Genomic DNA, 121,896 nt, shown 5'->3' on the forward strand with positions numbered 1-121,896 from the left:
TCGTCACTATCAGATCTATTGCTACTGATTTTAGTCCAGTTTTTGTTTAATTTGGCATAACTCAGCCTTTTCTCCCTATTTCCCTTCCTTAAGAATGACCCCTTTATGGCCACTTTCCATGGAAGCTATTTCCAATGAGGCTTCAGTGAACAGTAGATGGATCAACCGAAGGTCCAGATGTATCTCTCAGGTCCTCTGTCAGGTCTTTGCTTGATTTCTTCTCCTCTTTCTTAAGGACATCACTTTCAGATACTGTTCATCTGCAGTAGATAGTTTTTTAGACCTGACGCTTTTTCTTTTGGCCTCCTCTTGTCCAGTTTCTTCAAATTTTTAAAGGATAAACTGCATACAATGCTGAAATATGGAAAGTTCAACAGGTGGGTTTAATCAAAGTGCCTAAAAATACAATTTAAAACCTGTTCTTTGCAAAGTTGTCTTTTGTGTTTAAACACAACCCTGGTTCATCCTTTGAAACAGGTGCCTTTTTATGCTTTAAGGATTCAGTGGTCAGTGTTAACTGACCTAAACAAAGTGGACTAAAAAACAAATGAAAAAGCAGTCAATGTCCAAAGAAACCATTTGCAACACATTGACAAAGCCTGGAGAACTGCTGCTCAAGATCTTTCTGAAAGAGTACGGGAAAGTCTGACTCCTAGGATGTGATGGAAAGTAATGAGGGGTGACTTAAGACTTTTAAACAGTATTAGAAATCACAGAGGAATTCTCACAGCTTTTGAGATAATACAAATGTCTAAGTGCTTTGTCGTCAATAAATTCAAACTGCTTAGACACAAACTGTAGTAAAACCAGGGCAATGGCTCATTTGCTGTTACTTTGTTTTGACTTTATTTGTTCCAGCAAGTGAAAATTGGGCATTGTGCGGCCACACCTAAAAAGAGTAATCTTGTCATGTTTCAGCTTACTACACGGTATATATGTGCAAACATTTACTTCAGTGTTTTATTGTGGTTTTGTGTTGAATAAAATTTCAAGTTTTGCTGTAGTGCTTGTTTTACAATGCACAGGATGTGTAAGTCTCCCTTTTGGAGTATAAACATAAAATATGTTACAGATGGTGGCTAACTTTTACTGCTGCATGGCATAAACTGTTAAACTGCTGGGTTGCTTATAAAAATAAGGGAAGAAAATGGCACAGTTTCAGTAACAGCACTTTTATTTCTAAGTTAGATTAAAAGACATTTCCATTAGTAGTTTATTAGCAAAAATAATTCAGTCTTAACAAATGGAGGCATAATGTACAAATTCAAACTGCTTAGACACAAACTGTGTTGATAGCTGAGGTTTTTCCATCTGGAGTTGGAATTTATTTCTTAAACTAGAATGGCACACAGTTTTCCTTTAAGTCTCCAGCCCGCTCCAGCAATTAAGAAGAAATGATCCAAATCTGTACCAGAAATCCTCCTTTGGTCATTGTCAATTTCTCCATCAAATTTCATGAAAGTAGGCACTGTAGGTTGTTGCTGACAAAAAGTCAAATATGCAAACAACAGACTTTCATACCAAACTATTTGTTTCTATTCATTTTCCTCGGATAAGCCTATAGACGTATTGTTTTAAGTGCATCAATGAAATCCAGACTGTTGTGCTCTTTGCATGCATGTGTTTTTCTTTTTATCAAGTGATGGTCTCTGTAACGAATCACTTAAATTAGACTCAAGAAGCGATTCGTAAAAGATAGCATTTAACGTCATCGTTGTCAGTTACTATTAAAGTATCGTTTGGAAACATTTCTACACTATTAATGTGTTCAATATGCAAAAGCAACTACTAATCATAGCTTTCAAGATAATGAAATTAATGAATATTGGTGTCTATAAGGAAGAACCTCATAACCACAGTAAGTATAGTCTGGAAGATATTACATAAGGGATTATTTTAGTTTTCCAGTCATGTATTATTTCTTTGTACAGATCACGTGTGATTCAGTATTTGAAAGAAGACAGCTGTTATTGTTTTTCCACTGTCAGCTCACTTTTTAGTGAATGGAACTGTTTAAATGTTTCCCCTGATGACACAGCAAGAATGTGCAACTGGCTTTATAGGACAAAGTTCCTGGCAGATGATGTTGGACCAGCAAGAAGTGGACAAATTAATTTCATAACATCCAAGACTGAGCAAGACCAAAGCACCGGCCTCTTATTTGAAAAACTATTCCCTTAAAGAGATTTTTGATCAAAGCAAATGTAATTAAACTTCAGCTCTTGTGTCACAAGTCATACAGGTATTAATTTGTTTTTACCCACATTTTCTTCTTTTTCTGAAATGACAGCTGCAGCTGACTAAAGGGTGAATGACAATGCTTTTAAGTAGTGAGCCGTTAAGTCTAATCCAAAACCACGGTGTTGGTGCAGTGATTAGTTCTCTCTCCATCTTTTAATCCTCAAAAGGCAGAGGAACACTGGATCATAAAAAATGTCAGGGGGGAAATGTTACACCCATATTGAAATAGTAACCAATCAGAACATTTTGAAGCTGCTAGCCTCACATGGGAAAGATCGTGAAAAGCGGTTTCAGGTTGGAAATGTTTCACAGATGGGCTCCTATGCCGGTTAATGAATGAATATGTTCAGAGAGCTGCCTGGTTGCTTAGCAATACACTGAGTTTAGAAGCAGAACAGCCTTTGTTATGAGTACAGTATGTGAGGTTCCACCATTGCATTATAAATGTCAGATTCACTGAAGTGCCTATTCAATTAAGGGTCACATAGCTTCTGTCAAACTAGTGATTTGTAATAGTCTGTTTCTGCAGCAACTTGCAAAATAAGGTCACAGAGCCATGAAGGAGTGAAAAGGAAGAGATGGTGGTGGGCCTACAAACCTTCAATATAGCAGACACAGTTTTTACAGTCCAGTGTGGCAGTTTGCTATTCTTAAAAAAGAATTAAAAAGACGTAAATATATTGTGGAGAAGATTATGCAATGTAACCTGCAACTTTGATGTCACAAGGCTGAATGTTGCTGCTCTTTGTGATGCTGCGGTTGAAAGTGTAAACAGTGAAACACCCTTGGCAAGTAAATGAGTAACAATGTTCTGAGAAAGTGCTTTAGAATGGGTGGATATACAGAACTGATTTTTGTATTTTTCCATGGGCTGATGTTTTGACAATAACATGCCCTCTGAAAGGAAAAACATGACATCATCTATTATTGCTCGTGTGCCAACTGGATGTAAGAAATCTTGATAGAAAACAAAAGGAATAGCATACTGTGGACTAATTTCAAAACTTAGTATGATGAGGAAGACATTGTCAGGTTTCCCTGAACAGCAAGGGATTATGAATAAAAACAAATATGTCTGAACAGACATAGGCTTTCTTGGTTAACAGCTAGACAACAGAGAAAACAGAGAACTACAATATATCAATATAATAAAGATGGTCAGTTTTTTTATGACTGGTTAAACATAGAAATGCCCTCAGCCTGACCCCAGTTTTTTGTACAGTGTGTCAGTAGGTTTGTTGTGATTCAGCGAAACACAAGCCTTATTTAGGAAAATGCACCACGTGAGCTCACTTTAAGCTAAAATGATATAGTCCCACTTATTGTTTTAAGTGCTGCAAATTCCAAATAGACTAGACAAATAATAACATAAGCCCCGCTTTGCCTGGTCGCTCTGCCTTCGAGGTTAGAGAAATACATAGAACAAAGTAAGTGGATTTCATTGTAGTTGAAATCTGATGATGGTGAATTCCGTATGAGCCTATGCTGAGGTAATGCTAAATGAATTTCGATAACTAAAAGTCTAAAGTAGGAATTCCAGCAGCTTACTTCCATGTAATCACTTAAAGTTACGGCTGAGAAGGAAAAGTGATGGATATCAGTTTCAATGGAGTGTGACTTCACCTCTGCTTAAATGACAGACTGATTGGAAATTAAATTACTTCTCTTTCAACCTCTTAATGGCTGTAATTGCTAGTAATTTTAGCCTAGATTTACTTTTACTTTTAACTGCCAGTGCAAGTAATACAAGTAAGTCAATATTATATAATGTCATCATAATAACAATGTGTATTTTCTTTTGTTTTTTTTAATGAAAGGGATGAGATGTAACGAGCTTGTGTTTTAGTTGGCAGTCTGCAGAATGTATCGAGCAGTGTTGGGCAATCTAATGACTTTGTATCATGGGTCATCTTAATTTGGCATATGACCATCCTCTCTCAGAGGAATCACAGTGATCCCATCAGTAAATAATATCGTTCTCCAAACCTTCCCTCTCTGTACCTAGCAAAATATAATTTGGACAATGAGTTTATGTGGCAGTCCCCGTCTGTCTGTCATGACAGACGTTTTCAACACATAAAATCAGTGGTATAAACTGTTGTTGGGGACTTTTTCCTATCTGGCTACATTATGAATCAGATGGTGTAAAAAAACACAAACATAAACATTCACATTTTCATCAGAACTCATTGTGCGTGATGGCCAGACCTACAAGGGCTGTTCTGTTGGTAGGAAAATTTTGAGTTTTATGATCTGAGTGGAAAGAATGGGGCTGGCTCAGGATTTTGTCAAGCTCACCCCAACAGTTGCAGAAACCACCAATTGAGACCAGTAAATATGCAACGTGTGAGAATTCAGACGAACAGAATTTCATTCAGACTTCATTAGACTGATGTTGAAAATATGAGCTGCATGTGTGGCCTTGTCTGAAATTCACTCATCATAATTCACGCAGTGAGTTAAAAGTGCATTGCTGACAATGCCTTAGCTGCAAATTACATTAGGAGGATCTGGCCATATTTTGCAGCATGTGACCAACTTTTACTAGTATATATTAAAAAATCCTGAAGTTTCTACATTTTCCTGTTAGTCGCCTGTTTGCAGCCTCTTTCCGTATAAGAATTACACCCCAACCTTACTCATTAACCAACATGCAACTTTTGACATCATGCCTTGTAGCATGGAATTTAAAGAACAAGTTTAAATTACCTATTTTTCATGAGTGCTTAAGATTTATCATGTGGTTTCCAGACATTCCGTTTACAAGTCTGGTCTTCTTTACGTCATTTGGAAAGAATCCAAAGGAAAACATTCTGAACATAAAGGCTTGTGCAGGTGCTGTGATATTGGAGCCATGGAAGCAGTAAGGAACAACATATAAAGTGCTGTGCTAGAAAAAAGTAATCTTGAAAATATGACAATGTGTGATCCTATGTGTGTGGGGGGGTACAGTGGGAATACTTTTCTGTGGATACTATAAGGGAAGAACTGTAAAGCGAACAGACCGATGGCCTGGCAAAGCTCATGCTGAGTCCTGAAGAGTTCACAGTAAACGTGTGCAGCTCTGCCAACAGTGGAGGCTGTCAGTTCAGGTTTCTGCAAGCCCAGTTCACCGTGAAGATTGTGTCTGTGGATTATGTCAGCAATAGATTCAGTCTTTTCTTTTATTCCGCAAAATAACTATTGAGCTAATGCAAAGTACTCCCTATAGAGCTTTGCTAGTGTTGAAAGTACCGATTGTTACACAATCACACTGCAGAACACATCTGATTAAGCCTGTGTAGCAGTGAAAGTTTACATCTTCAAGTCATTCTTTGAGCAAATCATTTATCTTGGATAACTATTATGTTAATGCAGTCATCCCACGTTTATTTTGTGACAGATTTGTTTTATTACAGCAGTGATTAATCTTTAAATGGCTTCAATTTGTTTTTCTTACAATCTAACTGGGCGTTTGTTTTCATAATTTATTACCCAGTCGATTTCAGAGTAAAATTTGTGTTTATGCAGGAGTTCAAAACAGTTTTCTTCTACTCTCAGCCAGGATAGCAGGGTGTATTTTGTTGTAACTGTATGTTTTTAATTTCAGGTCTGCAAGCTTTGATGGCTGAGGTTCTGCATAAAAAACAGCTTGGGGAAAAATTGGAAAGGCATCCTTCCAAAGGGGAGACTATTGCTTATTAACCTGCTGTTTGTGGAATTACTGATGAATTACAGTATGAACACCACCAAATACTCTCTTGGTCTTCAACATCACAATTTTGACTTGTAGTGCCCCTCTTAACATGTATTTGATGTTATCAGTTATCATAATCGCTGATCAGTGGATCATGGCAGCTGACTGTTGGGATCAGTTTTTGAGCAATCAGAAAAAAAAGCTATTGGCTTTATAATGATTGTGAAGAACCTATAGCTACTAAAGGTTTGAGCACTTTACAACTTTATGTATGAGCTAAAATAACTTGGAATACCCAGACTGGCACTTTCTAATTTTTTCACTCTTTTTTTCACTCTTTTTTCTTAAAATCTTGCTTTCTTTATTTTTTTTATTAAATAAAAATGTCACATGAATTTTGTTTGTCACCCTAAATGAATCGGTTTTCATTCGATTTGGTACCATAAAGTGCAAGCCACTTAAAGGGGAACTCCAGTATTTGTAAGACCTAGACCTTATTTCTGGCATGAAATACGTTTATCTACTCACCGGATTTCACCTCTACTGGGACCACTTCATTCACACACATGGCTGCAGCACAGCTCATTCAGTCCGGTAAGAACGTCCATCTTACTCAAAGTCGTCGTTCACATGGTCAAAATTTGACAAATATCCCGCCATGTTGCACAAAACTAGCAGTAGCAAACTCTGTGTGAAGTTAGCTGACTGTGACAGAGAAAGGAGTAAATAAACTGTGCTCCAGGGGGGCATGTGGATGTAGTGGTCCCAGTAGAGTGCCTGTGTAGAAATCCCTCCATTAGCTCTCCTATAGCTGCAAGTAGCCACATAACAGCACCTATGAGCTAACAGAGCAATAGGACACGTTCGTTCAGTCATTCTTCTTAAAGTATTGGTGAAATAAAGACAGATAATGCCTTGTTTAGAGGCTGCATCGTCCCTGCCCCATTAACTCCGCTATATGTATATACGCCGATCGCGAGTTTTCTAAATAGCTTTCGAAGGACGCCGATTTTCACCAAACTGTTCTCGGTGAGTAGATAAACGTATTTCATGCCAGAAATAAGGTCTAGGTTTAAAAATACCGGCATTCCATTTAACTATCACTGAAAATTTTAACACCCAATTTGCTGTTTATGAACAACATGTCTCATCACTTGCATCTTTCAAAAAAAGCTGATGTAATGAACAAGCACAACCCACATATCAAGACTGATCCATGAATTGTGTCTTTTGTTCTCAGTTTTATCCATCTTTGCTTTTTATTAAAAACAAAATCTCACTTAATAAGCAGGTTTCCAAAAGAGAGCCACTGACCTGAAACTCCCTGGGAATACTTGCTCCAGTTTATGTGACCAAATTCAGTCAAGTGTGGCCTTTTCCATCCCTGAGCTTCAACAAAGCATGTGTGTTTGCATGACCCTACCATAAATGTTGACCCTGCTGTAAATATTAAATTCTTGGCAATTCTGTCAAGGATTTAAATGTGTTAGAGTAATCAGTAACTCTGCCAATAACCTCCAAAGCACTTTTGAATTAAAAGTTACAGCATGATTTTTATACTCCATATTCCTTCTATTCCCCACTGTGTTTTGGTCTGTTGACTGAAGGTGACAATTTAAAGGAAAAACTTCAAGAAAATAACAAGGAGTCTAAGTAATATGTGGGTCACCACAAGCCTCAAGAGGAGCCGTTGTGCTTCACAAAGAATCTTTGTGAAACTTTATAATTGCTGAAGGTCGGTGGCTCAAATAAGTTCCTGGTCTCCAAATAAGGGGTTTCATTCAAAAAAAATTCACCATCACCGTGAGCTCCTGTCGCTAATCTGACCATGACTAATGTTTCCATTGGGTGGCCTCAACAGCATGTGAAATCAGACATTTCCACTTCTTAAATAGCTGACAAAATCAGTGGTAAATGTGGGCAAATTCTGATTTCTCAAACTTGCTGCAAGAATATGATGTTAAATTGTTCCCAAGAAATAGCACACAGTAAAAATGAAACGTAGTAAATTCATATTCAACTGGGAGGAACTTCGCCACTCATGTAAAACGAAGCGGTTTATTGTCACATTAAGGAACTTTGGCGCCGACTCAGTCTCCAAGGACGCCAGGATTATGATTGGAGCAGATCCTGGCAAAGCTCTCGGCAGGTGGGCGTCTGAGCCTGCCCCATAGAAGCAATGAATGGTGGCACCCTTTTGAAAATGAGAGGCGACGTAATGGAAAGGTTAAATGCAGGCGGAAGCGTGAGGAAGAGAAAGAAGGCTTGGAGGGGAGAGCATGAAAGTATCAGGTTCACTCTTATCATTGAACCACATAGTCAACTTTCAATTCAGAAAGCAAAAGAATAATATTTACAGGATGCAAGCAGTGACAGTGGCTCTCATTCCTGGCTTTCATCACTGAACCATTATGTAGCATTTTATATAAGCTATTAGCCTGAAAATACCTGACAAGTAAAATATTGTTGCATGAAATTTCCAGATTTCACTGGATGATAGAGATCACAGATAAACACACCATTAACAGTAACTGGATATGCTGTGGATTTTGCATTACTAACTGCTGTTAAGAAAACACTGAACATGTCTGCACAACAAAAGATCAACACTAAGTTTTCTGAATCACATTAAATTGAATTAAAAATATTGTATTAACAAATTTGATAGACAAAAACAGATTGGAAACCGACAAGGTCAAGAGCACACAGTTTTTAAGAGAGAAACCTCCCGTGAACAAGTGTGAGGAAGCAGTGAGGGGAGGAAACCTCAGACAGGATCAGACTCAGGGTGGGCTGCTGTCTGCCTCAACCAGTCGGGGCAAGAGTCACAAAGTAAATAAGCATTTTTCCTAGAATGTTTAACTTTTGCACGCTAAAAGTAAGTGCAGCAACAAACACAACTCTCTTTGTTATTTGCTGTAAAGGAAGGCTTTACTCAAATTTCTTTGAGACGTAAAAGATCACAAGTTTAGTCTGTGAAACTTGGCACTTGGCCACACTCCACTTTAGACCTTGTGTGGGTTAAGTACCTAATGTGAAACACTGAGTAACCATGTTTCTATGCCTTAATAACCATAATATAATGTGCCCTAGTCACACACAGCCAGAGACGTGACAACAAGTTCAGTTAGTACTTCACGTTGTTAATTTATAACACTAAAGTAAGTTATGGTCTTTATGCAGTTGTACTGATAAGAGGAACACGTTGTGGCCTTATATATAATGGTGCAGTACAAGCCTGGGAGGAGGCCCCACGGCAGATCCAGGACATTCATTCTGGCTTGGGAATGCCTCAGGATCCTCCAGGACAAGCTGGAGAGTGTGGCTGGGGAGAGGGATGTCTGGGTTTCTCTCCTGGACCTGTTGCCTCCGCAACCCGACCTCAGATAAGCGGATGAAAATGGATGGATGGATGGATTGCAAGCCTGTAAGTGAGAACCTTTATACCCTTAGGTACCATGAGGTTTGATACAATGAAATGGCGTATGGAGTTGTCATAGCTATACTTTGAAGTATAGCTATGACAACATATAGCTATAGCTACTTTCATGCCATTCAGCTTTGATCATCTTAGGTTACATAATTCATTTTACATTGAAAAACATTTCCCTCATCTTTCAGTCTACTGTAGCCTCACAGAATATGGCTGATAAAACCAGGTTCACCTGAAGGTTTTCATTAAACACCAACACTGTTCAGTTATCTATAGATTTTTTTATTTTAAAGATATCCACAAATATTCTACTCAGTCTATTATTCAGTCATATACACACTCAGCATAAGAGTGTTTCCACATCATTTCTTCTCCTGATAGCCGTATCTTTTCATAGGATATTTTCCACAATACACCCCAGCAGGAAGCAAATGTGGATTAGATTTTAGAGATACTGTCCCTGTGGTGACTTCTGTTAGACAACAGCTTACAAATCATTTGTTATGGTTTCCTCTGTGAAAACAGTAGTTAATCAAGAGCCGGAAAGCTTTGGCTGTCTCAATGTCTAAAACAGAAGGGAATCATCCTGCTTTGAAGGAAGGCCTACTTGGTCCATTTGTTGTGATTACTTCTCCATGTGTGAATAGCAAGTTTTTGACTGAACACGGGAAACTTTCCATGCAGAGCTGCAAGACCTTATGACACACTAGTGTCTTCTATTACAACTGCACGAGCAGGAGGATGGTAGAGTCACCTGACAGCTTAAAGCTGAATGAACATTAATCTTTTAAATGATCTGGGGAAAGCACAACTTATTAAAGTAAGAACTAACTGTCCAAAATGTTACCTGTGGGATTCCTGCTCTTCCAGCTATTCTAGCTCATCTGCTGGCCAGGACGTATGTCTGCGTTTAGAGGGAGATGGAAAAAGAGTAGGAAAGGATGGGGGCCAAGAGGGTAGCTGTGGTGAGGTAAAATTGCAGACTAAAGCATATCTCCAATTCACAGAACCCAGAGGATGGAAGAGGAATCCTTCTACTGTTATTGTTTCCCATGTTCTTCCACCCCCAATAATATTTTCCAGATTAAAGCATGCTCCTTGCCCTTACTCCAATGACAGACCTCAGTTTCACAGGAGAAAACTAAACGAACCGCATAAACTGGAATTGCTTTTCCACTGGATGAGATAATGTGCAGCAAATTGTGTTGTGCTGTGGTTCAGCTGCCAAGGTAGAGCATTACTTCAGTTTTTCACAGGTCTGCCTAAAACTTAGAGGATAGTTACATAAGATCAAGTTCTTGGAAATTGTTGCAGCAATGATCAGTTCAGATTCCAGTGTACTGGGTTCAACATTGCTTAATGATAAAATGTAATTTCGAGTTTTACAGTTAATGAGTAGATGCTGTGGGAAAGATTTTATATGGGATGTATACCATGGGTCTTTAAGTGAGCTAAAATCTGGCTACAAAATGTTTACTGCTGTAACCTAAACATAGCTTTGGTACAGCAGTGAGGCATTTCTTGGACCACATCAGAACACGAGACAAGTCTAATAACCTGACCCTTCTGAACAAACACATGTATGCAGTTAGTACACTCTCAGCACAGGCTGCTTTCAGAGGCCAGTGTTGAGATCATAATTTGGCCGACTGTCTGCACGCTCTTTTTACTGTCCGGTCAGACTACATCATAGGACTAGGTCTGCACTCTGATTTTGGATTTGGATCAGCACTAGAATGTTTAGTTTGGAAATTTATCTTGGAAACCTTTCCTCAACACAACCTTTCAAGTATGTTAGTTCTTCCACTTCTTTGTTGAAGCTGTGATTATGAAAGAGAGGACCCTCAGATTGAATTTTTTTGTGTGAGTTGAACAGGCACAAATCTAACTGCAGATACCACATGAATAAATGCCTTGGAAAAATATCCCGATATCCCCTCAGTCCTTCACTGTGGCAGTCCATTCAAATGCACTCCTATCAAAGTGTGCTGCGATGTGAAGCCAGTTCTGAAGAGTGCACTGTTCACTGTTGAAATGCTACTCCTGTTTCATTGACTTCCTTCCTGTTGATTAATGTGTACAGTGCACACTTTTGAGTGTAAAGTGTATAATTTCCTCCAAGCAGCAAAGCACATAGTCATGATTATTAGCATTTTGACAAGACATTATGCAAGCCACGTGTCACTGCTGTGGGTCTGACACTGACATAAAACGGCTGCTGAAAATGCTCGAAAGTTATATTCATCCGGCAACAGCAATCAAATGAAACATTTTACTACTTTCCTTTCACAGAGCTGGCAGTCAGTCGCATACTGGAACAATAGAGTCCCTTTCAGATGATTTGTCTCACAAGTAAAATTTTATAACATTAGAGCAATGCAGCCGATGTCTTTTCCAAAAACCCTGTTGTTGTACTCTTTCCTGGATGATGTGAGGGTATTGCTTTTCTTTGTACTAACTCAAATCTCTTCATGTTTAGAATATTGCGCTAGACAGACACTTCTGCCCTCATTGGCATAACTGTTTATGGCAGATGTCATACTTGATTATAAAAAAAATAAAACAGAGTGAATAAAGTACAATAATTACTGGGGTATTCCGATATAGCTATATTGGACCACATCAGCACACGAGGTAAGCCTATATGGAGGCTTATTTTATACACAGAACATTATGCTTGTACCATTTTACAGCTCTGTGGAAACTGAAAGAGTTGAACAGTTACCTAATGTTTTTCAGTCGTTACTTACATCTACTTCGTAGCAATACTTTGTCTTGACAAGTGCTCCAATACTGTTTCAGCTATTTCCTCTGTACAAGCAAAGCACTGCCATTAAAAGGTCAGAACCACAGACAGACATCATTACACTAGTCTGTTTTATGGTCTGCCCAGTTAACGTTCCAGAATGATGTAATAACTAGTGTTGAGCCCTATGCTACCGCCCAAACTTTTCAATGCTTACACAAGCTTCATTATCAGTATGATTAGCCAAAAGACTAGCTTTTCTAGTAAAATTCTGTACAGATTCTCTGCCTACATTTCCCCTATGACATGTTTTTGTAACTGCCTCACAAATTTACCGTCAGTGGTAAATACATTCACTTTGTGTTTATAACTTTTTGTTGCCAACTTGCTATTAGTTAGCTATTTTGACTTCATCATAAGAGGCAGTCAGTAAAAGATAGCTGTCTGGCCAAGTTATTCTGTGATATATCTCCTTTAGCACAGTTTTTCTTTAGTTTTTAGCCAAACCTTCTCATTTCATTTTCCACATGTTAAACACCAGTACAAAGCAAGACAACCCTCCTTAGGTTAGGTCTATAGACACTGCTGCTCTCACAACAGCATGTATTCAGTTGAAATTAAAATCTGGAATTCTTGTTCTGCTGCGGAACGGCTTTGTGATCATTCTCATGCCTCATTAACAGTATTTCTTGAAGGATAAAAAGGTATACATCGACACAGCTGTCATTTTTCCTTTTGGGATTAAGCTGCACTGAATAAGTTTTCTTTCTATATATTGTGTACGCTTGTGTATTCAGTTATAAAGAAAATATTTAATATACCCAAACCACTGGCCTGACTTTTTTTTTTACTGGCTCTTGTCACACAGATACTGGTTTATATAACAAAGGTGGCATAGCATCGCTTTGGTGACTTCTTTCAAATTGTGGCAGACACGGAGGAGCGGAAACAGTTTCGATGCCTAGAGTGGCGTGTTCTGGCGTGCCGGCTTTCCCTTTCACATAAGAGTATGACTGTGACTTCATTTGTAAACTGGCTGAGAGGCACAATAACTTTGCCCTCAGTTCTCATCTAAACCTTAGAAACAGAGCGGTGAAGTTCGCTGGCAATGTGAAAAGGGTTACTATTGTTCAGACTGCATCCTGTATGCCTATTTTTTTACTGATTATAGAGTTACTTTTTTCTGATTTGCTTTATACCAACCTGATCAAACGTGTTGCTGCCCTAGTGTAAAATGTGAGCCTATAGTCACTATCAAGTTTTAACTGTAGAAAAAGTGAAAGTTTATCCCTGAGCAGTAGAAGTTGTTACAACCTATTTACCCTATGAAGCTACTACAGGGGGTCCCACACTGCAAGCTTGAACCTCGACCCTGAACAATGAAGCTGGGGGAGCTGATGGAAAAGTAATCTCTGCTGAGACAGATTTTATTGCTTTCCAGGCCTGCTGTCCCCAATGAGGTAATTTTGGAGGAATGTCCCAGAGAGTAAAGTAAAAGTCAGGTCAGAATACTTGACTTGTTTGTTTAGAATCTAACACCTAAAACTTTCCATTTCTTTAAACACATAGAAAAGCATCTTGAATTTCTTGCCTCTCAGTCTTACTGGAGCTCATTGGAGTACTAACCGGCATGGAGCTTGTAAAAGAACAGGATTTGTGTCAGCACACATGGTGTGTATCAAATGATCATAGAAGACCTAGCTTTGGATGCCTTCTTTGCAAAAGAGAAAATCAATTAGGGTTGTAAAACTGAGTCTTTGACTTGCTGGGAATTGTATTATAAGGTTTGGCTAAAACACTTCTGTCTCAGATTATACAGCCTTTACTGAGTCTGCCAAGTTTCATGATACTCTTAAGGAATTTAACAGCTTAAACTTGTGATAATGTACCAGGCTATAATTCTTCAGTCATTTTACAGTTTTGTTTATTTCTGAGTAATAAATTAGATAGGTAAAACTATTTCTATGAAGTGCTTTGCAGATTCAGCTCTGCAAAGGGGAGGAGTTTTGAACAAATGTGACTAGGTTTTAGCCATTCTTGACATGTTCAAATGAGTCGCTATTTCAGCAGTCTATGTGACTACCTAGTCTTACTGGAATCACCGGTGCAACTGTGCAAACATTCTTGTTTTTTGTGTGTGCATGATGTTTTGATAAAGCTACAATTGTGTGAATGTAGCATGTTTTCAGATTTGATGACGTGGGAGGATGAAGTCATTCTGTTAGCATTAGCTGCACAGATTCTGGCCCCAAACTTTTGATGAGTCAGGTGTTTCTCAAGAGTAGGTGGACGGAATGCTGTTTTTGATTATTGTCAGTTGATTGAATTTGCAGAAGACGTTGGGCGGTTTTCTTTTTTTTCTTTTTTCAGTAGAGGCATACAGTAAAGCTATGACTACTCAGCTATCAGTTTGATTATGATTTTATTTACTAAAGCATCTCTTGGTAGAATGCAAGCTTTGTAACTTAGGTGCTTTGCTTGTTGGATCTACTTTATTTGTAGTTAGATTTTTGGCACCACAATACTAGTTTAATATAAGAGGACACACATATTAAAAACCCCTTCTCTGACTTTTTTAGTTGAGAAATAATAATAATAGTCTCCACTTACACTGCAGCTCATCTGTGGTAATAACTGTTCTTGAGTAGCTGTCAGTAGCTAACTGGGTAAATCAATTCAATTCAGTTTAGTCATATGTTCCCTAAATCCCAACAAATGTCATCTCAAGGCACTTCAATGATACATTCCAATTCAAGCCAAACACCAAACAACAAACACCATTCAAAGGACACCTGTTGAGACAGACAAACAGTTCATAGCAACAATAATGCCAAATGTACATAATGCCATATGAGGAAATAAAAGGGTGAAAAAAGAGAGCAAAGTGCGGAACGGTGTGACATAGGAGGCCCCCCAGCAGTCTAGGCCTATAGTAGCTTAATAATGGGATGTGTCAGCATCATCTGAGTCATCCCTGACTAGAAGCTTTATCAGAAATGAAAGTTTTAAGCCTAATCTTAAAGTTAGAGAGGGTGTCTGCTTCCCGGACGTATACTGACAGCTGGTTCCGCAAGAAATTAAAAAAAAAAAAAATCCAAATACTGTTCATGTCAAATTCCTCACTGTTGTCGTGGTGTACTTTGCTCCAGTGTTTGATTCATAGACTTTTCCAATATTGGAAAAAGAAACAAAAATACAATGTCATACACACACCTTGCAGCAAACAGCTTCTCAGAAGACATTGTTTGCTGTGTTCAGGAACTAACCTGAAAGCTGTAGAAAGGTTTTAGACACAAGCAGTATTAACTAGTTCTTTAAAATATAAAAATGCCAAGTGCATTACTCGGCCATGCTGATTTATCACCTACAGCTGACATCCATTTATCATTCTTTTTTTAGGTGGTCATCACTCTGATAACTTGCTGCTTCTGTGTTATATGCAACGACAAAGAAACAGTGAAGCAGTTCCAGTTTGTTGACATGAGCAGTGATATTTCATATAACAACCTTTAACTACCATGTCTCATAAGTCATGGGTATTTGTTGGCCATGTCTGTGTTGTAAAATGTGGGGAGGACAAGCTAAATTTAAGTATGTATTGGATTTCAAGAAGCATGAAATGGTCAGTGCTGAGAGGAAAGCCAGAGAGCAACGTGTAGCCATGCTCGAAAGTGTGTCCCAGGACACAAGCATTGATGGATGGCTGTCAGGCCACCAGTGCAACCCCATTTCCTGGGGTCACACCGTAAGAATTCACATTGCTCTGAAAGCAAGTCACAAGCCCTCCCAGTTCCATGAAGAAAAACCCTAATCCAGTGCATCCTAGACACACATAAACTGCCAAATGGAGCCAAAGTACAAGATGTGAATGTGAAGCAAGAGATAACTAAATAAAGGGGCTGCCAACACAAGCATTATTTTCAGCGTGGGATGCTGTCTTTTGGTTCCCTCAGTCTTCCTCTAAAAAAATATACTGCACTGAATGATTCTTAGAAGTGGTTAAATATGCCTTTATTGGACCCACATAAGGCCCCCTCTTTTCTTATGACGTAATTCTGTAGTTGCAATTCAATAGGGAGTGCATCCACTGATGTAACCCTCCATTTTACACTAGCTTCACAGATTTGCTGGTGATCTATGGAGTGTCTGACAGGAAACAACAGGCTTTGGCTACAAGTGTTGCTGATAAAGTGGAGCTCAGGAACATATTATGGCATTCCCTTTCTGAGCCTCTCTTGAAGCATGTGACCATTACTACACTTTACTATTTAGTTGTCAAAGTAATAAAGAAGTAATGTGATTATTGTTTGAAACGGGAAAGTGGATTTTCCCTCTTTTGTCAAATCGTGAGACAACATGTTGTTCAAAGTCATGACTATATTTACTCCATAGCCAATATATGGGCAGTCTTTTCTTTTCCTTTACCTCAGTGTCTCAAGTCTTTTTATAACAATGATTTTCCATCTCATCCAATTCCAAGCCTGCAAATGTAGTGGAAGGAGTGTCTCATCCTGCCAGTTGCAACTTGTTGGTGTTGACTAAACTGCATACATTTGTGTATTAGAGCATATCTTGAAGTTGAGAAGTTCTGTTCTTGCTGATGTGTGGAGATGGGGGAACAGCTGTGGAAACACTTGAAACAAGCAACTTGAACTTTAAAATGTCATTTTACAACTGTGTGATTACAGACGTGGGTTAGCAAAGCATCTGGTTGAAAACAGGGAACACGAGTTCAGTTTGAACTTTCAAGCTTAGAGCACAGTATCATCTTTTCCATGTTCTATATACTTATACATGTTCTATACTTCTTAAAATGAAAGTCTTTACAAAAAGGTTATTTGCTTTGTTACTCAGCCTGTGATTGTTGATATGAGTTACTAATTTCTGTTTCATAGTTTACATCAAAATTATTTTATTTTTGAGGAAAAAAGACAGAAACTGGTTAGCACTGTCGCCGTCTGGATGGATGGATGGAAAGACAGAATCTCACCAATATACTTTCTGTAGAACATGCTGACATTTTAACTGTCATTTTAACTGGTAAAGTGTGCAGCATGTTCCTTATCTTGCTATTGGGGTCTTTGGTGTTGGCGTGAGAAAGTTTTTTGTGGCAACAGTCCTTCACAGCATGTGTTGTGTCTGAGAGTAATCAGTGGAGCAAAATTGACAATTACCTGTCCTGTCAGGGCTGCAAGTCTCTGCAGAGTGATTAGGGACCAACTCTGGGTCTGGCAAACAGAGGCTATGGCCTCACTAATGGAGCAGACACAAAACATCCTGGGGGGGGTGGCACATTTGCTTGGTCTGCCAAATGTTTAGCTTGGTGGCAGAGGGGCAAGTCGCCCAGTTTTAGGAACAATCGTTTCATTATCAAAAACTTACTGATTTTCTCATTTACACAAAACGCACTTCATTAGCATTTGTTTGGTCTTGTGTTTCTGGTCAAGTCTGTTATTAATTTTTTATGTGTTGCTGATTGTGAAAAAGACTTTGAAGCATCGAGAGGGAACTAAAACAATTAAATGGTGGCGGTTAAAGCAAAACAGTGAGCTGAGAGACGCAAAATAGAACCAAAGAGTGCTAATGCTCTCTGTGGGTTTGTCTCATTTAATATTTTACTTTTGTCATTTCAGACATTTCATGCATTTTAGTAGCTTTACGTTTGTATTTGTTATTTTGTTTAGTCTAAAATCTAAGAGTCTTAACATAATTCTCAGTTATGGAATTATGTAAGGACAAATCAGTGTATTCTGCAGTGTGCTAGAGTATGTTAATTTCTTTTCCCTAGACTATTCTGCAAATGCTTATATTAAAGTGTAATAGTTTTAATTTATTTGTGAGAGTGTGGATATTAGCAAGAAACTCTTCCATCTGTAATTCCTTAACCATACCCAAAACAGTAGCTTTGAGACTGTGCATGGAATTCAACCAAAGTGTTCATGAGGTGGTCGTTCTACCTCTTTCCATTTTTAGCTACCAAATGTTTAATCTGATACAAACCCCCCTTTCCATCTGCTGTCGCAGGGAGTAATAGCAGGAAACAGGACTTGGCTGGCAGATTTGGATACAGGATGGATGGAACTACTGTGGTGAACGTTGTGGAGATGAAGTCAGTGTCTGGCTCACATTAAACTCAACCAGACACATGCACTCACACAACAGCTACATTCCAGTAAACATGTTCAGAACACATGAAGGTGTTGGTTTGACACAGACAAGCTGGTGTCCTTGTTGCATTTCCCATAGGCAGCTGTTATAAAGGAAGGAGCTTTGTGGGTGGTTCCTAGAGTACATCATCCCCGTGATGATATCACTGACGGCATATTCTCCAGACAGCTATAAGAAGTCTCACACTGGCCTGTAAAAGGTAAACACTGGTCCAAAACTTACTGATGTTCTTGGCAAGCTGTTCCCTTACGTGAGCAGGAAATATTGTCAAGCTGGTTAAAAAGACTGATGTCAAGGAAATCTGCCACACAGCAGGCTCGTGTTTTATTGCCCCTCTGAGACGGGAGACAGCTTTGAGGCTAGCGCTTCATTGAAGCAGTCTTTCTTTCATGTTGGTTCTGTAATTCTGATCTCCATGAGCTCATGCATGCTCTGTCACTTCTGTTCCAAATACTAATCTCTGTCGATACTCTGCTGTTTCAACAGTTCTCCAACTCACAAAAGATTTAATGACACAAATGCATTATATTACACAGAACCAAAAAGCAAGCGCATGTGCAACCTCTTTTTTAGCACTCAAATTACCTGCACCCTTATCATTTGCTCAGGTTGTTCACACTGTTCTTTTTTCCCTTCTGCTTAGTTTTTTCCATTTAAAACCTTGTGCATAAATCTTTCACTGCTGCTATGGCAGCAAGTAAATATTGACATCTCATCCTTTTCATCTGTTTATAACTCATTATCATCACGGAAAAGGGTAATGTCTTGGGTAAGAATACACTGCCTATGTACATTGATTATTATATGTATTGGCAGTAGAAACATTTGAATCAAGATACTTAATATGTTGTGTGGAAAATATACCTCACTGTCATAAATTTGTCTCCACACTTCTGTTGACAGAGTGTCAGTTGGGAAAATCTATTAATGCTTTTCAAATATGTTGCCAGCATTTTTACATTCAAATGGTAACTATGCTGTGCAGTTTAATTATGTTTAGACTTTTGGCATCCTTCACCATGTGTGAATAAATAAGACATATGGCTCAGCATTTTAAGCATAGACAGATTACTGAAGGGATTGGACAAGCACTCTGAGCTTATTTTAACACCAGTAACTGATTCTGGACCAGAGAATCTCTTCTCAACTCGACAGACATTTTTAACAATCTGGCAATGAAATAAACTCTATGATGCAAGTACAAATGCACTCGCAATTTTGTGCAAGACTAAAGTTATTCCTCTGACATTGCTCACAGACTCTGCTGAACATTATTTCCTGAACATTTACCATTAGTTCTCAGTCACCACATCATCATATTACTCAGTCTTTCCACTCACAGTTACAGACAGGCGAGTTATGACCGTCTGAAGCTGGGGCATTGCTCATATCCATTACTGGTCCATTTTAAAAAGAAACACTTGTGTCTCCCTTTTCCAATGATGCCCCTTTGTGCAGTGTCAGCGAAAGATGTCTAAGAAAAGTGTGTGCCAACTTCTTGGGTGAACAAAAACCAAAGTAAAAATGATTAACTGCAGTCACTAACAACAAAGTTTAAATCTGCTTTGACTCATTTTGTCGATGTTTCTAGACAGCCGAACTAGATGTAAAACATAACCCTGGTATAGGCTAACATGAGCTTATATCATTAGGTTTTACTTTTAACAAAGCAGTGCCTGTTCACATATCCAGCAACATTCATTTGGTTTCAGGTTTCTGACCAGCTGACAAATGTAAGCCTAGTATTCATTCTCCCTCCAACTGTTGTCCACTCCGGAGAGAGATGTTTCTCTTTAGCTGCTTAATGCTCAATGCTGCTCTTTATAGCTGCTTAATATGGCTGTTTAGTACTTATCAGGTAGTTAAAAACATGTTAATTGTTCCTTTTCCCCACTGAAAATAGCTGCCTGTACCAGGACACAGTGTTGAGGATCTGAGAGATTGTGTGGATTGTAAACCAAACCAAGAAGCTCTAAATCATTTGCTGATGATATTTTGGAATAAACTAAACATTTCAAATTATTTACAGTTGCATCATTGTTTATATGAAAATACTGACAAGTGTAGCTTTCTTGTTTGTGTTGTGTGCTGTGAAAGCAGCCTGTATGATTAAAAATGAATGTTTTTGCCATTCCATATGAGGCAGAATTTAGGACAAAGTGAAATGTTTGACAAGACGTTGACTTGAAGAATTCTTTTGTTTGCAGATTCAATTTGTTAATGATGGTTATGCTGTGAGCTCCATTGCTTATACCTACTAATAGGCAGGAGTGTTGTGCTCATTAGCGAGTGGAGCACAGCAAGTCCCCATTCTTACTGACATCCTGACTGTGTAAAGCAGTAGGGGAGATGGTACTTTTAGCCATCACTCAGCCTTAAACATTCATTTTCACTAATAGTTAGAGTTTTATAGAAAAGGGGAAACAGCCTTCTGTCTGCCTTACATGTGTTACGGGGAATTTGTGAAGCTTCATGAAACCTTAATGAATGACTTGCCTCCAGGTTTGAGTGCAGTCCTGCTGTTTTTCTCAGAAACCAGTGCTTCTTTCGTTTTCCTTTTTAAATGATGTTTTTATAATCTATTTGCAACCGCTGCTTGTTCTTCTTCCATGTGTCTGTTAAAGTCCAGTAGCAGTGCTGCTGTAGTTATTTCCTATACATCAGAGACACAGCACACACATTGTTCTCATTAAATTCTCATGTTCCAGAGTCAGAGAGAATTTATGTTTGTTTAGATTACAGTTATGAGAAAGAAGCATGGAAAACATGATGAGGAAGTGTTTGCAGATGTACTTGAACAAAAGATTTAGATATATTGGAGATAACATCTCACATTGTATTTTGTATTTCTGAGCCATGAAAAACGTGAAAAAATGAGCTCATCGATGACCTATAGAAATGTTAAATCCACACACAGTACATAAGTCACCTCACAGTCACCAATGATTCCTATTATGTGAAGCCCAGGTCCACGTCACTGAAATGGTACTCCAACAGTACACTTTTTCTTTTCTTTTTTTTTTGACATTCTCTCTTACTCATTTCAGGGAAACGGTTTGAAAAAAACAGCTTGATATACCAGAAGCCAAACTGTATAACCTCCTCACCCTTTCAGGAGCCACATGTGTTGTTAGATATAAATAGACGCATGTATGACTCTCTGAAGTTTGATCTACTCTGTGTTATTTTTGTGTTTTGTCTTAAGTCAGTTGTTACAACCTGCCACTTAACATGTGAGTGCAACGACAGCTGAGAAACCAACAATACCAGCTATGTTGGCGTAAGAGGTGATCTGTATCTGTTTCCACATCCTGAGGAATAAAGAAACTAACTGAAACCTGCTCCATCTACTGAGCAGCTTAGGTATTACCTAAAGCAATGACCTCACTGGAGATATTTGGTAGACAAATAAATGAAAGTCAATGACTGATAAAACTTTGAGGCTTTGGTTATTAATTGAAAAGAGTCTTTGTGTATAGTAATGTATAAACAAAACCACTCAGAGCATAGATTCAGCCTGTCTGGAAGATTGCTCAATGCCGTGTTCTACTCACAAATGAGGTGAGTTAACTGCACTATTTAAAGCCTTTTTAGACTGATTCCTGCATTTGACAGCTATGGCATCAATGTTAGATTATATGAATCTGAGATTAATAGATATGGTTATAAGATAAATTTGGCATAGATTTATAGAAAAGTCGATAAAATTAAATAAATATTTTTCTTAATGATTATATTTTTTAAAGGAAAACTATTTATCAGCTGAAGCTATAGGAATGAAAATAAAAGGAGCTGAAAAAGTAAATGTTGCTTTAAAAAAATATTTAGTGACATATATAAATGTTGTCTTTTGAAATTGTTGTACTGAAATAGATTTATTGTTGTACTCAAATAGATATTAAGTATTGTGTTTAGAAAATGCAAGCAAATCTAGAATTTATGCCACCAGCACACTCAGAAAATCAGCCCATTAAGACTTTGTGTGAACTTTCAATTGCTTAAACCATTTCCAGACAGTTGCTCTGCTCCGATAAACAAATCCACCGTTTACCAGTCACCATTCTCAAAAACATCTGTGCAGTGAATTTGGCTATACAAGTAGAGTAATCTCCCACAGAGAAAGTTAGAAGCTGTAGAACGTCTCAACAGAAAGCCTGCTGTTGAATATCTCAACCACATTGTGTCTTTTTAATGAGTGGGCTACTTTTGTAACGCTATTGAAAATACCGGATGTATATGGAATGGTTTTGTTACAATATAAGTCAAACTGCTTGCGTCATAATATAGTTTATGTAATGATATCTTTATCAATTCAATTTTGCCACAAGACAATGTGGCACTTCTGAATTAACATTGTTTGACCATTTTTCATGATCATTTTTTGTGCTATTCTGGTTATCGTTATGATTATTTGATAATAATCATAACGATAACCAGAGATGCTCTTCTACACAACAAAATAACCTACTTACCGAAGTAGCCGCTTTCATGACAGTGTTTGTTTTTTTCAGTGGGTGGCAGTAGTTGCTTTTGAATGTCATAGATTTAGAAACCTTTGTAGTGCTTCTCCCTCCAAAACCAAAACTCACAACAGTTTGTAGGACGGCTACAAGACTCAAAGCTTCCCTAAATAATGTTATTGCAATATCAGTGTACAATGTAATGTAAATACAGCGTCATTACATCTCCAAAATCATGTGGCGCTTCTTTAAGTTAAGCTTTTTAATTGCCTGGCCTTCCATAGTTTTGCTCCTACATGGGTGCAGTTTCAGATACATATGGAACAATCTGAGTAGGCTATTATTGTTGGTATTTGTATGCCATTGTTGGGCTTTTATCTTTGTTCTGCTGTGTGAAACACATAAATCACAGTGGAAAGTTCTGCTTTCCGATGGAGTGAAACTAAGTGTTGATATAACAAAGATTGTTTAGTGCAGCTATTGCTTGTGCTTTTTGTCTGTGCTTTGTTCTTAAATGTTTCAAGCTGTACATATATTTAAACCAAATTAATTGATGAACACTGTCCTAAATCGGAATATGTTGATTGTTCAATGTATGATGAGTGACAAATGAAAAGAGAAACGTTATTTTAATTGATTTCTTCAGGTGCCCTTAGAGGAAGGTTGATACAAAGTTGGACTGAGAGATCGTCTTCCACCTCCAGTGAAGCATTTATATCCTTTAGGCAGGGTTCTCTTCCAGGATGACAATGCCTCCATCCTTAAGGCACAGCAGAATGGTATGACTATGAAAATTATGTGAATCATAGTCAACAGATTTCTACCCAATTATAGATCCACTCTTTAGACAATGTGCACCCTCATCAAAACATCAAATGAACATCTTTTTGAAGAACTGTTCTTTGTTTCCAGAAAAGTTCTATTAATTTGTAACATTAGTGCAAGTATTTGGGCCAGAATTACGATGACACTTTAGCTCGGTTTTGACTTGTCATCCATCTGTATATTTTCTGTCATTTACACAGACGTTCTATTGGGTTTCTGAGAATAAACAGGAGGGATAGCAACACAGAGAAAGAGCCGTAATAAGGAAATGATTATTTTAGCCCAACTGAAGGTTTGTGTCAAAGTCAGCTGTGGCAGAAATGATCTAAACACCAGATTCCTGTGCAATAATCTGAAGACCAGATTTTTGCCCGAGGTAACAAGTCAAGTTGTGAATGTGCTCCCGCTTTGGCTAATAAAAGCAGCAGGATTGGCTGTCAGCTGTGAGATGAGTTTACAAAATGTTAGGCTGCAGTAAGCTGCACAATCAGAATCAAAACTTACTGAGACAGTGGTGGTGCAGAAGGAATAGACAAAAGCAGAAGTGTTGTCCATTTTATTTGTACAAATAGTTGACATTCTTACAATAACAGGGATTTTTCTTTTTTTATCATAGTGATCAAACATTTCACTGTTGTTTTGGGCATTTTATGGTTTTCAGGTAACTTCTGGTCCTGGATTTGAATATCAATGGCACATGTTTTATTACCGAACAACAGCTAGGGTGTGTAAAGCATCATGAATGCAGAAAACACATGCTATTTTGTAGCTAATGTCATTCTGCATATACTATACATGCAGTCCAAATTCTGTAGTTAGTTTTTCTATATAACTGCCTGTATTATTTGTAACACCAGCACCATTCACGCAAATTCAAAACACTCAAGTACATTCAGAATAGCACCTTTACACTTAATGTGACAAAAGTTGTTATAAAAGGGTACAAAAACGCATAAAATGAATGAGACACTAATACACACTTGCTAGACAGCCATAAGCCACTGTTACCATGTGCCAATACAACGCCAGTAGATACAAGTTATATCAAACCTTCTATGATAGAAGGCTGAGTAAACCAGTGGTGTGTTCAAATGACTTAAATAAATAATAGGGGAGACATTGTACAATTTCATAGCTGTCGAAAGATTTGCAGTTGACTTGAATATCCAAGTGCAGGCTACAGACATATTTTTATGAGAATATCTCTATCCCAAAATTAGATATTCATCATTTGAATCTAACATAAAAAGGGCAGATCATTCAGAAAAAAATAATTAGTTGTTGATGGACACTAAATATCTTCAGTGTTTGATTTCTGCATCCTCAGATATGAATTAGAAAGCCTCACTCTAGATATTTTTTTTCCAAAAAAAATAGCATACAGCAATTTTGTCATTTGGGATATCTTCACCATTTGATGTTCAGCTCTCTGATCACATCACAAAAACCCACCAAAGGTGACATTAAAAGGGCAAGATTTTTTTTCCCATTTTCCCTCTATGACACTTTAGTCACAAATCAAGATACATATTTTCACGAGATCCACTTACTAACCATGTCCACCTGAGCTTGTATGTTAACGTTACATTGCAAAGCCTAATTTCTTGAAGTTGAATGGTTTTGTGGTGGTGCCTTGTGAAGGAGAGGCAACCAAAAGCCACTAGAGGACTGAGTCATATGTAAATGAGCACGTTGGTTCAGTAGGGGTACTCTGAGATGGAAATGTAGATGATGAAGATGCTCTGGTAGGTAATGCGACCGTGTGTTGAGATGGTGGTGGCCTGCACCTTAAGTCGAACCAGTCCTGGTCTGTCCAGAACCCGCAGAGTGAAGATGATCCCCCTGCCAGCCTCGTCTTTGATGCCAAACACCTGGCCCATCACACCTGATTCTGATTCTTGCTCAAGTATTGTAAAGGAAGTACGCTCTTGCAAGATGCCAGACTCTGAGAATGCTGACAGTCGTACCACATTGTGATTGGCTGGTATGGCAGAGGGAAGAGTGAGCAGCTTGTACTGCAAAAGCAGAGGAGAGCCTTCTGTGGCACAATCCAGAGAGCAGGGCCTATAGCAGGTCCTTTAAACACCATCAGGAAAGAGAAAATGTATCACAGTCACAAAAAAATATATATATATATATATTTGAACATGCGCAGTATCTGAAACTTGATTTAAACACTGTACAATACTTATTATTCATGCAATTTACCCAGGGCTCCGTCCACTCTGGTAGGATGCAGGGCAGGGTGTATCCAGACACTGGTATCCCCCTCTGGTATTAAAGCACATCTGGTTGTGTCCACACTGAATGCCTTGTTCGACACACTCATCAATGTCTAATATCAGAGAAAGAGGATAAAAACTTAGCATAACTTGGTAATATTCAAAAGAGTGGTTGTTTGTAAAGTCTGTAGGGATATTATTACCTTTACAGCTTCTCCCATTGGGCAAGAGCTGATATCCTGGAGGACACAGGCACTGGAAGCTGCCAATGGTGTTGCGGCACTCATGTTGGCATGGCTTCCTTGACAGACACTCATCCACATCTGTACAGAAAATAACAAATAATCAAGATGCTGGCAGTAGTCTATTGGAGTCTTGTTTCTTTTCCCGAAAAATTATTTTCCAATATCACATCTGTTTGGAGAGTAGCTTTTATTAAAACTTACCAACACATGTGCCATCTCTGTTGGTATACCCAACAGGACAACTCTGTCTGGTAATGCGAGGTACTACGTTAGATCGGGAGAGGATTGGCCTGCCGACGGATGACACCAGCTGTGGGCGGAGTCTTGCCCTGACTCTGGTGCCATTAGTGAAGGTCTTCCCTCTTTCCAGTCCCGCACAGGAGCGCCCATCACCAAGCAGCACAGTTCCTGGTGGACACAGGCACCTGAAGCTCCCAGGCACATTACGGCACTGGTAGGCACAAGGATTTGGCGTTTGCAGACATTCATCAATGTCTGGAAGATAAAAATCAACTTCAGGTCAGTTTTTATGTGTGCTCAGGGCATTGAGGTGTTTTATTAAACACAAAAAATGTGTTTTACCCAGACAAGGAAGCCCTACTCCCTGAGATCTGTAACCTCTGGGGCAAACACAACCATAGCCTCCCACTGTGTTCTGACATATCTGAGTGTAGCGACACATGTGACTTCCATCCTGGCATTCATCAATATCTGAAAAATAAGCAGATGAAGACAGGATTTAATAAGAAATGTACATAGAAGGCAATATTTTTTCTTCAAGTTTATATAAGTTTTTAAAAATCTTATCAAATAACAAAATAAATACATAAAAACTACCATGTTTTCTGCTCAAAACCAGTCCTGCAAAATTTGAACTGGCATCATGCAACTTACAAATCGGTTCCTCAGAAGAAAGTAATCAGTGAAATCCAACCTTGACTTGAGCTAATGCTGTGTATCTAAACAAATTATAGAAATGTTTTATTTATGTTTAAATAATGTAAGTGGATACAAATACAGTATGACAGCCACTAACCCACACAGGCTCCATTCTCTGCTGTAGTCATTCCAGCTGGACAACTGTCAAAACACTGGTATCCACCCTCTGTGTTACGGCACTGCTGGTGAGCTGGACATACATTTCTCATGCACTCATTGATATCTGTAAAAATGCAAACATGTAAAAGTGCAATTGTAATTATTTGATTTGATACTTTTAAAGACAATTTAGCCTTTGAACATTAAATAATGAGCTTACTGACCAATGCAGCGATGTCCAGACAGCTGGTACCCAGGATGGCAGATGCAGCGGTAGGAACCCAAAGTATTAAGGCACTGATGTTGGCAGGGAGATACAGCAGATTCCTGGCACTCATCCACATCTGAATCACAAATTTAGCACGTATGACTTCATCAGTCTTAATAAGCAATATACTGTGTGCTGATAAATTCCTCTTATGAAATGTTGTGCAGACAGTAATCAAAGAGAGACAGGCACTTACCTTCACAGCTGGTTCCTGTGATGCTGGGCTTAAATCCTGGTCCACACTTTGCCTGGCAACGGTATGTGCCCACTGTGTTTACACACTGTTGGTTGTAGTGGCACATGTGGGAGCCTTGGGAACACTCGTCAATATCTGAAACAGAAACAAGAGAATAAGGCCTAAAGTTGAGGCAAGGAATTATGTGAGAATCACAAAGATGCGGACTTAAACAGCTGATTCTTTTTTTATGTATTCAAATAGGATGTTACCATTATATACATGGATATTTTTTCTTTTTTGTCTCACCCTGACATGTGTTAGTCTCTGTAGAAATGGTGAAGCCAGACGGGCAGGCACATGAAAAACCTCCCATAATGTTGTTGCATGAATGTGAGCAGGGGGACTCCAGCGCACACTCATCTTCATCTAATAGGAACACATTTTGAGATTATAAAGAAAGAATGTCACACAACAAAATAGTCAAATAAATGCTGCCAGAAGACAAATGAGGCATAAATGATTAAAACAGCATACCAGCACAATAGGATGTTGTGTCAAGAATGAAGCCTTTAGGGCATGTGTCTTCATAACCATCTGTAAACAGAGTCCAAGTGGTGTTATCTTTTTCCAACATTTAGTTATGTACTTGATGGTATGCCAGTAATGTTGTAACGTTTTTTCCCTGACCTGGTATGACGAGTCTGGCAGTGATATGGAAGTCCAAAGTGAGAGTAAACATATTGTAGACACTGTTCATCTTGGAGAGCTTGAGCAGCTGGAGAACAGGGCCCTGGCGTTCCTCCTGGCCCTCGTAAATGATGGTGTGATTACAGCGCAGCACCATGGGGCTTCCTCCTCTCTGGTGGTTCTGCGATGACCATGAGTACAGCTGCCCTTGGCCTGTCTGAACATATGATTCATCAAACTCCTGTGGGACAGAGGCAAAATCAGGTCAGAGAAAGTTGAAGAGCATCTGAAGTATAACAGGATCAAATTTTGTTAAATTCAGAAGTTGAGATATCATCAAGGTCTTTAAATTGTGTTGACTTCAGCGAACTCACCTGGAGGCTCAGATGAGATGATGATGATGATGATAATGATGGAGGAACAAATCCATTAATTACGATGTCAATTAGTAGAACTCCCTCAGAATCCAGACCTCTGGCAACATGGGTCAAACGAAGAGTCTCCCCTGTGAGAAGTGATCAAAGTTTCATGTGCAAGCTTGTTTATTTCAAAGGCAGTGAGAGCTGCCATCTGCTGGTTGTGTTACAAAGCACTACTCTGTTGTCACAGAGGGGAGAAATGCCTGTAAATAAGGTTCTTTCAATTAGTCTTTGGTTGTTTTCGTCACATTCACCCACCACAGCACACAAAACACACATATTTGTGAATAGATAAAGACCAGTAAATTACATGTAAAGTCAGCATTTAAGTACAACATAAATAAATCAAAAGCCTAAAATATAAACTCAGATCTCACATTTAGGCATGTAAAAATGTATTATGGGGCAAAGCTTACCTGTCTCAAACTCAAGCTGAGACTCCTGCCTAAACTGGCCTTGTGTGAAAGAGTAGCCGTTTCTGGCTGTTCCGCTCTGCAGCACAGTGCTCCAATATATGGGAGTAAACACAGACACCAGTACCCGCATCAAGGGACCTATAACAAAACAACATCATTTTTTATCCTCTTCAAAAAACCACAGAAAAGCAACTTGTACAGTGTGCATAGAATTAGACGTATATTCAAAAAAGCTATTCCTCTTTTAACTTTTTAAAGAAATCACAAACAGATTCTGCATGTATATCTATCACCAACTTGATGAATAAATATTAGCTGCTGATCATCACAGAAAGAGGGAAAATAAACTTTCATATAAATATTTTAATGATAATAACTTATTTTTCCATTTAAATATGAGCCTATATTTCAACAGGCATTTCCTGCAAGTAATCTGTTGCTTCCAATGAATTTAAATCAGGTAGAATCTGTAAGTCCACATGGTAGAAATTTAAAAATGTCAGTAAACAGAGAACACCAACAATAGATTATAGTTAATGACTAACCCACAGTGGGAGGGATGTTGTCCAGGCGTGCCTGTAAAGTGCTGCTGCCTTCTTCCATGTTATCAGTAATGTTGGCCTCCAGGAAGGAAACACCAAACTCTCTCTCATTCACCATTCCTATCAGGCTGCCTCGGGTTCTACGTGGAACCTCACCTGTCACCAGCAACCAACACAAACAAAGAGAGAATGTGAATTTTACATGCATTTACGAATGTTTTGTAATTATTGGTGATAACTAAGCCTGCAACTCTTGAATAAAAAAAAAAAGCCAGTCAGTCCTACCTGGACACAGACCAGCCTGACATTTTCTGGAGTCAGTACTTGGACCGCTGCATGTTCGCCCACCATTTGCTGGTGCAGGCTTGTTGCACAGTCTGATTCGTTCTTGAGCGCCTTGCCCACATGTGCTACTGCATGGACCCCATTCTTCCCAGTCTGAGTAACCTCCGTTTACTGAGACAGAGAGTAAGAGAAAATGAAAGAGAAAATTGTGTTGGTTTAGACAAGTACTTGGTAATGAAAGCAAACAAACCCAAAAATGTGCATGAATAAGGAATTAGGAAATTATTCATAGAAAGGGATTCCACGTGGTTTGGAAAGTATATTATTCTTATACAATTTTTATTTAATTCATAACCTATTAAAATGTGTGTTAGTATACAGGCAGAACTCACTCTGAACCTTGAGAGTAATGGTCCTCTCAGCCTTTCCAGCCTCACTCTCTGCCACACACTGATATTCTCCTTCATCTGCCGCCTGTAGAAACGGACAGGAAACATTTGGCTTAGTATTATATCTATAATAGCTGGATCCCAAAATGATCTCTTTTAAATCACAAACAATTAACAAAAAAGAAAGCTAACATTAAAGCCAAAAAGCTGTCATTTTTAATGGTGCAGATGATTTCATTCCACTGAATTGTCATGATAGACATTGGGCCAGAGAGGGGAAATTTCACATTAGAGTGCTCTGTGGGAAGGACAGTCATCTGTCTGTGAGAAAGTCTCAGCTGCAGGCTGTGCAATTATAGCAGCAGTTAGAGACCATAACAAGGTTACAGGCGAAGGAAAGAGGGGCAGAGTCTGGGAACATCCAGGGCTCAGTTTGTCTCTTCCCTCTGTTGCTAATGCTGTTATCCTCGGTGGCTGAGCTGAATCTGATTTAGGTGGAAGCAGGACACTGCAGGACAGTCACACACTGTTCCTCCACCCAAGGGGACTACAGATCAAGCTTAGATAGGATGAAAACTGCTTCATTGTTTTCCATGACGCAAAACATTTGTTAATGTGGTTTGTTTAAAAGGATTAATCATTCAAAAGTCACAATGTGTAACAAAACGTATCTAGACTAATTAATGGTGACTGCAAAAAAACAACAAAACAAAATATATATATATATACAATATGTAGAAAGCAGGACAAACAAAACATATTTACAGTGATGCTGTAAATGACTAAGGATCCATTGTGGAGTGTTTGCATTCGGAGGAGGCGGTGTAAAGGTTTCCCATTTCGGAGCCAGCGGAGGACAGGGCTGGGATCTCCATGGACTGGACAATCTAGCATTGCAGAACCACCCTGGACGACTGTCTGAGACATGTGGGCTTCACCCTTTAACATCGGAGGCTCTGGAGGCACACAGTACATATATTTAGACTGTGACATAAATCAGGTTGATGTCATCATCTATGGAAGGTTAAAGGAGAAGGAATCCTTGACAAAACACTCACCTCTGATACGGACAAATGAGAGGGCTCTGATGGAGCCCACACTGTTTTCTGCCACGCACACGTAGGTCCCAGCATCACTCAAAGTCACATTGTCAATGATGACTGAGCTCCTGCCAGCCTCATCTACAATGGCTCCTGAAAATTTGAATCAATCATATCATATGAATCTATATATAATATGCAATTATGTCCAAAAACCCCTGTCAAGATTATTATAACACCAAGATATACTAGACTAAAAAAAATAAACAGTGGTGTGCAGCTCTTAAAGTGGAAAAATGGAAATCAATACCTTTATAGGGACTGTTGTTGACCGTCCAGGAGATGATGGGAGAAGGAGTTCCCTGAGCATGGCAGGATAAGGCTAGGCTCTGCCCTTTGTTTAAGGTCACATCACCTGGCAGTTCTTTGAAGGCAGGCCTCATGTTGATAGACAGGTGGATGTCTTGTCTTACAGAACCTGCAGGGTTTGTGGCTACGCATGTGAACACTCCAGTATCTCCAGGCTGTGGGAAGAAAGCAAACAGAAGTGATTCCTCAGCACAGATCTAACAACAAACCCAGCTTATCTTTCAGTAAAAAGTATGGAGGATTATCAGACAAACCTCAGCCCTCTCAATAATCAGCTCTCCTGATCGCAGGACTGTGAATTTGCCGGGAAGGTTGGGCACAATTGCACCATCCTTCTCCCATGACACTCTGGGTTCTGGTGACCCTTGAGCGGCACAAGGCAGCAGTGCCTGAAACCCTTGAATGACTGACAGTTCTGTCTGCGCAGGAGGAATCATGGGTGGCACTGAAATGCAACAACATTAGCCCCGTGAATATGTGACGTCCTTTTGCTCAACAGGAAATGGAGTTGTAGAAAGTCTTTGCTCACCTTGAACAAGCAGCCGCATATCATGGCTGGCCCTGCCAGCTAGGTTTTTGGCAGTGCATGTGTAAAGACCTGCGTCACTGCGCTGTGTAGAAGTAATTGCCAGGGTTCCATTGGCAAATACATGTATACGAGCACCGTCAACCACAAGTCTCCTGTCTTTATGCCAGGTAAGTTCAGGTTGAGGCTGCCCATCAGCCACACACTCCAGACTGACTGGCTGGCCTAACACAGCAGTGTACTCGACGCGAGGCACACTCAGCACTGGTGGAACTGAAAAAAAATAAACATGAGGTTAGCAGTTCATCTCTGAATGTCCGACATAGGCTTCTGAGAATCAGTAGTGACCATCCACTTTTGGATCATCTGTGAGATCACAAGTTTACATTACCTTGAAGGACTAGTTTGGTTCTTGCTACAGCTAAACCAGCTTCATTCTTAGCCACGCACTGATAAGTCCCCGCATCACCAAGCGTTACTCGAGAGAACTTCAGAGCTCCGTTTGATAGCACAGCCAGCCGGTGACCTGTAGCATTCACATTCAAATCAATGTCTAAGTAATCCACTGAGACATGTAGGTGGAGGTAAAATTCCTTTAAAACGTACCGATTACTTTATCATTACTTCTAAGCATTTACCATGAAATCTAGTGGATGTTAACATCTGAAAAATATTTAGATTGCTTCAGTGTATCACATTAATTTCTCCATGAAAGTGACAGATACAAGTGTCAGACTATAATCCAGAAATACAAAATAATATGTTCAGAAAAGAGAGTATTGTGCTTGTTACCTGCTGCTATGGGAACTCCCTCTCTTTGCCAGGTGATTGATGGTCTGGGGAAGCCTTGAACATCACAGGGGAGCACAGTTCCATGATGCAATACTACTTGTACATCTTCTGCCATTGGCCTGATCTCTGGTGGCTCTAATTGCGTGGAAGAGCACATTGATTGTTATGTGGGTTCATATATTTCTATGTACTCAGACCATGTTGGCACAACAAATAGCAGCATGTTGATTAGAGCCTACCGTGTACAGTGAGGGAGATGTGTTTGTGAGCTACTCCAGCTGGGTTACGGGCTGAACATGTGTATCTGCCAGCGTGACTTGGCAAAGCAGCAGTTATCTCCAACACTCCTGCATAAGTATAAGTAAAATACACATGTATAACAGCACATTTGGTGAGCAGAATTATTTGTTTCAGATGAACATAAGATGTGATGCAGAGAGCTATAAAAAAAACTGTACAGTCCTTAAAACTAACTGCCTTACCAGTGGGAAGGACACGATAACTTCCTCCTCTGGTGCTCAGTTGGGCTCCACCCTTTGTCCAGGAGACAACAGGCTGAGGACGTCCTTGTACGTGACAAGGCAACACCACAGGAGACATTTTCACAGCTTTAACTGTTGTGACATCATCCTCAATAGATGGTGGGACTACAGGGGAATACAGCAAATTCTTGGTTTCACACCTCTAAAATAATATTCTGCAGTCAGGTTGTGGTACAAAATTGAATACCTTGCAGGATTACTTCGATTACCCTGCGCTCCTCTGCAACATCATTGACTGCAGTGCACTCAAAATAACCTTCATCCTCATTAGATGGAGACAAAAGAACCAGAGATCCAGAGGACAGTAACCTGGACAGAGAATCCAAGCAGAGTTTACCTCACCTTTTATAGCTTTGTTCTACTACATACTTATTGTGTATTTAAAAGGAGTTTTCACCTATATGCACCAGGCTGCTGCATAATATCAAGTGGAGTACCATTCCTCTTCCAAGATACTTTTGGTGGTGGTGTGCCGGTTGTCTCACAGCTCAGGACAGCTCTAACTCCAGTGGTTACTGTCACATTGAATGGACCCGGACTGATTGAGGGACCCACTGCAAACAAAGACCACCCTCAGATAAACAAAAATGCAGAACACAGTGTATGTGGTCTGTGTTTAAGCTTAATAAATTAAGTTAGGATGCAAATGGGAGAGATAGGTAAAGTAGAAGGGTTATTTTCTATACTACTTTACAAAGAAAACACTGGCAGACTCATAAGAAACTATATGTTTTCGTTACCAAATACTCGAAGATCCATTCCCCGGTGATCTGAGCCAGCCTGGTTGGACACTGAGCAGTAGTAGCGACCAGCATCATTCAACTGAGCCCCATGTATTTGCAAGGATCCCTCTGATAACATTTTGTACCTGTGACAGAAAGGTAGGTGAATGAATCAACAGACTCTGTGTAAAGCTTTTTGCAGTTGTCGCTATGTGTGTTAGATTCAGTCAAGTGTGACACATACTCAAAAAGATTTCCTATGGTTATCACAACATACTTATTGTTATTTTTAGGCACGGGGAAGCCATCTTTCCTCCACATGAGCGCAGGTGAGGAATCACCTTCAACTTCACATGGTAAAACTGCATCCTGGCCAATATTTACAGTCACCACAGAACTGCTCTCCTTTATTACTGGTGGCACTGAAAATAAAGTGACAGTCCATATCATGAGCTTAGCAGGTACAACTGTTATTTAAGGATATACTGAAATCTCAAATACTGCACAGAACACAATTTTTTGTTTAGAATTCATTAGGTATTGTGCCTGTAGATCATATTGTTCAGTCTTACAACTAAATACAGTGGCATAAATTCAGCTTTATAAAACAAAAAATACAGCTACAGCGCATTTAGAAAAAAAAAAATTCACATACAAACAAGTTTTATCAGAAGAATTACAGACATCCATCATAAACCTATTTAAAACATTACATCTCATCTCTTACTCTTCCTCAACTAACAGATGAGACATTTGATTTCATCTACATGTACATGCATGTTTTTTTTTTCTTTTTTTTAAGGTTCTTAAATAATTACACAAGGTAGCTTACAGAGAATCTCCACTGTGAAGAAGAGACTGGTGCTTCCCGCCATGTTGGTAACCTCACAGCTGTACTGGCCACTGTCCTCAGGCCTGACTTCCTGTATTTCCAGGTACTGACCTCCTGCTAGCCGCTGGATACGGCCTCCCAGCTGGGATACCAGTAGGAGGAAAGAGAAATGCAGAGTGTGAGTCAAAGTTTAATAGTTTAATATAATATAATTTGTTCAATGACTGGACTCTGTACCTGCAGTTTGGCCTCATCTTTGTACCACTCTATATCAGGAGGAGGGTCGCTGTCAGCCAGGCACTCTAAGGTCAGGTGTCCATTAACAGGCACAGTCAATGTCCTAACATCACCAGAGCCAAGGAGTGTTGGTGGGACTGAAAAGCAACCAGTTATTTTTAAGCTTTGGTTCTTAGTGAGGTGATCACTCAACACCAAGTGTTGATGCTTGAGCACTTATGAAAATTCATGTGACAAAAAAAATTTGTCTGTGGTTTAGGGGGTTCCTTAAAACTATTCAAAAGAGGGGTTGACAGAAGGTGGACTGGGACATACAGCAAGTATTTGCACTAAAACCTAGGTTTAAACTTAGAGCATAGAATTCAAACATGCTGTAAATGTGTATGTCAACAAATATGATTCACTGTTTCGAGTTAGCTAATCAAACTATGTTGTCATTAACGCAAAAAATATGAGTAACAATGACTTTGACTTAGACCTTTTATCTTATCTGTTTTCCAGGTCTGAACAACATAGTGTGTAATTACATTTATAGAAGCATCTTTTTATTATAGCATGAGAAAGTAAGTATAGCATAAATGGGCACTACATAATCATCATAATTGAAAATGTGTCAAAACCGATTAATTCTGTTTTACTGCATATTCAGTATATCATATTGCGTGCATACTGCAGCAGCACACACAGTATAAATGCTGTTCAAGCTGTTCAAGCCTCCTGAACCTTCACCAAGCTTTACCCATCAAGCCCCTGATGTAAGTAGCTGAGAAAGTTTAGGGAGGGGGAGGGCATGATATATTTCTGCAGTGTTGAAGATTTAGTAAGAACAGCTTGTTTCACCTTGGACTCGGACCCAGTGGTTTTTTCCATCCTCTCCAGCTGGGCTGCTGGCCAAGCAGGTGTACAGACCTGCATCCTCAACCTTTAAAGGGAGCACATTAATCAGTTTTAGTGGCTCTTGCATAACAGTACAGTACTGTCTTTAAGCTGACATCTAAAGTTTGTGTATGTAGATTGTATAATTATTGAATTGTCATGCTTTTCTAAGTTTTTTTTCCATTAAACCCTGAACAAGTTCCATTCTTCTCAGTTTATTTTCTTAAAATATTGTTTGAATATGTGAGCACATATACAATTTATACAATACACTATACCTGCACTTTACTGATCCGGACAAAGTGTCCATCCTGCTGAACATTGCTGGCCCCCTCTAAGGATCGACCATCCTTGAGCCAGCTGAGGGTGGGAGGAGGTACTCCCACAGCGGAGCACTCCAGCTCGAGTGGACTGTTTACTGCTATGGTCAGCTCCTCTGGAGAGCTGGAACTGGTTATCTTTGGAGGTTCTGGATTAGAAAGCAAAATGTTTTGTCTCAGTTTTTCAAGGAGTTTACACCATGACTTTAAGATAGACATGATTTAAACATTTGGATAGCTCTACCAAGCACGGTGAGGTTGAAGCTCTTTGTGCTGCTTCCAGCCTGGTTACTGGCCACACAGCTGTAAAGGCCTGCATCTGAAGGAGCCACATCAGGCAGCTGTAGCCGTGTCTCCTGTCCATCCAGCAGCAGGTTGCGGTGAAGAGATAGTGGCTGGCCATCCTTCATCCAAGTCAGTGTGGGAGGGGGAATGCCACGTGCCTCACAGGTTAATGTCACCAAAGATCCCTGGACAACTGTAACTGGCTCCACTGGCTCAACATGATCAACACCAGGGGGCACTGCAGATCATCAACATTCTGAATGAATTCCTTAAGTCTATAATGCTTCATATCATATCTGAGGAGAATCAGTTGGTGGTATAACTGATTATACCTTGCACTTGGACATCATAGCTGAGCTCAGCCAGACCAGCCTTACTGCGTGCCACACATGTGTAAACTCCAGAATCAGACAGCTGCACAGGAGCAATCCTATTTTCAAGCAGAAGAATGTTTAGAATTACCATGTACATGTAATCTATCTACAGAATTGCTGCAATTATCTAAAGTTACCTCAGCAAAGAGTCACCAGAGAGGAGACGTGTGCGAGGAGTGAGGAGTAGTGGATGGCCATTTTTCAGCCAGCTGATCTGAGGTGGAGGGTTTCCTGCTGCCTGACACTCAAGAGTCACAATGCTGTCCTGTGTGACCTGCACCTCTCTGGGGATTGTGGTCTCACCAGAGATAGATGGTGGAACTGTGGCAAACAAAAGCAAGTAAACATAAATAAGTCACGAATTTAAACCCTAACAAAAGTAGGTAAAGATTATGTTAATTATGTTAAAACTGACCTAGAACAAAGAGGGTGTAGATTCTGCTTTCCTGGCCTGCCGGGCTGACAGCCAAGCAGTTGTATGTCCCAGAATCCTCGGGACTCAGCTTCAGCAGGGTTAATGTGCTGCCATCAGGGGTCACACTACAGCAATGGAAATCCATTTTATGTTTTCACATCCGTTTTCCTGGTCTTAACCACCCCACCACAGAATCTCATCATCATTATCATCATCATCCCACAACTTTCTCACACGTAAACACTGAGCGATGTGTGTGATTTGCTTTTTTTGGCTGAAAAGAGTTGTAATGACCATATCGGCTATTCAACAGCTGTAAAACAGCTGTTCTTAGCAAGTTTTATGATGAAATTAGGCAACATGCCCAACATGCCATCCAGTTCGTGGTGCAGGCCATCGTCATCTCCCGCCTTGACTAATGCAATGCTCTCCTAACTGGTCTCCCAGCCTGTACTATGAAACCTCTGCAGATGGTCCAGAACGCGGCAGTCTTCAATCAGCCTAAAAGAACACACGTCACCCCTCTGTCCATTGAACTCCACTGGCTACCCTTAGCCGCTCGCAACAAATTCAAGTCACTGATGTTAGCCTACAAAGTGCTTAATGGAACGGCTCCCATCTACTTGAATGCTCTTGCAAAGGCTTATGTCACAGCTCGGTCCCTCCGTTCGTCACAGGATTGTCGTCTAGCAGTGCCTACACCACGCCTAAGACAATCCAAACTCTTTTCATTTGTCGTTCCACGATGGTGGAATGACCTACCGAGCGCTACCAGAACAGGGGCGTCCCTGTCTATCTTCAAGAAACTCTTGAAAACCCAGCTCTTCAGAGAGCATCTCCTATCCTAGCACTTACCTTGTACTTCCCTACCCCCTCTATCTTTGCACTTTATCTTTCTGCACTTCCCTCTATGCCTCCACCCTATCTCTTCTCTGTCACCTCTGACAGAGTCGGACTAGTGGGTTCCTTCTATGTAGTTTATTGTTAGCTTTTTATATAGCTTGTTATATCTTCATTTGTAAGTCGCTTTGGATAAAAGCGTCTGCTAAATGCATGAACATAAACATAAGAGACTATAAACCATTTGTCTTTCCATGCATGATTGGGTCATGCTTGTTATCCTTTGTGATGATTATTATTGTAATGTTCCACATTTTCAAGGAATGGTGTTGATCATTTCTTGCATTGCACATAAAACAAACTGTTGCTTTCAAGAGCAAAATTAAGTGTATCATCAATACAATTATTAAGTACAGCATTTACAGGGGGGCTGTGAATGACTTACGAGATGCGATGGGTGTTTGAACCCTCTAGAGTTACGCCATCTTTCAGCCAGCTGACGTGGGGTACAGGGATTCCATTTGCTCTGCACTCCAGGGTCAGCTCTTCTCCCATTGGTGCACTCACATCTGATGGTTGGTCAGAGTCCAGGATGGTGGGAGATACTAGAAGCAACAGATTAAGGCAACTTTTAAATGCCACCCAAACCATTCATCTCGTATATTTGAATATATTTGCTAAGGCTGCTTAACATGATAGACAATGCTATGCACCCTCTACAGAACAGTGATGAACAATAAAATGTGTTCAGTCAGAGGCTTGTACAGCTCTGATGCAACAAAGATTGTTACAGAAGTTCATTCCCACCCACAGCATTAACTCCTCACAATGACTTTTTTATAGTGACTAAGAACTAAGAACTAAAAAAATTTGCTGCAAAAATTCAAATTTATTGGAGTTCAAGTCAGGAAATATTTCCCATTTAGCGATTAAAGTATTGCTCATTACATTTCAAAATTATATACGTAGAAAAATGAAAAAATCTAAAAATTAGAAGGAAGTTCTTTACCTTGCACTGTGAGTGTGTATTCTTTCTGTATTTGTCCCTCGCTGTTCTTGGCCACACATGTGTACTTGCCAGCGTGAGACAGACTGAGAGGACCCAGCTCAAGCCTGTTACCTCGAATGGACCACTGCCACTGCAGACTGCTCTCTGGGAAGAAAACACATCCTTTATCCAAGCTGTGACTCATGACAAGCCCAGACATTTCCATACTTTTCCATCATAGTCTTTCACTTACCAATAGGGGTTCCATCTTTGAGCCAAGTGATGCTGGGGACAGGTACTCCTGTGGCTTCACACAGCAGGGCCACATGGGAGCCCAGAGTGTAATTAATGGACTCCCACAGAGGCCCATCAAGCACAGGTGGAACTGTGGCATATAGTTGTGTGATAAGTCTGAATGTGCTGACCACTTGTTTTCAAAGATAACGTGTAATTACTCCAGAGGTATTCTTACCATGAACAGTCAGTCTGAATGTCCTGTCCACCTGTCCAGCAACGTTGGACACTTTGCAAGTATATGTGCCACCATCTGCTGTCTGAAAAAACACAGAAAAGTCTGTGATGACGAGCACCAAGAGCTATTGCCTGCAGCTAACTTAAGCATGTGTTTCTTTTCAGGTCAATCATCATGTGACGTAGGCAATAAAAGATAAATATGTTTACATCAGACATTAAACGTGTAAGCATTTAAACTGATGAGCCCTGCTGAAAAACAAGACTGAAAGTCCTTAAAAAGGATTTTGTTTTATTTGCACCGTGACACTTGCATGATGTAATGAATTTTTCCTGACCTGAACTCCAATGATTTCCAGCTGGTGACGATCAATCTTCAGCCCATTCCCTGCAGCTAGTTGAAGCCCATTTTTGTACCACGTGACTTCTGGCTCAGGAACACTATGGGCTTCACATCGCAAGGTGACTGAAGAGCCAACCTGAGGGGTCACCAAGTCTGACTCAGCATCGTGCCGGGGCTTCAGAGTGGGAAGGACTGTCAGTTTGCACACACAGTGGAAAGATATATCTGATCAGAATTGGTATGATTCACTCTTGAACTGTCCTTAATCACAGCTGGCTTGAGATAAACATCTTCTCTTTTGTGTGAACAGTGTTTTGAGATTTGATCATCTGTATATGAAGCTGAATTGTGCAGATGGGTCACATTGTGTTTGCTCACCATAAACGCTGAGGACAATGCTCTTCTGATCCTGCCCTGCTGAGTTGCTGGCTGTGCACACATATTGCCCTGCATCTTCCAGTCTTGCTCGAGGCAACTGTAACATCTGTCCACCTGGGATATGTACATACATATAATGTAATATCACTACCAGAATCAGATCTCAAGGCAGGAAATACTGCTGTTGTGAGAATTACTTGGCTACTGTAGGTGGCCTGGGGCTGACCTGGAAGAATATGTATACCGGTGTTGAAATGAAGGACCTGCCCGTCTCTGGTCCAGGTGATCTCTGGCGGAGGGTATGCTTGGACATCACACAGCAATGACACCATGTGGCCCTCGATTACACTCACCTCTTCTTCTTTTGGCCCAGTTATTTTAGGAGGTACTGTGATACAGTTTTGGTGTCCATGAGTTCAATATGGGTCAACACATCTTTTTTCATGAGATATTCTAAGTATACACATGAAGTGGTCTTTTACCTTGTACTGACAGACTGAAGAGCTTCTCAACTGTTCCAACCTTATTTTCAGCCACACACAAATACCCAGCCATGTCTGAAACCTGGACACTGAGGAGCTGGAGGTTCAGACATAAGTGTTATTCATCAGTACTAGATGTCCTAAGTGGATCTGGCTTCACACTGCTAAAAAATCCTCTTGTCTGTAACAACTAACCTTTAGTTGAGCCCCATCCTCACTGATATGATGCTGTGAGTCTGTGCGCACCGGCTGCCCATCTCTCAGCCAGGAGATGACTGGAGCTGGGTGTCCAGTCGAGTCACAATGTAGTACCACAGTGCTGTTGACCACTGCTCCCATTTCCTCCATAAACTCCTCTGATGCACCCATAATAACAGGAGGGACTAAGGAGGTGGAAAATTAAAGAAATCATTGTGTATCATTTAACAAATGCTTTATTGTTTAACTCTATAAACTATATGCGCTTGCTTACTGAGGATCTCCAGTGCAAAATGCATGTGGTCCTCCCCTGCCTCATTAACAGCCTGGCATGTGTACTTTCCTGCATCATCTTCTTGCACTCGGGAGATCTGCAGCACTTGTCCTCCTGATAGAATCAATTAAACAGTAACTTTAACCATAAATATTGAATCCTATTCATACAGAACAATCAAGCAACTTGTTTGAAATCACTCATGAAAGAGTGTTCCCTGACCTGGAAGTAGCACCACACCATCAGCAGAGGTAAGTTTACGGCCATCCTTGTACCAGCTGAGTTTGGGTGGGGGAATGGCATTACTCTCACAGGACAAGCTGATTGAATGCCCCAGAACAACCTCACGCTTATCTACCATATCCTCATTGTTATCATCACCCTCGTGTCCCAGACCCCAGGCTGCTTCCCTATTAGTCACCCGTTGGAAGATCGGAGGAACTAGCAAGAAAACAGCTCACTTAGTTCAGATCACTCAGCAAAACTTTTTCATTTCAAGAATAAAGACCTTGTTATAAAAAAATATATATATTATTCAAATCTTAACCAACTGAACACACCTTGAATCGTGACACGGAAGTCTCTCTTGTCCTCTCCTGCAGAGTTAGTGACCACACAGGTGTATTGCCCCTCGTGGGATAGCATGGCATTCTTTATATGGAGGAAGTAACCACTCTTTCCAGTGAGCAACTAAACACACACACACACACACACACACACTCGCACAGGTTAGTTTAAAGTCTTAGTGAAATATTGCTCCTGGCATTCTATAAGAAAAAGAAGAGAACAAGGCAGAGATATAAACAACATATCTCAGATTCTGTTGCTCAGCTTCTGATCTTTTCCTTTTTTTTTACTCTCCATGTCAAATGTTACAATGAACTGTTGTAGCATCAAAAATTTTTTAAAGTATTAAAAGTATAACAACTTTTTTAAAAGAAGAAAAAAACATTTTCTTCTTCTTTTAAAATGCAGTTCCCAGGCTACATTGTGTTGTGCAAACATAATGATAGTAATTGAAAAGGAACTACCTCCAACTATATGCAAAAGATGGAAAACAATTAAGCGTACATAAGTCTTATATCAACCTAATTTCTGCTGCTCCTTATTGGAAACCCTGCAGAATGTGAAATATTCTGCAGGGTTTCTGCACATTCACATACTAAGAAGCAAAATATCAAGCTACAGGTTGAGAGGGGAAATATGGATCTCACAGTCACAGCTAAGATGTTTAATAACTAGATTCTACTTGGATATGTCTCTGCTATAATTAACTTGCTTACTCATAGCACAAAATCTTGAGCGAGGAGGTGGCATGTGTTAAAGAATTATGTTTTGTGAAGGCTGTTGTAGTTCATACTGGTCGCCAGTAGAGGCTGACAGAGTTTTGACTTTGTTTCATGAAAATCACAGTTGAAACTTGTGGTTTTAAGAGATGCAAGAATGACACACCAACCTGTCCATCCTTGAACCAGTCAACCTTGGGCTCAGGGAAACCTTTGGCCAAGCAAGACAGAGTTAAACTTGCATTTATCCTCACTTTCTCTTCCTGATTAGCAAATGGAAAGGAAGACGAGTCCCGTTCTATCTGTGGTGGGACTGAAGAAAAGAGGAAAAGAGTGAAACATTGACCAAACTTGTCTTGTGCATGTTTACCTGCCAGTGGTATATATTTGTCTTACCCTGAACACTGAGAGAATAGTGCTTGAAAGCTGTGCCGGCTGGATTTGTGGCTCTGCACGTGTAAACGCCACTACTGTCTCCCTGTGCTGAGCCCAGTCGCAGAGCCTGCCCACCGTGGGTGTATGTCAGCTGTGGAGTGGACACGATGGGTTGATTGTCCTTTAACCATGTGATACTGGGTGTAGGTGAGCCCTCAGCATCACAGGGGAGGACTGTTGGGAAACCCAGCACCACTGACACCTCTGAGGTCTCATTCACCCCTTTGATGGATGGTGGAGCTGTAGAAAAAGACAGATCATTGACAGCCAGTCAGGTTTTTACTGACCAAAAACACAGAATGAATAGATCCACAGTGCACTGACGTGTTTTGTACATGAAACTCTCTAAAATGCACTATTGCACTGCTGCAATTGGCAAGAGCCAATGCTCTTGAGGCGATAGAAAAATCCCCTTGAGCCCTGCTCAAAGAATTAAACTTATGAATAAGGCAGTGTTTAGAGGTTAAGCTTACTCACTTGCTTAGTCACAAATTAATTAAGTATTTTGTTCCATTTTAGTTCAAGTTATTTTAATCTTCCTCAAATAAATCCAGCCAATAAGACAAATTTCAGCCATGGTAGTGGCATAAAGGTGTATGGCATGTGTCTTGAAAATAAAAAATAAATAGACACCTTGCACTGTGAGTCTGAACTGGCGCATCTGAGTTCCTGCACTGTTCCTGGCCAGACACTGGTAAAGGCCCTGGTCCCTCAGTCTTACTGATTTCACCTTCAACACTTGACCATCTTCCAGAAACTCCACATGGGGGTCTCCATCACGGGAAAGAACTCTGGAGAGAGGGGAAAGAATGGATGATCCGATCAATACAATGAGTGCTCCGTCTTGTGTGTTCTGCTGTATGTCACATCAGTCAACTGTGAGTGATCCCTACTCTCCGTCATGGCTCCATTCCACTTGGGGCGCCGGTCGTCCACTAACTCGACACTGGAACTCCAGCTCCTGGCCCTGCACCGCAGTTAACTCCTGCAGTCGAGATGCTCCTGAGATCACTGGTGGAGCTGGGAAAAACATCAGATGTCCATTGACTAGTTTACTACAAGAGTTTATGAACGCATACTGAAACAGAGCTGCAACAGTGACTTATTGGCATGATAAAATATTTGGTTTATGAGCTTACCTTGGACAACAATGTTATGTACTCTTTGTGCCTCTCCAGCTGAGTTTTCAACTGTACAGACAAACTTCCCTGCATGTTCAGGCTGAACTCTGTAGATTCTGAGCAGTCTATTCCCATTCTGCAGATACACCCCAGGGCTATCCACCTGGACATAAATTATCAACTCTGAATGTCTTTTTTTATACTTTTTTTTTTTTTTACTGTCATTAAAACAATAGCCACTTGGTGGCATTGTACAGCTACTGTATACGTGTGACATACTCACAGGATGACCATCTTTAGTCCAGGTTATTGATGGAGAGGGGATCCCAAAGGCATCACAGCCTAGAGTGAGAGGCTGCTTCAAGGTGACAGTGAGGTTTAGTGGCTGGCCATCATCTTGAATTTCTGGGGGAACTAAAATAGTACAAAAGAAAATGGTTTTGTGTCATTGTTTGAATAATTTGCATTGTTACCAGCACAAGAAGTAGAAGTAGTTCTTACCATTTACTTTTAGCCTCGTCTTTCTCTCTGCAGAGCCTGCCTCATTGGTTACCACACACTTGAAGTCCCCACTGTGGCTGGCAGATGCTGTGCTAATTACAAGATCTCCATCCCTTGCTACAGAAAACTCTGACTGTTCGGGGTGTATCTCTAGGCCATTCTTGAACCAGCGTACCTTGGGACGAGGTGAACCTGCAGATATCAGGACAAGACAAGGATCCTGATTGAGTACAGAAAGCTTTATTGACTACTTCTGACAAAGAAAACAGTTACTTCCACCTCTGGCTCTCTACTGGAGAACGTATTGGGCATGCAGCCCAGACTAGAAGACGCCAGCTCTTCAGTTATTGTCAGGACAGCATGGAAGGCTGTGTCAAAATAGTTAGAGCCCTTGTAGCCTACAGACATAAGAGTCCAAGGTCAGTGTCATATAAAAAAGAAAACACAGTATACTGAGCAATGCGAGATGTAATATTTAACACACAGGACTCAAGATTTATTACCAAACACCAAAATGAGAGTCTTGAGCTGTGATAACAGTTCAAAGACACAGCTGCCTTAAACCAGGAGCCTGAAACAGATGTGTTTTGTGGATTACTGGGTGGAATGGGGAAAATGAGAAAGATTTTACCCCTGACACAATTACAATACCTGACAAAAAAAAAGTAGTCTTTATGTAAGAGCTGCATGATGGACGAAAACCAGGTGTTAAACACAGCCATTACAGGTGAGATGGGGAAATCAAACACTGCATGCTTACCCAGTACATGAGATGCTAACTAAAGGAGACCAGGACAATCATAGGTGATGTTATCCTCTATTGCCTCTCTGAACACATGTTTACAGTTCTGGAGCAAATTCATTATCTCATTGCTGGGAGGAAGTGCATACAGATGTTCCGTTTTAGAAGCTAACTGATCTCATTAGTTGACTTTTTTCTTTGCATGGGCTAAAAGTCGGTGATTATCTGTTCCATGTGTTTCTCAAATAATTACCTCCACCAAATGAAATGTGCTTGTTGACGAATTATTAATATCATTCCGGCAGAGACTTGATTTATTTTGCTCATTTAGATAGATGTCAAGAGAACAACAAGGTGAGGGAAGCCTTGCTTCCAGCTTCTGACTACTTCTCTACAGTGTCAAGCGCATCAAGCATTTCTATATGTGCCCTATGAAACATGGTGATCTGCCTGCCTGAATGTCCTGGATAGAAGGAGGGCTAGTGTGGCTTCACACTCCTCTTCCTTTGCTTCATAGTCGAGCTCAGACATCTCTGTCGTTTATCTGCCAACAGCAGCCTGTAATTAGGATTCCTCTCCCAGCAGGCCACGGCGCAGAGGAAAGCAGATGTGGCTCACTGCAGCAGCAGGCAGACCAATGTTCCAGCTGTTGCACCACATAAGACACAGTCCTCACCTTCTCTCATCGAGGTGGTTTCCATGGCACAGCTCCACACAAACAATACCTGTTTACAAGGGCTTTTGGAGAGCAAGTGTCCATCAGTGCATCCACAGACGTGCACTAGTACTCGCTGTGTTTTAATAAAACAGCGAGTTCCCAGAATGTTGCATTGTTAGCACAAATATGTTTGAACATGTGGACAACCACTTCCATAAGTTCTGTAATTAAAAAGGTTGTACCTTTTAAAATGATTGGGAATCCTGTCACCATGCAAGTCCATGATGACAGCAAAACATCCTATTGATGTTGTACAAATTTTTTCTCCCTATGTCACAAAAACAACCATAAGGAAGAAGCGTCAACCTTGGCTCGAAAATTTTCAGTCACACCCTGTTATTGCACTTAAGCAGTCTAATCTATCTATGAATTATTTCATACCTTCAGCACGGCAAGGGATGATGACCTTGCTGTTTGCTGTTTTCTCCATGATGGCATCTCCAGGTTCTACAAAGGACGGAGCCTCTGTGAGGACAGAAGAACATGTTAAATCTTAGTTTAAAGTGCAAAAGGTGACTTATAAGTGCTATAAGAATAAGTCAGAGTTTCAATGTGCATAAATAAGTCAGCAACAGAAACCCTTTGTGATAATCCAAAAAAAAACTCTGTTGTAAGTCATCAAACATCTCAGTATCAGAATTCAGAGTATCTACATCAAGCTCTTACACCCAAAAACAAATTATTAGTACACAATTAATCAGATATCTTCTTTTTAAAAGAGATCAAAATACAAAGAATGTACAATGTACATGTACATGTACAATAATTATCTTAATAAGAAGAAAAAATTAAGACTGGGGATGAAGAGGAACCTGAGTTGAAGAGGAAGAAGTGGCATTTTAATGTTAAAGGCACTGTGAGGTACTAAACAGGAGCAGCAATATTATTCATGAATAATCTAATGACTAATAGACCAAGACTATGTCTATGCTTGATACTGCAACCTTTATAGACTCTTACAAGCTGACAGAGACTTGAACGGACGGCTTACGGCACTGACGGTCCCTCACATGAGCTTGTCAAAATGTTAAATAGCCTCTAAAATGCCCTCCCTGAACATGTTTAATCCAGACCCAAATGCCTGTTCCTCCAGCATAAGATGACTTGTGTGTAATCATTTTACTTATAAACTATATCATGTCTCTCACTCTTTATGACAGACAGCCTTTCACTTTGCCCTCAAGTGTGCTTCTCGAGAACAAACCACTACTTTTATAACAGGTCCATTATCCACCTGCAGCATATGAAGCAAATGTACCTCAAGTGAAGGAACCTCTAAACACTGAGACAGCCTGAAACCAGGACACTAACAGTCTGTACAATTCAAGCAAAAACTATTGAGCACTTTTTTGGTTCACTTTAAAGTGATAAAACAGGGTTTGAAGAATTGAAGTTGGGATATTCACCCAGAATCTCCAGCTTAATCTCTAGGATCCCCTGTCCAGCACTGTTCTTGGCCACACACTGGTAGATTCCCTGATTAGCGAGGCTGACTCGCTGGATCCTCAGAGGCGTAATGTTCTTTAAACCAACAGGCTGTCCGTTGTGAAACCAGCTGATCTCGGGGCTCGGCTCACCCTGCACCACACAAGGCAGAGTCACTGTTTGGCCAAGCAGGGCTTTCAGAAGTGTGGGTGCGGGCTGAATCCTGGGCTTAGCTTAAAACAGAAAGAATATATTAAGTACAACTAAGTTGCATGCCTAATTATGTATTCACATAGAACTATCAGCAAGATAGCATTTTGAAAAAAACAAGCTTTAAGCTTTACGGACATTAGTTTGTTGATGAAGCCCCACGGATTTACCTTGAATATGTAAGCTGTAGCTCAGGGACACATTGCCTGCTGGATTTTCTGCCGTACAGGTGTACACTTTACTGTCCATAAGACGCACATCGGTGATCCTCAGAGAGCCTGTAGGCAAAACTGTGAATCTGGGGAGTGGTATTCGCAAAGAAATGGAGAAAACACTTGATGAGTCACTGCAAATCTAAAGACGCAGTTTTTGAGAGAGGATCTTTCCCTTTTTGAAATAGTTTTTCTCTGTTTACATTGTGGAGCAGACACACATTTATACTGTATGAGCCCATAAACAATAAAATATTTATAAAGACTGGTTGGTATTTATAATAGTGAGCAGCTGATAATGCTGTATATTAATGATAATCCTACACTACGATACCAGCCTTGATAGTTGTTGGTCTCAACATGCAAAAGGTTAGGGTGTAGAGCTTCACATTGTATTTCGTTCACTTTAAATGTGCCTTGCTGAGATCCATCCATCCATGCATTTTCTATACTTAATCCGTCGGTCAGGTCGCGGGGGGCTGGAGCCTATCCCAGCAGTCATTGGGCGAGAGGCGGGGTACACCCTGGACAGGTCGCCAGTCCATCACAGGGCCACACAGAGACAAACGAGACAAACAACCACACACACTCACACTCACTCCTACGGACAATTTAGAGTCACCAATTAACCTAACATGCATGTTTTTGGACGGTGGGAGGAAGCCGGAGTACCCGGAGAGAACCCACAGGGATAACATGCAAACTCCACACAGAAAAGCCCCAGCCGGGAGTGGAACCTGGAACACTCGCTGTGAGGCGACGGTGCTAACCACCACACCACCGTGCAGCCCCCCTTGCTGAGATCTAAATATAAAACAAGCATGAGAGAATGTGACAGGGACATGAGATGAACTTTTTTGTTTGACACTTGGTTATGGTTTTGTTCAGTGTCATTGTTCTGTTGCACTGAAGAGAAATGGATCTGACCGGGATAACAGTTAAGAGCAAATTAAGTCTATTTCAACCGGGGCCCACTGATCTTCCCAGTGCTGCTATTTACACAATTCCTATTTCACAAGTAGTTACAGTGTAAAAGTATAAGCAACATTTGATCTGATGATATCACAATAGGAAAAGGCACGGACTCAAAAAGATCCCTACAGTTCCTATTGGGAACAATAACTTGTGCAGCAACAGCTGTGTTTATATCATAGGGTTCATGAAACAGAGAGAATTTGAATTGACTTAATGGTGAGGCTGGAATGCAAGGTTATGCAGGTCTCCATAATCAATATTTTGTTCCTCAGAGAATAACCATGTGGAAAGCAAAGTTTACACACAACCAGCCATTTGTTACTTACAAATAAGTGGACAGATGGTGGCAATCGCATACACCAAGCTCTACCCCAAAAGCATGCTTTGTAGCAATAACCACAACAGCAATTGAATGTAGGTTAAAAAAATAATGTAGGTCAACAGTGTACATGAGTATATGGTAAAAAAAAATGCATGAAAAGCTATGCAGCTGTGTAAAAGCATTATATACAGAAAAGTAAACGAACCTCTGTAATTTATCAAAGATAAGTGTGTCTGCTAAGCAACTGAATTATAACAATAACATGTTCACATAAGTGGAAACGGGCTGGAAGCACAAAGAGCTCTCTATTTCAGCAGCCCATATGGTATAAAGTCCCTCCCCCACCTCCTCAAACAGCCGTAGGAAAAGCATCTAAATCCAACATCAGAACCAAATGACTGCCACTGCACTGGTCAGTCAGAACTCAGACTGCAGCATTGTTGCTTGGCAGCACGCAGACTCACAAGACTCGACCCACCTCTATCGCTCATCCATCACTCCTTATACTAGTGTCAAGTCATCTGTGTACACAGACTGACACAAAGACTAACTGAGGCAAACTGGCCTGATCAGGATTAGGATAATTAGCACATCTACTGACCCAGTACTGAATTTCTCTGTCTTCGCTAACCCCCATCAGGCTTTTTGCAAGTACAGGGCTTAATATATGTACATGGGAGAAATCTTGCCGCCCACCCATTCAAATTAATTTCAATCAGCACCCCCTGGTCATTTCCCCTGACCCACAGAATGTATCTGGAGGGAATGATTCTTGCTTTACATGGCCTGCCTGGTTCCACTGGTCCGGCATATGCAAAGCATTGGACGTGGGGGTTGTTCACAGAGATGTGTTATTCTCATCAGACACGACTAGTAAAGAGTCAGCATGTTGTTTTACTGCTGAAACACCCTGGGGAATCCGAACATCAGGCAGACATGGCTTGTATCTCTTTTCTGTCAGTTCATATTCCTCCCTTCTTCCTGGCATCCCCCCACTCCACCCCCAATATTTCCTTCTTCCTGGCCCCACACAAGTCATACAGTATCTGAGTCACCATAGCTTTCAACTCCTCTGTCATTCTTCTACCTCCCCTGAACCAGTCTGGTGTCTGTGTATGACTTTGTCTGTCATCTGTCCAGTATGTGTTTCTTGTCAGCCAGCCTGTCTGCACCTAGAATGGCTATACATGAAAGTGAGGAATCAGGCCATGTGGGACCAGATGCTTTGCCTCAGTTTAACCGATGGGTAAGGCTGCCTTTGCCTTGCAGCCCTTTGAATGCATCATCAAATGAACTCCAAACATAAGCAGAAGCTTTGAGTGGCAGCCGGCCTCAACCCGAGTCTTGTGTAAAACCTGAGTAAGATACTGACTTAGTCAGCCCCATGGTAATGGTAAGAACTCTTGTCGTTATTCACTGGATGTTTGATTTTACTGTATGCTGATTGCCAGATTAAGCTAATACTTCCTCTTACCCAGCTGTTACAGGGGGGATGGGATGTCCATTTCGGCTCCATGTGACGAGTGGTGAAGGAGTTCCCTGGGCTTCACAGGGGAGAACTACCTCTGCCCCCACCTCAGCTGCCATCTTTACAGTGTTGTCATGGCCACTAACACCCATTATCTTTGGCATTGCTTTAAAAGAAAAAAAATAAATGAGGAGATCGCTTTTCTCTGAATACCATATTTAGAATGAGGTTATCTCAAATCCGACTATGTTTAGATGCCTGTTGTCAGTTTTTTTGCCTTACAGTTGACACTGAGCTGGATTTCTCGGCTAGCGTAGCCCACAGGACTGGTGGCAGTGCAGATGTAGATGCCTGCATCGTCAGCAGTGGGACGGGGGAGGTGGAGGTGTCCATCTGTGTCAGGCAGAAGAGATGAGAGGTCTCTGGACAGAACCTGCCTTCCCTGGAAGAATAGCAGGCATGAGACCAGACAGAATGTGCTGTAAGAACTAGCCACACAACAGTGCAAAAACACTCAGCTTCGTTTGAGGGTAACAACTCAGTCTTTGATGTCTAATGTAATTACAGACCACCCTTGAATCGCTCTCTATCTGCAGTACATACACACAAGAATGCAGCCTGCTGCACAAGCACTTGCTTTGAACATAAAACAACTTTAACAGATTCACTTTTATCTGACAAGAAGATGAATTCAGTCTTGAGAGCACCACTTTGAAAATGTAGGGAAAAGGTAAGGAAGCAGATCTGGCTCAGTTCAGCAATATGTTGAAAATAATGGCTTGTTGACCTTATTCAACAATTAGACTAATTTATAATGTTGGGTATTTATTCTGATGTGTTTTTGTTTATGTATTTGTTCATGGAAAGGATCACGTCCCTGTTTTTAATGACTGCAGCTGCCAAATCCATTCTTTACACTTCCATAAATGATCATGTGCTATAAGAAATGGCTTGTAGAAAAGCCATTTCACTGAATGACAACAAAGCAGGCAGAGGAGTTGTGCTGTCGTTTTCTATTCTGAGTAGATAGAGCATGCTGACACTGGTTCTGCCTCGATGCACATAGCTGTTTACCTTTTCCTCTCATGATATGATGAAGCATTGTTCTGGAGGTTTTAAATAGATTCCTAAGGTACAATAAAATACTCCTTCATTTCTCATAGTCTTGCAGCAATATGGTTAAGTTGCCATGGTTACATCTTCTGTGTTGAGGTTAAGCAAAGCCTGATTGCACCACAAACTGTTTTAAATGGAGAAACTTACTGAATATGAATATGATGAAGAGGAAAAAACAAAAACAATAACTGCATTTATGTTGCGACAGCTATGCAAAGTAAAATGGTATCCCAAAATACTCATCCTGCCTCTAATACAAAGTAAGTTAGAAATTTAAATTAAAATTTCAGTCAGTTCTCCTAAAAACATTTTTGATGCTGTCACCTTTGGTTAACTGATCCAAAGGGATGCCAAGTGTGACCCTCACTGGAAAATACAGTGGGAATTGAAACTAGCTAATTAGACATGCATGAGCTTGTGGGATGCAGCCACAACAATAATTCAGATGAGTAGATTTGGGTTGTAAGAGTAACTTCCTACCTTGGACCAGACAACATCTGGCTTGGGAACTCCACTGGCCTCACATGACAGTGTGATGGCAACACCCTCATTGGCTATGTAGTGGTACGGGCCAGCATTGATCTCTGGGGGCACTGTGGAGGAAGCAGGTTGTAAAACACAGCTGTCTGACTAACTGTGAAGAAATTGTCCACATCATTATCACTGACCACAGCCAGCCAGCAATATCAGAGTTTGAGGCATATCTTCAATACAAACTGTAATATGGTCCGTCTGTCATCAGGTGCTGACAAATAAAATCACACCATTCTTCAGATCATGCAATAAATGAAGCCACTCTCTGTGATGACAGCGGTTATTCAAATTTTTTCCATGCTGAGTCAGCAGATTTTCTTGGCTTCGCTGTCCAAATCGCATTCTGTGGTCCAAACCAGTGTTTAATAACTTAAAGGAATTCTTTGATACTTTGGGAAAGGGGCTTTCATGTTCAATAATAGATTGAAAATCAAATTTGGTAAATGTTCTAATTATTGACTTGAAACTTCAGACACAATTTGTCGCATTTAAAGGGGCTATCTAATAGATTTTTTTGCTGAGCCAGTACCTCAACTCAAGCTTTCATCCCAAGCTAAAGAATTGACTGCTGGGTGTAGTGAATGTGACTGTGGTTCTCTTGGCATCCAGTGAATAAGCCCTCTAAACTACTCTCTATGTCATTAGTCTCCTACCGTGAACCTCCAGGCTGATTGTGGTGTTCGTAGAGCCCGCTAAATTTACTGCAGTGCAGACATAAGTTCCAGTGTCTTCTGGGTTGGCTTTTTCTATGTACAAACTGCCATCACTCCTCAAGAACATCCTCCCATTTAGCTGGACCTGTACAAACAATAAAATGTTCATCTAAAAAGAGCCACAGAAATGATCCATGTAACAGATGTATTTCGTAACAGCCTAACTTACAGGTTTTCCATTTTGGGACCAGTGCCTCTCTGGGAGAGGTATTCCTTCCAGCAGCATGCAAGGGATGCTAAGGGACTGGCCAATGCCAGTGGTGATGATTGGAGCAGTTTTAGCCAAGAGAGGGGGTTCTGCAAACAAAGGAAAGGTAAAGACAATCAATAAAAGCATGAAAATGTGTATTTTAAGGCAACAGGAGGCTTTGGAGTTGGCACCACTGTTTCTGAAATACATATTCTGTATGGGATCACAAAGAGCCGACAAGCCTACCCAGTCCAGTAACTCTAATTCTGGCCACAGCTTTGATGGTTCCAAACTGGTTCTTGGCCTCGCAGATGTATAGACCTTCATCATCCAGCCAGACACCTGCAGTATAACACACATCAGTAGAAACACATGTGCAACAAGAGAATCTCCACACTCGGAGGAAGAGAGAAAACTGTTCATGTGGAATATTAAGTCTATACTATTTGCAGTTACGATTTCCTCCTCAATAACTAACATTTATCACCAGTTTGACTTTCCTGTAATTATGAGGTAAAAATAGAAAATTGTAGGATTTATAGGTTTGGCTCAGCTGCTTGACAGTTGATACACATGTCCCACTCAGTGATTTCCCTGGAGATCCCATCCCAAGATCAACCTATAATTCAGTTATTATGTCAAGCTAGTCAGGCCAGTGTTATAATAGGTGATGACAAGACATAAAGCATTCAAGTTAAAACATTAAAAGCAGGACCATAAGAGTTGATGGATTTGCATGTTACGCGACATGGACAGAGACCCTTTCTAAAACAATGGCAGTAAAAAACTAGAGCCATCTGCGACATATTGGGCTAATCAGGTCAGACAGCACCCACAAATGGAAACAGCAACAGAAGTAGACCATGCAAATATGTCCATTCCTCTCCAGTATTATATTACATATAAACATTTAGTCTCAGGAGCACACAGAAGAACAGTGCCAGTATTAAACATATTTCAGACTGACTCTAACTTTGTCCTGTTAAGATGTCTCACAAAACAAAACATCTACAATTGCAGAATGATTAATAACATTTAAATAACCTGGCATGTTATGTGAAAATAAAACCACCATCCTCCACCAAGGGAAGACATATAAAGGGAGACTCGAAATCCAATACTTGTCTTTCCTGAGTTTGTTTGAGCCTAGAACTCACAAGGGAGCGCTCTGAGAGAAGTGTTACCAACATGGTAAACACAGAATTATACATGCAGTGTGTGGCACAGTCCCAAGATTACTGAGGTAACAGGTAGCACTGGAATGAAAACAAGATGAAGTGAATGAAGCCAAGAAAGCAAATGATACAGATATTAAAAAACTGAGGGAAGAAAGTTGGCCTAACCTTACCTCCTTAACTTATACTCTATATTCTGTGACACATACGTCCAAAATGTCCCTTGATGGGTTTTTTTAGTTTTTTTTTTATAACATGGTACATTATCAGATCATTAGTCGTACTTTTTGCAGGAATGATATTTGAGAGTTATCTATATGCTGTAATTCTACCACATGCAATGACATCCTGTTGCCCCCTCTCTTAAGAAAATGTTAGCGAAATCTGGTATGAAAGGTGGAACCTCTTCTATAAATACTGATTTGAAAGTCATGCCAGTCAGTGCAAGTAAACCATGAGGCTGTTTTGGCCTGCTCTGAGCACCAAAGCTTTTTGCTGTGATCGTGTTTCACAGCCAACTCACTCTGGATTAGAAGATGTCCGTTCTCCGTCTGGATTGCTTTGCTGTGGCTTTCTGTCCTTGCAAGAATTTGTCTGCCATCCTGTCTGCGCCAGGTTACTGTTGGCTGTGGGAAGCCTCGGGCGATGCAAGGGAGTGTGATATTCTCTCCAACATTAGCTGTCACGTCAACTGGTGCCTCAGAGAACAATGGGCCCGCTGTGGAAGTATGAGTGGTACAGGATGAATTTTCCTTTGTATAGCTTTGAGTGGGGAAAAAAAAGTTTCATATGGAACCCTGATGTGTGGCCTCACCTCCAACCTCCAGTGTGACAGAGCCAGCTGAGGTTCCAGCAGAACTGCTTGCCACACAGTTATACTGACCAGCATCAACCTCCTGCACCCCCCGAATGTGCAAGGTCCCACGGTGCACATCCTGCTGGACAAAAGGAGCAGAGCCCACCTCTAGCTCCCCTGGAAACACAAACAAAGTAAGACGACTGGCCTCCAACAAAGACATCTTCACACCATGTTTGGCCTTAACTTACCTTTGAACCAGTGGACATGGGGAGGAGGAACACCTGTGGCTTTACACTCCAGAGTTGCATCGCCACCAACAGATACAAGGACAGCCTGCTGTGCAACTTCAATCCGCGGCACCTCTAGAGGAGCGAAGCAATAAAGGTTTTTATTTCATAGCTAAGTACCATTTTTTCATACAGTACTGATAGATATGAAAACATCAGCAATGTAATGCTGGCTTAAAATAGTAATGGCTACAGTTAATGGCCAAAGTTAAAATGTAAATAAAATGAGAGTGCTTACATTTCAGACAGACTGTTGAGCTGAATGGATTAGATTATCTTCCTTACAAGCATCTCACTGATTTGACAGGTCAGTGTTGTTAAAAATGACATTCAGAGAGAGAGAAGTGTGTATGATACCAGCCTGCAGTGGAAAGGAGCTGCCATAGTCTATCAATGTTAAGGTTTCTGTCAAGCACTGACTGACAGTTCTAACTAAAACTTAAAAGTCTACAACTGTCAGCACTCACAGAACAAGGAGAGGAATACCTCATTGGGAGAGACAGGCCAGTATGCGTCCATACATACTTGTGTTAATCTCAAAGGTGGACTCACACCAGATTGCATTCAAAGGCTGAATCTTGAAATAATTAAAATAGTTCCAGCAACAGCATATCTTCACACTGGCATGCTCAACTGAACAACTCTATATTACCTGCATAAGTTAGTGACACAGACTGAGAGGCAGTCCCTGCATCATTGGTCGCCAGACAAGTGTAGTTCCCAGCATCCTCTGGGAGGGCCCCTCTAATGGTCAGAACTCCAAACTGGTTTTGACTGAACCTGCATCATACAATCAACAGTATTCATATTAGTTGACACTTTACATTACATGCGCAGATGAATTCCTCTCAAAATCTTTCTTCTGTTGGGTATCATGGGATAGATTTGTCTCTTTAATATTGGATTTCCACAGATAGATATTTTGGTTTGGACAAAAAAACTTTACATCAGCAGATTTAACTTTCCTAAGCCACACAAACAAGATTTGGCAATTGTGCATGTAGTAAAAGTAAAATGCAATGATTCTCAGTGTCCTTTGTGCCGGAGGTGCTGAGTGGGCTGAGAGTTCCCTTACCTCGGCTGATTAGTAAGGAACATGTTTCCATGGCTCCAGAAGAGCTGTGGAGGGGGGGAGCCAGACGCAGAGCAGACTAAGCGGATCTCATCGCCTCGGGAGAATGCCTGGGCCTGGGGTTGAACTACTACAGAAGGAGGCTCTGTAATTGAAGAAAAATACAAGCAAAAGCTTGACGATGACTCAGGGCCAGCATGATGTCATTTATAACGTCCCTATCACAGGATTAACAACAGTAAACTTGATGTAATTACCAAGCCCTTAAAGTCTGACATCATCACTCGGTGAAGACAAGCTTCAGATTTATTTGCCTGTTTTCGAAGCTTATTTGAAGGCATGGCAACAATAAAAGCCACATTTTATCGAGCATTTCTTTTTAGCTGGTGAGATTTTTTTTCTTTCTATACAGGAAGTGGCTCACTATGACTATGAGGAGGTAAGGCAGTAATGGAAACCAGATGATGGGGGCCTGAAAGGAGCCACGAGGCCATGGTGTGTTAAGTGTTTAAGCAGATGATCTGCAGGGTATCATCCTACCGTACCTGGGACAAAAAGCCACACTGTGATTCTGCTGTCTCCATGTGCATTGGTGGTCACACAGTGGTACTCTCCAGCATCCTGAGTCCGAACTCCATTAATCTGGAGGGACAAGTCGGACAGCAGCTTCACCCTCCCTGTGCGGGTTTGGATGGGACGACCTGCTCGATACCATGTCAAGTTATGGCGCATGGTGCCTTCCACCTTACAGGACAGCACAGCCAAACCTCCCACAGAGGAAGTCACATTTTCTGCAGGCTTCAAGACCGGAGGAGGCTCTGTTATTGTGGAAACACAACCAAAACATAACTAGACTTATCAGCGGTGAGCAAACAGAACAGAAATAGTTTACCTTTTAAAACAAATGTTTGTGCTGGCATGCTTTGCATCTGGTTGATGTTTTATAAATGAAGCAGAGATAAAATCAAAAAGTCTGGAACTTATTTCAAAGCGTTGCTCGGACAGTGATGTGTGCAAACTAAACAGCTGAGGCAGGGTGTGCTTATATTGTTTTGTGTATGACATACCTTGAACTGTGAGCTGTGTTATGGCCTGTCCCTGTCCCACGCTGCTCTGTGCTATGCACTCATATGCACCCTCATCTTCACCTGACACATGTGCAATCCTCCATGATGCTATATCAGAATTCCTAAGAAAAAGACAAGTGTGGTTGGCTGGAGTGGAAGAAAAGTATTATTTTATTTCACTGTAAGCTAGTATTCCTGGCACACAGAAGAAGTTTTCGCCACCCATATAATCCAAAGTGAATTATCAACACCAGAAGAGAACAGATGCTTTGTTCATTTTTCAATATGTCAGAATCATATATGTAAAGCTCACAAAATGGACTGTGTATATCAGTTACTTGACAGGCGAGCCTAGAAGGCGTCAGGCAGTACAAATGCCTTAATTAGAGTCTTTAAAGTAGGTCATGGGGACAAGGAGCTGCAGCATCAGAAGGAAGCAAGAGAATGGCAAGCCAAACAGAAAAAAGACTCACTGAAAGAGCTTCTCCTCTCCCAGTGTAATCCCACTTTTGGTGAATCTTAGCCTGTAGGGAATGTCACTCTGCACTGAGCAGCCAATCACAGCTGGCTGCATGTAAAAGCCTTTCACCACGTCCGGCATTCTCACAAGTGGGGGATCTACCCAAGGGAGGAAACAAAGGTTAAATTTTACGTGGGAGATTGATGGGGTGTGAGAAACACTGCTGAGTGGCTTTGGTGAGACATGTCTGCACGTGAGGGTGGGGGTTCTTGCCTGGGATTATGTTGGTGTAAGAGACACTGGACAGCCTCTGGAAGCGGAAGCCCTCCTCATCCTTGCCTGTTATCTTGATAAAGAAGCTCTGTGGAGGGGTGCGGAACTCTGGGAGACTCCATAGCCCTCGTTGGCCGAGATCAGAAGGCAGAGGTATGGGGATAGTGCGTAAGGAGCGCCCTGAGCCTGATATGAGCTCCATGTGGCTAAGATAACCCGGAGGCTTCAGGCCAGTGCATTTTAGCATAACATGGGCTGGAAGTCCTGAGACAAGGAAAGATGGCATGAAGTCATCTTCACCACACAATCTCTGTCAAATAAGACTCATGAAGCTATGAGAAACCTGTTGACACCTTTTATTGGTCTTTCTCTGGTGTGGTTGAACTCTGAAACGGGCACAGTGGAAAAACCAGCCCGAAAGTCTAGATTGCTGACCCCTGTAACCCTCAGAGTATGACGCCCACTGCAGCTTACCTTTTGAAAGAAAGTAACAACATTCAATTTGAGAATTTCCACAAAAAAGTAAAAGAAGCATACTTATGGATTATCCACAAGAGAAATACCTTGAGTTTCCAGGCTCCTGGTCTGGGAAACTTAAGGCTAATGACACGAGCAGAGTTAGGAATATTCAACAGCTCTTTAAGGCCCTGCTCTACACCAACTATCCGACCTTGTGGAAGAAGAAAAAACAGAGATTATTCAATTTTCAATGTGTATTCTACTGTTTGCAGGCACAGATAATACTGTGAATTTACAAGAATAGATGGAAACAGCAAACGGTGTGACTACCAAAGGGATCGCTTAGCTCGATTTGTGGTGCCGGTCCGCTGAGTGACACAGTGACCTCTCTGAGACTCGGGTCAAAGGGCACTTCCCATTTGTTTTCTTGGGCACTGTCATGGTTGGAAGACAGCAGGTGGACTTTCATGACCTGAACTGTCTGCTCTACCCACTTTAAAACCTAGCAGGAGAAAAACAGCATTACATAGCCAAAAAAACCACAGAACATGTCACGCCAAAGGAGACACATTAGGACTACTTGAGCCAAAAAGAATGGATCCCTTCTCAACTTAGAAAGACAGGACATAGACAGGAAGGACCTGACTGTGGCCTGTCCCTGAAAACCCCGCGACCCTTTCCCTTCCCTGCTCTTTTCTTTCATTACAGAAGTATTCCACAGAGGGATTTTGCCTAAACAAAGGGAAAATGAAACAGCTCAGCTGTCAAACTGATAACATACACTTTTCTGCACTCTCAAGCATATATTCCCTGAAGTGTGTCTCTCACAGTGGAAGTTTGTCAGGCAGTAGTCTTGCTCCTGCAGCACAGCTTTCATGAATCATACAGCTTGTTCCTCAGAAGAGAAAGCAGTAGGAGTTGAGGGGGAGGGGTGGTTTGTTGGCTACATTTTATAAATAAACTGAAGTATTCATCTGTATATTCACCAACATCAATCACACCAAAGACCACTTATAAATATAAATGGGTAGTTGTGTCCCACTTTTCTGTTAAATGGCTGAACGTAAGAAGCCAGATGAGGTTAGATGGTGACACATTAAGATTGCATGGGGCTCATTTATTAGTCATTCCAACACTCCCAGCAAAGATTACGCAAAGGCTGAAATAACCATGGACAGGTTGATTATACTTAATGGTAAAAACAGTCATTACTTAGGATATCAAGTCTCTCAGTGGCTCTCAAGAGACATATCTGATAATATAGACTTTCAGTTTTGACAGCTGCTTGACCCTCTCTGTATAATCATTATCATGGTATTGATTTCAAATACAGTTTTCCTTTTGTTTCTTCTCAAATGAAAACAGAAGAAGGAAAAGCTGTTAACATTTCACATCATCTCGTTTCAGAGGCCACAAAAGACCAAACATCTTCCATCTATCAGATGTTTAACAAGTAACTGCTGTCTAGTATTTGTTTTGACCTCATGTAAGGAGGCATTATGGTCGAGCTGCGTCTGCAAAGAAAGAAACTATTTCCTCATTTTGGCCTTTGAAGACAAAGCAGCAACACGTTTCAAGACATTTACCAAAAACGAAAGGAAAACCATTAATTTAATCATCAATTCTCCACTTTTTGTCTATCAGTTCCACTGAGTGCTGACAGCAGCTGGTCCCTCTCGCCTTTTACAACTGGAAACAGCTGTAATGTGTGCCACATGTGCAGTCATCACCAGCAGAGCAGGAAACTACTCGGAACTGACCTATATCTGCCCCAGGATAGTATCTGTTTCTTATGCAAGATTGTAGAGAGGAGCGGGCATTAATCTGCTCTCAGAGCGCAGATAAAAGGAAGTATAGCACAGAGGTGGGATGACTTGCTGTTCCGGCCGCTGTAGGTCTGGAAGAGCACGCTGGGCTCTACAGCCACTCCCTCAAACACCAGGAATGCAGAAGATCTTAAGTCCTGTGAAACTTCATCCTGTGTGTCTCAGATGAACAGACTTCGAAGGCTCTAACAGGAAGGACCCCCCTCTGCTTTTCATAGAAGTGTGACAGATGGGTCAGAGAATGAGTGGTAGCAGAAGCGGGGGTGATACAGAATTCCCCTAACTCATCCAGGTACACTACTGGAAGAGAAATGTAATCATGCTGTGGATCATGCCTGACTCAAGTCAACCCAGTGTGCAGAGGTCAACCTACTCTTTACCCAGGTTTAAACACCGCAACCACAAACATTTTCTGTGAGACATGCTGCTACAAATAGAGTGGACTAGTACCAGATAGAGCCCCTGCTCCTTCTCAGAGGGAGTGAAACACACAGAGGCTCGTGCTGTCATAAGTAGCCCCTACTGGAGGGAGGCAGCTACACCACAGGAGATGCATCTGTTTAGCGCACTCAGGAGGACTAAATATGACTGTTACCTAAATTTTGTTTTATGCTTGACTACCATCACCAGCCCCCTTCACTCAAAAGTGAATTCACATAATGAGGAAACCATAAGGGCGAAACTATAAAGGACTATTCAAGACTCTTGAGTTCAGCGAATCAGTACCATGTTAGACAGAGAAACAGAACAGCCATATGCTTGTTACCCTGCAAAGATAAGTTCATTATTTGATTGGTCAGTTTACAAATCTATCACTAGCTATAATACAGTTCATCAATACAATTATCATTTTTGCTGTTTTCTTACAATTTACAGAACAAGGAGTTAAAAAAATCCTCATTGCTATCAACTATTAATCAGTAATACAACAGATTTCAAATCTCAACTATGAACCTCTTTAAAACGCTTTAAAATTCTCCTTAAATGCATGTAGACACCACAGCAGTCACCATCTGGAAGCTAAAATATCACAGTCCTCATTTATGATCATGGACTCCAATTGATTACAAGAGACATAAATATATAGGGTACAGATCATGGTCCCAGTTTAACAGCAGATTACTGTGGTTTTCTCGCCTATTCGCTCTGTTAACACATTCTCTCTCTGATCATAGCCAGTCAAATGTAAAGAGTGTCTTATGTAGAAATGACAATGAGCTGTTGTGTGAGGACCAAGAGCCAATACAACTGGGCAGCTGTGTTGGGAGAAGGGAAGCCATATCCTGGGATTAGAGACTAAAATAAGCAGTCTGTTTTCTCTTCACTCCACCCCTGGTGACCAAAAAGAAAAAGATTTGTATATTTTATTTGGCTGTACATTATTAAGGGACTATTAAGGGAGAATATTTTGGTTAGATTTGAGGTTTTTAGGGATTAAAGGATTTGCATTAATTTTCAAAAAGTATGCCACCCAGGAGCTATAATCACAGTAACTTTATGTGAATTCTAGGACGGAAATGGCTATGGTGACACACGTTTATATGTCACCATATGTTAAGGACATGGCAAAATACTTTAGACTATAGAAACTCATTTGGGGTTCAGGTGTGAAGATTAGAGCAAAATTTTGGTCTCCTAGCATGACATCACAAAAATGACATTCAAACTTACTTTAAACAGCTGACAGGATTACGGTGAGATAACAAAGTAACTGCCCCACACATTGGCAGCACAGGCTTCACGGCATACAAGTTTGATTTGACAGGAAACAGACCCGCACTCACACACACAAACATATCTGAGTTCAGGGGTTCAGTGGGCCACCAGTTTACAGAGCTGCTGGCTGCAGCTCAGAGCTGCCCGGCCATCTCCTGTGTTGACATGCAGGATACCAGTGTCTCTTCCAGAGGAAATTCTGGCTTCTTTTACGTCTGCCTGGGAAGTGAGCCCCGCTGTCTTTGGCCTCTGAGATAGGGTTTCTGTTACATGCTGCTTCCAATATAAAAGAATCACTCGACTGTATCATATGAACAGGAAGTGTAATATCAGCATTGGAATCCTTTGACTACGCTGAATGAAATCACTTTCATTACATCAGCAGGTCAAGTAAGATTTTGTGATTGTTCTGCACCAGATCTTCTCCCGACGTAGGAAATATACTAAAGCATTGAAAAGGTAAGGCACTCCTGATCACAGTTTCTGTTACTAAGAATAACTCTTTTTTTTCTGTGAAAAAGGTGATTCAATTCATCTTTTTAGTGGTCCTATGAGTAGTCCTCTGAATATTTTCATGGTTATCCAGGCCTCAACTTGACCCCTACATTTCCTGTTAACTGTCATTTCTTAATTAAATAATGCACAGAGGCAACGGCGACATAAAAAGGTTTCTTATCTTCTTATATTACTCTCCTTCTTCGTGAACTTCAATTATTTCAATTTTCAAAGGCATCTACTTAAAGGAGCTTATTGCCTCTGAATGTGACGATGTGGAGTGAAGATTAAGGAGCCAGAAAATTAATAAATCCTTGAAATTTACGTCACTTTATCTTTCCATACAGTCATTGTGAAGAAGCCTTACTCCTAATAAGCTCATTAATCTTGGTAAAAGTTAGCTGTGACCACAGATTTCTTGCCTGTTCAAAATGTTTTCATGCACAGAATAAAAAGTAATATACTAATTATGCTTTAAATGCCGAAAAGAATGTTTTATATTTAACTTTATTTCCTGCATGCTCAACAACTAAATTTTTTTTACCAAATTTGTCCAAACTTTGATTTATAATGTATGAGTTTAATGTAGTTTTGGTTATCAGTGATTGCAGTGGAGTGCAGTTTGTTATGGTCTCACCTCGTTAACCTGCTGCTTGTCCAAGTGAAAGATTTGTCCAGAGGAGGTGGCAGCAATCTCCTCGTAAGCCCTGTAACCAGGGTGGGAGCGGTCCCCACAGTCCCCAGTCAACACAAATACAACCTTGGAGCAAAGGGGGCAGAGAGTTAAGAGGATTACTATAGTTTAGTGTTTGCTTTCAGCTGACTTGCTTTCAGCTGGCTCCAAAGTGACACTAATGCTCATTGTCATGCTTCGTGTGAGGACTGGGACCGATGTAACTTATCCTTTGTCATCTCAGCATTGGGAACTTCACAAGAGTGTTCATTTTTTCAGTGCTTGCTATCATACTCATTTTCTAACAGTATGCAATAAACAAAGCTATCTTCAAAACTCTGTGGACTGCAGCTCACCATTATGAATTTAGATTTAACCCAATTCCCAATAACATCAGTTAAACAGTTTCACTGTGGGAGAATTCAACTCCAGTCATAACTAATGAAAGGTTGGAAGACATGTTTTTGTCTCAAATGACATACTGTAGATTTGAATCTCCATCGTGCATGTTTTGAACAGTTCAACACTGATATTTTGCCTTTAGTTTAGGAAGCTATGAGACTTTCCCCATTCTGTAAGATCCCAAAAAACCTTGCAACAGTCCTGTGTCTGTACCTGTGATTGACGGAGCTGCACCAGCTGGAGAACATCTCTTTTCAGACGGTAATCTTTGGCCCTGGCATCAGTAAAGACATAGATGAAAGATCCAGGCAGGGAAACCTCCAAGGCTTTCTTTATAGCTCCTATACTCATCTCAGGGCAGTCGCCCCCGCCCTGTATGATACAAGCACACGTCATGATCAAGTACTGTGGAAAGAAAGCAACTCTAAATATATTTTTCTTTTTTTTCAGACTTGGTTTATACATGAATAATGCTGTCATAGCACAGCTTTTGGAAGATTGTGTGCCATTTGGGGGGGAACACATATTGGTTCATGTTCAACAGGAATGTTTAACACCTGATATCCATTAAAGTAACACCAAGTAACTTTTGAACGAAGAAAAACAAATCGTCTTTTAGAAATCCAAACATTACTAAATCAGTTTGTTGACTTCTTTTAAAATTGGCCAGCTATTACACTGATTAGCAAATTTATCAAAATTCCCTAATTGTTCTCTTTTGCTATAGTGGTTGTTATCAAGCCACAGCAATAAGGGTAGTAGACTGAATCTGTGTGTTTTGTTTCCCACCTGGACAAACAGCTCTTGCAGATCCTGCTGGAACTTCTTTGGTTCAGTGGTGATGGACACGGGGCCAATATCTGTAAGTTTATAAGTGTATCACACAAAACTTCAGCACAAGTTTGCTTTTCTTTCCAGTGTGTTTGTTTTGTTTAGTTTTTCAGTGGAGAAAATCAGATCAAGTCTGTTCAATATGTTCTGTTTCTGCTCTGGTTGCTAGATGACTGTGTAAAATGCAGCATTCAGTCTAACCAAATAACAGCTTTTTCACAAAATTCAACAAAAACACCTTAATCACAGCAACCAACTTTGTTGTTCCCTCTGAGCAGCTTAGACTCTATGAGTGAACATCTACACCATCAAATTCTCTGATAAGTCGCAGCCCATTTAATCTGAACCTGAAAGATAAACTGTAGCCTTTGTGAAAGATGTGAATCTAAATTACACATGCTGTTCTGACAAAATGACTATGTTCAGATTTTGTTTCAAACTAATCCTGGAAATCTGGCCAAAGCTTCAGTTGATGACGGATTCATCACTTTCTGCAGCTGTACTCAGCATTTTGATCTGGATGACTTCTTCAGGTCACAAGCAGCAGCAGACAAACAATGATGGATAAGAGCGCGTCAGGACCTGTCACTGACAACCTCTGGTGTCAATCAATGAAACGGTAAACATTTAAAAAAACACAGAGAATGTATTGTTCTTGATATATAACACTGTTGTGTTTAAACACAAGCTTTTTTTTTATTATAGTTGCTACAGAGAAAACCCTTATTAGCTAGGGTGGAACCTTATTCCAACTGTCAAAAAACATTTTGTCATATCTTTGTGAGGCTATTGATGCAGAACTTGCAGACATGTGTCAAGATGATGACATTTCGTATTCATTCTCAATCTATTTTCCTTTGGAAGTGGCTTTCAAGCCCTTGTCTCCTCCTCGTGGGGGCCTGTAAAACACTGACAGCACTGTCACGCCTCTTTATTTGTCAGCCACTGTGGCTTCTTTGTAATCTTGAAAGTTTACAAGGTCCCCAAGGGCAGGGCACATTAAACACAGACAACATGTGTGGTGTTAGCCCCCTTGTCCCCGCCTGCTCCCCCTCAAGCTGGCTAAACTGGGGGCTGTGAGCGTTTTCCGGAGGCTGAGGGAGGACTGTGTGTATGTATGCATGTGGGGGTGGGTGTGTGTGTGTGTTGGGGGGGGGATTGGTGTAATTGCACACAAGCAGACAGCATATGCTTCTCATCAGTGCAAAAACTCCATTGGAGCACTCTTATTTTCAAAAGCTTTTCAATGTAGAAGGACAGATGCTAGTAGGTGAAGGTTACCTGCTTAATGTCTTGCATCAGTTTGGGTTTACTGTGTTACTTTATGTGAGTGGACTTCAACTGAAACTGCTAAGCACTACCCCACGTGCTACTGTTCTGCTGCTTTTTTTGTGATTATCTCAAAAAAAGTAACTACAATAAAGCCATGATGTGTCTGAAGTCTTGCAAATACGGAAAACTAAGCGACAATTTGGACCTGGCAGACAATCAGTTTGAAAAAATACGACGAAAAATCTTAATGATATACATTCATTCATAAAAATGTCAAAGACATCCACAATTATAAGAGGTGCATCTTTACAGCTTTGTAGAACTAACTTTGAGCAGAAAGTACCTGGGTCGTGGAAGGGAACCAGGACGAAGTTTTTGATAGGTCTGGTCCTCCGGCTGAGGGTCTTCTCCAGGATCCGTGACGCTCCCTCTATCACCTGTTTCAGATCGTCGTACATAGAGCCAGTAACATCGAACACAAAGGCCAGGGTCGAGGCGCTGTCATCGGATTCATCAGCCTCCTCAACCCGGGGGTGTATCAAGGAGTCTGCCAAAAGCCTGTGTACGCTGATAAAGAGCGCCAGGACAAGGCACTTCAACAAGGCACTGGACATTTTCCCCCAGATTTACTGCATCTGTCAGCCGGGATGAAGCGAATCACGCAAAAATGTACAACAAAAAAGTTTTGAAAAGTTTGGATTTCAGTGCCACTCAGACGAGTATTGGACTGCTTCCAGTAGATAAAAAATATATATTTGCAACGACACGACTCCAGTAAAACCCCTCAAAAGTTTGAACAACTTCCACAGGAGTACATCCGTGCGTAAAGTTTGGAGGAGCGCGCGGACTGTCTGTGCGTTGGAGAGCCCCAGGAGAGCTGGTGCTCTGACGCTTCAAACGGGGGCGGAGATGGGTATTAAAAGGTTCCAGAGACCCAACTTGTTTTTTGTGAGTGTGTGTAACTCGACCCCGCAATGACTTCGAGGCTTTAACCTTATTCAACACTCCTAACCTCAATTAGATTTTAGTCGTGTTGGGCCCCCGAGACTCGATTTTCAGCTATTTTGTGCACATTACAAGCGGGTCTGCAGTCTGTATTTTGGACATGCCGACAACATTGTCTCAGTAACAGCCTTTTTATAAATAACCATGGTTTATATACAGCGTGACACCAGGCTAATTTTATACATAGCCCACGCTGACAGATAGCCTCTTGCTATATGAATGTCACTGTGCTTTTTGCTCATCTGGATAGAAATGTTATTGATCCTGGAAAATCATACTGGTGCTTCTGATGAATACGACATGTCGTATAAGAAGATAAGTCGTTACAGATTACTGCATTTATGAATATTAATAATCCATTGTCTCGTTCCAAAGTAAGTGTTTAAAACTCAGAATGTTCTTAAAGCAAGAAACTGGTGGTTCACTTCAAAATACACCTGTGTTTTACTGCACTTAGTAGCACATGCTGTAATTACAAAAATAACCAAGGATGCAGCTAAAGGACATAACAGTCTCTGGCTAAAGCTCTGGATATTTTCTCTTTATGTTACTTTCATCTGTCCCCAATGAGAAGGAAACAAAAAGTGGCTCTGAGCAGATACACGGAGCCCAGCAACTTCCAAAGCCACTGATCCTCATCAATTCACCCATGTCAAGGCATCACAATTTTATGTAGTTCACTGTTCATTACATAACCACACAGTGCAGGCATACACCACAGAGCAAGTTAGCAGTCAGAGTCTGTGCTGCAAAGCATACCAGGCACTAAAGCTTGACAGGACACCTTTCATTATTTGTGGTGCAATGCTGGACCTAAAATAGATTCCATTTTTAATACAATGAATTAGAGTCAATGTGCAATCAGGGATTATTTTCATGAGAATTGATTATCATCAAGTCAAGAATGTTACAAATAAACACGAGCAACAGTTAATCTACACAACAGTCCCCTAAAATGATCCAAAAATACTGGCATATAAAAAATAAAACACTGTTTTCTATCATTACAAAGTAATAGAAATGTTTGCCACATAAATGCATTTTATTCTGTGCTCTTATACTATTAGACAGCTGAATGACATTAATAATTCAATAAATTATAATTTGCATAAGGCATAAAATATCAATGTCGCTGACAAAACGTCTAAACCCTCTAAAATAAAGAATTGAAGTATGAAAAAAGGCATCATCACATGCTCAGGTCTCACAGAAAACTATTATCAACTAGACAATTGCGACCACAGCCTGCAAAAGCTTCACAACCAGAAGTGATGTCCTGTTTGTTGCTCTCAATCACCAAGGCTTTGTGTAGTCAAGTGTGGAGTGCAATGCTCTCAAAAGAAATACACAGCCTCAATTCTGACGCAAAGCTGTAAGAATTTACTGTTGCTTAGTCGTGTCGTTCAGCATGTAGCTGTGCAACAGGGCCAATAATACACACTTGAGCTAACAGGGAAATGAAAACACAATAGGGTGCAAAGACTGCAAACATAGTAAAATAATCCATAGAAAACCTTGTGCTACTTAAACATTCCTCTTCAAAAGAAACTTCTGTTCTCTGATGGAAAGGAAACCTCAGGATGCGAGAGAGAAAACAATCAAACAATAATAATAATAATAATAATGATAATTATAATGAAAAATACAGTGCAATACATTTCAACACTTTTGATAAAAATAAAACTTCATTCCATATTCATGAGGAAAGTCTCATAAACGCAGTAAAGCAGAAAATAAATTACCCTTATATTTACATTATATAACACACACTATACTGCTTTGTAACTTTAAGTTAGTGTTCGTTTTATCACCAAGTAACACATTTTTCTAGACTGAGATTTAATGTCTCTCCGTGTGGTGATGAAGCAGCAGCGCAGTCCCTCTGAGCAGTTCATCCAGCGTTTTACAGCATGTGGATAAGACACACACAGACACCTTCGTGGGAGTTCAGTTCCTTGGATTGTCACGCAAAAACTGCAACACTGCGCTTGTAGAGCTGCTCAACCACTGTCCACAACACTCACTGGTGTGCATGATGCTACATAGCAGTAGAAGCACAGATAAATGACTGGGGGGGTACTGACACTGAAATTCTCCGTCACATCAGAGGACATTTTTGCTCACTGTCATTGGAAATGTATCTTGACACAGAAGTCGGGTGGCGAAAGTTTGTAGTCCACTTCTGGGTGTTTAGGTTATATGAGGCTTCGGCCGATTACAGGTGTGATGGCGCTGCGTTGGCATGGAACGGGCAGGAGGATGCTGAACTGGACCCATCTGAGAAAGTATAAAATCGATAAGCATTTCAACATATGACAGTGATACCTGGGTGTGCTCACGGCGTGCTCGATTACAGCTATACAGAGCATTAGTAAGAATACATATGTCTTCACAAGCTCACTTCACAGTTGGCAAACACTGAGCAGGATGTCAGCAACAATTGGCAGCAGCCAGTGTATTACATTAGCTGGTGAGAGGAGGGGGCTGTCTCAATCTTCATTCAGCACTGCATGACTATTATACTGCCAGTAAACAAGTGGGCCATTTGAATAATTCATAAGAACAAAGTGAGAGCAGAAAGTGGCTTCACCACATTAGGATCAGCCCACGGACTGACTTTCCTCTTCATATGCTTGGCTGTGACGAAACAAGAATTACACTGTATTAAAATGGAGCTAAGCATGACCTGGGATTGAAAAATCATCCAAGCTGAGAGGCATGCATGTAGTATCTTGTTAATCCCCCACTCACCTTACATTCCTACACCAGCCCATCATAGAGTGACAGGGCCTGAACAATAGAAGGGTCTGCCTTGGAACCTTCCTGGAACTCCTGCAGAGTCAGCTTCCCATCTGCATTCTGCAACATGAAGCAAAATCAGACTGAAGCCTTGAAACGTTTAACACAGAATTACCAGCAGGGGGCAAAATAAGCTCTTAGGCTGCTCCATGTTATCCCTGCTCCATGTTGACAGACTGATCAAAAAAATCACAAATCAAGGGCTGAACAGCTACTCCTATGGGCTGATCTTGGCAGTAGTGAGCTGACAAACACTCCAGTGCTGGCTGCGTCTCATGTTTCACTAAAGCTGAGGAGATTCTTGGAGCTGAATGAATGGGCACTGAGGGCCGTTGGTGGAGGTGACTGTAAGTGATGTTTATAGACTAAGGGCAGTGTTAGTGACGCTTAGATAGCCACAGCTAACAGCTCTAAAGTTAACAGAACCCATATAAAAGCCCTGAGGGTGGCAACAAAGACAGACTCAGTCCTATTAATGGTAAACAGATAATTATTACTGCCCTGACAGCAACGTCAAACTGTCATGTTGAAACCTAAAACATCACATCATCTAATGCATTATCATAGCTTTTATCACTTCAGGTTCAATACTAACCTTGTCCATCATTGCAAAAATACGATCCACTCGTTTTTCTGGTGTGTTTTCTTCCTCAGGCAACTCCACAGTGTTTCCCTAAGATATCAAATCATTAGACTTCAGACTATACAAACAACTCTGGAATAGAAATCAGATAAATTGATAAAAATAAAAAAAACAACTTACAACCATCTGATATATGGCATCTACTATGTTTAACATCTCATCACGAGTTATGTAGCCGTCATTGTCAAGATCATATAATTTAAAAGCCCCTGTGAAGAGACAAAATTAAAAGTTAAAATAAAATGCTTTTACTGCGATAAAAAGAAGGTATGTGAGTATTATGCTGAGGTCAGAAAGCTGCTATGATTTCAAAATATGCTTGATGTAAACTCTGTTGAACTTTGTTTGAAGCTTAATCAAACTGTTACAGCTGAAGTTTAAGTTGCAGGTTTTTTCACAAGATGTTCTAGTTTCACAAAAGCTTTTGGTGCTCTTAGATATGTGATGTGCAGCAATCTGGCCTAAATCCTGTCATTTAAATGTAAAAAAAAAAAAAAGTGTTATTCTTACATCTCAGCTTCTCATCCAGAGTCCCCCGGGATGTCACGGACAAGGCCTGGATGAACTCAGAGAACTCTATGCGTCCATCCTAGAAAGTGACAGCAGTGAGGGAGAGAGTCAAGGGAAACCAGAGACAAAATAAGGATCTCACTTCACATTAGCTGTAGCAGTACTTTCATGAACTCCTTCCTGTTTCTTCACAATGTCCTTGTATTCTCCTGAAAATGGGGACAGACGTTAGCTCAGACTGAGCTGCTATTTTTGCCTCGCACCTGGCTCTCTCCTGAGTCTGAAATATGTCACCTCTGGTCATTAGCAAGATGGATGCGACTGGCTTGTCGCCTAAAACCTACACTGCCCAAACAAAACCTCAATGCATTGGTACCATGTTTCAGATTTTCTAACCATCCCACATCATGAATGGCTGTGACAAATAATTCTGCCCAACAAGGGAGGTACTATTCCACTCTGACGTTCATTTAATCTCAGCTTTGTGAGTGACTCACACCAACATTTTCAATTAACCTCAAAAATGGTGTCCTGCATTTTTCTGTGAGAATATACAACGTGCAGAAAGAAGTCTGTTGATATGGAAGATAATCAAATATAAAACCACAAATGCCACAAATTAAGACCAACTCATTAAACTGTGACCCACTGTCTCAAGCAACTGCATGAAAGTCTTCTCACATTCAAAGTGTAAACAGCAGCTTTTGGATCGGCTACACTGCAGATAAATCAATTTTCTGGCAGTGGAGCCACCAAGATTTTAGTCAATTGACATTTTCATCAGGCAGCAGTAGATTCTGTTGCATTACAAAGGTTTTCCTACATTCCACCAGAACAGCTGAGAACATGTAAGCCCCACTTGTCCCTGCTAATCTTTCAGAGAAACAGCCAGGCGTTCTTCATGGCCCTCAGGGTCAGCTAACTTTATCTCTACCAGACGTCTGCCTTGCCAGAAAATGCTGAAGTCATGCGTTGCCGATTACATAAGCTATAAAAACTGTTAAGATCAATGCATTCTTTAACAATGGGGTGCCTAACACTAATGAGGGTCATAGTTAAGCATCTGACTGATCTTTCTGACACAAAGCCTCTGAGCTGAAGTCAGTAAACCTGCAGGGGCTCACCAACATCCCAGGAGCTGCTCACCTATACTTTGTCTGCCTGAACACAATTTGAATAATGATGTGCAGCTGCAATTAAGTGGATTTCTTGAGGCAAATGTAATGTAAACAAATTGGCACCGTTAAAATTTGCTTTGTCGTCATGTGTTGAAATACTTTGCGGATGTGCAAAGAGACATGAGATCAATTCTAATAAAAATGCATGAATATTACAATATGTATATTTATATATAAACAGAAATGCACCATGTCGAGCCTTTTGTCATCAGTGACATTCATGTGTGCAAAATGTATCAGAAGTCTTTGTCTAAGCTTCGAGCTTTTTGTTGTAGATGTTGATGACAATCGTGACATTAATGGAAATGATATTTTTTTCATTTATTCATAATCATCACTGACTGAATTAACTGAAGAATGGGAATGAATTCAATGGACCGTTTTTTCCAGTTCTGACTGCAGTTACTCTTCAACCTCTATTTTGAGTTAATTTGCAAAAAAAAAAAAAGAGAAGAAATACTCAAAGGTTTATTAGTAATATTCTTATTACTCTTATTCGTATTTTGTAAATATTGCGCTTGTATTGTTATTGTGAATGCTTTTGACCACATTAATTGTGTGTTTGAAATGCACTGTGCAGAATGTGCAGTTGTCAGTGCGGCAAAATAACAAGAAGATCCTTGGAATAATAGCCAACTTGAATTAGCTCTATCCTCAAGATACTGACCTGGTTACATCTAACTTTTGTCAACTTTTCTTCAGTTTGAAGCAGCGAAGACATTGGCTACAAACCTTATTTTCATCAAAAACATTAAAGACGAATGAGGCAAACTTCGTGGGATCGCCAAAAGGAAAAAATTGTTTATAGATCTTCTGAAAGCCCACAGCATCCAGCTGCCCACTTGGACAATCCTTGATGAAGCCTTTGTACCTGCAAAATAAAGATCAATCAGAGAGCTTTCAGGAAGCATTATATAATCTATACTAGACTATATAATTCCTAATAAAGAGTGAGAGACTGAAGTCACCTCCACAGTAGACATTACTGACATATCTAAAGAATGACTTAACATCTTTATTAGCCTATATATAGAAGCATCTCACAAGCAATTTGAAGCGCAGTCACTCAAAGGCAGGCATTTCCCTGGTATGTCTTTGTTCGCCTTTCACAGTCATTCTGTCTAACCAACAGGTCAAGGAGCAAAGAAGACCATCAGCCTCTTCAACCATAAATGCAAAGCGAGCACTGGTTAAAAAAGAAAGAACATGTACACACAAGGGAGCACAGCATGTGCATCTGCGATTCAGCTAAGGCTATTCAAAATAAAGCTAGGCTCTAATCAAAGCTAGAGAGAGAGAGTGTGTTTTGATGAAGAATGAAGGCCAGTACAGAGCTTCTCCCATTAAACTCTTTACTTTTAATCTGCCCTGAAGATAAAGAAGCAAGCCCCATAAAGTCAAAAAGATGGGGAGCCACTTTGAACAGCAGCTGGAGAAAAACTGTTCAGCAAGAAGAGAGGCGAGAAGACAGCAGAACCATGTAATTCTCACATTTGAATTATCTGGAGATATGCAGGGAAATGAAAGCCCAGCTCGGTATAATGCAGAGTTTATATAATTGGTGTTCGAAGAGAAAAACACACCATGTGTAACATAATCCAAAGCCGACCCATTTTACCTGAATTCTTCTGTCATTTCTTAGGTGTGACTCTTTAAAATGAAATGACATATTCTGTATAAAGTATAAATATATTCATGTGGGGAGCACTGAGTGAAATTATGAATCAACTTATTCCAAAAACAAATAAAAAATAATATATTCTCATTTTACTCAGTTTTGGCAATAAAGGCATATCACATGTGCAGCAATAGAGCAAAAAAACAGTCATGAAATGGAAAGAAAAGATCTTAATATCCACAGTCCCACCAAGTGGGAGAAATAGAAATGTTCAAACCAGCATTTCAGTACGGATGTACAGTAAATGTGCCAGTCGCAGATACCACACCATCTGTTTTTACTTAGCATCGTGAAATTTCATGGCAGATATTATACCCACAAATGCGTTTTTGATTGAAGCTTATGTGAGGAGTGGTGGCATAACGCTTCTCTGCATGTTGCAATGCAATAAAGGGAGGGTAAATGAATTCATCCGGATGAGGCACACTAAGATCACAGACCACATTAAAGTGTAATACAGACACCTGGATGAACACTCTAAGGCTGAAACTCATCTACATTTAAAGCCATTACACCTGACAAAATGAGGGCTTTTAAAAGGGCACCAATTTCACATGTGACTGTGACGCATCATGAGTAACAATTGGGAAAACAAACATCGTGAGGCTTTAAAGAACAAAAATGACACTAATTATGTCACATTTTGTTTTCATGGCTTGAGCTTGAGACTACTAAACATGTACTTTGAACAGAAAGTCTAAATGTTCTATCTTTAGAAGAATGAAGTGATTACATGAAACCCAACACACATATGCTTGTGAAAAAATAACACAAAGCAGCATTCCCTGCACCTCATGGTGGACAGGCATCACACAATATCACCTTCACTCAATGAGAATGAAATGGAGGTTGAGCAGAAAACAACAAATAATTCAACAAATGGAACAAACGTATTCTAATTACGGAGTTCACCACCCAGCTTGTCTACAGAGAGAGTGATCTGCACTCCAAGCAGTCCAAGAGTCCTGAATTACCTTGGATCTTGATCTGTAGTCAGCACAATTGTGCAACCTTGTATTACAGTTGAGTGCCAGCCATGTAAACCACAGCATGCCATTCCACCACTGGCTGCCTGAGGGCACATCTCAAAACTGAATACAGATTTTTTCCAATATACAATTACACACGTCTGTCAATATATTGGTGAGCCCTCTTGTGGACAGAACATCTTGTGGTAAAAACAGGTTCTAACCCACAAAGTTTCATAGAATTTGTAGGAAGTCATTTTCTGGCCAATTTTTACACTCATACTTCCAGACAGCGTGCTGGAGGCAAGGGCGACCTAATGAAGAAAGAAAAGGGAATCCTGCACTGCATTATGGGAAACGTAGGAGTTAAAAGTATAAAAAAAAAGTATAAAATGTAAAATTCTGGCACCTATATAAACATAGCGCACACTGGACTGTTAGGTTTAAAATACATATTATTCATTTATACTATATAGTTTAAGTTCCTGGATATTTGGAGTATAAGAAAATCCTTTTTCTTGTTGATGCCACACAAACAAAGCTGTATCTATCTATCATAGTCCAGTACCTTTGCATTTCAAAAGCTACATATTTGCATTCTTTTAAATCTATTTCAGTGTAAATTGATCAGTCAGCCAGAAAATAGCATCATTATTTACACAGTCTTATATAAGTTATGCACATAATTCCGATTACTAAATTTAACAGTGCGATTACATGAAGACTATGCTTTCGTGCAGTGGTAAAGTGGGTGCTGCACCACAGAGTAAACATGTTTGCAGTGTCAGCTAATCATCACATTTTAATCTGTATCACTTTGCTTGGCGAGGAATAGAACATGTACAAGAGATCTTTGTGGTGGCATTTGTGCTTAACACACACACGCACTCAGCCTGTACATGAAGTAGTGTAATAGTGCAACTTGTAGAGATATAGCAGATGTGACAAAGTGCATCAGACCACACTGGAGAGCCAGCATGACAATAAAAATGTCCTGGCACTTGCTGCCTCTCTTTGGCATCTACCATGGTGGCTTGCTAAAGAGCTGTGCAGGATGTTTCTTTTGCTCCTGCCTCACTGGCAGGAACATCACTGAGCCATGGGATTTTGTTATTGATTTCAGGTAGGCCTCTGGCATACAAATGCCGTTCCCTTAGAGGAGAATTAGAGGGGAACAAATTTAATGCACAACACAGGCATTTATCTAACCCTGCTAATACTTCTGTGTCTGTGCCTGTGCTCTAATTACATGCCATCTGGCATTTCCCCTGGTGAAATTCCCTCTCATCCCTCACACTCAGCCGTGTTGATTGCTGCTGATCTTCAAGTGAAGATTCATGCAAACTTCCCTGTGAAAGACTGTGAGAGTGATAGTGAACTAGCAGGCTGCACAGCCGGCGGTGTTTAGGGACGGGAGGGGTGGGAGGCGGGTATTCCGCCCTAATGCTCTCAAGCAGCCCCCGAGACAAGCCAGCTCAAAGATTCTGGACCCACCAATGCCTGCGATATCTACTGCCACTGCTGCTGTGTGCCCGGCTCCTTTCCCCTGTAACGCTCCTAATAGGGGACGTGAAGAGCAACTGGCTTTTGAGGCAGAGTTCTTTTCATGCATGCAAAATAAGGTCGTGAAATGTAAAACCAAAGCAGGAGAACTGAAGTGTGAACATAGAGGAGTTTATCACAGTGGTTCCTGCTCTAAAACACACATTGTTTAACAGCAGCTTGCCACAAAGAAAAGCAATGATGACACATGCTCAAGTTGTCCCTGTAATAACCATGATTTTTTTTTTTTTCATTTGCCAATAGCTATCACCATGTTCCTTCAGAAAAAGTATCCACAAACTCACACAGAAACAAGGCTGATTGCTCTCATCTCAATTTTCATTCCCTGAAGCGTCTATGCTTTCTAAATGAACACGGTGAATACAGACTGGGAGCAACCAAAGTCTGAACCTTTGCAGGATGATGCTGGTATGGGTCACACTGACGCATAGCTACAAAATCTGACAGGAAGGATTACTAATCTGCAACCTTGCGAAGGCAGTGTGGCCATGTAGTCATAAAAGCCTAAAAGTGCAGCAACCTTGCAGCCCCATTTCTCTCTTATCAGACATCCTTTTTTGAAAATAGAAAAAAAAAGGTTGTCATCATGGAAATGTTTGTATCACTATTATCAGCCTTCAAAGTCATTTAGTCTCAGCGAGGCTTCAAAGTTGTTCTATTTTCAGAACTCATCTGTCTTCAGGGAAGTGTGAGGGAGATGGCTTCAAATCAACTTTGAAGCAAGCTGTAAATACACAGTCTGGAGAATCAACAAACCAACTCCTGGGCAAAATATTTCAAGGTGGGTTTTTCTGGTGGATCTTGTTAAGAGCCGGCATTCGAGCAAGTTCTAACAGTGAAGACAACATTTCTGATTTATCATTATTCTCACATCAGGAAATGAACAAAGTCTCATTAAAAGTAAATGTACACACTTACCACTGCTGCACCTCTTTTTCCGTAACTGTAAGAGAAGTAAAGAGTGATGTGAGCACAGAAGAAAACTTTGCTTGTCCTAGAAAAAGAAGCCTGGTAGTTAATCATTCTGGCCTAATCCTTTCCAAACGCTCATCCTCTGAGCACAAATTCAACAATCAACATCCAAGCGTTGAAAAGCAGCACTTTTTCATTGAGAAAATAAGGAAATGACGCTTGTGTTTCAAAGACAAACAATCATTTCTTTTTGCTAAGAGAGTAGTAGACAAGTGGGAGTACACCCCAGGGAGCCACCAGGCTGAGAGAATGAAGGTCAGCCACAGATTTAAGAGAGAACAGTTTAGCAGCAGGATGTGTTATCATGCCCACACAAGCGCTTCTATCTGTTAGAATCACATCAACCAATCCCACATGGCCTTTCTTTGATTTTTGATTTTCCTGAGCAATTTTCAGCCTCTAGACCCCTGGGGTTACTAATGAAAATGAGGGCTGAGAATCAATAAGTTTAGTTTAACCAGTCGGTCCTTTGAGAGGAACTTTCTGAAGTCCTGTTACTGCTGCTACACAGGTCTCAGAATAAATCTTCTCTAAAATCAACTCTACTGGGTGCGGGGCAAAGGGAAAGGTTCAAACATACAAAGAAACAGCGTGTTAGTTAAACACTAATTTTATCAACTATAATGTTTAACCCTGAGTCATGGGTTCTAAGAGAGCACACAACTGAGAAAACAATGCAAGCCATGAGTGGAATGTCTACATACACTTGCTACAAATGAAACACTAGAAAATCCTAATCTAGTACGCATATTTTACAGCACACTTGCCAGATAATAAAACATTCATTTTTATTAGGGATTTATGAAACAGTACTGAAAATATGAAAATAGCCATAGCAGAACAGAGTAAAGTGGGGATTGACAAGGAGGCCAGATCAGACTGCTTTTTCATGCATGTGTCTCCATCTCAGTTTGTTCTGCTCAAAAATACACCAAGAAAGCCATCATGTGACCGCTTCCTGGGCAATAAATGTCAGGTCAATCTCACAACTGTCAGCCAAGCCAAGCTACCATTAAACTGGCCTCAAAAGTCAATGCAGACAAAAACTGAGGCAATTTACCGTCGACACAATTTAATACTTCTTTTTTTTTTAAGTCTTACATAACTCAGTCAGAGGCAATGGGCAATAATGCAGTCAGTCAATTGTGGGACACTTCGGGGTCCACTTAGCCCGGTTAGCAATGTGTAGTCCGCTAGAACACATCCGGCTTGTGACTTTGTCATTTCAAGTACCTTTGTCCCTTTGAGAACTTGAAAATTCTCGTGCTATCTCGTGGGCCTACCCTACATCCCACAGAGATTCTAGGACTGCTGGTCTTTCTATGCGATGCCAGAGCAGTGTTACAGGAAAGAATTTCCGAGTGGAATGAAGCTCCTGAAATGTAGAAAAAACATTTCCCACAAACCTTTCCAGAAAACATGGAAAACTACTGGCTACTAGTCACAGCCTTTGCACAGCTTCATTCCATCTTTGGCTGGAAAGCATAGTACTGAAAATATCAAGTTATAATAATAACTGATATGCTCAAAACAAAGCAGAGGACAGACATCTGATTATACACTCTGAAAAGGAAGAGGCCTTATTGTTGGCCCGGCGTTGTTGGCTGTCTGTTAACACACAGAGCATTTTATTTACTGGAAAAAACAGGCCATTTATTCTACCACTGAAACAAAAAGAGACATAGGCACAGAGAAATCTAAGTCCGCGTTCTGTCAAAAGCTAAAACAAACCACTGACTAAAATGGCAGACAAAGCTTCTTGTGGTAGAGCGAGACAAAGATGCAATAGGATGAAAGAAAGCAGAAATGATAGAGTCTGGAGTCAAGCAACAACAGAACGAGGGAGAGTGATCACACTGGAAGAGAAAGCTTGGTGCCCCTTTCAGCGATGCTAACCAGATAAGATCCTAATTATACTATTCCATTCCATGCTCAAAGAGGGCAATTAGAGGGTAAAGCTGGAGAGGCAGGGTGAAAGGGTAAGAGAGGAAGACAACGAGTACAGGACAGCAGCAAGCAGTCCAGCCCAGCATGATGCCTAATCTTCCTCCACCGCAATTTCCTGCTACAGCAGCCTTCCTTGCTTCTTCTGTGGAGGGACCCACCACACAAATAACACTGTCATTAAGCAGCCAATGGATGTCAACTCCCACTCACACCTGCACACTGTACTGCTCAAATAATAACTCTGTGCTCCAGAAATAACACAAATGATTAAAATAAAGTCTTCCAAGCAGACATTGCCGGTGGTGATTAGAAATGTGATCATTGTGCGAATTCAATTAAAAACTGCCATAAAGTCTATTTCCACCCCCCGTACTTCTGTGTTCAGTGAGAGATGACATGCTGACAAGGTGGCAGAAGCAGAAACAAGAATAACAGATGTAATTGTGATGTCTCATACTCAGCCAAGTTTTTGTGCTGAGGGTCATTCTCTGACCATAACTGTCAACCTCTATCATGCAGGAATGCAATCCATAATTACAGCAGGAGAAGCACTGCGTGAACTAATTTACACTTAAAGGGCCATATCTGCCACTGAACCCTGTCAAAGTAAAATAACTACACAAACTGAAAAGCACAAAACCACATCCATCCATGACAGCGGAGACCAACTCAACTTCTCCATATTTATAAATGGCCTCACTGTGATTTAAAAGATGCTGACTGCGACTTTCTGCCTGGCCTCAACCAATCACAGTTTGCTACAAAACATTTAAATGTAAATTCAAATCAAAGGGGGAGCTTACTCTCTGCTGACATCTAGATTAAGCTCTTCTCTGAGAATAATGAGAAAGGTATGGATCCCCAATAGGCATAGCTATTTACTGTAAAGCCTGTGTAACGCAGAGTGGGTGGATAACATGATTAGCTGCAGCAATAAAACTGATATTAGGTGTACCTATAGCATTCTGTATGTTCAGCCATAATGTTTCTTAATTTGTATGCAGATGAGTAGAGTTCACACAGGCTTTCTGTATGGAGATTATAAAGGAAAAAGAAAAAGATCTGAGGATACTCACAGTAGGTTTTCCTTGTCAACTCCTCCACTACCTCTGGCTTGAGCTTGCTGTTTGATTTGCCCATGATCCTCAGCTCTCTTCCACACCTTCGAATTCACCTTGGCAAGCAGCACCTGTTACTACCTCCTCTCCAGTCTGTTCCTCTGCCAAAAACAGACAACAGACGTGGGCTGGTTATGTGCAATGACACCAATTAGAAATAAGAGAAACACGCTCTTGTTTTGGTTTGCTCTTTCCGAGTTTAAAAAAAGAAACAGAAAAAAAAAGGAGAAACTCCCATTCAAGCTGCATGAGTCTATTCTTTTGTGTGTTTCACTCCAGCTGTGGTCATGATCTGCTCAGTCATCAGCCCTGGCGGTGCAGACAGACGCATTAAACCCCACAGGCTCTGTGAAGCAGGGCCAGCAGGTTGTAGAGTCTATAAGAGCGCTGCTGAGGGCCTATGTGTCCGCCTCATTTCTTCACAGAAGTCCGTGGGCGAGGAGTGGCATTCGGATGCGTTGCTACCTTCATCCTTGGATACAAGAGTCACTCAAAGGCTGGGTTAAGCACGGTCGCTCCCTCACAGTCATTCTCTGTTCTCTTCACTCCTCCCACCCCTCCTTTCCCGCTACTATCTCTATTGCTCTGGGTAAGTTACTGTAGAACAGAATCCTCGCGCTTGACAGCTGAGATAAGGAGGTGTGTAAACTAAAATACAATGAACAGAGCGTCTCTCTGCACTCAATGAAAAGTGTTAACTCTTTTCATTGGACTTTATACACACATCAGAGATTAAGTTTAATTATTCATGGAGAAGCAGAAGATGCCTGGTCCTTTTACACTTCTACAATTGTAGATGCCAACTGAACAGCGCAGTAAGGCTGGTGCTGCTCTTAAAATAAGCGTGGAAGCTCGCTACCAAGTTTATAGGCAGATTTGACAGGGCAGTTTTCTTTTCCTCCTCCATTCTGACTCATACTCGTTCTCCATTCTCCCTCCTTCCTGGCCTCACGACAGCGTGGCATGGTGATTTCCTTCAGTCACGGCAGCCAAGAGATAGGGATAATGGAATTGCTTTGCATCACAGAGCCGCATGCACTGATGTCTAACCACAGGAGTTGTCTGTGGCTCAGAGTAGAAAACTTTACTGTATGCACTAGGCACCTTCAAAGTAAACATCTGCTCTCTGCGTCCAAAGCCAGCGATGTCCTTCTGAGGGATGCCACGCTGATAATCACCATCCTCGGTTTGCTCAAGCGCTGAGGTATTGGGTGTTACTTGTATGCTATGAGGATAAACAGACAGACAGATAGACAGACAGCAGTTAGAAATGGCTATGACAAGCAGTCCCTGTGTTTCATTGGAATTAGGACTAAGTGGTCGCCAAAAGCAACAGAAACACTGACAATTGAGTGGAAAAACCCGTAAACCACAAGATCTTTATTTTCCTGTCTGTGAAGCTGCTGAACTCAGCCAACGAACAAAACTTAAATGTGTGGCAAAAAAAAAGAGAATTGGTGATTGAAATTCAGAGGCTGCGTACAGTGCTTAAATTTAGCGGAGTTTAAACAAAATGAGAGTCGCGGTGATTCAAGTCAAACAGGTGGTAAAACGGCAAACCTTAGAACTCACACACTACTTAATAAACAGTTAATTAACGCACGTGAAGAGACGCTTTTATTTGATAAATTTCTATATGTTTGACAGGTGTGAAAAATGCGTTGAGTCGCGGCAGCAGCAGGTGGGATGTTGCCTGGCAGTACCATAGCAACACAGTTTATGGCAACATTACAACAGCGACAGTGCGGGAAGCTTGCTAGTCATTGTGTACTAGCAACGTTTGGTACCCATGCTGTTCCGTGTTGCTACTTGGCAGTGGGGGGAAAAAAAGAAAAACGCGCCTTGAAATAAATAAAAAGCTTTTCGATTTAAAGCAAGTTATGGGTTTACCTTAGCTACCAACGCGCTGTGGTCGCGGTCCAGGCAACGTGCCCCGCAGCAGCGAAGAGACCCGTTGTCCTACACTTTCTTCTTCCGCCGAGTTCCGCGAGCGAGTCGCTGCTGCGCTGATGGCTGTCCGTGCTGCTCGGATGCCGCCGTCAGGGAGTGACGTTGCTGCTGGCTCCGACCAGCTCAGCTCAGAGCCAAAGACACTGACGTCGCGGTACCACTGGTCATACACTGACTCTTTGTGTGCTTTCCGAGCCTTCACGCGTGTCCTTTCTCATTCTGTGAAAGGATTACTTTTTGTTAACTCTTACTCTCGGAACTCATGCGGACATGACCCGTTTTACTGCAGATTTTCACTGTGAAGTTAGGGGGTGCGAAAAATTGGGTGAAGTTAAAAACGATGCTCTTTATTCTTCATGAAAAATAAACAACTTGCCCACTTTACTGCCCCCCCCCCAAAAAAAACTCGTCCTAAAAAAAGAATCAAGACACCCACACTGAAATTGCACAAATCATGCAGATACGATTTGTTTGTTACATGGCTTCAGTGTGCACGATATTATGCATAATTTCTTGTCTCTGTACATGAATATTTAATGCCGTTTTGTCTTTTTCTCCATCTCACATTTGGTCCGTTTAGTTTTAGTTTTAGTCCGTCTAGTTTTTTACATTTAATTTTGCATCTCTTTGAATCCATCCTGTGAGTCCTTAAGGTATTTTGGATCACAATAATCTACTGTGAGTGACATGTTGAAGCAGTTTTACTGTGTGTCAGATTTTGAATCTCTGTGTTGTTATCTTGTCATATTTAAAACAAAATCTATGTCTCATGTTGCTTGTTTTGTGCCACCTTCTGGGATGTGTGTTATGATTTTAGAGTTTATGAGTTTGTTTTGTTTTTTAGTTTTGTAGTCACATTATCATTGGTTTACAATCAATCACAATTGATAGTAGATAATAGTAGTTTTCAGCACCTCTTTCATTAAGTTAAGAGGATTTAGAAACAAGGAATGGTCTAACTTTTATCCAGCCCAAATATTTTTGCCTTTAGTCCTGAGTAAAGGCAAAGCTCTTCAACACCACAGTTCCCATGATTCAACTTAGCAGAGTCTTTAAACATATATAATAAATGCCTGGATCTTGTCTATCAACAGGGGAATGAACACAGACTATTTGGTCAAAAATGTAAATGTCCAACTTGAAAATGTGACATTATTTAAGCTACCATAATGACATGATCATACATACCCCTATATGCTTTTAAAAAGCTCCATTTGGAGCCATAAATAACAATATTGACTTGTTTTCATAGGCAATTCTCTAGATTAATCCACTATGATCATTGACATGTGGAATGCATCACCTGCTGAGGAACAATGCAGTGATGAAAAGGATTTTAGATACATTACTTATACTTGCTACAGGAAAGGGAAATAATTAATTTGCAGTAAAATATTAATGTTGTGTTGTCTTCATGCATATCGATAGCTTATTAGAGAGCACGAATGATGCAAGGACCAGTCATTTTCCCATGAGTCTCATTTGTAAGTCTGGTGCTTTATACTTATGCCTGAGTCCAAACTTTGTTGTCAGATATTTCCATGCACAGCTTATTGAAATTCTGCTCCTATCAGCAACATGTAAACACATGTTCGCTCACTCGATTTCCCTGTTAAGAACTGCTGCAACATCATTCTATAGTCTTTATCGGAGGGCTGGATCAAACTCTATCTGGCTTGGCCAGTTTAGTATTCTGTGCCCTCCGCTGCGGCCCCTTATTGCAGTCATCTGCAGTTTCAACAGCCTCACAGGTAAAAATTCAACAGGACTAAACGCAAGCCAAAGAGGCCATGGAAAAATGAATGGCAGATTTCGGGTTTTAGCCAATTAGAATTTAAGTAAATGTTAGATCTTTTAATGTATTTTAATAATTTATGTGGTTCACAGTAAAGGGAGATTTGCATACACTCACTTTATTTTCAGAACACATTTTACCATCAAATATTTGGTTCACTATAGCCTGTAATACCAAATATTCTGACTATGTAAGTGCAATTATACTGTATCAAAAGGATGGGGGTGTTTTGACTGGAAAGCACTCACATTAAATCTGTTTTCTTGCTGTTTTTAATTGCCTTTACCTCACGGCACATCTTACATTCTTTTTGTTTGTTTGTTTATGCCTGTGTCACAGAGAGAAGACACAGGAGAACATGCAGCACATTTTAGATCCTCCTACGCTTATTTATCCGAAAATGTTGCTTTAAGGAACCTACACATCAAGACTGAAATATGTCAGTGTTGCATTTGACACCCACTCTCACTTTTGTGGTATCAGATAGTCATTTACATCCAAGGGAAAGGAATATCCTTTGCAGACTCATTCAAAGCAACACGCGCTGACACTCCTGCTGCTTTATTCCACCTCCATCATCACTCCACTGAAACACACATAGCAGAAGTATTCCCCCTGCAGAGGATTATGTGTAGTGACTGCATACTTTATCATTTATCAGAAACCAGATACCATTACTATTAAGTCATCAGCACAGTGGCGTCATTAAATGACCCCGCAGTGTCTTTGCATCACTGTAATATGCTGACATATGCTAAAACAGCTGGGAGTCCAATGGAAGAAAGCAACAGCCTGGAAAATATCTGCATACTCTGTTGTAACAGTGAGTTTCGTCGCCCGCAGTTTGTATATTATGGGCTGGAGAGGCATCATTGCAGGGCTGACAATATACAACCAACATCGTATTCATCTTAATTTGCAGAGAGAAAACAGGAAGGCAGCGAAAATCCTCATCAGCGGGAAAAAAAAAACATTCCTGTGTTTACAGATTTTCCTATATCACCATATGATAAGTGAGACAGCTATATATAAATGGTGATTGAGAAAAATACCTTCATATGTTTAATAAACAGATACAATGAGGTCATTTTGATTATATTTTTATGCACAGCTGCAGCTTTGCCTCAACATCTGATCCATCACTTTGGCAGTTTTATAAATAGTCTTATACCTAACTTTGAACAGAAGAATGCAGCTTCAGTGAGTCCGACATGAAAGGCATGTTGGATTCAACCAAGGCTTTTTAGTTGAAGAAACAATTACGAGAAAAAAAAGCAGAGATCTGGTTATTGTACTCATTAGTCGGTTGCTTTATAAGATTTCAATGCTTCCCAGCTAGTTTATGAAATTATCATTCTTAATCTGTTTAAAAACAACACAGTCATTTAGGGTTCTCTCCAGGTACTCCTGCTTCCTCCCACCATCCAAAAACATGCATGTCAGGTTAATTGGTGACTCCAAATTGTCCTTAGGAGTGAGTGTGAGTGTGTGTGGTTGTTTGTCTCGTTTGTCTCTGTGTGGCCCTGTGATGGACTGGCGACCTGTCCGGGGTGTACCCCGCCTCTCGCCCGATGACTGCTGGGATAGGCTCCAGCCCCCCCGCGACCCGACCGACGGATTAAGCGGGTATAGAAAATGGATGGATGGACAATGTCATTTAGGTATTGATGCACATCTTCAATGAAATTAAACATAAAGAGGTGAGGTGCTGAGCTGTTATGAAGAATAAGATGAATCTACTTTTTGCACACACATATCATAACAGATGGACAGAATGACGGGGAGCAGCAGATGAGCGAGAATCCTTTTGTGTACAAATCAGAGCCACTCTACTTAAGTGCATCTCAAAAATGAAACACTGAAAGGCCAGGCCTGATAATAAAAAACCCTGGTTAACCAAATGTCTCGCCAAAAGCTAAAATGATGGTTTATAATTATAGTTTAAAACAAAAAGAAACAGGGCCACAAAATGTTACTGAGGCTAATAGAGCTAAACAGTTTTCTGAGTTAAACTTACAACCATGAGCAGCTTCTTCCTCTTTTCAAAAACTGCAAGAAAACAATTTCCCGAGGCATCATCTGCTGTGCCCACTTGAGTATCCCATATGGCTAGTTATATATAATTTAGGACATCATAAATATACAATCCCTGCCCTCCTCCTTGTGAGCACACATGGTCATGAGGATCCAGCAACACTTACTGCAGTCTGTTGTGCTCAGTAAATCCAGCATGGCAGTGAGGTTTTAATGGAGCTGGAATGCTGGTGTAATGCCTGTGACAACCAGCTGTTAATTCAGACTGACAACAAGCAGATATCTGGCAGACTAATGGCAGATGGGATTTGAATCCTGGAGTCCTGGAGATAAACTCTACTCCCTTAGGAAAGATAGAGATGAAGTGGATCAGGAAGAGAGAGCAGAAGGTCAAACATTACCAGCAGGATAGTGAAAACGATTAGAAGTTTATCTAAAATGTAGAATATAATTTCATTATTTCTCCGTGTCTTTGATTTTCATAAAACTGGAGGAAAAAAACAGTCTGTGAAACCATTGAAACTATTATGCAGAGTGTTAAACATTCAGTTAAACATAGGATCAATTCTGATGCATGTATCATAAAAAAGCTAAAGGAAAAAAAAACATCTCTTTCTAATAGTGCTGCTAATAGTTTATTTTAAAGAGAAGTCATCTAGTCCAGTTTAAACTGCAAAGTAAAATTATTGCAGCCACGACCCAGAAGATAATGCATGTAATTTCTATCTTAATTTTGGTTGTATTGTGTACACCGTGAATCTGCTGCTTTCTAATAACCAATTTAACATACGTTTTGTGAGCTTGAGGGATATTATTATCTTCCATTCTTCTGGGGGAGCCTACATATGGCCTCAGTTCTTTCCCGTTCAGTTTTTGCTCATACAGAGGATCATGTTTGCCCTCTAATGGATACAACTGGTACTAACGCAATGGAGCGTTTATGGTGAGCGTAGAAGGGTTAATCTGGCAATGATTGCAACCTAAATATAAAGATGGGAGGATCTAAATGTGGCATTTGGTTACTGAATAAAGCATGACAGCCACCATCACTGATTCCATCTCATCATCAAAACATTTCAATTACAAGTCTTCATGGATTTAAGCTTTTTGGTCTTTTTGTCATTGCACTGTGACGTAAAGAAAGAAATTACACATATTAGTCATAGCACATACACTAAAAAAGCCAACCAATGAGAGCTGTCTTCTTGGTCCCAAGTCTGAAAAACAAACATGTGACACATATCAACTTTGTCCCTGCCGTGTACATAAACACAGGTCACCCACACTATTCACTGGGCTCTGTCCTGTATGAGTCGCAGGATCACACGTTGTCCTGGTGTTAGAGCAGAGCAGGCAGACACATAGGAAGAGGGGAAAGATGATTTTTATGGCTCTTCTCTGTCTGCTGCTCCTGTGGCCTGGCTTCAGCGCTCTTAAGGGATCTCTACTGGACGAGGTAGGTGGAAAGCTGTGGGCGAATATGAGTGATTGCACTGCTCCGGACTCCTACAAAGTGCATTGAACTCTTCCACTTTAAACTGTTTATCATTCTGAAAAAAAAAACTAAAAACCTGTGCACCGGGTCATAACTATGTTTTACTTGATGACCTTCAACATACAAACACCTTCAAATTGAATATATTTCATACAATCTTATCTTTATTTACTCATGAAGACTTAAACCTGCTGTTTCTAACTGAACTTATGATGGTTGTTCCCTCCAGAAGCTTGTTCATCTCTCCACCAATCAACGAGACTTCTGCTCAGGTTCCTCTGCTGACACGTCAGGTGTGTGCATCAGTGGCAGTGCAAGAACTCATAGTTAGGACAGCGCTTTCTATCATGGTGTTATTCAGTTTGATATATACAGCTAAATGTCATCTGATAGTTTGTTAGGCTTTTTTAAAACAGTTGCTGTGCTCATAAGCAGGTTGTTGGTGTGCATACACTGTGTTTTCACCTTGCCTGCAGTAAGTGGCCGTCTGCGTCGCTCAGCTCTGATACCTGATATCACCCATCTGGAACTGCTGGTGGTCGTAGGGCCTGATGTTCAGCAGGTCCACAAGCAGGATGCAGAGCGATACATCCTCACCAACCTCAATATAGTAAGTCTGAGCACAAACATACAGAAAAAAAATACCATTCCAGGCAACCCTGAAAGCACTGGATGGAAATGTAGAACAAGCTATGTATGGATACAGTTGGACTAATATAAGGAGTCATCAATAAATAATCAAAGTCTGGGACAAGAACAGCACATAAGAGTGTAAAATCTGTTTAGATCCTGTGCTGTTTATGCTAATTTTTTTTTTTTAAACAGCTCTGGAGTGCACTGCAGTACTTTAGTCCAATTATACTCCCTGAGCAGGATGAAGAATAATAAGCAAATTTATGATTAAATTGGCATTTCAATTTCTACCCAGGCCTCTGAGCTGTTGAGAGACATGACGCTGGGCGCCAACATCAGGGTGCACCTGGTTCGCATGATCATCCTGTCAGAGCCAGAGGTAAGTAGTGTATGTGTGGCAGTTTAGCTCAGTAATCAGAAAATTCTTGTTTTTAAATTATGACGCATTCGTTAGGCTTAACTTTGAATGTGTGCAACAGGAGAATGAGCCTTATTTCTGTTTAGTTTGGTCTTATCAGTGATGTCTTACCACTCCTGTTACTGTTCCACCTCTTCCAGCCAGAGATTAAAATGTCCACCAACATCACCTCTTCCCTTAGAAGTGTGTGTGACTGGGGCAGAAGGATCAACCCGTCCAATGACACAGACCCGCTACATGCTGATCTCTTGCTGTATATTACAAGGTATTTTAGCTGTGCGCATCTACGGCACATTAAGCACATGTGTCATACACACAGATAAAACTGATACTTTATGTCTGCAATCCCAATGAGGTATGACTTGGAATTGCCTGATGGGAACAAGCACGTTAGGGGAGTAGCACAGCTGGGCGGGGCCTGCTCCAGTGAATGGAGCTGTGTGATCACTGAGGACACAGGCTTTGATCTGGGGATCACTATCGCCCATGAACTTGGCCACAGGTAAAACAGACAATCTATTTAGCCTTGAATATTTGTTTTAAAGTTTACCATTTACGCAGTGCCCTAATTCATAGACCCAAAGTACTTTTCCTAAGGCAGTATAACTTGGTACTAATTATAGAGGAGTTGTTCAGCTGGTGCCCTTTCGACCAATTATTTTAAATAATTACATCCCAAACCAAAGCAGTACACAACTAGTTTTTCAAAAAAGTTTTCAATCTTTTCAGGACATTACTAAGAAAGCAACTATGCTGATGATACCATGTATGTAGCTATGTTTAATGACACTGTAGTTTAATTCAGGTAAGTGTGAACTAAACTACATTAATTCCTCAACTGTTGGACCCTGATTGAAAGGTAGTTTGAATTAAGAAAATACTGTAGAGGTGATCATCATCTTTTCATGCCACAAGCAATTGAAGAATTTTTTTCTGATAGGCACAGCAAGCCCAGTTCTTATTGTCCCACAATAAGATAACCTCACCATATTCAAATTCAGACTTGATTTTTTTCACACCCAGTTTTGGGATCAACCACGACGGTGTTGGAAACACCTGCAGCAGGAGTGGCTTCATGATGGCTGCTGATGGAGGCTACAACAGTGTGGATCTAACCTGGTCCCCTTGCAGCAGACAGCAGCTTCTCACATTCTTCAGGTGGGCCCATCTATTTGGAGAAGCAGTGCATTAAATGTCTGTCATTAACCACGCACCACTGGTGCTACTGAAAAAAAGCATTACATCAACAAGTCATATCTTACTGTCTTCGCTTTAAGATAGTGGAGAGCTGATTTCATATTTTCTAGATGACTTTTTAAACACTTAAAAAAAGAATTCGGGTTAAGTATTGAAAACTTTATGATGTGAGTTGGAATGAGATGTCAAATGCATTGGTGTTCCCAGTGAAGGGAGAGCAGAATGTGTAAAAGATTTACCTGCCCTGGGAGGCTCCTTACAAGACTGGAAACCTGGGCTGTACTATGGTGTTGATGACCAGTGCCGTATAGCCTTTGGCAGCACTGCAAGAGCTTGCACCTTCACCAATCCTGACCTGGTATGTCAGTGGTAAAATGAGCTTGATAATGCTTGGTGGCACTTCACATACAAAACATATGGCTGGAATTCCACAGATTCGTTCATGTTTACAGTATAAGTCTCCTTTTCCATCAGCCAGCTTGTCGTGTTCTGTCCTGTCACATTAATCCTGATGATGACAGCTCCTGCAAACGCCTCCTGGTTCCACTGCTGGATGGGACAGAGTGTGCTCCTAATCAGGTACAGCGGTCAGTGTGTTCAGTGAGTAATTTAGGTGTAATAATTTTCCCAGAGGGTGAAAAAGTGAGCCTCAGGCCTTTTCTCATCCTTTGTTGCAGTGGTGTCTGAAGGGGCGCTGTGTGTCTCCAAACGATCTTGGCACCTCAGTTGTAGTTCATGGCTCCTGGTCCAGCTGGTCTGAGTTTTCCTCCTGCTCACGAACATGTGGTGGGGGAGTCACACTCCGCACACGACAATGTAACAACCCAAGGTAACAAATGTGATACAAGCATTGCGATCTTCTTGACAATGCCTGTTTTGCTGAAAAATGTCGGACATGTCAAATTTTCAGACCTGCTTTTGGAGGAAATGATTGCGAGGGTCCAGATGTTGAAGCTGAACTTTGTCACCAGCAGGCAAGTTCTTACTCGTTATGTTTACTGTGGGCCTCAATATTCCACTATGTCAATATCATTCGCTCATTGTATCATAGTACCCAGAATCATCTCAGTCTATGATCTTTAGTAATTAGCATATAGTATGCGTTCCCATAAGAAGCCTCAAGTTGTAAGCATTGATCAAATGACTTGAAATTAAAGGCAGAGAAATTATTTAAAAGGAAGAATGTGACCTTGAGGCATAATAAGCTGAATTTCAATGTCACCCATGTTCATGTAGCCTTGTGAGCGCACCCAGCTGGATTTCATGGCAGACCAGTGTTCCCAAACTGATCTTCAGCCCCTCCACCTGCTACCACACTCTGCCTCTTTCTACACCTGGATTCCCGCTCTTGGCTTTGCAAAAGGTGGTTCTAAGTAAAACATTTCTTCATGACACCTATAAGGATGAAATGTGTATGTAAACCACTTTTCTCTCTCTGGTCATGACCAGACGATGAGCAGTGCAGATATATGTGCCAGTCAGATGGAGAAAACTTCATTGTGAGCCGTGGATCTCAGTTTGTTGATGGGACGCGATGCGAGTCTGACAGCCTACCTCCTTTTGGCACCACTGCAGCTTGTCTGCAAGGCAGATGCCAGGTAATAGAATGCTAAACAATCCAAGGAGAAAATGTATCTAATTATTTCTTAGCTTTTTACATTCATCTTTTGTCTCTGCCCAGTTGTTTGGCTGCAATGGTGCACTGCACTCTGGGAAAGTGTGGGATGTGTGTGGGGTGTGTGGTGGTGAGGGATCGACCTGCAGTCTGACCTCTGACTCCTACAGTGGTGGCAAGGCCAGAGGTAACAAACCAATCGATAATTCATTGATTTCTCTCTCATGAAGACAGTAATCTGGATATCGTTGTGGCGTACCATTTGCAAGAAAAACTTACGTAAATTCTTATGAACTGCAAAAGTAATCAACAGATTCATCAGTTCAATCCATGTGCACTATACATTCCTCCAGAAGTTACAAGTCAAGCTTTCTGTTCCAGAGTACACCACCTTTCTTACTCTGCCAGTGAATGCCACACAGGTTCATATTGTCAACAGGGCACCTCTCTTTACTCATATGGGTAAGTTGCATCACTGCATCAAGGATATTTTCATTTCGACTTATACCACATAAATCAAGAATTTCTTTTAAAAAAGCGTTCGTTTTGTGTCCACAGCTGTAATGATTGGAGGTCAGTACATTGTGTCTGGAATGGGCACAATGGCGCTGAATATGACCCATCCCTCCCCACTGGATGAAAATCACATCAAGTACCTCATCCACCTTACACCTGATCTTTTACCTGAGATGGAAGAATTGATAATACCTGGACCGCTGGCACAAGAGATAAACATACAGGTCAGGAGAGGAAAGCATTTATAAGTGATGTCACATTGGGTTTCAAGAGGGTTTTTCTTCAGTATCTGACAAGAAAAAAAATTGATCCTGTATAGTACAATCCAATCCAACTTTATTTGTTAAGCACTTTAAAAGAACCAAAGTGCTGTACAGGATAAATAAAGACAAAAATAAATAAAAAGTTTACAAGAAATTGCAACAAAATAAAATAAATTGAATTAAATAAACAACCCCAATTCAGAAAAAGATAGGATGGTATGAAAAAAAGGGGGAAAAAACTCAGTACTTCATATATTTACTTTGACTTTCATTTCATTGTATAGTATGAACTCAAGACATTTCATGTTTGAGGTGTGGCATTTCATGTCTCTCATCAACTTCAAATTATTTGTTAATTGTATTTTTGTCAGCCAAGCAGAACATTCAGAAAAAGCTGGGACAGGGATAATTCATGGATAGAAATGATTAAAAAAATTTGTTTCAAATATGTGATGTTAACAAAATGAGGTCAAAGGCACAAGCATTAACTGGCATTACATTTAAAGTAAAAGTGAATGTAGAATTGGTATGACTGCATCTCTTTTGCTTAATTTTCATTTTCAATGCGATCCCAACTTTTCTGGTTTCAGGCTTTATAATGTCGTAAAAACTATCTATAAGATGTCATCTATAATAATTTTTCTTGTTGCAGATCTATCGCAAATATGGAAAAGAATATGGTGAAAAAACAAATCCAAACATTAGCTATCAGTTTTATGTCCCTACAAGAAACAACAATTTGACTGACACCATTTCTAAAGGCAAATGGGCTGTTTCCTCATCACCTTGCTCGGTCTCATGCGGATCAGGTAAAGAAACTTAATGATGAATAGTAAAGAAAATCACAAAGAGGAATACCCAATAAGTCGTAATGCAGTGTATTTGGTGGCAGGTGTCATTAGTAACTCACAGTCCATATATAAAGTAGAACATACAAAGTTGATTTTCCTGTTTAGAAAGCTTTCCTATTTTCCATCTTTACAGGTGTGCAGAAGCATGTTTTTGTCTGTGTAGATGAAACCACCAACAACCATTTGCAGGAACACAACTGTAAAGTGCCTCCTCCAACGACGCCACTCCACACAACCTGTCAGCTCTCACCCTGTCCCCCCAGGTTAGATTCACTCAACTTGTTTTTTTTCCTTTTTCATTGGCATACACAGCATATATCAGCATACATGAATAATGTACCATTTTGCAGGTGGGATGTAGGAAAGTTTGGGACTTGTAGTGTCTCCTGTGGAGGGGGAATGAGAGTGCGCCCTGTCCAATGCGTTCAGAAACACAGATCTGATGTGGTAAAGGTTCCGGACTCTGAATGCTCCTCTGATACTGCTCCACACACTGCTGAAAAGTGTAACCTGCAACACTGTCCTGCTAGGTACGACATACACTGTATTTTTGACCATTAGGTGGCCTGATTTTCATTGAGAGCACTTGTACTATGATCACAGAATATGGAGGATTTATGGTGTTATTCGGCTGCCTCAAACTGACTTAAAAACCCACTTTTCTGTGTTCACAGATGGCGTGTGTCAGAGCCAGGGGAGTGCTCAGCAGTGTGTGGGCCAGGAGAAGCGAAACAAGTCGTATCATGTGTGCGGCCAGAGGGTGGTCAGGATGTTGAAGTGGATCAAAGTTTTTGTTCAAAACAGACCAAACCACCTGATTCTGTTTCATGTGTGGTAGACGTCTGCCCAGTTGGGTGGGAGTCCAAGGGGGAGGTAAAGTGAGAAGAAACTGAAATCTCAGTCTTTTCAAAGGATGAAAAGCAGATCTAAACAGTGTCTCTCTTAAGCAGGAACGGCACATTTTTAAGTCTGGTTTGTCACCACGCTCCAGACAGGCACCTGTGTATGTGTGGAGTCCTGTTATCAGCCAGTGTTCAAAGACATGTGGCAATGGTACGTTTAAAGTACAGTAAACCTTACCTCAGAAACAACACGTTTTCTACATACATAAAGTAACTCAAATCCTTTATGCACATGCACTGCAGGAACCTTGCAGATGTGGTTTTCTTGTGTGGACCACCAGACCAGACTGGGTGTGCCTGATTTCAACTGTGATGCTTCTACCAAACCTAATCCTCAATCTGAGATATGTGGCACTTCTCCATGTCCTCCTATGTGAGAGAGCATACTTAACATGCAAAAGATGCAGTATTTGTACATAGCTGATGCGGTGTTTATTTTTCAGTGAGCCATGTATGGTATATCTAGTAAATGCCTGTTTAAGGATAGGGTTATGTATTTTACAGCAAAGGTTTGCCCCTTTCAGCTATATCAGTATTTCTTTATAACAACCAGGTGGCGCTCTAAGCAAGGGGTGTGCAGTGTAACATGTGGAGGAGGGGTAGCCAACAGGGTTTTGTACTGCGCACGAGAGGAAGAAGGAGAGGAGGAGGTGGTAGAGGATTCCGACTGCAGCGGCTTTCCCAAACCCACAGCTGTGGTTTCTTGTAATACTCACAGCTGCCCTGCAAGGTAAATCACACACAAACACCACATCTGTGAACAGTTTTCGCAAAGGCAAACTCATCTCACCACCAGCATCTCTTGTCCAGATGGAAGGTCCTCAGGACATCGCCCTGCTCCGTGTCCTGTGACCTGGGTGTAGCTCAGAGGAATGTGTCCTGTGTCCAGTTTATCCATGGCAAGGAGAGTGTGGTGCCGGATGAAAGCTGCCATGCAGCTGTCAAACCAGCCACCACAGTGCCCTGCCTGGTGCAAGTCTGCACCTTCAGGTGGGAGGTAAAGCTGTGGAGCCAGGTACATGTCATAGGACTGTAATATAAAGATTAGACTGGATAAAAAGGAATTACTGTTAGACTCTTCCCCACTTCAGTCCCACTTACAAACAGTTAACTGGCACAAATTTGCACTGCTATGCAATGATAGCACAATCATAGGTTTTTATATTGTATATTTAGCATCAATAGTTCTCTCCCATTCCCTTTTTTTTCCATCTTTCTTTCTTATTTAATACTTTATTTATAACCAGAGACAACAACTGCCAGCAAAAAATCCCTTGTACGTGTCTACGTACTTGAAGTGATAAAGATTATAAAGATTCTGATAAAAGCTAAAACTTGCCAGTTTATTGATCATCTAACTAACAGAGAAAAAACAGAGGACCACAATCTAACCATTTTCAATCCTCTGCAAGGACATGCCAGCCTATTCTATATAATTTACCAACCTGAATACCTTTTATAACTTCATTATAAATCAATATCTATACATGCATGATGTTTCTGATGCTGTGACTTGTCTTTGCCTTCCATGCCGTGTCGCTCCGCAGTGTTCAGTACCCTGTGGATTTGGTATCCAGTCCAGAGCTGTGTCCTGCATGGGCCCTTCGAAGCCTGAGCCACTCAGCCCGCTGTTTTGTATGCACATGCCCAAACCAATCACCATCCAGGGCTGCTTCATGGGTAGCTGTATAGATGCAGCCTCTGACACCACCACTGCAATCATGATTAGTCTCACAGAGGAAGCTCTTCCATCTCCCACTCTGATTGATAAAGATACACCACATTACCGAATGCACCATCTTCCTCCAAGTCCAACAGAGGCAATCACCATCCCTCAGGCCACCACAACCACTCAAACTTCAGAATCAAGTCAGTATGCATAATTGCAGCTCAATAGCTCATTAAGAGCTGAATGCAGAGCACGATTATAGTAACAGCACTTACCCTTTTTTAGGTGCATGTGGACAGCTCTTCCTGGAGGAATCAGGCACGGTGGATTTGAAAGATGTTACCAGTCGTTGCACAGTATCTATAGGTCGACCCCTTGATGAGGTCATCCATATTAAAGTGTTATCTAGCAACTTGAACTGCAGAAAAAGTATGTTTTATATAAAATGTAAATATCTCCAGTGGCTTCTGCAGCAGTTAAGATGTCTGAAACTCAACGTTTGTGTGTTCTTATAGAGGAGTACGTGGCATTTTATGATCGCCTGGCGTTCATGAGGAAGTGTGCACAGGTGGCAGGAAGTGAACTGACCACTCGAACCAATGTCCTGCTTGTGCGTCAAAATCTGTTCACTCCTGGCAACGGGGTCGTGTTTACCTATACTTCACAGAAGAATGTGAAGAGGAGCCACCATCGGGGTAAGACTGCTTGTTTGGTCTACATAACAAATTGTACCATTTACTCTGTAAAATGTGAGCAGATAATGAACTAATGCTGTTCAAATAAATCAATGTTGTCAATTAAAAGACAAAGGTTAAAGAAAATTAAATAATGAATCCATAAAAATGTATGAAACAGTTTGAAGACTGCTACAATCGAATGCAATCAAATATAAAATGCCTGCAATAGATATAGCTAAGCTGAAATATCTCAAAGTTTAATATGCTCTTTTTTTGGTCGATTCATTGTGGCATTGCAAAAAAAAGGGTTTTTAGTTGCAATTCATGCTTTTGTGTTTGACTGTGTTGTTTTACTCCCCACAACTCCATCCATGGAGGGCCTTCATTCTAGCTATTAACACAGCATACTGTAACACAGCACAAAGAATAGCACAAAACAATGTGTGCACACAGATGTAAAAGTGCATTTGCCTGTACGTGTGACGTTTTGTTGGCTAAAGATTAAATCAACGTCATATCTGGCCCACAGATTGCGACATTCAGCTGTTTTCCTCCAGCGGCGTCTTTGAGAATCCAATAACGTCAAACACTAACCACACCTGCCGAGTGCTCATCAATGCACCTCCTTCAGTGAAGATCAGAATCCAAGCCCTGCACATAGGATTGTTATTCAACACCACCAACTCCCAGTCTACATATATTATGGTGCAAGCAAGCTTTACAACACATGGTGTTTCAATATGCTGCACACTCAAGCACAAGAATGTGTAAGTGGTATAACAACTGGATTATTCTTGTGTTTCTTGTTCAGATCCGGGACATGGATGTCTTAAAGACCAATGTGTTTAATGGCCAGCAGCTGTTCCTGTGGCACTCCTCTGGAAATGTGGCTGAGGTTGAATTTCATGGCGACTACCTGCATTCCAAAGGGAGCTTCAAAGCTGAATATTCATTTGTGGGTCACTGATATTAGATATGAACTATTTAGAGACAGTTTGGATTTATATGTGTAACATTTCTTTAGTTTCTTTAGTTTATAACCCTCCAATTAACTTCCTATTTTGACAATTGTTTTGACCTGAAATAAATAACAAACAAACCAAGGCACTCAAAATCTTTTAAGTCAAGACAGGGCTCCATGAAGAGCTGTTAAGTAAAGACAAAGCAATAAGTATTTGTTCCATTACAATTCATTTTCATAATATTTCAAAATATTTCATTTCCACAATAGATAATTTTTCTCTTGAAAGGCAGTGCATTAACAGTCACACATATACTTCCCCATACTCCCTTTGATAGCAGGTCTCATCTTAGAACAATGTGCCTCTAGGCCAGTGTGGCATTCTGCCAACAGCTCTGGCAACGACTTGATTCAGTTTCAACTCCCATACACAACCAGCATGGCAGGTTCTTATGTGGGATCACTGTCCGGCCGTGGCTGTGTCTTCCAGGAGAGCTCTCATGTCCAGAAGTGCATCCTCCACATTCTGGGCAAAGTTGGCAGCGTTCGTCTCCTCACAGCTGTTGAAGGCTGTGATGGCAATGTTGATGTGCTCATCCATGGGATTGTAACACACTCCATAGCCATCTGGCACCATTGGACCAAAGCACATCACACAGTCTGTCTTGGAGCCAACCTGGTCACAGAAAGCAAATACACAAGTAAATAAATATGTCCATAAACAATAATTTGCTCAGTAATAATAGACTGTCGGTTGTATTTGATGCAAATGTACCTGGCTGGTGGAGAGATTGAAGTGGTGAGCTACTGCATAAGAGGTATCCATGAATATCTCAGGCATAGAGGTCAGGTCTTCAATACCCTGCATCTTCAGCCCAAGAAGATGCCTGTCTATACCTTGGCCATGAATAGTCTAAAAAAAGAAAAGGTGAATGAGTGGAACACAGAGTAATCAGATATTTTTTGTTAAAGAAAAACAAGTTTTCCAGAAAGTCTCAGTTCTCACGTTGTACGCGTTTTCCGTATGTGTCTGAACAGCCTTTTGCAGCAGTGCCAGCCTCTCTGTGTTCTATTGGGAACATTTGCTGCTCATTAAGAAATCTCACAAGCTGAAAATAGCATATTTATTCTGGAGCACTACTGATTCACCAATACCTGTTTAGCTGGGTCTTCCATTGCCTGGACAAACTGAAGTGAGTCTACGGTAGTTGAACGGATTGCATCCGTTCGCCCGTATTTAAACATTCTCAGAGATGCACTTTCATAAGTAGCGCAGCACATCTTATACATTCTGCAATTAAAAAACAGCACATAAAATAGAAATGTTACACTTTACGTCCATGTTCAGCACCATACTCCAGTGCAGGAATAAGGTTTCTTACCTGAAGTAGGCAAGTTGAAGAGCCATTTGTACAAATGCATCTGGACTCAGTTTATGTAGCTTTGGCACATTTTTTCCAAAATGAGAAAACATAAGCACCTTCACATCCAAGTCCTGTACCATTCTGAAAAACAAAAATGGGAAATTTAAAATAAATGTACTCACAGACGGATGAAGAACAACAATGCTAATGCACTGTACTTTACGCACATGTTCATGTTTTGTTTGGCTTTCTCAATGTCTCTCTTGATCTCAGGTGTGATGTTAAATCGCAGTTTCTGAGGCATGGCCAGCGGTACCATAGGAGAGCGAACTATCTCAGTCCTCCTCCTGTTGAGAGACATGAACCACTGAGTGATCTTAAGCTCATTTACTAAAAGAGACAGCACTCATCTAAAAACAGAAAGAAACTTACATGTATTTAACAACGTAATCGATGAGAAACACAATGGGTGGACCCTCAGCAGGTGCATGTTCATACACCAGTCCACATGTGCCGTCTTCACCAACAATGAACTGAGGAGGATTTGCAAGTACATTCAAATTCTCAGTGCCAGAGTCCTGCTCATCATTTCGAGTGTTAAGTGGTCTCTCTCAAACTGACCTGTAACGTCTTATCAAACCAGCGGTTGCCACTGTTCCGGCGTGCTCCTCCGCCATGTAGCATCTGTCCAGCCACACGACTCAGATACAGCTCATCTGATACCCGAGGCATCGGAGCATCCAAACAAACTGTAAATATACTTTTCTGGATGGCCCGGACAGACTCCTTATTTGTCCTATCTGTGAACAAATAAAAGTACAAGGAGGATTAAATATTTTCTTTAAAATATGCTTTCTAACCAGAAAATAAAGTTGGTTAATATTGGGCTTCCCCACCCCCCATTCTCTGCTAACCTTTAATCAGGTTATTATAGGCTTTTCCCCACGTATTGCGGTGCTGTGATGTAAGGATGCCAATCGGTTCCTTATTTGACTGCAAAGAAGAATTCCAGATCTTCTCCAGCTGCATGTAAATCTGATCCACTGTCAGTGGGGTGCCGTCGCTGTTGTACACATCCAAGACAAAGAACTGGGGGAGAAAAGAGAGGCACATGACAAAGGGGTCAAGTATTTCCACTGCACAAATGTTGATGACTTTATAAAATTAGATACTTAAGTACAAAAGGAGAAGGCTGCATCGTCATAGTGTACCTGAAAGTTGTGGACCACGGCGATGTGAGAGGGAGATGTCTTCCCAGTGGTATAATGTACAACTGTATCTCTCTTGGGTCCAGGAATACGACAGGAGGACAAGATCCGATAATACTGGTCCATACACAGCGGCTTCCCACTCAAATATTCTACTGGCAAAGTTTCACTATGACACAGAGGCATGTTGTATTACTCATCTTTAGCTTTGAAAAACCAATCCTGTTGAGATGATAATGACCTTTCTATCACAAAGGTCACAAATGTTTGTATTAATTGTGGGCAAACTCACGAGTCTATCATCTTTTTAAAGTCCAAAACTCCTGCAATTAGTTTGGCGGCAAACCTGTGCACAAAAATTCAAGACGTTACTGACATGCATATGATGACTCCAAGGTTTATTTCAGGTTAATAGTTCAAAGCTTCTTTTGTTAGGAGTGGAGCAGAGAGCTGATTAAATTCTGTTATCAACTCTGAGAAGAGACACAATGAAATGTCATTCCAGATTACATAATTTTATCACTGAACTCTTAAAACTCAACTGCTGTCTACACCATGAATTATGTCTTACACATTTAAATGATCATTGTTATAAATTCAAAGTGCATTATATCCCTTTGGGCCACCACATTCACTGCATATCCTACGTGTCACAGTAGTTAAAAACAGCTGAGCAATGGTATGAGCAGCCAGATGGCTTTAAATAGCCCTCATGTGGAGGGACGACTCTGCAAGGGGTCAGCTTGAAACTCCAGCTTAATATGAGCATGTTTATACTGTACTTCAGGACAAAGTAAATCACTTTAGGAAGCAGATTTACGACTGGACTCATAATCAGACAATTACAGATGCTAACCGATGTGCTAACCCAAGAAATCTACAGCACACGTTTGAAATATTGGCTTTTTTTTATAGGATTGCAGAGATGTGATCTAAAGCAGTTTAGATACTGTGGCTGCCTTGACAGAGTTTCCCTGGTTTCTCACCTCATCTGCCCCTGCCGATCTTGAAAGTGCATTCGAGGCAGAACAACCCCAGGGCTGGTGTAAACTGCCACAGGCATGCGGCAGTCTAGATAAGCTGATTGCATCCACCACTCTGACAGCTACACAAACACGCCAGGAGACAGACGACATGACGTGATATTTTTGAATATGTTACTCCATTTAAAATATATTAGAATGTGGAGATGTCTACCTCCTTCAAAAACTACACCGCCAACTACAGCTCAATCAAAAAGTCTCACTTTGATTCAGACTGAGCAGCAAGTGAGCCGTAATTTATTTTATCAAGACGCTTTCAACTTTTACCTTCTATCAGAAAATTACATTTACTCTCAGCATATCCATCCTGCTAGATCAAAGTTAAATCAAGCAAAATATCTACCCAGTTTTCTGTCTTTCGTGCTTGTCTCTCCAGCCCTTTCTGCAGCCTTTCTCCCACTCCACCTTTGAGGAACTCCTCTACAAGCTGCTGTGTATGTTCCAGCTCTTCCTTGCTGACGATAGGTTCCAGACTGGCCAGGTAGCGCTCGCATGTTTGCTTCAAGGGAGGCACAGGCAGCTTGGGCAAGCCGTCCTGATGTACAAAGGACCTCTCTGGGATCTGTGTTACTGGTCTGAGCAACCGACATGGACTCGCAAAGCCTGGCCGCAGCTGTAGGACATGAAATTGATAAGAACACCCTTTTTTATGGATAACATAAACATAATGGTAAGGAAAGGAGTGGTCAAATGTGCGACTGGCTACATGACCATAAATATCCCACTTCATTCGAAAGTAAGTAAATACTGGTATTTGACCTTGCTGGTAATCAAGTTAAACCGGTTCGTTATAGTGAACTACATGACAGGCCTGAAAGATCTCAGGTTTGAAAATGTTCTAAATTGTGTGCAGTTGAAGCCTGGGATAGAGAATGTGTCACTGTGAATGAGCTGACATGGGAACTGGACTCACAGCTGTGAAGAACATTTTGAATTATTTACAAAGGCAGAGACATCACTGAGTGTGACGATGATTTGGTCCATGAATACGAAGTCCAAAGCAACTGAATGAAGCAGTTACGCTACTCATTTGGAGTTGCTGGGGTGTCTCCTAACAGCTTATAAATAGAAGGTTGACACAGCTGAACTTTTGGGACTGTCACTAAAACAAAAGCAACAAATCTATTTATGACCTGTGTTAAGCTGTCATTTACTAAATGATTTAAATGATTTAAAATTCTGCAAAGAAATTTAGAGAGGAAGTCATCTTTTTCAAGATTACTGTAAGATTACTGTAAATTAAATAACAGTGGAAACAGAATTAATTCAGAAGTGGTGTTAATTACATTTCTCATTAATGTGTAGAAGTTGTAGATCTGTCAAGACCCATGACAAAGCAGAACTTCCGGTTGGAATTATCAAAATAAGATTATTATGACCACCATGTGTGGTCGTGTTGTGGTTTTATCCTACCTGTGAATACAATATAAACACAAACAAAAACGTGTATATATATCACAAGAGGGGTTCTGCAACGACAAAAGCTGCAACTACATTGCTGTCTCCGGTGTCCCTTCAGCTGCGTACGCCAAGCTAACGTTAAGTAATGCTACAAGCTACGTTAAGCTAACATTACGCAAAATGTCGCGTCGACGAGCCACTACATTAGCACTAAAACAAAATTCTACCGTTGCAAAAATACTCACATTTCGACAGCATACATCGTGGTAACATGACTTTCATTTTGACCTCTTACTGACTTAATGTTGTCCTGTTGCGCCCCACCCTCATCACTGTTTGATGCCATAAACACAAAACACAATGCGTTTGTTGTAACGCGCTTGAAATACATGTGAAGAAACAGACTCACCGCGGCTCTGACAAAAACCCCTAACATCTTGTCAGAAAGACGCGCTGAAGGCGTTTGACTGTCCCGGGAATATAGATGAGAAACCTTCGGGCTGTCATTTCTCAAGGACAAGCACACTGTGTATTATCAGCCGTCCGCCCCCCCTTGGTTCCACCGAGCAAAGACAGGTTACAGCGCCTCTCTAAAAGTGTTGTTTTCTCAGTGCAGTTTTGTACATTGCGAGAGGTTGAAAAGGGATTTAATACGAAATCTTTCAACAAAAACGCCTCCCATTCTATTAGCATATTCTTTATTTTGGAGAAATGGACTCCAATGATCAATATGAAATCACTAATAAACCTTTTCGTTATGTTTATCTTTTAAAAGCCCCAAAATGGTAAAATCATAACAAATCGATTATATATATATAAAATATAAGGTCACTGTTAACATAAAAAATATATTTATCTAATCTAAACAAACTTAAAATAAATTAGTGATGTTGGCTGACTTCTTACATGCAGAAGTTGAAATTTAAAGCCAATACATCAGTTGTTTGTTTGTTTGTTTGAGTAAGGTTTGTTTTATTGATTTATCAAAGCAGGCCCTGATATAAATAATACATTTACACAATGATATTCTGCGTTGAGCTGGTGCATGATTCTGTACAGATCTTTAATGGCCACATGATGGTGCTCGTCCAACATCTTTATGGAGAAGCAGTGCTGATTTCCTCAGGATATAAGAACCAAAGACAGACTGTAGCATCCCAAATGAATTACAATAACATACACTTAATCTATAGTATGTAAAGAAATAATTTTAATTGGCACGAGAAAAGTCAATGTGCAAAAATCAGCAGAAACTGATATGGTTGCCCCGTGAAGCCACATTTCAGTAATCTTCTACAACAACAGAAGAGAATGAGAATTGATGTCGTGTCATTGTTTATTTGAAAGCAACAAAATAAAACGATACAAAGAAAACAATCATACATATCAAAATGCTTCGATTGCTCTGGTCCAACCACTGCCTGTTAACAGCGTGTGTTTCAAACTAATTGTTTGAGTGGCGAATATTTGCTCAAGGTCCGTCTGCTGCCAATTCACAAACTCAGATAGTCCACCTGAACCCAACACAGAGATCAGGTTGGATATGTTTGTGCTGTCCAACTGCTCCGACTCTGAATGTGAATCATCTTCAGTCCTCATCCTTTTACACGGCACTGGCCCAAAGTCTGGTACATAAAACTCTGGATCAACAATATAATAACTTGTGTCTATCTTTCGCTTTCTGGTGTAGCACTGCGCGCCCTGCGGCTGTTTTGGCTGCGCGCAACAGTCTGAGAGGAAGTATCCGTTTGTGACAGTCGTCACCACATGAGTGTCCAAGTCCAGGACAGTCTTTTGGTTGGCTTGTGTGTTTGGTATTGGTAACTCCCAGGATGATTTGTCTGCACAGCTCCAACAGGCGTCCGAAACCATGAGGTCAGAGTCACTTGATGAAACCATTGCGCAGGCAGATGCGTCTTGGTGCGCCACCTCCGCAGGCTGCCCGTAGGACTGGTGCGCTCCGCAGTGCCAAGTGTCTGACTCAACCCCGGCAAAGTTGCAGTAGAAGTCATCAGCCAACTCCGTGAAGCTCCCAGTCAGTTCAAGATATTCTTGCCTTTCACGGACTGTCGCAACATCCTCATACGGAGGTGTCCTCTGCGTCTGCGACAAGTTTTTGCTCATATAAAACTGCCTGGCGTTTCTTAGAACGTACGTTACCAGTAAGTTCTTGTGGAGCTTGATGCCTCCTCTCTGCGTCCTGGAGCTTTGGATTTTCCTCAAAGAAATGGAGATCAGGTTCTGTGCGTCAAATGCACACTCCATCCTCAACCGGGCCACCCGTTCTTTCCTCTCAGTCTCTCAAATCGTTGGTTTTCCAGTAGGAGAAATATTTATGTCTTTAGTTGAGATACCAACTGGGCTCGTGTAGACTGTGTCCATAGCGCTCCATGTCTTCCCAGTAAGGGCATGGATTTTCAACTCTCATCTTCCCTTGCCACGCCCTCACGTAGATATTGTCCAATGGGAGGGAGGCGGTGCTTCTGTTATACGCAAATATCACTACTAGCAGCACCACTACTTATTCAAAATGCACGTAGGAGCAGACATGCTGCATTTCACTAAACGTGTTCTGATCTCTGTAAAACCCATTGCTTACAAAACATCACCACACTCGTTTGTCTATTAGAAAAGAACCAGGTAGAATGTACCAGAAGAGATGGAAAAATGACCGAGGGGAATGCATTTGACAGACAGTTCAAAAGAACAGTAATACAGAAAGTAACAGAATAGTCTGTGGAAATGTTAACGTGAATGTTGGAGAATAATGCAATGAAACTGATAGAATAACTTTATTTTTGTTGCATATGACATCAGAAGTACCTTCAAGAAAAGAGTACGATATATAATAGAAAAAAACAGCACAAGAATAGAAAATATATGACTGAAAGTTGAAAAGGTAACATGAAATGAATAAACAGAAGAGAATAGAATAGAATGATGAGCTGTAAAATATAACAAAAAGTAATAGAATGATAAATAAGTTGCAATAAAACTGAAGTTTAGTAAGCATTAACATCATGCTAACAGCAGAGCAATAGAACTGAGTAGAATGAAATATAACCGAGGAATAGAGTGGAACAGAATAAAATATCTAAACAGATTTCCATATCCATAAATTGAATGAAAGGATAAAAAAGTTAAATGTAAATATGGATGAAAAATCGTAAGTTTGGAGCTTGGATTTGAAATGTCAATATTTTTTCCCCTCACTGAAAATCCTCTACCTGACAGTTCCTTAAAGCAGGGTCAGTGTACCTGAAGGTGCAGCACCTTCAAGAGGCAAAATCCTTCTTTTTCCACTACCACACAACCCTACACATATGAGATTATCTATACAGTATATAAGATCCAATTTATTCCATACTATACTATACTATACTATACTATACTATACTATACTATACTATACTATACTATACTATACTATACTATACTATACTATACTATACTATACTATACTAAATTAAACTATACTAAATTAAACTATACTATAGCTCTAATATTATCTTAAACTGTGACTAAAATAATGCCACATATGCAGACAATCTGCATGCACACATGCAGTAAATTATGAATGTCTAAAAGTGACAGTGATGGTATTGGGGCTTCCTCTGATAACAGAAATATTGTCACTACACTCAGCTGTGTAGAGAGATTATCTGTCATCTGTGCCCTACATCTGTTTGTGTGTACACACACACACACAGATGGCTGACATTATACCAAACACCTGGAATAGACTTTGATTTCCCGCCAAATAGGTGAATCAGGGGAGAGCCACTATAATGGTTATCGTGCTCTGATAATTCTGTAAATTGGAGTGTGACACGTGTGTTCCCCTGGGGATTTAGCTTAAATGGCATAGAAGAGACTGATACCGTGTTTTAAGTGTGAGAATGGTGCCATATGGACTGATGTGACACGGCATTTCAAGATGCATGATATAGGCCAGAACTTTACACATATTGGACTGCTAAAAAAGCATTGTGTTTTATCAGTGAATGACAGATATGTTAATACTTACATGTAAATATACGTTCTGTCTGCCTTCTTCAAGTCTATTAAAAACTTGTTTAAACTGAGTTGTCAAATGAATTATACTATTATACAAAACAGGGTTTAACACCTTTATCAAACTTTTAAGAAAACAAACCTGTAATTCCCTCAGATGTCATGGTTTAATATTTAGAACTATCAAGAGCTCATTCATTTTTGAATTTCTTTTTTTGTTGGCACAGCTAATGTTTTCTGACAGATTTTGTATTGGCAATTAATTCATGAATGCTTTGACACCTGTGTTGTCTTTACAGTCGAATTTCTTTCAATCATGCTGTAATTTCTTTTGTCCCCCCCCCCATATTTTCTATGTTCTATGTAATTACGAATCCATAGTAGGTGATACTGTAAGCTGGTGGCTGCTTTAGTTCACTAATGAGTTTTTTCATACTTTTATACAATATTCCCAAACTAAACCATTTCATCATTATCAACTAACAATAAATTAATAAAACAGAGACCATTGTATTCAATAAGATTACAGGTAAATAGGACCATAGTTTAGTATGAATACAAATAGAAATCATGGCTGTGTAATAGAACATTTATATATTATAGTATTATATAGAATAAGATTCAAAGTGTAATCATGGCAAGAGAGAACTAAATACACAAGTGGGAACTACAGGTTAGTTTTAGAGACAAAATCACTGCACTTAATACAGTGCTGTCAATCACAGTTATAAAGTTTCTCTTTAAATCGCATATTATGGATATCTGAGTATGATACATTATAACCATAAATTGACCAAAAGCATATTCAAGTCACAGCGATATAATGAATATGGGCCTAATTCTTTATTGAATGTAATTACATCCATATTGGAGAAAGAGTTTAATATTCAAACTTTGATATATGAGATAACTTTTCAGAGGTTTATATGTACTTTGACAAATTAACGTAGTCTGAAATAAACTGTTCAGTTTTAATACACTGTACAGACTTTTTTGCAGACACTGACAGCCTGAGGTCTGAAACCTTTTTGGACATCACCAGAGAACAGATTCCATTCTTTGTAATCATTAGCAGGGCCTTTTACTGCAGTGAACTTCAGTCGTTCATATTTAGGTCTTTGTATCTTTAGTTTTGTCTTAAACTAATATGCAGCTGGACTGGGTTGGGATCAAGTGACTGACTGGACCACTGAGAATGTTTTGGGCCATTATCTGTTTATGCTGTGAAGCACTGTTCAATCAGTCTTGCTATATTGTGCTGATTCTGAGTAAACAGCGTATCCTGGTGCAAACTACCTCAACAACCTACCTGAACACTTTAGCAGACCAAGTCACCAACCCATATGCCAACAATTTTTCTCTTCAGCAGCAGCCTCCCTAGCAGGACAGTGGGTTCTGCAAAAAACGTTCAGGAACAGCTAAAATAAAACAACAAAGAGTCTGACATGTTCACCTGGCCTCCAAATTGCCCAGATACCAATTTGATGGCATCTGTGGAAAGCAAGCCAAATCTATAAACACTCCAACCCAGAACCTATAGAGTGCCAGAGGATTCATAGCTACCAGACACTCGAGGACACCCTCAGATGTTCTTTATCAGCACCATGACTGGTCAGAGCTCTTTTGGAAACACGAGGAGGACGTACTCAATATTAAGGAGTGGTAATTAAGTTATGGCTGATTGATGTATACACTTTAGACTTCATTGGGTTGCTTCTGTCTTCTGTCACATCACCATTAATCACTTATCAGCCAGTGCCACTGGAAACCATGCATGTCCATGTCATCACACTGCCTACACATATTTACAGTTTATTTTACATAAGCATTATGTAAATATGCAATTCATTTGTCAAAAGAACTGTTTCAAAAGACTTTTTCAGATTGTGGAAAATTCTCAGCCAGCTTTTCTATTCTTTAGGCTTATGAATGATTTGCACCTTGTACCTTGTGTTGAAAATTTTAATTGCTCTCATGAAATTTGTTGTTAAGTTTCTTATCATTATGCTTGACTGGGTTCATTATGTACCTAACTCCTGGAGAGTGTTTTTCTCTTGCTGCGATGCTGTGAAGGTTCTTTCCTGTTTTTTTTTCTTCCCCTGCGATCATCTACCGATGTTGTTTTTCAGAACTGTATCGGCCCTTTTATGTTGCCATGCTCATCAGCCTGTTTTTTATTTTCTTTCTTTTTTTCTAAGCTTTACCAAACCAAGCTGATAATTTATCCAGTCATAAGGTTCCTGAATTCTTTCTGGTAAATTCATTTTGATTTGACAGCCTAACGATGGTTCTCATTGAGAGCACCTTTGACTGTAGGTTGTAAATTCACAGCAACAGCCTCCAATGGAAATGCAATACTTTGTCAGTTGTAGACTTTTTAACCACCTAACTTATGAAGAAATAATGCATCTTTAGAAATTTTGAATCTATTATTCAACTACATTTGGACAACTGAGACTAGACATGAAATATGTGTGTATCTCCCTTTCAGATCTGCAGTGAGGCTTGCATGCTTTTATTATTCCATTTTGATGCGACATTACAAGCAGGTCAAATCATTATTGAGACACCTGAACAATTATTATCATTATCATTTTGATATTGATTAACATTATGATAGATCAGTCATTTGCAATAGAAACTGAAGGTTTAATATCTTTCTTTTTTTGTCGTTCCCACAGAGGCTGAGAAATAAAATTCTGTTAAAATAAAAAGGTTTTCAGAATATCATCAGGTTTTTAGAGAATTGTTTTCAAACAATGATGCTGAAGTCTTTTGGACCCCAATAATGAGGTCTGAATGGGTTAAAGAGCTGTCATCCATAATTATTTACACTTACAGTGTGGAAACGTGATTCTTTATCTCAAAACCAGTCATGGATTTTGTGGCTCCTTTTTGGCTTTGATCGAAAGCAATGCCAGCAATATGGATAATATCCTATTTTAGAAATTGAGTATCATAGTTTGGATGAAGGCATCAAGAAAAATGTTGAATAAACCAGTGATTTGTTTGCATTTGTTGAATGTCTCTCAATTTGACTTGTTTAAAGTCTGATCTCTCTTGAGAACAAATGAGAGTAAAACAAAATCTCTATGCACATTACATAATTTAGTTGAATTAGATTTAATTCAGTTTTATTTATCAGCCCCAAATCAGGACAGAAGTCATCTCTGGAAACTTTGCATGTGAGATTGACCCCTTAACAACATAATTCTATTTTGTCCAACCGTTTCCTTTGTGCAGAAACTTGATTATCTCAAAGGGGGAAAAAAAGTACCAGTTCTGCAGTAAATCCATCTTTTGTTGTTAATCATTGTAATTGCATTGGTTGTCAAGAAAATGTTGATTGATGGTGCATTTTAAAACAGTAAGTTTCTCGATGTTTTGTCCAGCTTGTGTACATTGTAGTTGAAAGCACTGAAAGCAACAGTATGTACAGCAGAGTAAGTTAACAGAGACATCTTAGGTCTAAAAAAACTATCTGTAAGTGTAATAATATAAGCATTACTGTGTATCAGTATTGCATTTAACAACCTATGGCAAACCATATGGATCCAATCTTCATCAAGCTGTTTTTAATTTTTTATTGAAAAAAAGCAAAAAATCACAACATGACATGAAACAAATGTATTTAACAGATTAACATTCTTGCTTCATTAAATATACCTCAACATATTAAATGGAATTATTCTATGTATTAGCAGTTATTTTTTCGGATCTAGTAGGGGAAAAAGTTATGGAAACATGAACAATCCATCGATCGATGTGTTTTATACCTGCTTAATCCAATTAAGTGTTGTGACCCAGCAAATGGCAAGGTACACTCTGGACATAGTGCCAGTCTGTCACACTGGCACAAACTAAACAAACATCAGTGTGCACGCAATCTCACTCTAAGGGTAAATTTGAAACCACTAACAGGCTTGTTTTTGTACCCCGAGAGAACCTACAGAACATGATGAAAAATAGATAAATCCCATTAGGCACTGTGTTTCACCTCGTCTGGATTTTATGACAACTTTCTTGTATAGCATTTGACATATCAGCTTTGAAGGATAGAGCTTTGTCATGGATCTTTTTAATTTCTTTTCATTATACACCATAAATCAGATTGAAATACAGAGTGTTAACTAGCCATCATTCTAAAATGGTAGCAGCCTGCTGCAGTAGCTCATGGCATGTTGTGTCTTTATTTGCATTGTCTTAAGATTTTCTACTGATCTTCTTTTTTTTGTGAAAACACAAATTTTAAAAAATGTTTTTCATTGTTGATGCTGTACTGCTGGAATGATTTCTGCAGATAACTCTGGAACTTTTATCATGCACAACCACAGCAATGGGAAAGTTGTTTGCATGTTTGAGCATCTGATTGAGCTTTCCAAAGCTTAAGTAATGACTGGATTAAGATCCACATGAGTTGAAGAGGAGATGTCTCGGATGCAGAGCAGGAACAAAATGGAGAGAAAGGAGGAGGAAGTTTGAACCCTTTCATCTCTTAATCATCATGGGAAGTGTGAGATTACTAACGCATAAAATGGATCTTGGATCCATCTTAATTTTTTTCACCAGAATATGGCTGCGGGAACAGCTCTCAACAGGGTTCTACTCAGCTTTAAGACTATATGGGCAGACAAAGACTGTTGACAGAGAGGTAACATTTAAGTAGGAGGGCTCAAAGTACTTGTTAATAACAGATGCTGTAATCCTGAACATGTCACTGAGAAGGCATCTCTGTATCCCAGTTGTAAAACTGTTGGCTGTGTTCCTGTCCATATGTTCTATTGAGAGCACACCTGTGGCACCTGTTGATGCTGTGTATGACACTATCAGCCAAGTTGTTGCCAAGCTACAAAAACAACTCCCCAATCCATTCATGGCAATCACTGAAGATTTCCACCACACCTCCCTCTGCTACACTTTAACTTTCTAAATGGGCAGATTTTTGTTTAATTTTATTATCTACATATAACAACAGTACATCTTTAAGAAATGCATTTTTTCTATATGATTTCTCTTTCGGAATTAATGAATATCATTGAACAGAATTTAATTGAACTGAAGTCAGTGAGCTGACATATTATCGTCTTGAAAAATGACCTCAGCATCATCAAACATCTTTTTGATTGGAATAAGGAAACTATGAAATTTCAATGCACACCAGTGCATCTACTGTGGAGGTAATAACTGCCACCTCGCCTGGTCCTTTACCCGATATCAACCCCACATCATCAATGATTGTGGAAATGTGCTTGTTTTCTTCCAACAGTCATCTTTATGTGTTTTAGTTCTGACATCATCTCTTTGCTTGATGGAGATTTTGTGATTCATTAACTTTCATAAAATTAGCCACAGTCCTATACAATAGTTCATTCCTATACATTTATACACCGTATATCTTATCCAGACAACAGTTTGTTGAAAGATGGCTGTGAAATTAGATCAGCACAGAGTTACAGTGGCTTTTCTGCAGCATTGTACTGATGAATAAACTCTATAGTGAACAAAGGCTTTATTTACAAAGATTTTTTTAACCACATATGACCCAAACACATAACAAAGAGAAAACTTCACACAACCTTTGAGGCATTTTAGGGTTCATGGGGACTAAGACCATCAAATTATTCCAGAATAATGACATTATACAGTTGTCCTTCACCATTGGCCTTATCTTTTTTTTTCATATCTTATTTTCTTCCAACCATTCCCATCTTGAGTTTTGTAATGACATGAAATATACCAATGCTAGTTTGACAGGAACAGTGAATGTATCTGATGATTTAGTTAAATTACTGAGTTCTGTCTTTTGAGCTAAAATAAATTGAATATAAATGATGGAAGGTGACAGTTTATCAAACCATACATAAATTTTTATCCTGAAAAAATTCCACAGCATAGTAACACTGTGATAATTTGACTGGAAAAAGAGGAAAATACTGGAAAATAGAGTCAGACCATTTACCAACACCTTTTTTAGTAAAAGAATCTATGACATTGAGGTGTAAGATTGCACTTGCAATATGCTTATGGATGATCCCAAACAGCAAAAAATACTGCTATACAAAGAGATTTCAGTCTTTCCATAGTCCTTCCTCTTAAACCCATAGCTGAGATATGCAGCTCTGTAGAAGATGCACACAATTACTTCAGAGGCGGGGTGCTTTATTTACATATGCAATATGCATAAGCAAGGTTATGGTGAGGGTGAAATAACCGCGAGATAGAAGAAGAGAAAGAAGGAGGGGTTTGGAATGTGTGAGTGTTTGCATGGATACGTGCTTGTGTGTGTGGTGATGATGGAAGGAGACTGCGTGGGGTAAGGGGGAGGCAGAAAATTGGCGTTATCAATATTTAACAAACCCTTCCAGCATATTTATGGCAGACAATGAAGCAGACATGCAACTGTCTCATATGAGTGGAAGTGTATTTATTACGGACTGAAATAGAGCCTGTAAATAGGATGTTCACTGATATATCTTAGCCACAACTGCATGGAATTAATGATGAGTGCAGTACTTGGTACACAACCCCAATAGTTGATGGTTACCTAAATAAACCATTAAAATACCTAATAATTGCAGATCACAGGTCGTTGAATACATCACAAATATTCATTAGTGATATATTTCTACATGTGGTGAGCAGATGTCTGTAATTCAATCAGTTTGAGAGAAAAAAAGAACAAAAAAAGGCAATGAAAAGGGAGAAGAAATAAAATGTCTGGAGGTTTTTTTCACAGACCCATGGCCTCTCAGAAAATGTTTCCATGTGTTGTGTCTGAGCACACTGAGGGCAAAGAAGGAAAACATTCTCTCCCCCAAACCACATGCAACAGATTCTTTCTGAAGCCAAATAAATCAGCCCTTTGCTTCAGATCATGTGACACTTTTTGTGCTTTGTGTTATTCCCAACATATCCTGTTTCAATCTCCCTAACATCCCCTCCCCATTTCCCCCAACCCCAATTGCCCCCCTCCCCCTCCCCCTCCCCTCCCACACACAGCACATTCAGAGTTTCCATATCCTGTGCGTAAGATCACCTGTACAGACAGAATGGCGTGCTTCAGTGCGACATGCTCAGGCAGGAAAACAGGAAAGGGAGTTCAAGGGTGTCCAACATGAAATATTCTCTGTGCTTACAGAGTTAGGGGAAACCCAGAGCTCATGGCAGGACTCCAGTTTCTAAAGGCAGTAAGTAAAGTTTCACTAGTGCACTTTCTTGCTTAAGCACTGCCATCATGTGCTTTAATTTTGTCTGTGCAAAATTGTTGTGGGAGTGTTGAAAATGTGCCTGGTTGGGGACAATACATGCTGTATGTTTAAGTTCAAGTTCAATTTAATGGAAACATGTAACAATACACTGTCCTTTTGTAAATGTATCATTTTAAAGGAAAAGTGTGACATTTTATTATAAAAGAATGTACAGCAAACTTGACAGTAGCAGTCAAAGGTTTGACTGGCAGAAAATAAAGTTTTAGTTCTATACCACTCCAAAATATGCATCATGAATATACCCACAAACCAAATTATTTGCTTAGCATAACGGTTAAAAGAAAACAAAAAAGAGAAAACGTGGCTGTGCCCAAAGGTAGCGACTAGCACTGCTTCTCATCTCAGATACATGTGTTGTTACACTACAGTGTGCTACACTATGTACAATAAACCACTTACTTAAGTGTTATGTGAATTTTGACAGGATCGTGTTATCTCTGCAGCAAGTTAGGTACTAACCAGAACTAATGATTAACTTTGAATGTAACAGTCATGCAAGCCTCTACATCTTGCAAACTCTTAGTAAGTCTCTAATACGACAGTGAACACAGATAAATATCAAACAACACCACATGACATGTAACAGCAATGCCCACACAATCTGCAGCTGTTTGCTTGCTAGCTGGTATTAGACTCAGATGACATATTTCCCTCCAACAAGCTACATACATAGCTTACATGTAAAGATTGACTCAATCAGTGCTGTTAGATACAGGTGATGGTTTCCAGCAGAAAATCTGTTGAAAAGACACCAAAATGCATACAAAGTTGCTCAAAACAACGAATTACTGCTGCGTAACTTACACCATCACATACTTTAACTCTCTTAAACTGTATTCACACATGGACAGCGAAGATGTTCAGAAGAATGTGTGGACAATTTGATCTGGTCTTTTCCCGTCGTTGCTGTTCACATCACAGCAGGAGGCTTTCTGCTAAGGACACACTCTCCCTGCTGGAAATGTGAGGTAGGAAATGCAGGAGAACAGCTGTCGGGAGCATTCAGGAGATAGCATGTGATGTAGAAATTAAGCTGTGGAAATTACTGTATTATTTAAAACATGTTGAGAATAGAAGATGAGGCTTCTTATTATGTTGATAGGAATACTGCCTGTATCTGTAAGTGATAATGGGGAGCGAACAGAAAGCAGCATACAAGTCAGCAGAAAGGACAAACGCTCAAGAGCATACACACAAATGCTTATTTGCTCTGCTACAAAAAGTGTTGCTGAATATTTACCAACAGGTTTATACCTTGTCTCAATGGTTGATGTACTGGAGATTTGAGTAAGGGGCTGAGGGGTTAGGTGGAAAATCTTTGCATTAAAGCCTGAAGCGAGTCTGCTTTCTCACATGCCACCGATCTGGAACAAGATATAGTTGGATATACCATTACTTTTTTGGTACATTATAAAGAATTGCACTTGAGTGTATCTTCTCAGTTAAGTGAGGAGACATGACAAGCATCAATAACAGGGAGCAAATTACTTTGCACTGGCTACTGTGTGAAATTGTTCTCAGAACACTCCCTCTCTCCCTTTCTACAATATTCTAAACTTAGTCACCATGAAATTTTACAGAAAAAGTTGACGTAGTCACTATGACACTCATGCTCTAAGGCAGTTGAATGGGGGAGCTGAATGTGATGGACAACAGATAAGCTTCAGGCCTCATACAAGATATTTAAAAGCTGTCTGACCAACTATCAGCAAGCTGTAAAAGCTGCAAGAGTCAATCGTTTTGCCTAAATTATAAAAAAAAAAAAAAAAACTACCATAGTCCTAAATTTATTTTTCAGACAATGAATTCAGTTCTCAACCCTTCTACCCAGCTCTGTCCTGAGCCAACCTTTGATATCTGTGAACATTTCTTAAAATTTTCCTCCTTCAAGATTGAGCGTCTACCATCTGTCCAGCCATCCTCTTTTATTTACCCTCTAGTTTTCTCTGACCCTGCTATTTTTAAGGATTTTAAGTTTGTTTATTTGGCCCAAATCATCATCAAGTCCTCCTTAATGTCCTCAGTCACAAGTGAAGTTCCTCAAGGATCTATCATGGGACCAATCCTATTTATCCTGTATATGTCTCCTTTAGGCTACTTTTTTCGCAAATATGATACCTCGATTCATTGATATGCTGATGATACACAATTCTACCTGCCCTGAAATCCTGAGGAATCCACCGTGGTCACTTCTGAATGCTGATAGGCTAAAACTATCTTCAGTAAATGATAGAAAGTCTAAGGTGTATATTTTTCAATCCTCTGACTCGTCAATAGGTTTAGCAAGCCTCTTAGAGCCACTGTCATTCAAACTTCAGACTCAGGCCAGGAATTGGGAATTGTGTTTCATTCTGATCTCATATTTGACACACAGTAAAAAGTAGATTTTTTCCAACTGAGGAACATTGCTAAACTGAAATCCATTCTTTCCAGTAATAGTTTGAGAACAGCCTTAATCACCTCAAAGCTGGATTATTGTAACTGCTTGTACTTTGGCATCAATCACTCTTTTAGCCCATCTGCAGCTGGTTGAGAATTCAGCAGACAGACTCCTAACCGGTGCCAGAAAGAGACAAAGCATCATGCCTGTCCTTCCCTCACTTCACTGGCTCCTGATTAAATACAGAATTGATTTTAAAATTCTTTCGTATGTTTTTAAAACTTTTTATGGATTGGCACCTGACTACATTTTTTAACTCCTCAGTTCTTACTTTAACTCCAGACCTCTTAGAAACTCTGAGAAACTTATTTTAGCTGTTCCTCGGTAGAGGCTTGTTAAAAAGGGAGATAGTACCTTTGCAGCTGCAGCTCCAAAGCTGTGGAACAGCCTTTCACTTTCAATTAAATAAACCCTCTCTACTGACAGCTTTAACTTAATTTAACAATTTTAGTATTTCTAACACTCTTAAGCATTTTGATTGTTTTATTTTTTTGCTTTTTAAGGAAGTATTTTTTTTTATTAGGTTTCCCTGTCCCTGCTTATATGTTTCTTTCCTTATTTGTGTTAGGGTCTGTACAGCATTTTGGTCAACTGTGGTTGTTTTGAATGTGCTTTATAAATAAATTTGATTAGAATTGATGTGACTCATGAACACACTCATTGTTGTGTGTGCTGTTTTTTATTCTTGGTTACTGTCCAAGCAGAAAAGACTGTATTTGAAGAAGATGGAGTTGAAGAATCCTGATCTAAAACTAAGGTCTACTTTATATGTGATTATGGAATTATTTCCAGAAGGACCACCACCATACAGATCAGAAGGAGTGAATTAGCTAATGACACCTTAATGACTTGCAGACAAAATCTATAGACTTTGTATTTCATGATAGTAGTTGATTCTCTCTGAATGGGAGTTTGCATTACAAGAATTGTGGAAGACTGTATAACATAGAAGTTTATTTGTCAGTTGTTTCTACCTTGGAGTACTGTCCCAGCATAAGATAAATAAAGTGTATCGTGTTTTGGCCAGACAACTTAAGTAAACTATTATTGTTTGGTCACATGAACACAGGAAACAAACCCATCATAACAAGAAAAAGTTGAAAATATTGGTTAAAATAAATTAAATTTACAAAATTGCTGATGTAAGCTATCCTATACTTTAAAAAATTTAATGAAATACAAAGGAATGGACTATTGGTAGTCTTACATATAATGCACCAATATGTAAAGGAGAAACTATAACATGGTTTTGACTATCAATCATCTCTGTATCTATCAAATATCTATCAACTGCTGGCTGGCTATTATGCCGATTTAATGTTTCATCTGTGATGCGATTGCAAGCTGGGAAAAGGCCACTCAGGCAACCTCCTCAACAATTTTCCTGGAACTGTTTGGCTCGATAAACGCCTCATTAAGGGCATATATTTTAAGTGAATTCTCACTATTAACTGTGGCAAGGTAAGACCACCAAACTCCGCCTCTATCCAAAACCGCCACCTTGTTATTTAAGAAGCCATCCCAACGTTCAAGATGTTATAGCTCCAGTAAAAGTAAAACAGGGAGAAGAGAAAGAAGTTTGAAGCCCACACAACTTACTGTCAGTGAGTATTTTATTTTCAACACTATTTGAACTTATCTGCATTTTTATAGACCATAATCTTCTTTGAAGTTCATAAGATTGACAAATTCACAACTTCAAGAACATTATGCACCATCAAAGATTGTTCTTTGAGCTCAAACAGTACTTCCTCATCTTTTAGGAGTTTCTGACTCAACAAAGACATGTTAGGGAGTAAGCAATGGCATTTTGGATCTGTACAGTTTTACAATAGATGTTTACCTTACAAAGAACAAGTTTATCAAAACAGGTCACAACACAATATATCTATATTCACTGAAGTCTTTAAGATCTATAAAAACATATACTCACAAGGTAAAATAGGGTTTAAAATGAAAGGTGAGCTGTATTGCCAGCTGTCAACTGTTCAGATGATAAAATGATTTGTTTGAAATTCTTCCAGTAAGACAGTAGTTTAGCATGCCAGGAAACAACAGCTATTCAAAAGGAAATTGATAAAAATCGTATAAATATTTGGATGGCTAAAATCTATTCTATAGTTTCAATGACAAACACGAAGGACAAACATGAAAAGCATGCAAATTTTGTTATTCTACGTGTGATAAACTCAAATAAAAAGATTTTTTTAAAGATTCGCTTTGTAGTGTTTAATGGACTAGTTGCGTACTTTCAGAGGAGCCTCTCAGCTACAAGATGGCCAACTTGAAAAGGCTTTGGGTACGTTATCTAGCCCGCATGACGCTGACAACATGGACAGCCCAACTGGATATGGATGGAGCTGGATGGTCCCACGACAGGTAAAAGCAATACACACTTGAAACTTTTTTTGGAGTCAGCCTCTAGCCGCTGTCCATACTATTGTATTTTAAAGCATTTTGTTATTAATTTAACATTTTCACATTTCAGACATGAAGGTAAGTCTGCCTTTTATATAAATTCTGTGCTAACTATCAGATACCAAAAATATGAGGAGTTACAAATAAATTAGAAAGGGATTAGAAATAAAAAAGAACATGGAATGGGGTGTTAGGGTTCAAGTTGAAAGCGTAGGGGAAAAATTGCTCTTGAGCACACTGCAAAGACAACCTCCAATTGCAAACTCCGACGTACACTGTATGTGTGGGAAAAAGGACACACCTTTGTTGTGCACAATGGAGCCGGAGTCTATAAATTATTCAAAAAAGTAAACAAAACAACGCTTGTCTACAGTCAGGTCATTACGAGTTCGTCTTTATTATCCAACATGATTCTAGATCAGTTATATGTTGTTTAATGTGTTCAGACTGAAAAAAAATGTTTTCTGTGTTTCAATTTAAACTTGCACACCAAATGGATTGTTTTGTACATGACTGCTTTAATTAAGCATTTAAGCTTTATGCACAGAAAAATAACTGTTAAAGTCACATTAATGTACAACAGAGTTCATTCATTAAGCTGAACAGCCAATCAGAGTAATTACTTACCAACTGACTCAATGATGATTTAACATGACGAATTGGCTAAAAAAAGCTCAACAGACTCCAACAAAGCCAACGGTGCCTTATATATCGAAAGAGAGAAGAGAGACAGACGAGCACAGGCGTGCACAGGCGCTACTGACGTTCCCAACTGCTGATTGTAGGCTTGGTGCCGTTGGGTCAGGGAGTTTAAAAGTGGAAAAGGGGCCATATGCCCCGTTGTTCCCTTCTTCCTGTATTCCTCTTTTTTTGGTGTCCATTAGTCAGAGCACTCCAATATCTAAAGATTCCCTTCATGTAATGTCTGTCTTGAGCAACACTGTTATGCTGACGAAATCTGTCTGTATTTAGAAAGACTTCCCCTGCCAAAATATTCAAAACCTCCTTTTTGTAGCTACCACCACAGAATATGTCTCCAGGATGGGGTTCGGTTGTGATAACAAACACACAGACACATACATGTTCAATATCATACCTTTGTGTCTATAGGACTATTATGAAAAGTAAATATGAATTGGAGCCAACAGCTAATTATTAGCTTGAGTTAGCACAAAGGCCAAAGATAATAGAAAATAACCAGAAACGCTTTGGTGAATGCTGGCCCAAAAAGTTAAACAATTTCAATAAATACTCAAAACTGAATTTTAATGCATCATCATCTAACCCTCTATATTTTTTCATTTAAGGGTTTATGTTGCATGCACTATTGTAGTCTCGAAGTTCTTGCCATAAGTGACATGCCATACTGATCAATCGACCCTGTTCTCTGTGGAGGTAACACAATGTTCCCCTGTGCATCTGACAGCCATTCCTAGCCCATTTACTGTCAAATGGGCTCTGCTCTCTTTGCCTGAGCTCAGATGCAGATTTATGCCGGAGCAATGCCGCTTCTTGCATATTAGATGAAAGCCTTGTTTGCATATACCCGCTCTCTCTCCCCCCATCATCCCCCCTCCTTTCTCTCTCTTCCTTTTTTCTGAGGCGTCACTTTAATATGTATGCAAATGGGCTGCGCTCCACGGGCAGATATGTGTGGAGCCCTGTCCTGCAGTCAGGAGGTGTAGGAGAGATTGTGTTTGTATTTATGAGGCATGGGCCCTGCCGCTCTTGGGAGAGAAATCGCTGCTAGTAGTGTGGTGGAGGCTCTGCAGTGCAGGCAGAATGCAGATATGCCAATAACAGATGTCATGGTTGTCACTAATGATAAGAGAAGACAATTAAACAATACCATAGCTGTAATGTAACCTGCTCTTAAAGCCTCTTGTATACACACACAAACAAACACCTAAGCTATCGTATTACAGCTGTGGCATGAGGCAAGCTAACTGACTCTTCTGGAATGTTCTGCATATTGCAGCAGATCTCTTCCTCAGCTCTGCTCATATACTTGTCTGGGAGTCTTGGGTGATTGGTGTGTGTAAAGGACCAATCTATTGATCCTGTACATCCCTCAAGAGGTTGAGGATCACTGTCGGGAGCTGAGAAAGAGAAGACAAGGTCACCTATTGGAGAGAGGCCCCCCTAACCAATTTTATCAGTCTAAAGCTTCCCAGACAGCCCTCAAAAGAACTTGATCAATAATGTTTCAGTAACAGTGGAAACAGAAATAATATGAGGTGTAAACTCTCTAGTAGAATGTGGATCACAGGAAATATCTAGTTTCAAATAAAAGGAATTCATTTCAGATGAGTGTTTCAAAATTACAGCAAAAAAAGGAATGAAAATAACAATAATTGGCTGGTATTATGTTCAAAACAATAATATCTTGGCTTGGTGCCAATCAGCGATGTACTGAAGCAACACACACACACACACACACACACACACACACGCACTTGCCAAAACTGTGTGCAAATCAAATGTCTGTTTCCTCTCTCTTTCCAACTCTCTCTACCACACTCTCTTCTACACACACACACACGCACACACACACGCACACACACCCTTCCTCCATCATGAATAAACCATACTGTGTCTGTGAGTCATATACCACCCCCACATCCCTCTCTAACCCACTCCCCCATTCGCTGCTGCAAGAGTAAAAACGCTAATTAACGTGATGGCTAGCTCCAGCTCCTGTCAGCAGCTTGTGGGGGCCTCTCATCCAGCCAGGCTCCACTGGTCTCTGGTTTTAGCAGCTCTCTCCCCAGCCGCCATCTCTGGAGAAACCGGGGCCCCTCATTCATATTCAGCCCCAGTCTCAGGCACCTGGAAGGAGGCACCACCACCTCCATCAGCACCACACATCCCCCACTGTGTCTATCACCAGCCCCCCAGTTGAGCCCACCTCCTGCCATTCTGGACCCTCACCCCACCCCACATTACTGGCAAAAGAAACTCACAAAATTCAACCATTAGCCCCACAACATACACAATCACTTTGTTTTCCAAAAGCAGAGTCTAACTGAAATACGAGCCTGAGCCAAGAAACTCTATTAGGAGATG

The 121,896-nt window shown here is 40.3% G+C and overlaps 5 protein-coding genes across 7 annotated transcripts; 1 reads left to right on the forward strand and 4 right to left on the reverse strand.

Annotated features, from left to right (window-relative positions):
* Nucleotides 1-24,088: 24,088 nt before the first annotated feature.
* hmcn2 (hemicentin 2) lies at nucleotides 24,089-66,960 on the reverse strand. The gene is made up of 81 exons (XM_072388342.1): nucleotides 66,661-66,960; nucleotides 65,004-65,074; nucleotides 64,428-64,586; nucleotides 63,777-63,899; nucleotides 59,433-59,604; nucleotides 59,207-59,313; nucleotides 58,997-59,117; nucleotides 58,644-58,907; nucleotides 58,384-58,528; nucleotides 57,911-58,032; nucleotides 57,389-57,661; nucleotides 56,847-56,988; nucleotides 56,424-56,551; nucleotides 55,733-55,846; nucleotides 55,500-55,658; nucleotides 55,209-55,403; nucleotides 53,757-53,852; nucleotides 53,490-53,617; nucleotides 53,261-53,405; nucleotides 52,554-52,666; nucleotides 51,240-51,399; nucleotides 50,964-51,123; nucleotides 48,151-48,278; nucleotides 47,752-48,003; nucleotides 46,727-46,810; nucleotides 44,886-45,077; nucleotides 44,668-44,798; nucleotides 44,403-44,547; nucleotides 44,157-44,283; nucleotides 43,897-44,054; nucleotides 43,225-43,503; nucleotides 42,999-43,141; nucleotides 42,103-42,232; nucleotides 41,765-41,983; nucleotides 41,543-41,656; nucleotides 41,266-41,453; nucleotides 41,071-41,167; nucleotides 40,815-40,976; nucleotides 40,589-40,702; nucleotides 40,206-40,402; nucleotides 39,869-39,950; nucleotides 39,650-39,781; nucleotides 39,418-39,561; nucleotides 38,854-39,013; nucleotides 37,569-37,693; nucleotides 37,291-37,474; nucleotides 37,112-37,209; nucleotides 36,739-37,017; nucleotides 36,453-36,643; nucleotides 36,139-36,220; nucleotides 35,299-35,435; nucleotides 35,062-35,203; nucleotides 34,507-34,651; nucleotides 34,248-34,375; nucleotides 33,905-34,061; nucleotides 33,695-33,816; nucleotides 33,448-33,612; nucleotides 33,205-33,312; nucleotides 32,966-33,100; nucleotides 32,565-32,699; nucleotides 32,177-32,446; nucleotides 31,902-32,092; nucleotides 31,589-31,802; nucleotides 31,297-31,431; nucleotides 31,004-31,194; nucleotides 30,242-30,323; nucleotides 29,850-30,020; nucleotides 29,568-29,720; nucleotides 29,023-29,160; nucleotides 28,562-28,692; nucleotides 28,188-28,428; nucleotides 28,035-28,094; nucleotides 27,807-27,926; nucleotides 27,519-27,653; nucleotides 27,279-27,398; nucleotides 27,053-27,178; nucleotides 26,599-26,727; nucleotides 26,218-26,511; nucleotides 25,975-26,094; nucleotides 25,758-25,884; nucleotides 24,089-25,625 (listed from the first exon to the last, which is right to left on the reverse strand). The coding sequence occupies exons 1-81, from the start codon at nucleotides 66,929-66,931 to the stop codon at nucleotides 25,247-25,249; spliced, it is 12,606 nt and encodes a 4,201-aa protein (XP_072244443.1). The 5' UTR covers nucleotides 66,932-66,960; the 3' UTR covers nucleotides 24,089-25,246.
* Nucleotides 66,961-67,770: 810 nt separating this feature from the next.
* ncs1b (neuronal calcium sensor 1b) lies at nucleotides 67,771-82,879 on the reverse strand. The gene is made up of 10 exons (XM_072388343.1): nucleotides 82,589-82,879; nucleotides 81,803-81,923; nucleotides 80,657-80,799; nucleotides 77,580-77,604; nucleotides 73,185-73,323; nucleotides 71,275-71,353; nucleotides 70,885-70,973; nucleotides 70,717-70,794; nucleotides 70,074-70,181; nucleotides 67,771-69,599 (listed from the first exon to the last, which is right to left on the reverse strand). The coding sequence occupies exons 3-9, from the start codon at nucleotides 80,718-80,720 to the stop codon at nucleotides 70,083-70,085; spliced, it is 573 nt and encodes a 190-aa protein (XP_072244444.1). The 5' UTR covers nucleotides 80,721-80,799; nucleotides 81,803-81,923; nucleotides 82,589-82,879; the 3' UTR covers nucleotides 67,771-69,599; nucleotides 70,074-70,082.
* Nucleotides 82,880-87,729: 4,850 nt separating this feature from the next.
* Nucleotides 87,730-97,816, forward strand: adamts13 (ADAM metallopeptidase with thrombospondin type 1 motif, 13). 3 transcript variants are annotated; one of them, XM_072388344.1, is made up of 29 exons: nucleotides 87,730-87,933; nucleotides 88,202-88,265; nucleotides 88,449-88,582; nucleotides 88,901-88,984; nucleotides 89,164-89,288; nucleotides 89,379-89,525; nucleotides 90,047-90,181; nucleotides 90,428-90,578; nucleotides 90,695-90,799; nucleotides 90,898-91,049; nucleotides 91,131-91,194; nucleotides 91,457-91,583; nucleotides 91,670-91,818; nucleotides 91,902-92,022; nucleotides 92,217-92,297; nucleotides 92,394-92,575; nucleotides 93,267-93,423; nucleotides 93,599-93,728; nucleotides 93,816-93,995; nucleotides 94,140-94,338; nucleotides 94,413-94,518; nucleotides 94,611-94,740; nucleotides 94,921-95,097; nucleotides 95,178-95,382; nucleotides 95,915-96,236; nucleotides 96,322-96,465; nucleotides 96,552-96,731; nucleotides 97,243-97,418; nucleotides 97,525-97,816. In XM_072388344.1, the coding sequence occupies exons 1-29, from the start codon at nucleotides 87,856-87,858 to the stop codon at nucleotides 97,678-97,680; spliced, it is 4,161 nt and encodes a 1,386-aa protein (XP_072244445.1). In that variant the 5' UTR covers nucleotides 87,730-87,855; the 3' UTR covers nucleotides 97,681-97,816. The 3 variants fall into 3 exon arrangements, with proteins under 3 accessions (XP_072244445.1, XP_072244446.1, XP_072244447.1); XM_072388345.1 differs by having other exon boundaries at nucleotides 94,416-94,518; XM_072388346.1 differs by lacking the exon at nucleotides 97,525-97,816 and having other exon boundaries at nucleotides 97,271-97,389.
* Nucleotides 97,817-97,941: 125 nt separating this feature from the next.
* LOC140310160 (carnitine O-acetyltransferase) lies at nucleotides 97,942-103,282 on the reverse strand. Its single transcript, XM_072388347.1, has 14 exons — nucleotides 103,100-103,282; nucleotides 101,633-101,902; nucleotides 101,233-101,351; nucleotides 100,539-100,592; nucleotides 100,250-100,415; nucleotides 99,953-100,127; nucleotides 99,660-99,838; nucleotides 99,471-99,571; nucleotides 99,266-99,385; nucleotides 99,057-99,179; nucleotides 98,830-98,965; nucleotides 98,681-98,743; nucleotides 98,450-98,587; nucleotides 97,942-98,350 (listed from the first exon to the last, which is right to left on the reverse strand). The coding sequence occupies exons 1-14, from the start codon at nucleotides 103,124-103,126 to the stop codon at nucleotides 98,135-98,137; spliced, it is 1,887 nt and encodes a 628-aa protein (XP_072244448.1). The 5' UTR covers nucleotides 103,127-103,282; the 3' UTR covers nucleotides 97,942-98,134.
* A 726-nt stretch (nucleotides 103,283-104,008) lies between these two features.
* LOC140309195 (immediate early response gene 5-like protein) lies at nucleotides 104,009-105,100 on the reverse strand. Its single transcript, XM_072387019.1, has one exon. The coding sequence runs from the start codon at nucleotides 104,953-104,955 to the stop codon at nucleotides 104,077-104,079; it is 879 nt and encodes a 292-aa protein (XP_072243120.1). The 5' UTR covers nucleotides 104,956-105,100; the 3' UTR covers nucleotides 104,009-104,076.
* Between the last annotated feature and the right edge of the window lie 16,796 nt (nucleotides 105,101-121,896).

This window comes from Leuresthes tenuis, unplaced genomic scaffold (assembly GCF_036924035.1).
Source record: "Leuresthes tenuis unplaced genomic scaffold, fLeuTen1.0.hap1 SCAF_6, whole genome shotgun sequence".
Classification (NCBI taxonomy): Eukaryota; Metazoa; Chordata; class Actinopteri; order Atheriniformes; family Atherinopsidae; genus Leuresthes; species Leuresthes tenuis.

Coding starts and splice junctions, on each gene's coding strand:
- hmcn2 (XM_072388342.1), bottom strand. CDS start 66,931: ATGTCCAGTGCCTTGTTGAAGTGCCTTGTCCTGGCGCTCTTTATCAGC. Junction 58,529..58,643: donor TTACACCAACATAATCCCAG/GCAAGAACCCCC, acceptor TCCCTTGGGTAG/ATCCCCCACTTGTGAGAATG. Junction 37,694..38,853: donor TCAAACACCCATCGCATCTC/GTAAGTCATTCA, acceptor CCATTGCTGTAG/TGTGACCCCTGATGGCAGCA.
- ncs1b (XM_072388343.1), bottom strand. CDS start 80,720: ATGGGCAAATCAAACAGCAAGCTCAAGCCAGAGGTAGTGGAGGAGTTG. Junction 77,605..80,656: donor GTTGACAAGGAAAACCTACT/GTGAGTATCCTC, acceptor CTTCTCTTACAG/TTACGGAAAAAGAGGTGCAG. Junction 70,974..71,274: donor TCTGGATGAGAAGCTGAGAT/GTAAGAATAACA, acceptor GTCTCTTCACAG/GGGCTTTTAAATTATATGAT.
- adamts13 (XM_072388344.1), top strand. CDS start 87,856: ATGATTTTTATGGCTCTTCTCTGTCTGCTGCTCCTGTGGCCTGGCTTC. Junction 90,579..90,694: donor CCTTCACCAATCCTGACCTG/GTATGTCAGTGG, acceptor CTTTTCCATCAG/CCAGCTTGTCGTGTTCTGTC. Junction 96,237..96,321: donor CACTCAAACTTCAGAATCAA/GTCAGTATGCAT, acceptor ACCCTTTTTTAG/GTGCATGTGGACAGCTCTTC.
- LOC140310160 (XM_072388347.1), bottom strand. CDS start 103,126: ATGTTAGGGGTTTTTGTCAGAGCCGCG. Junction 100,128..100,249: donor CCGTGGTCCACAACTTTCAG/GTACACTATGAC, acceptor TTTCTCCCCCAG/TTCTTTGTCTTGGATGTGTA. Junction 98,351..98,449: donor TCAATCTCTCCACCAGCCAG/GTACATTTGCAT, acceptor TTCTGTGACCAG/GTTGGCTCCAAGACAGACTG.
- LOC140309195 (XM_072387019.1), bottom strand. CDS start 104,955: ATGGAGTGTGCATTTGACGCACAGAACCTGATCTCCATTTCTTTGAGG.